Source organism: Pinus tabuliformis, chromosome 1_2, assembly GCF_031772625.1.
Source record: "Pinus tabuliformis cultivar Carrire ecotype Pingquan chromosome 1_2, CPIR1, whole genome shotgun sequence".
In the NCBI taxonomy this organism is placed as follows: Eukaryota; Viridiplantae; Streptophyta; class Pinopsida; order Pinales; family Pinaceae; genus Pinus; species Pinus tabuliformis.
The window spans coordinates 734227010-734371188 of record NC_142298.1 but is presented as its reverse complement, the minus strand read 5'-3'; the positions used below and the strand labels follow the sequence as shown (position 1 = coordinate 734371188).

The window sequence follows — 144179 nt, the reverse complement described above, 5'->3', positions numbered from 1 at the left end:
CACACTGAGCTAGATTATTTATGTAGCTCATGTTGATGATCCCTTGTCTAGTAGTGGTGATGAGTTTGATCATGATGAGGAGTGATCATGTTGATCACTGATATGTAGACTTGTAGTAGGCCAGTGACCCCATAGCTTATAACATTGTTTTTGGACTCTAGAGGCCATTTAGAGCCTCATTGATTATGTATTTTGTTGTTAATATGTATTGCACTCGGTGCCAATTTGATATATTCACCTTTACATGGTATATAGATGAGCAAACTTTGCATATTTTCTCTATTGGTTTGGAATCATGGTTTTAAATCTTAAAAATAGTTTTTTTTCTTTAAAAACCAATTATTTCATATATTTTTTTAAAGACCGGTTCATTGAGATCTGACCAGTCTCGGTTTGACAGGTTTTGGTTTGATAGGTGGACTGGTTTGCTCAGTGATTTTGGTTTTGAATATTATGCTTGGAGGTCACCCATTGTTCAATCTCAAGACTTTGATCTTCTCCCTTGTCTGGTTTTCACCTAGAGCTTTGAGCTCTTAAAACTTGTTCGAGACCTCATCCTTGGTCTTTAAGAAGTAGATCCAAGTCTTGCGAAAAAAATCATCAATAAAGGAAACATAATACATGCTTCCTATTATTGACACTATTGACATTAGTCCACAAACATTTGAATGTATTAGGTCTAGAATTCCCTTAGACCTATCTTTGCTACTTGGGAAAGCAACCTTGGCATGCTTGGCAAGCGTGCACCCTCTGCATATACCATGTTGCCGAATACTGAACTCTGGAAGGCCTGTGACTATCTCCTTGAGAATATGCAATGCCTTTTGATGCAGGTAACCCATCCTCTTCTGCCACAACTAGCACATGCTGTCACTGTTATGCACCAAAGCTCAACTAGGTTCACCTTGTGACTTGTACAAATTACCTTCTTTAACCCCTATCACCTCAGTTGTATCTAGGCTAGAATCCTTTTGGCTTGATGAAGACTGTTGGATCTTGAACTCCATTGCAAAGCTCTTATCCTCCATGTCTAAAATTGAAAGCGAATTCTTCTTGAGACCTAGAACAAACATGACATCATCAAATTCTAAGGAATTACTCGAATCGAGCTGGGGGTGTGTTAAAATATGTAACTAGGTTCGGTCTTCATAATAATGTATGTAATCATGATTTTATGTATTTTATATTAAAGAGAAAATAAATTTATTATTGTCATTCTTGATGCATGGGTTTCATGCTGAAGGTTATTTTATTTATAGGTCAAGCACCCATTGAGTGCTTTTAGGGCTTATCATCGAGTCAACAAGTCAATTAAGTCATTGTCATGTATGGAAGACCCTTTTGCGCTTATTGTATCAATTCAAAGAAAATTATTGTAAAGTCAAAAGTGTCATATAGATCCTCCAAGACCTCGTCTTCATCCAAACTACAAGTTGGCCTACATGAAAGGGCAAGTCGGCCTCGCTAAGGCTATTCGACCTAGAAGAGAAGCCTATATATAAGAAACATCGACCTCACTTAAAGGATCATCCATTTAGCGCTCGAGAAGTTCGATCAAGGAGGATAAGAAGATAAGAAATAAGCCTAAATACCTAACGAAGAAGAAGGACAAGAGAAGAAAGCGAAGGTGTGAAAGGACTGTTTTTGAGTTGCATCATCTCACACGTGCGAAAATTAGGGCAACATTATTGCCGTTGAGTCAAAATTGCAAACTCCTCTAGAGAAGACAAAGTTTGGAAGCCGAGAGTTTAGGGAAAGAGGCCGAGTACCTTAGAAGAAAAGAGCAAGCATAATAAAGAAGAAAAAGACCTAACTTTTACCCTAAAGGACAACCACACATGCAAAGTTGCAGTGCTTACTGGGTGTCGAAAATTGTAGGTCAAAGAGGTAGAAAATTGCAATCAAAGTTGCAGGTCTGAAATCTTGGTCAAAGGAGAAGTTGCAATTGTTATAAGGCAAGTTTGACTTAGGTTGGCTTCGTAAGTTGGAAGCTCTTCAAGGAAAAGTTTTGACTTGGCCTTGGAGGGGCCTTTGTCAAGGGTCATAGGTCTTGGAATTCGTCATCTGAACATTCTATAAGACGACAAGAATTCTAGCGGGTTTTCCTCTCAAGAGGAGAGGTTTTGGCATTGACTGATAGCCTATATCTTGTGTCCTCTTGTTTCGTTGTTCTTTCCTTGTTTGGTAGTTGTTTGATTATAAGAACAAAAATTATAATCGTGTAAAAGAAGAAGCTAATCAAGTTAAGTAAAAATACATCACAAGTAGTTATCAAAGTAAGAGAAATCACGTAATCTAGCTGCCCCTAGATTCCTCAACATGATTTTAGAGCTAAGGTGACTACATCAAGGAACGTCAGCTTGAAAATCATCTAATTGAAGAAGGACTAATTCACATCATCTTGAAGGAAGGAATTAAGAAGCATCAACTACCCATCTCATCACAAGGATCACATCATCACAACTCTTGAAAAAGAAGACCTCAAAAGACCGTACCTCCATTCAAGAAGGACCCTACACTTGAAGCATTCTTTGGAATCTCACACATTCTAGAAATCATCTTCCAAAGGAAGCAAGAAGAGCACCTCATCATTAAAGGAATCAAGGCCATCTCCCTCACATTGAAGAAAGAATCATCTCTAGCATCTTCGAAGAAGGGCATCTCCCTTGAAGAAGAAGTATTGTCATCTTTGAAGAAGGAAGACGTCATCATTAACAAGGCATCTTCAATAATCAACATCATCAAGAAGGCATCAAGTTGAAGATATAATCATCAAGGAGCATCTTCACTTGACAAGTAAATATTTTCTATTTATGTCTGAATCTACTATCAATATGACTTCATTCTGCAAGGAGAGCAACAAACTAGTTGGGTCATCAAATTTCCTTGCATGGAAGAAGAGGATAGATTTGATCCTCATAGAGAATGAAGTTATTGAATATGTTAAGGGTTCAATCTCGAAACCATCATAAGAGCAATCTCAAGCACTATCGAAGTACATAAAAGGGGAAGTAAGGGCTCAAAGAATCTTCATAGAATCAATCAAGGATTCTCTCATTCCTTATGTAGCAAAGTTGGAGAAATAAAAAGAAATCTATGATAAGTTGGTAGAATTGTTTTCTGTAAGCACTACAGGAGAAGTTATATCATTGAGAACCGAGCTATACAAGATGAAGGTATCAAAGGAAGAAGTGATAGCCTCATACCTTATGAAGGTGTCACAAATAAGAGATCAACTTCAAGGACTAGGAGGAATAATGTCTGATAAAGAAATGACCACCGTTGTGCTCAATGCACTACTTGATGAATGGGGCAACTTTGTATCAAGTATCTATGGAAAGAAGGAAGCCACTCCATTTAGTGAACTTTGGTCATTATGTAAGATTGAAGAAACTAAGTTAAAAGCAAAAAGCGATGTTGGATCAAATGAACAAGTTCAAGCATTTGTTGCCATGGCTAGGAAGAAAGGAAAGTTTGATCCTCGAAAACGGAAGAAAATCGACATGTCAAAGATAATGTTATGAATGTATTGAATATGGGCATTTCAAAAGTATTTGTCCTAAACTCAATAAGGACAAGAAGAAAAGAAAGGAAAGAAATGAAGCTCATGTCACCGAAGAAGTGGAAGAATCGGAAAAGAATAAAGGAGGAGGAAGTGAAAGATCTCTATTATGACTGAGATAACCTCCTCCTCTTGGTCCTTTTTCAGCTATAGAAGATGGTAGTCATGATAGAAAGCATCACAAGTATGATAGGATGCATGATAGCTGAAATAAAGATGACTTCATCATAAAATTATGGAAGGTCAATCAAAGTAGAAGCCTACATGGTTGAAACAATCATCATGATAGAAAGAGAGTAGCTCATGACATAGAAAGACAACCGAAGTAGGAGGACATATGGTTGGACAAAGTCATCTGGCAAGATAGAAGATAAAAAGATCATCATAAAAGAGCATTTGTAGAATGAGGATCATCAAGATCGTCCACTAGAATCTTTATAAGAAGGTTCACCTCTACTTGGAAGAAGCAAGTATCTTGCTGATAGCCTACAATCCACCTTGTGTGGGATCCATTGTTTAGAAGGAGGAAGGTATGGTGACAAAGTTGTGCGACATGTCAAGTTGGTTGAAGTACTCTCATCTTCAAGCAAGGAAAGAAAGCTGCTAAAGGAAAGTCTAGATGACCACATAGAAAAGGTATGTATATATGGTAATAGATACATAAAGTCATGTCATCATATGGTTATACATAATATGGGTTAAAATGCTCTATTACCATAGGAATGAGTTAATCCTCCCTGTTACCACCATTTTGTGGGTGATATTTCTAGGAGAATTTTTTTCTCCAAGATGGTCCTCAGCTGGCAGCCAACAACCCTTTGCAGCCATCAACTAGCTTGTTGTGCCACTTCTCCGCCACCTGAGCCAACCATGTGGTCCCTCACCCATTTGTCATGATCGTATGTTTGAAGGTGGGCCTCCCAAACCTAAAGGTATGCCTTGTCATTTGGTAATTGAGTATTGTAGTTTACTTATCATGGAGACTTTTGGGCATGAATTAATGGGGGGATTCGGCGGAAAGAGTGGGCTAGGTCTGTGCTCTTGTCCCCTAGACCTCTTTTGGATGTTACCCTTGGACCCTAGTCTCATGGGATCTCTTTTACTGACCTTTGGGCTCTCGGGATGGTACTTCATGGGAAACCCGATTTTGGTTGCATGGTCCCGCTCCCTCATCCACATACATCACTCCCCCTCTGCTCATTATAACCCCATTCATCATTTCTCCCACCTAGGTCCACATTCCTCCATTGGGTCCACATAGGGTTAACCTCCCCTTCCCCTTGTCCACACCTTGGGTCGGGCTTGGAATGATGCCCCGAAGGTTTATGTAGCTGAAAAGAAAAGTAAAAGCATAATTAGCCACATTCAACAGGAAAATGTACCGCAAAATGCAAAAGATGGCCCAGATAAACACATTTAGCACGTGTAAAAAAGCCAATGCATGAGTTCTACCCATTCTCATGGCCATCACCTTGGTTCCTATAGGCCCTAGATGAGCCGCTTTTGTCGTTCAGGAACCCATGATTGTCCCAACCCTTGGTGGGCAATGAACTATCCCACCTCAAAGGGGTTATCCACTGCATACTTTACATATCATGCTCCTACTCTTTGAGCCCCGAGTAGTTAACCAAATAAAAATCATAAAAGGCAAAAGGCATATGAAGAAGGGTGGAAAAATCAAGGCTGAGATAAATCATGTACCATGATTGCTCCTTCCTATACATTATATACCCAAGTGTGGGCTTCCCCTTTATTAACTATCCTTGTACCTGGGCATGTGACTCAAGATTTCCCCCTCCATCCCCTACTCTGTTCCATCACTTTATCACATGCCACCACCATTTGAAGGATGTACCTTAGACATATCATCCCCTTTAAAAATAGAAACCACCTAATATGGCACCTGGTTAACCCCCTTTGGAGCTTGGAGACATTAGCACATGCCAAAGCCCACTATGGAAGGGCATGCCATTATGAAGTGCCCACTGTTATCCATGGTTTGTAAGCTCTTTAACTCAATTTCTTTAAATGACTTGTTGTACTAGAGTTTGGAAGGCAAGGGGACGCATTGGATCTTATGCAGGATTGTAGATTGTCTCCATTTTGGGTTTGGTCTCCCTATACGAGGTCCCAAATCTTTAGAGGGTTACATTGGCACATGTAGGGTGTGTCTAGAGAGCCATGGGCCTCCACAACAGTAGACAACATTCCATGGATCCCCAGATATGTTCAAAGATTGCTCGAGTTTCATCTATTGGACGAGGAAGATGCACCTGGTTCACCATGCCTAGCCGGCCCCACAGTTGTATCATGCACTTGGCAGATGACACAGGACTTGCATGATGATGTGGTACCACTTACACCACCATCTGAGCCCTTGTAGATGGTCTACATGCATCTTCGATCTATTTGGAGACCCATGAGGACACTTGTGTGCCCCCACACCCATTGGGAGCACCACAAGTTTATTATTTGGAGAACAAGGGGCCAACCCCTTGTCCACTACTTTTGGGAGTCCTATTTCTCATTATGGCACCTATGGACTTCATCAGGCCTCTTAGAAGGCCCAACGACATGTATTATTGATCATTCGACCTCTTGAGAGGCTTATTCTTTTGTTTCTTCACCAGGCCTCTTAGAAGGCCCAACGACATGTATTATTGATCATTCGACCTCTTGAGAGGCTTATTCTTTTGTTTATGAGCTAGTTTGGTGGGTTTGTCACCAAAAGTTAGTTATTTTGCACATTATTTTATTCTAGGGGCTAATGTAGGCCTAATTAGCTAAATCGAACTCATTAGAAGTGTATAAATACAAGTGATGTGAATTCATTTTAGCATCATCACTTGGATTTGGGACTTGTATCTCTTTAGAGATTTTCGCTATCCTTCTTGGAGGACGAATTTTTGGAGCATGGAATGAATTTTGATGTTTGGATTATTTTCTCATGTCTTGGAGCTTCTTGAATGGCAAATTTTGGATGGTTGGATATATTCTTATACATGTAAGTACAATTTAATGCTATTCTTTCTTTCTATTTTTGTCACATACATTGTTGTTGGGATTTCGCTATACTAGGGCTGATTTGCTGCATTTATTTATGTGAAGTTGTGGAAATTTTGTTTCTAGATAGTTAATGATTCATGTATGGGCCATGTATAATGAATGGATGTTCCTAGGGATGTTTCATTACTGAAATTCATCTTGCTAAGCCATCTATTTTGCAAAACAAAGTATAAAGTCTTTGAAGCTGCTTTTGTTGCTGCCCTAATGCTAAGCGAAGTTGTCTTTGAGGCCTCCTTGTTCGAGAAAATCCAAAAGTCCATAGTCATAATTCTACCTGACTCCAATCTCCCCAAAGGATTCGACACTGGTCCACCATAAGGTGATCACCTTAAACCTTATTCCTTCTCCTCCCTCTTCTTTTCTAGGCCTAGCCCATTAGGTCTCCTAGGACATCATTTATCTCGTAAACCACCCACTCAAAAAATTTGATCTCTTGGCATCCTCTATGTTGGTGTGTCTCCTAGGTGACCTCCAATTTTGAAGAAATTCCAACGGTGAGATTTTGAGATATCTCAAGCCCTAGCCTAGAGATTGAATCCTGCCCTTAGTTTCTTTAGGCTAGAAACCTCATTGGGACCCTCAAATTGCCTTGCACAAAAATTCTTTCTTTGGTCCCTTTCTCCCTTCGGAATAGGTCAAGCATATCATTGGTTGCTAAACCCTACCCCCTTGACCTAACCCCGGGTCCACTTGGTCCCGTGTGGTCCCATACACCATTAAGGACAATCCTTCAAAGATCACTTGGAATCCAAGTCTTCATAGGAATTTTAGGGCTTAGGAACCTCCATTATAAGATACATACCTTGAACCTAAACCTTGAAATTCTCCTTAAGCCCTTCCTTGAGAGCCTTTCAAACTTGCACTCCAAAGCAAGCAAGCCATATATTTGAGCCTCTCTTGTGAATAGGCTTCTGGGATCACCCCTCACCCTATCATTGATCCATCCATATCGTGATCCTTATCATAATGGGTTTCCTCCGTCGGTGAAAGTCCGTAAAGAGTAGGGAGCCTGAGTTGAGGTGACATTGGGCTATTGCTCCATTGTTGCCTTTAACCTTGTAGTTGCCCTTCAAGGATCCCCTTTTAGGACCCTTGCTAGTTTGAGCGGTAACACTCCCTAGTTGAGAGGGAGAGATAGACACATCATTCTTGTCTTCATGTTGTGAAGAAAGAATGGAGGATTAGGTAAGCATCTGGTTTCCGATACTCTTTGAGGATGTGGTAGGGCATCCAATAGGTAAGAGTAGTAGAAGAGGAAATTCCTTGAGGATGTGTTAATCCAAGACAGGAATTGTCCTCAAAGGACATACCTTATGAACATTCGGGTGGGGTATGTGTCTCAAGAGACAATGATGATGGTGTCTACCAATGATTGTCTCGCAAGCATTGTGCTTTGATCTTGGGGAGAGCGAGTTGTTAGTCAAGACCTTGCTATGTGACAATGTTGGTTGATATAATGAGATGCACTGGTATAAGTTGATAAGGTAGCTTATAAGAGTCAGATGGCTTACCAATCCAACTCTTTTTATGAGAATTCTTCAATATGAGAATGTCCAAGTACCTTGTATAGATTATGAATACCTCCCTTGTTAAGAGGGAGTGTTGAAATATGTAACTAGGTTCGGTCTTCATAATGACATAAGTAATCATGATTTTATGTATTTGATATTAAAGAGAAAATAAATTTATTATTGTCATTCTTGATGCATGGGTTTCTTGTTGAATGTTATTTTATTTATAGGTCAAGCACCCATTGAGTGCTTCTAGGGCTTGTCATTGAGTCAACAAGTCAATTGAGTCATTGTCATGTATGGAAGACCCTTTTGGGCTTATTGTATCAAGTCAAAGAAAATTATTGTAAAGTCAAAAGTGTCATATAGACCCTCCAAGATCTCGTCTTCATCCAAACTACAAGTCGGCCTACATGAAAGGACAAGTTGACTTCACTAAGGCTATTTGACCTAGAAGAGAAGCCTATATATAAGAGACATCAACCTCACTTAAAGGATCATCCATTCAACTCTCAAGAAGTTTGATCAAGGAGGATAAGAAGACAAGAAAGAAGCCTAAATACCTAACGAAGAAGAAAGACAAGAGGAAGAAGAAAGCGAAGGTGTGAAAGCACTATTTTTGGATTGCATCATCTCACACATGCGAAAATTAGGGCAACATTATTACAACTGAGCCGAAATTGCAAACTCCTAAATAAGACAAAGTTTGGAAGTCGAGAGATCAAGGAAAGAGGCCGAGTACCTTAGAAGACAAGAGCAAGCATAACAAAGAAGAAAAAGGCTTATCTTCTGCCCTAAAGGACAACCACACGTGCGAAATTGTAGTGGCAACTGGGTATCGAAAATTGCAGGTCAAAGAGGCCAAAAATTGCAATCAAAGTAGCAAGTCCGAAATCTTTGTCAAAGGAGAAGTTGCAGTTTTTATAAGGCAAGTTTGACTTAGGTTGACTTTGTAAGTTGGAAGTTCTTCAAGGAAAAGTTTTGACTCGGTCTTAGAGGGGTCTTTGTCAAGGGTCATAGGTCTTGGAATTCGTCATTTGAACATTCTATGAGAAGAGAAGAATTTTGGTGGGTTTTCCTCTCAAGAGGAGAGGTTTTGGCCCTGACTGATAGCCTATATCTTGTGTCCTCTCGTCTCATTGTTCTTTCATTGTTTGGTAGCTGTTTGATGATAAGAACACTAATTATAATCAAGTAAAAGAAGAAGCTAATCAAGTTAAGTAAAAATACATCAAACGCAGTTATCAAAGTAAGAGAAATCAACTAATCTAGTTGCCCCTAGATTTCTCAATAGGGTGAATAATACTGACTATTTTTATTGGGTACTTGTCGTCATCACCAAAGTCAACTTGTACTCTTGAGTCTTGCACCTTTAGAGTAGAAAACAATTGCTTGGTTGATGTTGTATGTCGAGATGCCCCATTATTCACATGCCACACATCTCTCGAAGTCGCGCTGGTAGAAAGGCAAGATATCATTGAGAATTCCTTCTCGAACTTTGCAACAAACTCTTTCATTTGAGTTTTTGCAAACATTGCTACCTGCCTCTGTTGCTTCCATTTACCCTTCTTCTTTGGACATTGTGATACATAATGACTATGCCTATGACAAAGGAAGCACTTGATTTTACTCAAATCCTCCTTATCTAACTGTGAGGTTGACTCCTCACTCTTACACTTACCCTTGTTGGGTCCTTTACCTCTAATCTTATTTGATTGACCAAATAGAGCTAGGTTCTCATCACCACCCTTCTTGCTAGCTTTTGAGTCCATTCGAGTCTCCTTCTGGATGTAGTCATCCCAAAGCCTCTTAATGTGAGGAAGGTTCTCATGAGTGCAGATACTTTTGACAAATGGTTCCCATGAAGGTGGGAAACCATACAATGCTATGTTCACCAGCTTTGCAAAATGCATATGTAACCTTCTACCCAATTGCTGCAAGTTGATCACGGATTTGTGTGATCTTCATATGGTAATTGGTGATTGTGCATGCTCTGGTCATCTTTATGAATTCGAGTTTGTTTCGCAATTTCATCTTCTTGTTTATGTTTTGACTTTGGAAAAAACTAACTAGAGCATTGAACATCTCCTTCACCATTGTCTTCTCGGATACATCAGAGATTATATGGTCCTTTATGGCATCCAAGGTCATCCATTTGGCCTTTAGTTCCTTTTGGTTGTGAGTTGCAAGTCCGACAAATCTGTAGGTGGAGTCACAACTTCCTTGACAATATCTTAGAGATAATTCTCTTTTCGTGAGAGTGTAACTTTCACTTTCCATGCTACGAAGTTGAGGCACCATCCAATCTGTCCTCAAACTAGAGACCCACCACTACCATCTCTTAGATCTACTGCACAAACTTCCATATATATATTTTTTGAAATTCTCTTATTGTTGGTCCTTCTTCCAAGCAATAAATTTAATGTTGCAAATCCCTGAGAATATCAATCAAAGATCGAGCTATGATACCGTGTTAGAATTTCAAGCCTTAGGTGACTAATGTCCTTATGATCTTAATCAAACAAGTAGATTGTCAAACTTGAGGAACTTTGAGTGACAAATAGTGATAATTTTATTAAGGATTTTTGAGAAATGCTTTGAAAGTCTAATCCCTGTTGTATTACAAAATTATAACACTATGATATCCCAAGTAAATAATATAGAGGAGGAACAAGTTGAAAAGGGGAACACCCTCACATGGAATCCAGGAGGAAGTCAATATTGATCCACCAATTGTCTTATACACTAGATGGTTCACTGGAGGACATCCTCCATTCTTCGTAACTCTTGGGATAAATGGTTTCCTCCTTCATGATTGCACGCTGGATTCCAGCTCAACAACCAACATAATGCCCTTAAAAGTCACGAAACAATTAGGCTTGGACATCTCAAGGGAGTACAAGAGTGTTTATGGGATAGACCCTAAGGGAGTTGAAATATATGGGATCATATAAAACCTTTCAGTTATCTTGCAGGGATACCCAGAAAAGAAACTCACCATGGACATTGTCGTCATTGATATTCCTGACTCCTGGGGGATGTTGTTATCTAGAAAATGGGCTTCTTCTCTTGGAGGGACTATCGAGATGGATATGTCCCATAGTAGGATTTCTATTGTTGAAGAATGTAACTAGTGTCGGTCTTCATAATTGTATGAGTCATTATGTAATTTATTTGTCAAAAGAAAAGAAAAATAAATTTTGATCGATTTATTAAAGCATGGGTTTCATGTTTGGGTCAATGGTCCATTGGTCATAGCACCCATTGTGTGCTTTAGGATTCGAGTCAAAGTCAAAGAAAGAAATTGTTTTAGATTCCTCCACCAAGTGAACTCCCTCTCCTACAAGACATCCACCTCTCCTACATGTTGGCCTACTACAACTCAAGTCTAATAGTTGACAAGTTGGCTTCTACTATTGTTCATGTCGGCCCAAAATACAGTGACAACCCACTATAAATAGCAAGGAAGCTCAACCCAGTTTGGCCTGTAGAAAAAGAGCTCGGATCTGCAATTAAATAGAGAAGGAACAAAACCAAAGTCTGTAATAGGAGCAGAAAAGAAAGAGACGAAGTCTAGTATAGTAGCAGTAGAATTGCAGGGGTCGAAAGTAGCAGTTGCAGGGGTCAAATATACTAAGTTACAGAGGCCAAGAATACCAGTTGCAAGATGAAAGAATGAGACTACAGAAGTTGCAAGAAAAGAAGATGACAAGATGATTGGTTGGGGCTGATTTGGTGGATGGAATGAGTTTGTGGTCAAATGGTCAAGTTTGTCTCAATCCGATTGAATATATAGTGGAAGAGTTTGACTAGGTTTTCCCCTCCTTAGGGGTTTTGTCCTGGCTGAGTGCCTGCTTCTTGTGTTCTCTTGTTGTCTTTGAAGTTTTGGCAATTGTCTTGATGATAAACATGTAATAACAATGAAGAAGAAATAAGAACTAATCACAAGAAATTGTCAAGTACTAGAGAAATCAATTTAATAAGTGTTGAAAAATGTAACTAGGTTCGGTCTTCATAATGACATGTAATTGTGATTTTTGTAATTGATAAAAAGAAGAAAATAAAATAATTATTGTAATGTTTGCTTCATGGGTTTCATGAGCAAGAGATTTTATTTTTAGATGACTCCCATTGAGAGCCTTTAGGATTTATTATGAAAGTCAAATAGTCAATGTCATTTATGAAGAGCCCTTCTTGGGCATGTTAGAAATATATTTAAGTCTATGGGATTGTCTAATTGCTCTCCAAGACAAGCACATGTTCCTCATCTTCAAGTTGGCCTCAAAATGAAATGAAAGAACTCATGTCAGCTCACCTTATGAAGACACATCTATTCAGATTTATAGGTCGGCTTATTTATGGGACATACTACTATATATACGAGTGTAGGGTCTTCACATTTCCACAGAAAAATTCGGACATCTCTCTGAGATTTCCGGTGAACAGTCGCAGCGAAGAAGTTCAGAAGTCTCTCTGTGATTTTTGCGTGGACAAAGGCGGTAACCAAGTTCGTATATCTCTAAATTCGGGTGATCTAGTGCAGAGATAAGTTCGGACATCTCTGTGGTTCGTATAGGAGATTACAGTGACAAGAAAAGAAGTTAAATTCGGATGTCAAGTTGCAGAAAAATCATATAGGAGATTACAGTGACAAGAAAAGAAGTCAAATTCGGATGTCAAGTTGCAGAAGAATCTCAAGGGACAGCGAGGATCTTTTTGGGCTAAACAGAAGTTCGGATTCATGAGAAAAGGTCTCGGTGCTACAACAGTTCGAACAAGGATATATATAACACAATTCGGTGCTAGAGAAGACTACAGTTCGGTGATCCAAGAAGGCTACAGTTCGGTGTATTTTGCAGAGGTCACAAGTGTGTAACAAGGTTTCGGTACTATTACATGAAGAAGGTCTCGAAGCGAAGAAGGTTGAAGTGGAAGAGGAGTCAAGAAGAAGGTTGACTGTCAAGAGAACTTGTGTCTTGGTCTTGGAGTGACAAATAGGTGAAGGGTCTTGGTCTTGGTCTTGGTATTCGTCAATTGGAATATCTATAAGAAGAATTTGTGCGAGTTTTCCTCTCAAAGAGTGAGACGTTTTGGCCCTGGCTCATAGCCTACATTCCGTGTCTCTTGTCTATCTTGTTTATGCATTGGTAGCTGTTTGATGAAGAAGAACATTAATAACTGAAGTAAAGAAGATCCTAATCTAAAGAAGTAAAAAACACTCACAAGCAGTTACTAATTGAAGAGAAATCACCTAATCATGATGCCCTAGATTTTTCAACAATAAGAAGCCCTAAGTATGTTGTCCTAGATTTCTCAACATGGTATCAGAGCTGGTTCACTTGTTTGAGGGCAGAAAGAAGGCCACTTGGGCTTCAAATCTAGCAAGCATAAACAGTCATCTAGACTAAACTCCTAAAGGGAAAAGATTCCAAGTTCTAAGCACATTAATTAGCCCTAATCACAGTGGCTAGGCTACAGTCCTATGCATGGAAGAGCGAGGGTTTTTGGAGAAACATTAAAGCTCTATTCACAAGGACTGAGAGGCTAGAACTATAGCCTATAGAAGGCCGCGCAGTCTGAAAAGAAAAATGCAGTTCTGGGCAGACATATCATGATTTGAAATCTCCATTATAATAGAGTCGAACTCTCTATGCCACCACAGAAATCTGATTTCTCTGCTTTTTTTATAGATGACTGTTTTTACAATCTAGGTATAGGCCTATCCTGAAGCCATAAACAAAGGGGGAGCCAAGAACTTGTGCATTTGCAGCTCTATTTATCCTATAATGTGGTATAAAAGTCAAAACATCAGAAACAAATGATGTCAGTCCTATATCACATATATATACAGGTGACCAATTTAATATTTAAAGTTTCTTTTAGCAAATAAGAAACAGTCCTTACAGCAAGCAAGTTCAAGGTTTTATAGGTCTGGTTGGGAGACTCAACATGAAGATAGAGTCACCTTGAAAAAGGAGCCGTGACTCCTACTGCAGTCCTGGGCACAAGTATAATTAAAAAAAGTCTCCATCACTTTAAATCAAAGTCCTGTATAATCAAGGCCGAAGTTGATTTGCTTGATCTATCTCCCTTACACAGTCACCACATTTAAAATAAAAATTGCAATTCCCTACAGTGGTATAGAGGCCAAGAAAACAGTGGTAAAAGAGCACAGTTTTGAGGCCTATAAATATACTCGATGTAAACTTGAGCAGTAAGTTAAGGAGCCAACCTAGGAAGAACTCAAGCATAATATCTCTATCTCAAAGGTGAATGCAGTCTACCACAGGAAGGAGAATTTGTCTTGCACCAGCATATGAAAAGCCTTGAAGCTCTCATCAATATCTTGACATGCATAAACAACAATGTATGGCTAGTTAAGACCGTGACTCATCCAGATAACAAGCCAACATCACAATGATATCCACCCATGTTATGCAAAGAAATCCATTGCATGTCATGTCCCTTCTCAAATACATTTGTAACAGGGTGCTGCTACACAATTTTGCACAATTTTGGTTAAGGAAGAGAACCCATCATTTTCGACTTAGGAACTTAGGAGGCAATTCGACTTTATTTGGTTGCTAGTGGAATGTGGGGGCCACCCACATGGGAGTTTTAATTGGCCCATTCCAATAGCTTGGAGGGAAAGTCGAATAGGTGGATGGAGGGGCCCACATGAGGCTAGAGAGGCCCAAGGAGTTATAAGGAGGGAGCAGCTCTCATTTTGGATTCATTTTTACACCTTGCAATCAAAATTATTTGACTGTTCGCTCTGCTATTTAGTCGAGTCAACCGGATATTTAGCCACAAATCTCTCAAGCGGGATATTCAACCTCTACTTCTGGGGACCATCTGTGCCCGCCCTAGAGAGGCAGTTCCATAAATATTTTAGGACTTCCGAGAGTGTGTTACAACACTACCATTCGGCCACAACATGGAGTGCGTATTTCTGGTTAGCTGGAGAATACGCAGGGGGAGTTTGGAGTTATCAGTGATCAAGCATTTGCCGAGAGAGTTAGAGGATTGGGAGAGCAGCAAAGGGCCAACCTTTCTTGTGAGTTCCAGAGCCAACAGAGCCAGCGTCCCAGCAGTTCGAATTACTGGGCTTGGGGACAACACAGAGGGCCAGTTCAGCAATTTCGTGGAGCTAAGGAACAGGGACCATAGGCCAGAAGCCCATCCGGGAAGTCAAGGGATTGATAGCAGAGGTCAACCCAACACTTTGGGTCCATTTTCGAGAGGATTTACAGGCAGATTCTAGTAGGCCGAGTTTTGCAGTTGCAACGGAAGTTGGGCTCCAAGGGGGTCTAATTTCAGAAGTCTAAACCAAACAAATTCCTTTCTAGGTTTTTCTAGGTTTTGGGCAAGGATAACACTTCTCATTTTATAGAATTTTTTGGGCAGATCTAAGGGGTCAAACAGGGGTCCCAATTGAGCCAACAACTAGAGGAGCTAAGGGGAATTTGGGCCAAAATTCCAAGGTCAACATTTGGCCAATTCCTTCATGGGTTTTTCTGGGTTTAGGCCAAGGAGCAAGGACCTGAAATCTCATAGTTTTCTTAGAATGGGAAGTAGTGATTCCAACCCTTCGAAGTCAATAGACAAAACAGTTTTTTGGGGCAGGGCAGTTCAGTTTGGTGTAGCAGTTGTAGCAGCCTTCAGTTCAACATTTTCTCTCCTGGGTTTTGTCATGCTTGTCCATTAAGACAAGCCCAGGTGCACCATTCTATTTTACTATTGTATTTGCTCCTGAAGAAGTAATTAAATGGCTCAAGAGTTCTCTATTTCCAGTGTTTCCATGGGTGCCTAATGTCTATTTCGTTTTTCTGATTGCTAGATTGTTTGCATGCTTTGTATCACTTATATTCTTGTTTAGGAACATTACATTGCAACTGACAACGAAGGAGCAAGGCAAGGAGTCCTTGAGGTAAGTATAATTGCTTTTATTTATGATTATCTAATTCTTGATAAGATTTTGAAAATCCTTTAGTTCTAAGGTTTGTAATGTTAATTATTGCTCACATCCAAGTTTTTGTAAACTCTAGCCATAATTTGCACTTCTAGGGTTTGTAGGTAATCTAGGGTATATAGTAAAAATTGGAGTAGAAGATAACTTGATTTTTGCTAGATCTAGAGTTTGCACTTGGAAACCCTAAATTTCCATCCTCCATTGTTGCTTAGAAACCCTAGATTGACAAATTGACATCACGTTTTTGGGATCGCATATTTTGTTTGGTTGTACTTGTCAATAATTATTGCAGGCATAAAGATATGACTAAGGAAGCACTAAAATAAAGGGAATCCTACAAGGTCCGTAGGAGCAACTCCAGGTATGTCTAAAACTATAAGATTTGTAGCAAAACTCTTTGATTAAAATTATTTTTAAGATTTGTTGTGTTTTACTAACTATCTTATGTTTAGGGTTTTGAACCATAAAAATTCTTGTTAGGAAGATCAATCACTAGATTGAGTCTACCTTTGTCATATCTCTTGTCATTTGTTGAAACCCTAACCTTTAGGGCTCACTATAAAACCCTAACCTTTTTGATGCTTAGGGTATGTTGACAATGAAATCCTAACCTACTTAGGGTTTGATGTTAAGGAATTAAACTCATTATGAAATCCTACTATCTTCATGTTTAAGGTTTTGATTGTATAAAACCCTAGTCTTTTAGGGTTTGTTATTGATATTTAGAACTTATAATGAAACCCTAGATGTTTAGGGTTTGATGATTTAGGGTTTATGACCAAAACCCTTGTAAAAGTTAAAGTCCTAGGAAAGAAACCCTAGTATAAGCTTCCACATAATTGAACCCTAGTCTGGTCATATTGTTGAAGTTTGATGTGTGGGATTACGATAAAACCCTAGTATGAGATTGGTATAAGAATGAATACCTAAATATGAAATGCTAGTATGTTAAATAAAATATAGGGTTTGTGACAAAACCCTCGTAGAATTTGACATGAATTTCTAGGGCATATGATTAGATTACTAACTTGATTTAATTGCTGATATCTAAGGCTTTAAGTCTCAATGATAAAGTCTAGGGCTTGCGACAAAATTCCTAGCAAGTTGTTGAAAAGATATAACCTTGTCTAGGTTTAGGTATTTGATATCTAAAGCTTGTTTTGATGCTTCCATTGTAATGACATGAATTTGATATAGTTGAGTTGTACTCGTTGCTGAAGATTTGCAGGTACATAATCTTCAAGATATTGAAGATGTTCATAAGTGAAGGTGACTTGATAATAATGATGAGTATGATGAATATATGAAGCTATACGACTGATGATGACCAAGATGACCTTGATGCATGAGAACGAATGATATTCCCAAAGAAAGGAAGCCTTGAAAGGTTGAAGTTTCTTCGATGTTATAGAAGAAGGAAGCTCTTGATTTCCCCAAGTTGAGAGGGAGCTTGGATAAAAGAAAAGGTATATCTCCCTAGTTAAGAGGAAGGGCATATTATGACAGTCATAGTTAAATACCTTGAAAAAAGAATGAAACCAAGAATGAATGAAAGTACTTAAGACAGATGTTCGTGATTCATGAAGTTGCAAACAAGACTTGAGAAGTACTGAGGTTGTATTTAGTGCTACTGAAGAAGTGAAGGAAGAAAGCTTCCAACAAGATGTATTTGGATAATTTGATAATGATCTAAGTAGCATAAGAATGATTAAGGACCCCAAAGGTTTGTGCTTACTTATATATATTTGAAAGCTTATTACTAATTGGGGTTGTGTTTGTACTGGTAAATCTCTCCATAGGAAGGTTGAACATTTTGGAAGCATGCTTGGAATGATGGATATATCCGATTTAGTTTATAGGGAGAGATGAAGCACCTTGGGGTGACAAGATGCTTGGGAGGACATGTGGCTGCCCTATGTGTTGATGTCTAGATCTCGAAGTAGGGAGGGTGGCATTGGTCATGGAGCTCCGAACTTGGATATGCACCTAGATCCCTGGGTTGGTGTTAGAGTAGAAGCCTGATGGTACCTATAGAGGTTGAAGCTTGGAACACACCTTAGATCCACCTGGTTAGATACCTTGGTCAAGTATTTAATCTGTAGCACTGCATGTGCTGTAACTCTTCGTAGAACATATCATTTTGAGATCATCCTTGTACCTATGTAATTATGAATATCTCCCTAGTTAAGAGGGAGTGTTGAAGAATGTAACTAGTGTCAGTCTTCATAATTGTATTTGAGTGATGATGTAATATATTTGTCAAAAATACGTAAAAATAATTTTTGATTGACTTATTAAAGCATGGGTTTCATGCTTGGGTCAATGGTCCATAGGTCATAACACCCATTTTGTGCTTTAGGATTCTTTATTTATTTATTTATTGAGTCAAAGTCAAAGAAAGAAAAATTGTTTTAGATTTCTCCACCAAGTTAGCTCCCTCTCCTACAAGACAACCACCTCTCCTACATGTCGGCCTACTACAACTCAAGTCTAACAGTTGACAAGTCAGCTTCTACTATTGTTCATGTCAGCCCAAAATACAATGACAAACCACTATAAATAACAAGGAAGCTCGACCCAATTTGGCGTGTACAAAAAGAGCTTGGACCTGTAATTAAGCAGAGAAGGAACAAAACTGAAGTATGTAATAGGAGCAGAAAAGAAAGAGACAAAGTCTAGTATGGTAGTAGTAGAATTGTAGGGGTCGAAAGTAGCAGTTGCAGGGGTCGAATATACTAAGTTATAGAGGCCAAGAATAACAGTTGCAAGATGAAAGAATGAGACTACAAAAGTTGCAAGAAAAGAAGATGACAAGATGATTGGTTGGGGTTGATTTGGTGGATGGATTCTGGAATGAGTCTACGGTCAAATGGTCAAGTTTGTCTGAATCTGATTTGAATCTATAGTGGAAGAGTTTGACTGGGTTTTCCCTTCCTTAGGGGTTTTGCCTTGGCTGAGTGCCTACATCTTGTGTTCTCTTGTTGTCTTTGAAATTTTGGCAATTGTCTTGATGATAAACATGTAATAACAAAGAAGAATAAATAAGAACTAATCACAAGAAATTGTCAAGTATTAAAGAAGTCAATTTAATAAGAAGCCCTAGCTATGCTGCCCCAGATTTCTCAACATCTATAGGGGTAAACTCTTATGCCATTATATATAGCAAACCATCAACTTGACCTATTGTAGAGCATTGTTTTGCAGCTAAAGATGAAAGGCTAGTAGACGACTGTGGATGTGGGGATTGGAGGATATCCCAAAAGGCTAGTGCCCCTGAGCTAGATTCCGATGCGGTATGGACCATGTATTTTGATAGTGCATGCTCCAAGTTAGGTTCAAGTGCTGACATAGTTTTGATATCAACCTCCAAGACACACATTTTGTTTTCTTATAGGTTAGAGTTCGATTGCACAAACAATGTGGCCGAATATGAAGCCATAGCTTTGGGTCTAGATAGTAGACATGGCCTTAAGCAAAGAAATCAAGCATCTAAAGGTTATAGGAGATTCTGACTTGGTAGCGTCTCAAGTCAAGGGGTCTTTCAATGTGAAAAACGAGAAACTTAAGGGGTATAAGACTCACATATTGCATATCCTAGAAGGATTTGAAACATTTAGCATCAAAGCTATCCCAAGAGAGGAAAACACCATTGCTGATTCCTTGGCAGTGGCCACTTCCACATTGGAATCTCTTAATGATGAGGTCACCAAGTTAGGAGACTTTATGATGGAGGTCATCTTTAGGCCTGCAATACCTAATAATGAAGAACATGGTCTGTTTTTCAAGACGACAAGGAAATAGTGGGTTTCCTTCAAACTGATACGTCCCATCAAGATGACCCTAAAAATGTTGTGAATCAAATATCTAGGGAAAAGGAATTTGATCAAAATGATAGGAGGAAAGTTAAGGAGAAAATATAAAAATCACATGATATCATAGAAATTAACTTAGGCTCCGAATCCTCCCCCCAGATGATTAAAATAGGAAAAGGACTGTCAAAGGTGTTAAAATCTGATGTTCTATGTTGTAACAATCACTTATTACAAAACTTCGTTATGACTTGTTACAAAACTTCTTTACGCTGCAATATTAGTTAAGCAATTGTAGATAGAACATAAACCAAATGCACAGTGGAAGACAACTAAGAACAAAATGAGACACAAAGAATTTAGGTCCAATGACCAAGGCAAAACCATCAAGGGGGAAAACCCACAATGGGGAAAACCCAACCAAAATTTTCTTCTATTAGATATCAATTGTTCAACAGAGATACAGAGTACAATGAGCGATCAAGAGAATGAGTAAGTTCACCCAAATTTGAACAAACTGTAGCGTGAAGATCACTAATAGCAGCGACTGATGCAAGCACTGAATCAACCTTCAAGTTCTGCTTTTCCCTCGAAGTCTCTCTTCGTCACAATCTTCTTCAAGTCTCTCCAACTCTCTCTCTCAATTTCAAATCCTTCTTTCACAATGCACAAGTAGTGAGGGGAGAAGATATGAGGCACATATATATAGGAGGAGCAACAAATTCATGCCATAAAGGAGGAGCATGCCTTAGAGTAACTCGTATGCCAAATAGGGAAGAGTAACTTAAGCCATTATGGAGAGAGGCAACACATGCCTTCAATGGAGGAATCTCGCATGCCTTGAGGAGTGTAACTCATGCCCTTTTAGGAAGTGTAACTCATGCCATTAAGGAGAGAGGGTAACAAATGCCATTTAAGGAGAGGTACGCATGCCTTTGTAACTTATGCATTTAAGAGAGAGTGTAACATATGCTTTAAAGAGTGCGTAAGAGGAATCTTTTATGACATGCCTTCAATGAGTGTGTAAGAGTCTTGTGAGACATTGAGGAGAGGGGTGCGAAGTATGAAGGTAAGGTGACTTGAATTTCTTTTTGATAATAATATCATAGTATCATAAGGATAATGATAATAGTAATGATAATATTGATAATTAAGTCAAAATTGAACTATTAGGATTGATTAATTGATACAAGGTGATTTACTATTTTTGGAAAGTCATACTTGAGATGCTAGACATGAATTTCTATTTTTAGAAAGTCACTCCAGAATTGTCAGAAATTAAATTTTATTTAAGGAAATTCATCTCGGAGCTGCCAATTTTCAACAATGAGAGGATTGAGCTTGAAAAACTCTTGAGAGAGTTCAAGGATGTTTTTGCTTGGTCATGTCAAGACTTGAAAGCATATAGCCCTAAAGTTATCTAACACACTATCCCTCTTGAAAAATGGGCTAAACTTGTGAGACAAAAATTGAGAAACATAAAAACCCTAAATTGGCCCCTTTGGTCAAGGAGGAGCTCCAAAAGATGTTGGATACTGGAATTATCTCTCCGGTAAGACACTCTTCATGGGTATGTAACCTTGTGGTCACCTGGAAAAAGACCGGAAACATTAGGATGTGTGTGGATTTTAGGGATCTCAACTAGGTGTGCCTCAAAGAGAATTATCCTTTATCAAACATGGAAACCCTCTTGCACCGAATCATTGGGTCTAAGATTATGTTTATGCTTGATGGAATTTTCGAATATAATCAGGTGGTAATAACGAAGGAGGATCAAATGAAGACCACCTTCATAACCCCTTGGGGAACCTACAAGTACCTTAGAATGCCATTTGAATTATTATATGCTGGTTCCACTTTCCAAAGAGCAATGGATTTTACCTTCCATGACCTTATCGGTAAGATTATGGAGATATATCAAGATGACTTGATTGTGGCATCTAAGGAAGTGTTCGAGAGGTGTAGGGAGTATAACATATCATTGAACCCCAAAAATCCATTCTTTGGAGTTGAACAAGGTAAATTGTTAGGACACATTGATTCTAAGGAGGGAATTAGTATTGATCTTGAAAGAATTGAGTCTATCAAGAAAATTGCTCCTCCTAAGGACAAAAAGACCTTGAGATCATTCTTTGGCAAAATTAACTTTATAAGAAGGTTCATCTTGAATTTTGCCGAAATAATTAAGCCTATGAATGACTTGCTAAAGAAAGATGTTCCATACGTTTGTGATGAGAAGAAGGCTAAATATTTTGAGGAGATCAAGTAGAGAATAATGTCAGGTCTTGTATTGATAAGCCCTGATCATTCCAAAGATTTTATTTTCCTACTCATTTGCTTCCGAAGATACAATTACCAGAATATTAATGCAAAAAGATGATGAAGGGAATGAGAAACCAATAGCCTTCATGAGAAAATGCTTGCGGGATGTTGAGGTTAGATACACTCTTACCAAAAATTAGGCCTATGCTCTAATCAAGTCCCTAAAATATTTCTTAACATATGTGGGATATAATAAGATCGATGCCTTTGTTCCTTACCTAGTTGTAAAAGATGTGCTAATGCTGACCCAAAATGTTTGCTTCTGATTAAAGGGAAAATGGGTCTCTAAATAGTAAAATCTAAGAATATGACTTGGAAATCTGGTCTAAGAAGATCATCAAAGGCCAAGGCCTTGCTGAAATGCAAACCGAAGCAAATGATCAAGCTTTCCAAATGGGTTAAGGGGAACAAATTTGTGCCACAACCATAGAATTAGAGGAAGATGAATGGTATTCCTATGTGATATATTATCTTAAGAATTTGTCTGCACCTTCTGGATTGATAGATGACAAAAGGAGAGCTCTTAGATTAAAGGCCGCCAAATATTGTTCGACTTAAGATGGTCTTGGTTGGATGAGCCCTGATGGATTTATTCTCTGGTGTTTGAGTAAAGATGAAGCTCAAAACCTTATTAAAGAGTTTCATGTAGGGTTTTATGGTGGGCATTATGCCGCTACAACTACTGTACATAAAATACAGAGGGCAGGTTATTATTGGCCCACTATTTTTGATGATACCCTGAAGTTTATTAGGACCTGCCAAGCATGCTAGTTGTTCACAGGTAAGCAACAACTCTCTTCTCTACCACTAAAAAGTGTTGTCATTTGAACCTTCATTCCAACAATTGGGCCTTGATTTTATAGGAGAATTCAAAGTCAATTCTAGTAATGGTCACAAATTGATCCTCACAACCATTGATTATCTGACTAAATGGGTTGAGGCCATTCCCTAAGAAAGCAAATGATCAAGTGGTGATCGATTTCCGTGAAGATTGCATTATTGCAAGATTCTATGTCCATTCTAAAATTGTGACTGATAATGCAAAGCATTCAACTCCATGGCTTTTGCATCCATGTGCTACAAATATGGAATTCTGTCGGCCTATTCTTCCAATTACTATCCTCAAGGAAATGGCCAAGCTGAGTCAAGTAACAAGAACGTCATGACAATTATTAAGAAGATAGTCGACAAAAATAAGAGAAGTTCGGATAGTAAGATTAAATATGCTCTATGGGTTGATTGTACAATTTTGAAAGCCTCCACAGGCTATAGTCCTGTCCAACTTGTATATGAGGAAAAGGAAAAATTACCCATCCAATTGAAGCTACAGGTAGTAGAGTGCCTCGAAGTGGTCCCTGACCAGTAAGATGCCATACAATCGAAATTAACCAAATCATTGAGACAGATGAGTACTGACGCAAGGGCCTTGACCAAATTGGTAAGAACCAAGAGAAGGTTAATAACACTTTTGATAGAGAGGCCAAACCTTAAGCTTTTGAACCAGGAACCATGGCCCTTTTGTGGGATAAATGGAGGGAGAAGCTCAGCATGCATAAGAAGCTAGATAATCTATGGATTGGCCCATACAAAATTCTTGACATAGCTGACATCAATACATATCTTCTGGAAACTCTGGAAGGTGAACCCCTTTGTTTGCCGGTGAATGGTCAACTCTTGGAGTATATTCATAGTATAACCTAGATATATAATAATAATAATAATAAAATACCATGCATTGTAGTTAGTTGCATTGCATGTTGTGTGAGCATTCTAAAATCGTGCATTCTCATATAATTTTTCATTGTAGAGTAAATTGCATTTAGATTTTATTTTATGTACAGATTTATATCATCATATAAAACATGGGTGATATACCCTACACCCAATGCACATGCTCCCAAACAAGTTGATCTGAATGTACATGTTACAAGTCTATGAACCCAGAGATGGTTGAAGTTCTGATGAACTCCTCGTTTGAACTATTGGATCATGCACTCAATGGTGAGCTCATGTCCCTGAGTTGGTGCCAGATATTACCCACTAAAATGGGCAACCTTGTAGAAGAAAAAATTTCTCCTACATTTGACAACTAGTTGATTACCTAGACAACCAACCCCTGGCAGCCACCATTAGATGGTGACATGCCATGTGCCTTCGCCATGTGCATCAACCATGTGCCTCTCACCCATCTAGCATTAGCACTTAGATGAATGTGGGCTACCACTCAAAATGTACTTTGATCATTTTGCAATTGGTTGCTTATACTTGTTTGTTTTTGGCCGTTAAGTATGGATAATGGGGTGATTTGGAAGATTGTTCGACCTTGACTGTATTTTTGTTCTCTCACCTTACCGGGGGGCTAATCTTTGACCCTAGTTTAGTGGGACCTCCCTTAAGGCCCTTTGAGTTATAGGAGGGGCACTAGTTGGGAAGCCATGATTGAGATTGCGTGTTCTATCTTCCCTATATCATACTTAGAACCTTCCATCCCACATTACAAGCCGTACATCTCATCTCCATCCTTTGGGTACAACTTGTCATTGGTTCTTGGGGATTTGCTACTCACATGTTCACATACTTTGAATAGGGCCCAAAACTTTGCCTTGGGAGGTTGATGCAACTAAAACAAAAGGAAAAAGCATATCGTGGCCACAAGAAGACAAAGAAAGAAAAGTCAAAATGGAAAAGACGGTTAGGATGTAACAATTAGCATGTGGACAAAAGCCTAGCATGAGCTCTACCCACCTCATATGGCCATCACCCAATTCGAGCACATGATGCTCCATTACATCAAAAGAAGAATCCTTGCATGTCCCAACCCCAATGAGTGATAAACTGACTCATCTTAAAGGGGTAACAAAATTGCTACATCATACAAAGGAAGCTCTAACCCTTGAGCTATAAGTGACAATACAAGGAATAATCAAGAAGAGTAAAAGGCGCACAAGAGGGGTGAAATAACCAAGGCCAAGTCGGTAGCTCATGCATCCACGAATTCTCCCTCCTCACATCTATACACTCAGGATGTGGACACCCCCATCTGCTGGTCCCTTTGACCATGGCACTTGGCCATGAAGCATTCTCCCATCCATTACCACATTATTATTCACTAACGCCTAGTAATTAAAGGGTGGAACATAGAACTTTTACTTCCCCTTAGGGGCTAGAAGCACCTAATAGGGTTGACCTTTGGCCATCCCTATCTAGGGATAAAACACCTTTGCAAGGTATTAGTCTTGATTTTGGAAGGGGATCCTTGTTTGAAGTGTTAAATTGCCCTTTACATTCAAGTTTGGTTCACTTAGATGCATTGTTGATCATAGTCTCTGATGGATGGTTGCTTTCACTAGAATCCTTGGTTTTTGTTAGGTGGTTCAGTAGCCTAGGTTTTGGGCACCCACTCCACAAGTACCCAAACCCTTTAGAGAAGTACATTTTCCAAAGTGGGTGTAGCGTTGAGAGACTGGTGCCTCCTAGAAACACTATCAAAGGACACATGTCCTAGAGCATCTCTAGGACCTAGGACGTTGGTTGAATTTGACCCAGATTTGAGGATTCTTTAGGATGACACCACTGGACCCAACATGCCCCCAGGCAAGTCTTGACATAACTTGATGGGCAAGAGCTGATTCAAAGCCCATATGAGGATGGTCTCGTACTGAGAGTGTTGAAAATTGGTAGCTCATGGATGAATTTCCTTCAATAAAATTTCATTTTTGACAACCCTAGAGTGACTTTCTCAAAATAGAAAGTAATGTTTAGCATCTCAAGCATGACTTTCCAAAAATAGTAAATCACTTTGCATCAATTGATAATCAAGTATAGAAGTTGGAAAATCACTTAACATTAATCAATCTTAATAGTCAATTTTGACTTAATCATCAATATTATCATCACCTTTAATATTATCCTTATGATACTATGATATTATTATTAAAAGGAGTTTCAATGAACCTTACCTTCTCAATCATTTCGTTCTCCTCTCTCCTTGATGAATCACAAGGTACTTTGTTACTCTTCCATCTCCCTTAATGGATTCGTTGCACTCCTCTTACACTTTCTTACACTCATTAAAGATGTCATAAAAGATTCCTCTTACGCACTCTTTAGTGCATATATTACACTCTCTCCTTAATGGCATGAGTTACAAAGGTATGCATACCTCCTTAATGGCATGAGTTACGAAGGCATGCATACCTCCTTAATGGCATGAGTTATGAAGGTATGTGTACCTCCCTAAATGGCATATGTAAGTCCTCAGGACATGCGTATTGCTCCTTCTTTATGACCAAAATTTGTTGCTCCTCCTATATATGTGTCTCATATCATCTCATTCTCACTACTTATGCATTGTGAAAGAAGGATTCGAACTTGAGAAAGAGAGAGTTGTAGAGATTTAAAGAAGATTGTGAGAGAGAGAGACTTGGAGAGTAAGAACAAAACTTGAAGGTTGATTCAATGTTTGCATCAGCTGTTGCTACCTGTGATCTTCATGCTACAACATGTTCAGATTTGGGTGAACTTATTCATTCTCTTGATCTTTCATTGCACTTTGTATCTCTGCTGAACAATTGATATCTAATAGAAGAAGAATCTGGTTGGGTTTTCCCTTGGTCATTGGACCTAAATTCTCTGTCTTATCTTGTTCTTGGTTGTCTTCAATTGTGCATTTGGTTTATGTTCTATCTGCAATTGCTTAACTAATATTGCAACAAAAAGAATTTTTGGAATAAGTAATTGTTACAACATAAAACATCTGATTTTCAACAGAGAGACTAGGGAGGGCTTGTTGCACCCGAGTAACCCTTAACAGTAGAGAGAAGGAGGCCGTGTTTGACAGATGGAGACCCATGGTGACCATTTTATGGCACCCCAACTCGATCTTGGGACCCCACAAGAGATATTGAGGTGAATTTGAGGGCCGACCCTCAAATTTTGGATCATATGGGCATCTGCACATGTTTGGACACCTCATTGCACTTTGGCATGGCATTTAAAGCCTAAATTAGGCATGGTGTCAACAATAAAGGAAGCTACGACTCACACGTGTGGGCAAATTAGGCTCATTTTGTTGTTAGCTAATGGGTTGGCTTGTAACCCAAGTACATATAAGGATCAAACTTGTTTTAGGGGTCTTGTTAAGCATAATTAATTGTCATATGTTGATTTCATTGTTCATCATCACTTGTGACTTTTTTCGGCCCTCTTAGAGAATTCGACCTAGCTGAATTGTGATTTGTATCTTGTGGAAATGTGATCTATGGTGAATTTTTGCTATTGGAGTTATTTCTTTGGCTTTGGATATGTCATTTTGGAGCAATAAAGGCTTTGTTCATGCATTCTATCTTGTAAGTGTACCTTGGATTTGATAAATCTTTGCCTTTTGTGTCTAATGTATGGAATGGTTGATTATCTAAGGTTTCGATTGTGCTACTTATTGTTGAAAATCATTCTATGGATTCTAGATGATAGTATTGCATGCATTACTCACTTATAGAATGTGAATGACAATCCCATGGGTGAATCTTTCAACTAGCTCTCCCCATTGACTTTGCTCCCTCACAAAAGTGATAGCTAGGGTTTTGAAATCTAGGGTTTCATTATTCCCTTACTCCTTGCCAAGATCTAGCAAATTTTACATTCCCATAGACTCCATCACCCAAGGATAAGGCACTGGCCTTGGTCACTTTGTTGGTCATCCATAAGACTTACATTAAAATCTCATCTTCTCCTCCAAAATCTGATTTCGACCTCTCAAGGATAAGTCGCTAGCTAGGGCTAGGGCACGGATCTCAACTAGGGTTGAAGTCGTTGGCATTTGGGAGGATTCAACACTTGTCCAAAAGGTGGTTTCCTCAAAATTAAGTCCTTTTAGTGGCTAATCCATCCATGTTAGGGCTAAAGTCTTATGCCTTAGGTAGATTTTGCCTAGAAAAGCCCTATTTTGCCCTAGGCTTCAACTTGGGGCTTATTGAAGGCTTCTTGTTCCATATATTGAAGATATTAATCTATTAGAAGCGGTTTCTTGGCCTTGTGACCCTAGGTTGATCCTTTTGCCTTACTATTTCTCGATTCCTAGGTCACATTGTGCCCTAATCGGGAATATTGGAGACTCGCCAAGCGTATTCTAAAGTAGAGTTGTCTTCCTTAAGCTTGTTTTATCACCTTACCCCTTGTATTTGACATATCCTTCTAGGTGACCTACTGTATGGAAGCTCCCTAGTGGTGAAAGTCTGCAAAAGAGTAGGAGGTAGTGGCTGTAGTGACAGTGGTCCACACCTCATATTGTTGCCCCTTGGTCTAGTTCTTGCCTTGTGAGGCCCGCTCACAAGGCCTGCTAGATTTTGAGGCAACAATATCCATAAACCCACTTTCAGTGATATTCAAGTCGGGTATTCAAGAACTCATTCTTGGTTGTATTGAGCTGGGTATTTCATCATTCTTCTCTGTGACCCCTTGCTGAGCTTAAGAGGGGGTGTTAAGAATGGTGTAATCTTCACATTTGGCCATGGTTGAGCTCACTTTGTAAGGATTATTATTTTAATTCCAGATTATGGGTAGGGCTGACGTACTCATTAGGTAGGCCTATAACCTCTCTTGGGGAGGGCACCCTAATTCTTAGTGTATAAATAGACACTCACGAATCATTTGTAATTCATCATCTTATTATTGCTCTCTTTAAAAAGTGATTTAGCCTATGGGCACCTATCAAATATTGCACTCTTTCTTTTGTGTAATTCTCTTTTTCTTTGAATGGGTACATCAGCTAAGTTAGGAACTGATTATGTGATATATTTATGATGGCTATCCATGTGAAATCCCAACAGTTATATTGCTGTATGGACTGTATGGCTTCTCCATGTATCTATGGAATGATTGTAAGATAAATCCTCAGGCAGGGTGTTATTGCTCATACAAAAGATAGATTTGATGGGGTTGAACCTTCTCAGAAAAAATAGATGTTTTAATATTTGTTTGTGTTACTATTTCGTTTCACATATTATGGCATGTAGGGCCCACCCACAATTTATAAGAAAAAAATTAAATAGAAATTTCCGGTACAGAATGCCAGGAAACATCCAGGAAATTTAATTTAGATAAAAATTGAAAATAAATGTAGAAATATGATTTCCTGTACAAAATGGCAGGAAATATCTAGGAAAAATTTCCCAGGAATTTCTACTGCTTTGTCTATACCATTTCCTTAGTGAAAGTAATTCCTGCACGAGAACAGCAGCAGATCTAGGTATTTTGGTTATGTTGCTTTCTAAATGTAGTTACAGAATTGGTTCATGAGTTTAATACAACGGGAAAATAAAAGAAAGAGAACTGCATCTAAATGAAGTGTTTGACAATTCATGTGACATGCTTGAAAGTTCTTAGACAAGCAAAATTGGCGATATTCAAATTCAATTTCATATAGCAAAAATGGTGATATGCAAATGCAATGTCATAGAAGTGGGAAACATGTAGACACGTACATTATACTGTTCTGTTGTCTTGTGAAATATTTTTATGTTCTTGATATCACTATTGATCTTGACTGGGCAGATTGTTTTTCGGACTCTCAATTCTTCTCGGTCGGCATTTCTTGCAATAACATTCAAAGCACAATTTTTTGATGCATACAGACTTTCTGCAGTCCAAGCTCAATTCAGTGTGCTTCTGAAGGTATGAAGGATCTTTTTTGGTGCTTGTGTAATAATACATATTCAGTTGTGGCAAATATAAAACCTAGCTTATCATAACTAATAGGAAAATGTAGGCTGTTTTGACTATTTTTAGGACACCTCCAACTAGTCTGGAGCGTTTATCAATACTATTGCCAGATGCAGAGGCTACAAAGGTGCAGTGGACATTGGACTGCATAAATGGTCTGTTGAAAAATTTCATGGTGTGCTGCATATTTTCTATGTATATAAACAAATGATTTTTGCAGCAGTCTTACTGTTGTTCTCAGTCGTTGACCACTTCATGCAGGCATCAGGAAGACTTACTGGATTACTTGCAATTATCAACCTGATATTCAACATTTGGCCCTCGACAGGACCAGTTTTCCCAGCCATCTGGTCGTAAAGCCTCGCGATCTGAACAGGTTGCTAGGCAATTTCCAATCTTCACTTCAAGAAATAACTGTTATTGCAACTGAGCCAACTTCAACAGAGTCAGAAACTGACATTACTACAGAAGGGAAAGCCGTTGAACTGAGAAGCTACATAGACCCTGTTAAAGGTTTGAAGTTGAGCACTTACTCTTAGTATCTTTCCATGTCAACTTTTTATAGCACTGTTAGACTGGAGATGTTTTATGCACTCTGCCTTGATGCTATATGTTCTCAAGCCCAGTCTTCGTCCTTGAGCATCAGTATAATATTGTTGACCTTTCGGGATTCAGAAAACAGTGATAATGCGTTGCATACACAGCTTTGGATTGATCCTGCAGAGGAGTTACTGGAGTATCACCACAGGGGTGGTCCAGTTGATGTAACATTTAGTGTGAAAGAACTCAAGGTACCACTTATTTTATTTCTCACGAGGCTTATGTTTCACTTTGTCAATGCATTTTGGCTTTTGTCTATTTGGTTAGTGTTTAAGCAGCATTCTGAATCAAGAAAACGTGATGTTGATGCTGATAAGGTTCAGTATATTGAAATCCATGTATTTTAGATAATGCCATTTACAAAATTGTGTTATTGCTAAGAGCAGAATTTTGACTTCAAAGTTCAAACACATAAATCCATAGTTATAAGTTCCTATACAGCTAGTAAAGTTGTTGACTGTTATATATGTCGGGAACTTACCTGCTTATTAAATTATTCCAATTTAGTGGGTCCTGATTCAGTGGCCTAATCCTTTGTCTCAAAATGGCAGGCATTCCTTACATTTTGTGAAGGGTGTGAAGCTGATATGCATATGTTTTTTGAAAAAGCGGGCGAGTAAGCTATATTAGTGCTTTGTTTTACTTTTCTAGCATGGCAATTTCTGTTTAAAGTTAGATCTTTTTTCCTGAACTCATCTGTTTTATAATTTGACATTTTATTCATAAGAATATTTCAGGCCTATCCTATTAGTGCCCAAATTTGGCTTGGATGATGCAGCAAGTGCAGACTTTGATGCTACACTTGTGTTAGCAACCATGCTTATTTCACAGCTCAGAGAAATAAATAACGTAGAGCAAATTCCACTGGGACCTGGTGTCTCACGACAAGATGCTCATGGAGCAGGGTCTGAAGGCTTTCGTACACCTCATAATCCTGCACAAAATAGATGTGGGCTAGCTGTTCCTTCATCTGGCTCAGAACCACCTTCTGATCATACCAAAATCTGGTCTAATGTTACTGGTGTGTACTAGCTGCTAGAGAAAAGGTTTTTGAGTTATGTTATTATGTACAACCGTGGACATACGTGAAAGTGCTAGAGCATCTCATTGGTTCTAGTTTATGGATTGCCAACTGTATATGATATTCAGACTCCCTTCTTGGGCAGGTAGTGGTACCAAAAGTGTTAGCAGGGAGGCACGTAGTCGGCAGCTGATGCAGGACAGTGCTGATGCAAGTGAAGAAATTCCCAGAGGTATACAAAGGCAACAAACACTTAAACAGCATGCTGGGGGACAAGCTGTGCCAGAGAGAACACCACAACAGTATCCTAAGTTTATACCAGTACAAAGTCTATTATGCTGCAATTTCAATGTTTTCAATCTCACCTTATTGTATGAGATGATGGAGATATTTACTGTACATAGAATGCTTGACAACCGAAATAGATGATTCTATAATTTAGATGTTGATCAGTAAAACAACTGCGAGTTGTAAAAATGCATTAATTAGTTGTAAGATTTTGTTATACTAGATACCAATCTGCATATGTGAATTATTTAACAGTACTAATAGGTGATTTCATCTGCTATCTCTGTTTGCAAAATTCCATCCACCTGTCATTCAGATCATTCCTGCATTGTGAGAGTATTTTCGGGCTCACCTCCTTTCTACACAGGCTCCAGTCCTTCGCTGACGAAGATGCCGGTTGTAGGAGGTATCCTTTTCTAGCTTTTGCTCCTCCATTGAGTTTTCTTCTGTAGGGCTCTCAAGTTGGAAACAATGTTGGTATTCCAAGGCTTTACCATTTTTACTGTTAGTGGGTATCTCCATTGATCATCCCTTGCATTAGAAGTTCTCCTTGGATGCTTCCCCCAGCCTCTTTCATTGAAAGGAGAAATTATTTATGGTGATAAGGGGTACATTGATCAACAATACGTTTGGGCCACATGCATCTCTCCTCCCCAACCCCTTATGCCAAAGTTGGGCTTCTATGTGGAGCACTTACAGATTCTGTATGGTCTTATTATTTGCCTCAGCTACTTACAATAACATTGGTCTCATGGTCTTCAGTTCTCACTAGGCCAGTTGAAAGCATGCTCTCACCAGTTTCTTATAGAGTCAAACCAGCATATCCCTCAAGAGGATAAGATCTGTTGGCTTTATTCTCTTTAGGAGGTTGAGATTGAGGATCACTTCATCTTCAGGTGTCTCTTCTTCTATGTGATCCGAGAAGCTTTTGCCATCTCTACATAGACTAGTGGGATCATCCACTTTATTTTGTTACCTCGACAATGGATGGTTAGCTTTTTTTCCTAAAAGATGTGTTTACCTTTCAACGGCAGACCTTATGAGGGTCCTCCAGATCTTTATTATGAAGAAGCTGGATTGCTAAATCCCAAAAACCTAGATAGGGTTGAGATAGAGATATACACAGTAACACAACATTATATGAAGAAAATACTTCATATTACAATGAGATTCATTTCTATTATATAGAGTTCCAGAGGTCATGGTAGTCCACAACCTTAAACACTAGTAATAACTGAAAATCCTAACTTTAGGAAAGTGAATTTATTACGCAGGTAAGCCTTATATTCTAACACCTTCTCTTAAGGCTTACAGTATTGAAAACAGAATTCACTGAAAGCAAAACACACAGACTGCAAACACATTTATTGAAAACTAAAACAGTGGAATCAAACATTCTTCGGATGCTTCTGCTTTGAAAACAATGCTTGAACCAGTAAGACTCCTTTCAAGTTGTTCCGTGTTCCTCTGTAAGGTATAGTCTCCTAGTTGTAATCCAAGTTCTTAGCATTGTTGGACATCATTTGCGTATAAAATATCTTATAATCCTTGTTAAGGTATGGTATCAAATTCAGATCCCGAATCTCCCCTGCACTATTAAACAACAATCCCTCTTGCATGTCTGATAACCCCAATTAGATATAGTTTCTTTGATCCACAAGCATCCTGGACTATTGAACAACTATCCCTCATTGATGTCTTATAACCCCAATGATATATAGTTACTTTGATCCTCAAGCATCCTGGACTATTGAACATCTATTTATTCTCCACTGCATCACTCAGTGTCTTCAACTTATGGGATTCTTAAAATGTGAGCAACGCTAGTTCTTCAACAGGGTCATCACCACTGTAAGTATTTGGTGGATCTCCAACGATGGCTACATTTGCTATTTCTTTAAGCTTTTCTTTGAGAAGATCATTGGCAATATTTTGCAACTAATCACAGTATGACTTGTTTTTCCATAGTATTGGCACTTAATTTGACTCTTACCTGTCATTAACTTTTCCATCCTTTTCTTTTGAGTATAGTGCTATCTCTAGTTGAGAATCTCCTTTTGAACCTCCTGCAGTTGCTCTCTTTTCCTTGGCCAAGAGAGATGAAATCGTGTCTTCTAGAGTGTGTGCAGAGTCCAGACATCTCACTGAGAGTATAGATGACATTGTTGTATTGAAAAGGCAGATTAACAACATGGCTTTGGCATCCTCTTCCTCTACTGTAACTTTGACTTCAGCTAATTGTTTGATGATAGATCTTAGATGGTTTATGCGACTGGACATAGTGACGATGGAAGACATCTTGAATTTGAATAATTGTAGCTTCAAAGAAAGCTTTGCATTCACTGCCTTTGCTCCAAATAGATTTTTCAGATTGTCTTAGATTTTATCTACGTGATGCAACTTGGAGTATGAGAGAGAAAGGTCAATAATAGCTCTGGCTTTATCATCTTTGCTCTGCCATTCTTGTAGTTTATTTGCATCTATTCCCCACAAGTTTTTGTTGATCAACTAAATCTGGATTTTCACTAACCATGTATGGAAATTTTGGTGATTGAAATTTTCTAGAGGTATTTCTATCTTCAGAAATTCTGATTGTATATTATGAAAAATACTGGTAAATAACTCTGCAAATTAACACTTGATGGCTGATGTACAGAGATTGCATCGAGGCAAACTGGTGGCTGTACAGCAGATGTATGGAAATTATATGACGACTGGCCTTTTTTCTTTAAAGTCAAACCTTTAATTTAAAATTTGTGGATCCCCAAAATTCAGGCCAAACTAATCTGAGCCTAACCTCGAGGGCGTTGAGGAGAATTGAACCTGTGTCCTCCCAATGGCAAGGTGCTTTAGCAACGGGACCTTGACCAATTGAGCTAACCCTTAGGGCTCCCAAAATTCAAAATATATGAAATGGTGGCTGCATGATTTTTTTCTTGGTTGTTGACCTTTTAATTTATGGCTACTTATCCAACCTGCAACGATTCTTTAATAAGGTGGCTCTTCCAAACTGATATGGTGGCTGTTCTTCTGTACAACGAAATGATAGCTTTTTGAATGGTGACTAGAGGATCCTCTTCACCTTGCAATCGATTACTTAGATCTGCTCTGACACCATATTACGAAGAAGCTAAATTGCTAAATCTTGAAACCTTAGATAGGGTTGAGATGGAGATACACCCAATAACAAAGTATTATATTAAGGAAATACTTAACACAATTACAATGAGATTCACCTCCCTTGTATAGAGTTTGAGAGAACATAATTGTCCAAAACCCCCAACACTAATAATAATTGAAAACCCTAATCTTTAGCTCAGGTAACTATTGTTGCAAAATCTAGCAGGCATGTTACAAAGCCTCACTGGGCGAGGGGCCAGACCTTATGGCAACAAAGAGGAAGAGTTGCTACTGTCACCTCAACAAACTTCCTCCTGCCCTTTAGTGGGATTTAAACCACAAGGGAGGCTTCCCTAAATCACCTATAAAGATACTCTAATACTAGGGCTCAAGGTGATGAGTTTTAAAGGTCTATTGGGTAGAGCTCCGGCAAAGCCAAAGCTGGCCTATATTTTCTATGCTATGACACAAGTGCTCTAAGCTTATACCACTAAGTTGGCTGGTATAAGTTAGGGTTTGGATGACGTTCAATAATATGGCATCCAATGGCTTATAGCAGCCTTAGAAAAGGCCTAAAAATGTTATTTAACAAGAAAGAAACAAGACCTAATAGAGGTTAGGTTTAGGCTAGGGCATATAGTTATATAGCTGTTAAGTTTGCATAAACAACAACGAAAAGTAGTGATGTCAGCAGTTTTGAGGTATATTAGACCATGCCCAATGCTAGATTTTGCTTGTAGACAATTTATAGAGGGAATTCCTAAATTATGAGTCACCCACATGCAATCAAATAACACTTTATGCACAAATCTGCCTAGAAACCCTAGAAGCTGCCCTAGCCGTCTAGGAGAGAGAAAAGGAAATAGGCTTTATTGAGTTTTATGGTGATCAACACACTGTTAGACTAGCTCCTTATCCTAATAGGGTTCAATGGAGTCTTTATGGCACAAATTCAAAGGAATGATATTGATGATGTAAGGGGGATGCCTAGGGCATCCACTTCAAAAACCATAACTATTGCTCTTGTGAGGGGAGAAATTAAATATAGGGTTTACACATTAAGAGTTTCCCTGTAGGCCTTGTTACCTCAAAATCTAGTAGGTCTTGTCAGGGGAGCTCACAAGGCAAAAACTAGACCAAGGGACAACAATATGAGGTGTGGTCGACTGTCACAATAGCCACTATCTCCTGCTCTTTTGTGGACTTTCACCAGTAGGGAGTCTTCCCTTTGGTAGGTTACCTAGATGGGTATGCTAAGTTCAAGGGATAAGCTGACAAGGTAGGCTATGGGGGACAACTCTCCCTAAGAACAAGCTAAACTAGCATGATAGGGCAATTCACATCCTTGAATGTGCCTAGTTAGGGCACAACGTGATCTAGGGCATGGGTAAAAGCAAGACGAAAAGGATGCCTAGAATCACAAGGCCACAAAAAGGCTTCCAAGCAATGAATACCCTCAATCTATGGAACAAGAAGCCTTCAACAAGCCCCGAGTTGAAGCCTAGGGCAAACTAGGGCTTTTCTAGGGCAAGACCTACCTAGGGAAAAATAATTTAGCTTTGAAATGGATAGATTAGCCATTGAAAGGGGCTGATTTTGAGGCAACCAACACTCCTTCCAATGCTGAATCCTTCCATAAGCCAATGACTTCAACCCTAGTCAAATTTTGTGCCCTAGCCCTAGCTAGCAACTTATCCTTAAGGGGACGAAAATTAGGTTAAGAGCAATGTTTTAAAACTCCGACTTCGACTCCGACTTGGCCGAGGGTCAACTCTGACTCCGACTCCGACTCGGTATCGACTCGGGCGGCTCGATTTCAATGACTCGGTTGTTGAAAAATTACATTAAATATTTTTTTATTTTATAAAAAAACATAATTTTAAAGATTTTCATTCATGTTTCCAAACACAACATTAAAATATAAATAGAAGACAACATATGATCAAAGTAGGCTCATGAATATATCCATTATATCAAAATGGCACCCAGTGCACTGTCCATTACATACTTGATGATGATATAGAAATAAAAACAAAAACACATAACCAAGGAGGCTAGAAATGGCCTCTACAACAAAAGTAAATTGTGACCAGTACTACTGACTACTGCTAGAGGAGCCAAGATCACCTGGATCAACCTCTGGATCAGAGTTAGATAGGGGGCCCCATGGCTCCTCCTCCTCATCATCTCCAATTGCAACTATAGAAGTGGTAGCACTAGCCGACTGTGCAGTAGCTGCAAGATGAGATAGACGAGATATACGCTTCTGTCGTGGTTGAGCAGAGGAAGCACTTGCAATTGGAGGACTTGCTGGCTCTGAGGCTGAGGCTGGTACAAGTGGATCAGGATTTGCATTCAACTGAATATTATGTTCGAGTGATGCTATCGTCCGTAAATCATAATCAGTATCCCCATTAGAAGCAAACTCTGCTGGATGACTCTCCACTACCCAATTTGATGTTGGATCAATGTCTTCCAACACAATGGGATTTGAATCAGGTCTTTTGTTCAACAATTGGTTGCGTCTGAGTCGAAGGTTGTATTGGACATAGACTAGATCATTTAACCGTTTTTGATCCAAACGGTTTCTCTTCTTTGTGTTAATCCTCTCAAAGACAGACCAATTACACTCACACCCAGTAGCACTGCAAGTTTGACTCAAAATACGAATTGCAAACTTCTGCAATTCGGGACAATGGCTACCAAAAGCCTCCCACCATTGTGCTGCAAAAAACATAGGAGTGTAATGAGTTAGCTCAACAAACTTACAAATTATATCCAACTTTCAAATTATAAACGATTTAACAAAATAAGTATTAAGAATTTGAAAATTGAAATTTTTGTTTACCTGGCTCATCTGCTTCCCTTGCAATTTTGCTAGGTTCCTTCGAAAGGTACCTGAGGCATTGCTGAAGGTTGTGACCTGTCGGTGTATCTCCAGTTGATCACACTCCAATGGGATCATGCGATCAATGCAATCAATCAATCCATCTCTAACCTCCCCCTTCAAAGTTCCTGTCTCCTTAGCTTTATAATGATATCGTGGGTTCAAAAAATACCCAGCTGCATGTATAGGGCGATGGAGTTGATTGTTCCATCTTTCATCAATGATTGCCCAAATGGGCCCATACTTAGCCACTTTATCCTTGTATGCCCTCTTTATTTGCTCCTTTGCTTAATCTATAGCCTCATAAATGAAGCCCATAGCCAATCTTTCCCCATCCACCAACTGCAACACCTTAACCAGTGGCTCAACAAGCTTCACAATCTCTGTTGCCTTTCGCTAAAATATTTCTTCATTAACTTTCTTTTTCAATTCTTTGCCTTCCTGTTTGTGAGACCATTGGCTTTGATTCCATTTTTCACTGGAAAAAATCTTTTGCAAGTTTCTATGTTGTGAAAGCATAGATTGCAATGTCAAAAAATGAGTAGCAAATCTAGTAATGGAAGGCCTAATAATATCCTTGCCCCCTGTGTGTTTCCTCATTAGGCTCAAAATCCATGAATGGTTGTAGATAAATTTTGTTATGCTTTTGGCATGATCTACAGTGTTTTTGACCTAATCTAATTTGTCAATATCCTCAAGCATGAGGTCTATGCAATTTGCAACACATGGGGTCGAAAAGATGGTTCTGTGTTTTTCCTCTAACAGTTTACCAGCAAGAACATAGTCAGAGGCATTATCTGTGATGACTTGAACAACATTAGCCACCCCCACCTTCTCAACAACCTCATCCAATAATTGAAACAACAATTGTCCATCTTTTACCTTATCAGATGCATCAACTAATTTTAGAAACATGGTTACTTGTGGGCAGAAGATAAGAAAGTTTATGATGGTACGGTTTCTTTGATCAGTCCATCCATCTGACATGATGGTACATCCTGTTCTTGCCCATGAGTTTTTGAAATCTTTCAAATACTCATTAATGGAGGCAATTTCCTTCTGCAAACGATACCCCCTTATCTCATGCATAGTAGGGCCTTTGAAGCCTTTTCCAGCAGCATATATGGCATCAAACATAGGCTTGTAATATGGTGAACGGGAAGCATTGAAGGCGATATCAACATCATACTACCATCTACATATGTAATCACACACAGTCTCCCTCAATTCTTTCTTCCAATGGTCATCTAAAGTGGGCTGTCTCCATGGGTCTCCAACTGCTAAATGAGGCCTCCTCTTCTCCAATGTTAGGGCTTCCTCTGGTGCAACAAACCCTCCCTAGTCTGTCAGTGTGAGACCATCCTCATTTGGGCTCTGAATTATTTGTTTCCCATCAAGTTGTGTCAAGGCCAACGTGGGGGCATGCTGGGTCCAGTTGTGTCATCTTGAAGTCCTCAAAACTGGGTCAAAGTTTACCAATGTCCTGGGTGCTGGAGGTGCTTTGGGATATGTGTCATCCAATGATGTTGCTAGGAGGCTCTTGACTCTCAATGCTTCACTTGTTTGTGCCAATGTACTCCTTTGAAGGGCTTGGGCACCTATAGAGTAGTTGCCCAGGCTTGAGCTTCTGAACCACTTGACAAGAACAACATGGATTCTAGTGAAAGCAACTAGTTAATAGGGACGAAGATCAATAATGAATCTAAGTGAACCAAACTTGAATGTTAAGGGAAAATTAATACTTCAAACAAGGATCCCTTTCTAATGTCAGGACCCTGTTCTCACATAGGTGTTTTCTCCCTAGATAAAGGTGGCTAAAGGTCAATCCTATTAGGTGCTTCCAGCCCCCAAGGGGAAGTAATAGTTCCTTGGTTGTAGGGTCCTCATTTACATAATATATATATGTCTATCCTAACAATAATATCAACATCCTTGATTTACCTTGAGTTTATCATGAACCAGACATAGAATTTGAAAAATTAAGTGTAGAGGAATACCTGGAAAGGGCTAAATGGTTGTCCTATGTCACCCTTTCAATGGCTAAATGGTTGACATGGCATCATCGCTTTCCATTGTTGGGGCTCGAAGTGCAAGTACATGCCCTCCCTTCTCATCTTGGGGATGGCCATCATTACCTGGACTTTTGATCAAGCAACTCCCATCAAACAGTGTAAAGGCCAACCTAGGGGTGTTCTGGGTCCGTTGGGTATGACATCAAGTAAATCCAACACCAAGCAAGAGGAGCTCAGTGTTTTGACATCTGGGGATGCTTTGAGCTGTCAATCATCAATTGGAATCATGAAAGTGCCCAACGCTCTTCTCTGGAGGGGCAGCACTGCATCGGCAAGGTCATGACTACTCTCTTGAAGGTGAAAAATGGTCTGGTCAAGCTGTGTGATGGAGAGGGGTAATGTGCCGGGCTCGGAAAGGCCTAAGCTGTTGTGTGAAGACTCACTTGGCAAAGCTATCTCAAGATCAAGTGAAAACCACCAATCATTAGGGACAATGACCATAGATGCATCATAATGGACCATACTTAATTTTTAAGGGCACAATAACACTTCAAATCACCTTCAAATATCTAACTAGACCAATCCAATAAAAGTGTACCCTACATGTGTTAGGGATGGCTAGATGGTTAATCCTATTAGGTCTTTTCAACCCTTAAGGGAGGTGGCATGTCGTAGGTCAACCCTGTAATCCATTGGTGCTTGTGATAATGGTGGTGTTGCTACCTTTCTTACACACCTAAGGTATTGTGGGAAAAATCCTCAACCCCACTAGGTGTGGCCTTGGTGGCAGAGCTCAAAATTGGGGCTGTCACGTAATCCCAATTCTCTCCTTCTAGGCTCTCTCCTAGCTAAAGCTGAGGGGGGTGAACCGTTCTAGGAGATTGTTAGTTAACCAATTAAAGCATCAACCATTCAAAGACTTGAAATGTAGCTTGAAGTAAGGAATTAAACTAGCAAATATAAATAAATCATGAGCATATAATTAAGGAGTTGTCTTTTGCGACTTTTTGGATTTTCTGGTGTCAGAATCCGGTGGAAAAATTTGAGGTGAAATCTTGATTTGTGTTATTTAAACTGGTTTTTTGATTGTATATATGGATTAAGCACCCTAAAAAACCCCTCGGGCACTTCGATTGTGCAGGGGTTACCCATCAAGCTTGTGATTTCAACAAATTCCTGCCAGATTTTAGAGAAATTAGACCAGGAAAACCCACCGGAAAAGCTTCCAAAAAGTCTCACTAAAGACAACTCATATAATTAACATCAACATGTAAATAGATCAAAATGATTCAACAATATATCATGCAAGGAAATTTGATGTAAGTAGACCAGTGCCAATAAATATAATCTTGCAAGAAATGATATGAAATATTCTCAAAGGTAAATGATAATACTTGCGATAATGGAAATGCTTTCAAGACACACAAGTACCATGAAATGAGAAGCTACAAGACAAGTGTTAGTAAATCAAATCAAGACTACAATTACAAGATATTAGAAACAACTTTGAAAAAGATGAGAAACTTAAATGAAAATGGAACTTGCAAGTAAAATAAGGCTTGTACATGGGAGTGAATATGCTCACATATAATGTAAATGATATAGCATCCAATGGAATTTTAGGATAAGAACATAAGCATGAACTATCAAGATAGAAGATTGTGAATGAAGTACTTGCAAGTGAAATAAATGCAAGTGCTCACAATCCAATGTATTTGAGAAAGAGCTTAAAAGAAATGATCACAATTGCATGCAAGGTAACCCAAAGTTGTAAAGGCGAGTTGTGAAGTAAGTGTTCTTGGTTGATTTTATTAAAGGCCTATCTAAAGTGTTACTCCTTAACAAATCCTTCACCCTTGTATGAATAGAGGTTGTTTCAAGGGGCCACAAGTGGAGAATCTTAGCTTCAATAACGAGTATCCACCTAGTCCCTCAAGTCAATCCGCATGCCATCGTTCCAATGTGGGACTATACCAACACCTAAATTGTGTGGTCATGCGTTTTAACCTTTTCTCCAAACTTAGATTTGGGAAAATTGAAGAAGATTTCCTAAAGTCTATTCAACCAAGACTTTATGCCTTGGAGGTAAATTTTAGAAGGATTGCAAGTGTAAGTGAAATGTAAATGATCAAAGTTGATTGCAAGTAAAAGTAGTATTTCAAGATGGCTCAAAATAACTTCATAAAGTTACCAATCAACAAATGATTACACTATACTTGTATGAAGATGAAATGAACTTATGATGAAAAATACTAGTTGAAACTACATGACAAAATCAGAAAATTATATCAAAATGGAAACCACATTAGCATGTAAAGTGACTTTGCATGTCAATAGTAAGAACTACTAATGAGAGCCATGAAATGAGAAAATGAAATAACACTATTATCAACATTTAAATGGACTAGATCAGCTGCAAATAAATTAGATTTGCAATGAGTAGATGAGCAATGTAAAGTGCAAATTGCAAGTGCCAAATTAGACCAATAAAAGTGTGAATTAGTGAGGGACTTGAGAAAGTAAATGAGTGAAATGAAATGGATCTAGGCTACTTGCGAGAGTGAAAGGAAAACTTGAAAATGCAAAACAAGAAACCAATCACCAATGCTACCTCCTACTTAATTAGGAGATTGGGATGCCAAGGGGAAATCCCCAAGCTCCCTCAAGACACAATATATACTTTTATTATTTAGACAAGAATCCCTCTTATAGAGAAATGAGGGACTTTGAGGCTTGAGGAGAGTTTACAACAAGCTCAAGAGAGCAAACTACTCTTCCTCAAGATCGAATACAAAATACAGAGAATGAGAAACTACAATTTTATTGCAATGTTACAATTCAAGAGTGTCTCAACGAGGCAACTCGCATTCCTCAAAGGGATCAAACACGATGGCTCAACTTTCTCAAACTTCTAGAGGAATCCTTCAAAAATGGAAGAGGGTAAGAGTGTGGTTTTAAGCACGAGCTTTGGTAGGTGAAAAGGCTCAAATGATTAGCTCTTTAGTCCTTTAATCCCCCCCCCAACAAGTCCCTTCAAATGGCGCCTCAAACCACATCTTTAGGCCTCCTTGAGGATTACGCAAGCATAAAACATAAGAGAATTAGATCAAGAGATGAATATAAGTCACAATAAGAGAATATACAACTAGAGTACAACTTGCAAGAGACAAGAAGGGAACTCACATTCCTCCCTTGCGCAAGCAAGAAGGACTAAATCCTTCAACAAGCCCCCAAAGCTAGATACGATCAATGATAGTGCATGAGTTGTAACAAATGGAATTTGATTTGAGAATGAAATATGTTAGAGAGCTAGGGTAGGAGGCTCCCTTTCAATTCGTTGGATCAACCTTTGAGAGAAACTTGATTTGATGTGGGTTCTTACATCTTTTGCCTTGAGAGTGAGTTCATCCAACCGAAGACTTATCCCACGTTCAAGCTTTGCCCAAAAACATAAAATTTTCTACACACTTGAAAGAAATTGTTAGCTTCACAAGGGACTAGACTACACAATGAGGGAAGAGGCTAAAGGTTCAACCAAAAACCTTTAGTGCTCTTCAGTCAAGAGTGGTCCTCTAGGCCAAAAACTAATGCAAGATAACTTACAAAAATTGATCCAAGACTTTGGTAAATGAAATAACAAGTTCAAATTCAACAAGTATAGAACATGAAACACATGATTAAGATAATATTACCTCAAAAGAGAAGAATAACATCACATCAAAGTAACCCCCAAAGTCTTGCTTTATTGAACAATGAAAATACTTTACAAATTTTGCCAGAGCTTCGCTAGCCCAATAGCTCGTCTAATAATGATGAAATGAGGAGCCCAAGGCTCATTTAAATAGAAAGATGGGAGAAAATCCCAACGTGAGAGCCAATTGACAAGTGGAGAAGGGTAAAATTTCAATGCCAAGTCAAATTTGATGATAAGAGAGCCAATGCCAAGTGTAGAGGTCGAAATCTGAGATGTGGCAGTGTTTTTTCCTCATTCCCATGTGCCAAAATTGAGATTCTTGCTAGCTGTGCCTTGTGTGGAGTGTATTGGGTGGAAAGGGAGCCAACTCCCATGAAAATATCAATCCAAAATTGCCACAATCTTGTGTGATGCCACCATTACAAAACCAAACCCCAATCCGCTGTGCATAGAGCTCCAAACCGACTACACATAGGTGCCAAATTTGTTCTACGTGTAGCTAGAAGAAGAGGCTACGTACACGTGTCATGTTTGGTGGAAACATATCTCCCCAAATTTCTCAACTAAAATCCCACCAAATGTTTCAAACATGCGTTAATCTCCTTAAGGGAATTCGAGCTGCCAAATGGATAATTCGACCCCAAATTGCTCCACTAACCCAATTTTCCCATGTGCAATAATTCTTTGGTGATGTGGGTGCCTAATCACCCATACACTTGCCTTTTGACTTGAGATTATTTTCCACATCATTTCCACCTCAATTGGCATGTGGCACTATTATTTATTTTTTCACATATTTATTTTTTGGGCTATTTTATTGCCACATTTTCTCCTAGACTTAGGAAAAGTGGGTTTTGAGGGCTAGAAACACATAATATGACCCCCAAAGTGTCTTAGTAGAAAGTTGAGGTGTGGAGGTTTAATTTTTATTACTCATACCCCCTACAACTTCTCTAGACATCACTTATTACAATTTACCTCAAAATTTTATTAAAAATCCGGTCTTGCGAGAATTTTTTAATAATTAAAAAATAATCCTTGGACCTAATCAAATTTTGGGAAACTTTACAAATGATCTAGCATGGTAATATACATTGACTCTAGACACTAGGACTCACCCAAGGCTCTACCATCAAGCCACACTTCAGCTTTGGGGGTATATCTAGGAGGAAAAACTCAATTAATTATTCATTGTTGAAAAACTCGAATAATTAGTTGAGTGAAAAGAACTCCCTAGAGGGGGCTCACTTGATAGTAAAGTCCTAAGCTACCTAGGGTTGTTACATGGTTTTATTCATCATGCTAGCATCATGTTTACAATATCCCCGCAGGGCTGTAGAATCTGAGTACAAAATGGAGAGAGAGAGAAGGGGGCTAAAAACCCTGATGAAATCTAGAACTCTGATTGATCTGAAAGTGTGTTGGAATGCTCTAAAATGTACTTTGGGCATGCAGTCTTCAAAAAAATCTTCAAATGCAACTTTAGTGGTCAATAGGTGTTAATGGAGGGGAAATACTCTAAGGCAAGGTGCCATGGCTAGGGGAATAGTCTTAGTGGTCAATAGTTGTTAATGGAGGGGAAATACTCTAAGGCAAGGTGCCATGGCCATGGGAATAGTTTTAGTGGTCAATAGGTGTTAATGGAGGGGAAATACTCTAAGGCAAGGTGCCATGGCCATGGGAATAATTTTAGTGGTCAATAGGTGTTAATGGAGGGGAAATACTCTAAGGCAAGGTGCCATGGCCATGGGAATAGTTGATGGAGGTCCATTATCTTGAGTGTATAGATGAAAGGAGGGAGAAATTGTTGAGGCATGAGTTTCCTCTTTCTTAGGTTTGCTTTTCCCACCCCTTTAGTGTGCCTTTTCCTTCTTTTTGATAATGCTTCGATTGAGAGCATAACTTGGGAGCTAAAGCTTGCTTTTAATGATTTAGCATTTATTAAGCCCTTAATGATAAGTCAATTTATTGCTCATCATGGTTGGGACGTGCAAGAGTTCTTTATTATGTGATGGAGCATCAAGTGGTCAAGGAATTGGGTGATGGCTATTGGGGGGGGTAGAGCTCATACTAGGCTTTTACCCACATGCTGATTAATGTCTTGGCCATCTTTTGCATTTTAACTTTTTTTTTTTCATTGTGGCCATTTTATGCTTTTATCATTCTTTTAGCTGCAACAACCTCCTCGTCAAAATTTATAGTCCAAACTCAAAGATGGGATAAGAGAGTGACAATCCTAATGAACCAATGACCACAAATCTAAAGAATGGAGATGAAATTTGGGAAATGATAGAAAATGGTAAGTATGGAAAAGTCATGGACACACTACTTCAATCTAAGTCTCTCAAGTAATTGTGGGTTTTAACCCCGTACAGAAATTACCTGCATACGAATTCTAAAACACATAAAATAAACAATGCGAGAGCATAACACATAAAACACATATACACAAAGATTTTCCCTGGATCCCAAAACCGGGACTACCAGCGTGATTTTTCATTATATTCATTTCAATGTTATAATACATATTTATACATGCCGAAGCATCCAATACCATGGACCAAAAACCATTGCGTCCAAAACCATGGACCGAAAACCATCGCGTCCAAAAACATGTGCGAAAATCATGCACAAAACCATAGGTGGGTATGCCCAACCTAACATAGGTTCCAAAACCAAAATTTTCTGGGGTGCTGCCTCGGACCCCATAGAGTGGGGTTACCTGCACCCCTCAAACCCCTTGTGACCCCCTGCTACGCAATTGGCGCAACGAAGGGGGGGCGAACTCTAACCCCCTGGTTAATTATGTGGGCTAGTTGTGGAAAGAATATAACACAACCCAACAGTAGTGCCCCCCTTATAACCCTATGGTCTCAAAGGAGGTCCCACTGGACTAGGGTCAAGAACTAGCATCCCAGGTAAAGTGAGAGAATGGGTTTACAGTCAAGATTGGTCAACCATTCAAATCACCTCTTAATTCATGTTAGAATGCCCAAAACATCAAGTAAAAGCACATGACTGCAAGATGGTTAAAGTACTTACTGAATCGTGACTCGCTTTACTTCAAGAGGGATGTTAGATGGTGAGAGGTGTCTGACTAATGCAAATGACAAACGAATATGGCATATCATCATGTATTGAGTAATGTAGGTGTTGAAGAATGTAACTAGGTTTGGTCTTCATAAATTATATTTAATGAAATGTATTTATTAAAAGAAAGAAAAATAAATTTGTTATTATTATTATTATGACTTATTAAAGCATGGGTTTCATGCTTGGGTCATCATGCTTTAGGTCAAAGTCCCCATTGAGGACTTCTAGGTTTTATATTAAGTCATTAGAGTCATTGTCCATTTAATGAGACCCTTCTTGGGCTTTTGAATCATGTCAAAAGAGTTATTATTGAGTAAAATAAGTCTTTTGCTACCTCCACACCAATTCGGCCCTTACCTGATCAAGTCGACCTCCATGAGGGTAATTCGAACTCTAGAAGAGGCTATAAATACAATGTAGTTCGATTCATTTGGAGGAGGAACACACAAAAGTGCGATATACAAGCAGTAGAAGCAGAAAAGTGCGAAATATCAAGAGAAGAAGGAGAATTGTAGAAGAAGGATAAAAGTCGAAGTTTTGGGCTATCTCTCTCTCTCACTCATACGAAGTTCCTGTGTTACTATTGGGGTCGAAAATCTGCTGCTAGAGAAGTCGAAGTTCTGTGCTAGGTCAAAGTTCTGTTGCGGGGGAGATCGAAATTCTGCTGCTGCAAATTGCTAGGTCAAAATTGTTGCTGGAAAGTTATCATCTGCAGAAGAAAGGAAGGTCTGACTTGGTGATTGGAGGAAGTCCGTGTCTAGGTCAAGGAGTCTTGGATCATCTCGTGAAACTATTAAAGGAAGAGTTGTTGACTGGGTTTTCCCCTGGATAGGGGTTTTGCCCTAACTGTCTGCCTACATCTGGTGTCTTTGATCTTCGTGTTATGGTTATTGGTAATTGCTTGATGAACTAAGACAAAAGAAGAACACAAGAAAGTTAATAAGAACATAAGAATTTCACAAGTAATTATCAACATAAAGGAAATCTTTCTGCCTTTCTGATTTTCTAACAGGAGGGCTGCTAGTTGGCTGGTTGTCCAAATGAGAAATTTTTTTCCTTTAGGATTACCCACTTTTGGGTGGGTGACATTGACTTTACAAGAGACGAAAAATATATCCAACAACGTTCCTCATTAGTCTTTCTTTGAGGACAAAACAATTATGAAAGAGAAGGCAATGTTATATAGATAAAATGTAAAGAGAGGAATAGATAATTATAAGTGTAAATATCAATAACTAAAAAAATTAAAAAGATGACTCTTCATTAAAATGTAAGGAGGCATTCCTTAGGCTATATTTATATGTGGGGTCCCATTCAATGTAAATCATCTAATCATTCATTCACTTTTATATCTAAAAATTAGTAACTCTTTATCCACATTTGGAGAAAACAATTATAGACTTGTGCACACATGCACCAAAGGCTATTGAACCCTCATAAAGAGCGATTTTGGATTTTACTTACTCATTTATCTTTGCAGCAGTTGGAGATTGAGAGGGAAGAAGTCTACCATTCCCAACAATCAATCCTAGAAGGGCCAAATAATCATTCTCATCCCATCAATTTTTTTTCCTAGGAGAAAGGATCAATTTCTATCTATCGATAGTTTTGATATTTTCAAAACCCTTGTATTTTTTAAAATTTCACCTTATTAACTAGTTTTTTGTTTCATGTAGGGTTTTCAAAGTGCATGTTGCTTGCCTCTTATTTTCATTTTTCATTGGTCTTAAAACAATTTATAGTTGTGTTTTGTGTTTACCACTAGATTTTTTTTTACTTTAGTAGTCTTTGATGTTTATTTTTTCTGGTTTTGTTTGCCCTAGGTTATAGGTTTTATGTTGAATATTGACATGTCGATATGTTGAAGTTTTTGGAACGATTTTGGTAGTATAGTGAACTTGAAAATGGGACTATCTGGTGGGTAACCCAACTTAGAAATTTTGTATCCTCATCCAACAGTGAGCCTGCAGACAACCCTATGATAGTCAACACAACATTATGTTGATTTTTGGTAGCATCGAAGCTCTAGCCATTATGTTGACCTAGAAATCGTTTGGAGAAATTCCACCCGGATGAAGAGATATTAAAATAATTAATATTTTTAATGGAGTTCCTAAGTCTAAACTTAGGAAAATTAAAATATTAATGTGTATCAATATAATATGGGTGAGAAAGTTCTAAATAACGAGGATGAAGCCAGATCTAATCTTAGCCGTTGATTAGGGACTTAATCTCGACTGTTGAATCGTCAAGAGGAAAAGTATAAGAGGAGGCTTGAGGGTTAGTTGGAGACACACCAAGAGAGATCAGTTAGTTTGATTTTCTGGGGCGAGGTTCGCTGAGAAAATCAAACAAGTGATCAGTTGCAGTGAGGGGCAGTTCAGCAAGGGATTTCGATCCAAGGCTGAGGAATACGTATCAGAGAGGCATCAAAGTGCCAGAAGAGGCAGCGCATAGCCTAGGAGGGCTGACGCAGAGGCTAAGAAGGCCAACGCAGAGGCTAAGGAGGCCAACGCAGAGGACGCAGAAGTCGCAGAGGCAGACGCAGACAATGCAGAGGGCTATAGAGGCTGACGCTGCGCTGAGGAGGTTCTATGGGGAAGACTAAGAGTAGATTAACAAGGAGAGGGTGACACAGTTCCAGAGGAGTGCTTGGAGCAGCTTTCGCTGTCCAGCACAAGGAACAATCAGAGTCACTGTGTGGTTCATCATCCGGTTGCTGATTTGCCAGAATACCTCTCTGGATAGAGGTACTACTACTGAGGATATTCTCTGAAGGGTGAGCCATTTCTGGCACTCGAGTTGTATTCATAAATTTGCTTAATAATAAAACCCTCATACATGCTGCACTAGTTTTCCCGCATTGGGTTTTTTCGGGGACGATTGTCCAAAAATAACGGTGTCCCTTGTGTTTTCTTAGTTTATTTCAGTTGTTGATCTGTATATCTGTGAAGGCTGCATTTGTGTTTACTTTGATGTTTATGTTGTTAACTAACTTGCTAATGAAAAGAATAAGTAGGAGATAGTAAACCAGATATTGCAGTAAGGGTTTCTGATGTGGTAGATTCAGAAATTTTCACACATTATGTCAGAGTTCTCCATCTGTTGCTTCATTAAGATCTCTCTGCCATCTGACATTCTTCTTGTAGGAAGGTAGGTCATGTCTCGATGGGTGCTCGAATCATTCTAACAATTATGTGCTTTCATTTAATGTTATGGGCATAGTAATATGGATCACAAGGAAAACTTGACGATTTCATATTCACTGATCTCAATTGTATCCTTGTTCCGAACTTCATTTGGGAGGGTAGTCTTTGACTCTAGTCCAGTGGAACCTCCTCTGAGTCCTTATGGTATAGGAATGGCACTACTGGGGAGGCATTGATTGGTATAGCGTGTCCAAGGTAGTCCATACTTAACCACTTTCCATCTCTCCCCATTCTTATTTCCATTCTTTAGGTTGGTAGTCATCAGTCATTAGGATTGGCACCCTATATCGACATCCTCAAGGCAGTGTATGAAAGCTTGGCCCCGAAGTTTGATGCAGCTGAAAGAATGATAAAAGCATATAAAGCCACAATGAAAGAAAATGTGAAATGCAAAAGATTGGTGGGACAAATTTAACATTGGGAAAAAACCTAGCATGAGCTCTACACCCCTCGTTAGCCATCACCCAGTTCCTCGAGCATTCAATGCTTCATCTCAAATAAAGAAACCCTTGGATGTTCCAACCCTAATGAGCAAGAAACTATTCCATCTTAAGGGGGTAATGAAAAATCACAAAGAAAGCTTGGTTTCGTAAGTTATGCACCAAATAAGGACAAATCATTAAAGTAAAAGACACACCAAAGGAGTGGGAAAATCAAGCCGAGGAAAGGGGTAACTTATCCCACCACGATTTCTCCCTCTTTACATCATCACACTCAGAAGTTGGACCCTCATTAGCTGATCTCATGGCTTTGGCACCTTCCTTGAACTCTCTCCCACTCCATGACCATCATTATCACACACATCTATAGATTTGGATGCACTGAACTGGGACATGTCACTCCCATTTGGGGATGGAAGCACCTAATAGGGTTGTTGACCTAATTATCCCCAACACAAATGAGGTAGCTTGTTTACAGATCTTGATCTAGTTAGACATTTGAAGGTGAGTTTTGTGTGAAGTATTCTTGTGCCCCTTGTTGCCACAAAATCTAGCAGGCCTTGTAGAGGGGCACCCTACAAGGCTAACACTAGAAGAGACAACAATGGGGTAGTGGTCCACTGTCACCACAAGAAAAACCTTTTGCTCTTTACGGATTTTCACTGATGGAAAAGTAGTTGTATGTGAGAAAGTCACTTAATGGATATTCTATGGTTAGGGTACAAGGTGGCACAATAAGGCTTTCTACAAGAAAGGCACAATTTAGGTTCAAGGCTCTAATTGGAGGCAATTCACTTTCTTGATAGAAGACTATTTGATGAAGCATATGGCCTAAGGTTTGATTGATCAATTCAACGTTGGTCTAACCAAAGGTCAAGGCTAGGCGAAAAGGTTTCCAACGATGTATATTAGCAAGTCCAAGGCTCATGAAACCTTTAAAGGAGCCCTTAAGTTGAAGTAAAACTAGGCTAGGGTTCCTCTTTAGGGCAAACAACTAGGGCAAGAAAATTTATGGACAAGACTGAATTGGATGCCCACCAAAAGGATAGATTTTGTGGAAAATGTAATTCCCTTAATGTTTAGGCTCTCCAATCCCAGAAACTCCCCTTGCCTAGGGATTCACACCAAGTCTAGTTAGCTCACATGGAATTGAAGGGGCCAAATTTAGAGAAAGAAAAAATATGGATTAAAAAAGAGTTTGATCACCAACCAAATGGACTAGTCCCTTATTCCTTGGGAGTATGGAGTCTATGATGTGTTACATTTGCCAAATAGTCACTAAGGAGGCCGAAATTTTGATGCCCTAACACCAACACTTAAAGTAATTATCTATGCAATGGAAAAATGGAATTTTCATGGGAGAGCTAATGAAAGATCACCACTAGGACATTCGTTTACATGTTATATATGAGTAATGCATGCAATAGATCATCTAGAATAACATTCAATATGGCTTCAACAAATTAGGGCTCAATTGCAATGCCTTGAATCAACAATATTCCATGCATTAGACATGTGAAGGAAAGATATTCAATAATTAAGTGCACTTACCAGATAACGTGCAAAAGATCCATCCATTCATCCAAAGAATAGCTCCAAAGCACAATGATTTAGCTCCAAATATCAAAATGCATCAATAGATCCAAGTTCTCCACAAGTACAAGAGGCTGAAAGTGCACAAGAAGGTAGAAAATCCAAGAGTGATGTGATCATCCAATACCAAATGAACTCTCCTCTATTTATATGAGGAGGTTGAATGTCTACTTTAGCCTACTAGCCCCTTAAAATAATAAAATAATGTGCAAGTAACAATGAAGGTCACAAGCCGACATAATAGCCAATGCAATAAATCAATTCTAACCCACAAGTGTGAGACGAAATAAAAGATACGTTGACGTCATGCATGCATGAGCCCTCCTAGGGCTAGCGTTGAGGGCTAAGCATGCCATATTATGTATAGAGGCCCTCTAAAATCATCTCTTAAGGGTTGGCCCTTATGTCTCTGTCAGGCTCCCTCTGTGGACCCCAATTCTGGTTTTGGGCATTGCTGTCGCACAAAATGTCTAGGCATCGCGACAACAACTCAGATCGGGGGCTGTCACACTGATCCCCAATTACTTCGTTTGAGTTGACTCCCAATAGCAGACTAAGGAGGGTAGACCCTATGGAAATGGAATGAGGAAAGATCGGTTGAGAACCAACCAATCTGGGAGACACAAGTAAGCAACCAATACTTGTTTAGATTATGCAAGATTTTAAAGGATTCAATTTAATTTGAGGAAAATGATACCAGTGCCTTGTGGAGTCAACTATCTTGCGAAAGAAATAAAGTCCAAGTAAAGGATGGGAAACTGCTGCTGAATGATTCGATTGTCTTTTATGCAGAAGCAAAACTTAAAGCTATGTGAAATGCAGGGACTTGGTTAATTTTAGTTAAATGAGGACCTAAAATATAAATTATTTTGAGTTATGCTGTGTTTAACTTAAGGCTCAGAAAAAATATGATCCTAATGTGAAAACAAGTACTTATACCAGCAGCGTAAAATGTAAAATTTGCACTAGTAATTACTAAAATGTACAACATGACTGGAATGTAAAATGCTAGAAATAAAACACTTTAAATTTAGAAATCCATTTGCATGAAGTACTCAATCAAAGATCATTGGATGCATAAGTAAAATTAGATTAGTTCTACTTGCATGAGCATGTAAAAACAAATGTATTTCAGAAATTATTAGTTCTACTTGCATGAGCATGTAAAAACAAATGTATTTCAGAAATTAAACTAAGTGTTTAAACTCAGATCACATCAATGAAATATGAGTCTAGTAATCTGCTCTTAAATCAAATGTTAATGCCAACAATATATTCGAAATCAACAGTCCTATACCCATGCAAAATTCATATTTCTTCTATATATAACAACATAAACTTCACTTGACAAACTAATAACTAACAATTCAGAAAATTTCTAAGTTTAATTATTCCTGATCTGCTGATCCATTTGATCAAAAAACTCAAAAATAAATTACTGAACAACAATGAAACAATGTTAAGAAATTAGCACGCAAAACGTTACTGAAGATAACTTCTATTTCTGCAATGTACAACGATAAAAGATGTAAATTAAATTTGCTTCTAAACAACAACTAATTTCAAATCTATGCCAATATTAACCTTGCTTTCAATCAAATAACTGAAATGAAGAAAGGTTAGAGGGTGTGCATTAGTCAACCCTTAGGGCTTGAAGCCACTTGGAGATATGTTGCCCGAATCACTGAAAGTCCTCCAATGGCAAATTCATAATTTTTTTTTTTGATTTTTTTTTGGGAAAAATTTCCTGGGAAGAATTTAGGAGAAATTAGAGAGAAAATTTGGGTGAAGAAAGGGAAGCTTGAGGGTAGGTTGAGAATAAAGAGAGAGAGGCCGAGAGGAGGGAAGAGGGGAGGCCGTATGTCTGAAAGGGAAGGCCAAGAAGGAGGGGCCGTGAATAGGAGGCGAGGGAGAAGGCCGAGAGGAAGGAGGGGAGGGAATGGAGGCCAGGAGGTGAGGGCCGAGAGCAAAAGGGAGGAGGGCAGAGGGTGAGGAAGAGTGGAGGTCGTGAAGGGATGGAGGAGGCTGTAAAGCAGGCCAAGGAGGTACGCTGTAAGGAGGTGGGGGAGGCCGAAAAGAAATGGAGGCTGTCGAAAGATAAGGGAGAAAGGGCGGCAGAGGAGAATGGGTGAAGAAGGGTTGCCGTGAGGGAGAGGTGGAGAAGAGAGGAGGCCAAAAATGGAGGGAGGTAGAGGTGGAGAAGAGAGAAGAGAGGAGGTCGAAAATGGAGGGAGTTCGAGAATGGAGAGAGGAGGATGAAAATGAAGGGAGGCCGAGAAAGATGAAGGAGATGGCTAGCATAGGGCCTCCAGGCCCTAAAAAATTTGCTCACAATCCTCTTGAAATTTCTCTTTAACTTGCAAAGAAAATGGGGATGCCCTCTGGGGCCTAGATATGTCTCAAGAATCCACAAAAATTGCCTGCAATCTTCAAGTCTGTTCCTGTACAAACAAAGGATAACAAACCCCAAAAGATGTATATACACAAATATGAAATACCCAAAACCCCAATGAATTAGAAATTTGATATTTACAAATCTACAATAATATTCTACAGATCTAGCGGATCTGCAGATCAAAGCCCAATATTAGCCAGATCTAAACAATTTTGCACAAGTTTGTGAATAAACTAGAAATTTTTAAAGAGGCACAAGCCCAAGAATAACCCTGCAAATAAAATATTTTGTAAGATAACTTCAGAAATTAAAAACACTGTGCTCTTTAGATTCTGTAAACTGAGAGTCAGTTGGTCCAGCTGAGGACTTTCCCAAATGCCCAAATCCTGAGTGATACCTGTACACAGATCAATCTCAAAGGCTATTATTTAACAAATACAAATATAAAACGACAGATTATTAAAAACAATATTACCACATAAATCTGAAAGAGGAACACCACGGTCTGAAACCCCAAAGTCTTTGAGTTTTATTAACTAGAAAAAGTTACAAGAGATTTCTTAAAGCAAGTACACAATTCAAAAATCGGATCCAAATAATAGAGAGAGGCCTCTCATTTATAGAAAAATTTTCCAACTAGTTGGCTTGATCTCCGTCAAAACAATCTCAACTGTTGATAAAGATCAAATGATCTTTTAATCATCACCATTGAAATAAAGTTATTTTTTGAGGAAATTCGAATTTCACTTTTAATTTCTTTTTATTAACTCAAAAATGATTATTTTGAGTTAATTGCCTCAAAAAGTTGATTTTGACTTAAATACTATGGCCCAAGGGGCCAAAATATCTTGAAATTTTCAATATTTTTTTTGGTTGGGGACCTCCAAAAATTAAAAACTTTAAAACCCACGAATTTTAAATGTTGGAGAATTTAATTTTTCCTAAGACCGAAATTAATTAAATTTATGGCTTTAGTATTTTAATTTATTTTAGCCAGAAAATTTAATTAATTGACCCATGAGGGGATTATTAATTTTTCCAACCCTCTAATACTTTAGCATTAAAACTAAAATATTATTTACATGAAATATTACATTTCTAACCCATGAAGGGGGAACGCCCGTTTGTTATAGACCCTCAAGAATTACTCATTTCTGCGACACAAAATATGATATAGTAGACTAAGTGAATGTAATAAAATAATCTAACCAAATAGTTAGAATTATTCCCAAATCGCTTTTATAGAGACTCGATAAATAACACTAGGACTCATTTAAAATCTTGACGACAAAATCCACTGTAGCTTTGGGGTGAGGCTGGAGGGAAAAACTGTGCTAATCATCCATGTTTAGAAACACACATGAATCGGTGAGACTAAAAACCTCCTAGGATAGAAATCATCATGAGAAAAATAAATTTACGTAGGTTACGTACATTTGTCTTACTAGGATTATTTACATTACAAAATGTAGAATGGGTTTACAAAACTCTAGTGTACATATAGTTGATAATGATGAATCTGTGGATCATCTAAATGCTCGGATATGATGGAAATCCATGCGCAAAAAAATGTACAGCTATGGGGTAGTTGACATAGAGTGGTCAACATCTGGCTCTACTTGGGGACATGTTGCTTCATCGAAGGAATGTGAGAATCCAGAATCTGCACCCAAAGAACACACAAGATTATATAAGTAGCGACCATCCAAAATTCATCATATAACATTTAGCACATGAAAATAAAAGCTCTTCATTTATTAACTATTCTACTAACATGAAAGTATAAATTTAATCCAACTACAAAGTGAAAATGCTGAAATAACAGGGTGTAAAGTTAGAGATACAATACAAAGGATGCCTTGTGGCTTCAAATGTGTTCAATATAATGCATACTGAGCATTTGCCTACTTTCTGACAAATCTGTGGGTTGTTTTTTCGTTGTGCCATGCCTGATCCTACATATCTTAGGACTTTGTCTTATACAAAAATCGAGCTGCTTTCAGCCATCAGATGCATCAAATTGCTTCCTTCTGTTTTTTTGCTTTTTCTCTTCTTTTAGGTGGGCTGTGATGTTAAGAATGAGACCACTATAGATTTCCTGTCCTGATCTTGAAGATGTTTGGACAAAATATTTGAAGAATCTGAAGTATGCCCAATCTTATTCAGAATATACTCTGTTAATGGTGATACATAAGCTCAGTCTTCCTTAAACAAAGTGAACTTGTCCTTAATGGCAAAAATAACCTCCTTGCGATGAGATGGGAAATGCTTGGTGGACCGAGAGATCTGTGAGTCGTGACAAACCCTTTGTGCTTTGATCTAACCTGAAGTCTCGGAACTTGTGTGTTTTTCATCATTTGCAGCTTATCCTGAAGAGTGGTCTTTTCGATTCTGATGGCATCAATTTGGTTAGAGTGTTCAACCTTCATAGCATTGATTTCCTTGGCATGGCTTTCCTCCATGGTCAATAATTTATTCTGAAGACATATCTGACTAGCTTCCATATCTTTTATTAATTGCACTTGCTTTTCCTCCATGGCTAACAATCTGTTCTGAAGAGAAATCTGACCAACTTCCATGTCCTTCATCATTGTGTTATGATTTACTTGAACAATACCCATTTCTTTTTGATGATGATTTTGCATGTCGGTCCTCATAGCCTCCATCTCCTGAGCACACTTTTCTACTATGGTGGCTATGTGATCGGAGTGATTAATTTTCATGATTCCTATCTCCTTATCACACTTTTCTAGTTGGGTGTACAAAGTTCTCATATCCTTGGCGTAATCAGCTATCAATTTTTCTTGATTAAGTTCCATGTTTTTTACCAGCTGCTTTAGCTCTTTAATAAGATGCTTATCATTTTCCCTTTCATTGTCGATATTGATTTGACAACTTGTTCTGGCTTTTCCACTATCATGGATTTGTCTTGCAACAATACAGTTGGATTCATGCTGAGAACATTCACAATCCCTGCATTATGGCATATTTTGATATGGAGAATTGTCTTGAAATCTTTCTTTGACAGTTGGATTCTTTACAAGGTCCTTTTGCATAGTATTAGGGGCACAAGGCGAGCTACCTTGTTTCATATATCTATCCTTAAAAGCATTGATGATGTATTGTAAAGAAGCGAAAAAATCAATCCTCAAGATAATTGCTAAATTAATCCATAGCATCACCTTCTAAGGAAAAGACAAAGAGACGCGTCTTGACATCTTCATGATTATATTGTGAAGGAAGACAATATTTGGTTATTATATGAGCAACCTTGGAGAGATGCTTTCTAGTAGTGGCTGAATTACCACCCGAGAACAAAGGCAATTTATGAATGGCCTCTTCCGGCATATCATGAAGAAAATTAGTAAAATGACACGGGGCAAACAAGTCAGCCATGATGACTTGCTTAAAGGGAAAAGGAGGGACCAAATGGATGCTAGAGAGAGAGCTGACTTGCTTAAAGGGAAAAGGAGGGACCAAATGGATGCTAGAGAGAGACCCTTGCTCAAAAAAATCAAGAGATCCCCAAGAAGCGAGCTTCTAGCAGAAATTCTTGTAAGAAATGAAAGAAGTGAAGTCGCCACTTGAACATGAATCTAGCTCTAAGATCCAAAAGGAAAAAACCGAAAGGTTAGTCAGGGAGAAAGCAAATGGATACCAAGGAGGGTTTCTTGTCTGAGGAATAATGGATGAATAAGTGGAGTTGCCACTCAAACAGGAAACCAACCGAAATGTCCAGGTGCTAAATGGAAAATGAAAGGATTAGTGAGATGATGAAAGATAAGGTGATGAAAGGAAGAAGAAATACAATGGCACCAGAAAATGTGGTGTTGATGGGATAAGAAATGATAAAAGACTGAAAAGATGAAGATGAATGAGATAAATGAAGATAAAATGTTGTTGAAGCACCGAGAATAAAATATCCCCGGCGACGGTGCCAAAAAATGTTGTTGCACAGATTGTCTAAGCACCGCGACAACGACTTAGATCGGGGGCTATTACACTGATCCCCAATCACTCTGTTTCAGTTGTCCCCCAGTAGTAGACTAAGGGGGGTAGACCCTAAGGAAATGGAACGAGGAAAGATTGGTTGAGAAACAATCAATCTGGGACACAACTAAGCAACCAATACTTGTTTAGATTACACAAGGTTTTAAAGGATTCAATTTAATTTGAGGAAAATGATTCCAGTGCGTTGTGGAGTCAACTATCTTGTGAAGGAAATAAAGTCCAAGTAAAGGATGGGAAACTGCTTCTGGATGATTCGATTGTCTTCTATGCAGATGCAAAACTTAATGCTATGTGAAATGTAGGGACTTGGTTAATTTTAGTTAAATGAGGGTCTAAAATATGAATTATTCCGAGTTATGCTGTGAGTGTTGTTTAACTTAAGGCTCAGAAAAAAGATGATCGTAATGTGAAAACAAATACTTATACCAGCAGTGTAAAATGTAAAATCTACACAAGTAATTACTGAAATGTACAACAGGACTGAAATGTAAAATGTTGGAAATAAAACACTTTAAATTGAGAAGACCATTTACATGAAGTCCTCAATCAAAGATCATTGGATGCATAAATAAAACTAGATTAGTTCTACTTGCATGAGCATGTAAAAACAAATGTATTTTAGAAATTAAACTAAGTGTTTAAACTCAGATTACATCAATGAAATATTAGTCTAGTAATATGCTCTTAAATCAAATGTTAATGCCAACAATATATTCTAAATAAGAAGTCCTATAACCATGCAAAATTCAAATTTCTTCTATATATAACAACAGAAACTTCACTTGACAAACTAATAACTAACAATTCAGACAATTTCTAAGTTTAACTATTCCTGATCTATTGATGCATTTGATCTAAAAACTCAGAAATAAATTACTGAACAACATTGAAACAATGTTCAGAAATTAGCATGCAAAAAGTTACTGAAGATAACTTCTATTTCTGTAATGTACAACAATAAAATATGTAAATTATGTTTGCTGCTAAACAACAACTAATTTCAAATCTATGCCAGTGTTAACCTTGCTTTCAATTAGATAACTAAAATGAGGAAATATTAGAGGGTGTGCACCAATCAACGCTTAGGGGTTTGAAGCTACTTGGAGATACGCTGCTCGAATCACTAAAAGTACAATGCCAAATTCATAATTTTTTTTGAGAATCTTTTTTGGGAAAAATTTCTTAGGAAGAATTTAGGAGAAATTAGAGAGAAAATTTGGGTGAAGAAAGGGAAGCTTGAGGGGAGGTCGAGAATGAAGAGAGAGATCGAGAGGAGGGGAGATGGGAGGTTGTAAGGCTGAAAGGGAAGGTCGAGAAGGAGGGGTTGCGAAGAGGAGGTGAGGGAGAAGGCCGGGAGGAAGGAGGGGAGGGAATGGAGGCCGAGAGGTGAGGGAGAGGTGAGGGTCGAGAGTGAAAGGGAGGAGGGCCGAGGGTGAGGAAGAGCGGAGGCGATGAAGAGATGGAGGAGGTTGTAAAGCAGACCAAGGAGGTAGGCTGTAAGGATGTGAGGGAGGCCAAAAAGAAATGGAGGCTGTGGAGAGATAAGGGAGAAAGGGCAGCGGAGGAGAATGGGTGAGGAAGGGCTACCATGAGGGAGAGGTGGAGAAGAGGGGAGGCCGAAAATGGACGGACGCTGAGAATGGAGAGGGGAGGTCGAAAATGAAGAGGGGAAGTCGAAGATGAAGGGAGGCCGAGAAAGATGAAGGATATGGGCAGCACACGGTCTCTAGGCCCTAAAAAAATTTGCCCACAATCATCTTGAAATTTCTCTTTAACATGCAAAGAAAATGGGGATGCCCTTCGGGGCCTAGATATGTCTCCAGAATCAACAAAAATTGCCTGCAATCTTCAATTCTGTTCTTGCACAAACAAAAGATAACAAACCCCAAAACATGTATATACAAAAATATGAAATACCCAAAACCCCAATGAATTAGAAATTTGATATTTACAAATCTACAATAATATTCTACAGAGCTAGCAGATCTGCAGATCAAATCCCTCTATTAGCCAGATCTAAACAATTTTGCATGAGTTTGTAAATAAACTAGAAATTTTTAAAGAGGCACAAGCCCAAGAATAACCTTGTAAATAAAATATTTTGTAAGATAACTTTAGAAATTAAAAACAGTGGGCTCTTTAGATTCTGTAAATTGAGAGTTAGTTGGTCCAGCGAAGGACTTCCCCAAACATCCAAATCCTGAATGATAACTTTTGCACACTTAGATCTGATTGTTAGATTAATAGAGATTCAAAAATGATCATAAAATCATCAAGAAATCAAATCAAAATGATATTTTGAAAACCTAGAAATCTATGCAAGATACTTGTAGACAGATCAATCTTCAAAGGCTATTATCCAACAAATACAAATATAAAATGATAGAGTATTAAAAACAATATTAGCACATAAATCTGAAAGAGGAACACCACGGTTTGAAACCCCAAAGTCTTTGAGATTTATTAACCAGAAAAATTTAGAAGAGCTTTCTTAGAGCAAGTACACAATTCAGAAATTGGATCCAAATAATGGAGAGAGGCCTCTCATTTATAAAAAATTCTCCAATGGCTAGTTGGCTTGATCCCTGTCAAAGCAATCTGAACCATTGATGAAGATCAAATGATCTTTTAATCATCACCGTTGAAATAAAGTTACTTTTTGAGGAAATTTGAATTTCACTTTTAATTAACTCAAAAATGATTATTTTGAGTTAATTGCCTCAAAAAGTTGACTTTGACTTAACTACTATGGCCCAAGGGTACAAAATATCTTAAAATTTTCAATATTTCCTTGGCCGGGGACCTCCAAAAATTAAAAACTTTAAAACCCATGAGTTTTAAATGTTGGAGAATTTAATTTTTCCTAGGACTTAAATTAATTAAATTTCTGACTTTAGCATTTTAGTTTATTTTAGCTAGAAAATTTTAATTAATTAATTCATGAGGGGATTATTAATTTTTCCAACCCTCTAATACTTTAGCATTAAGGCTAAAATATTATTTACATGAAATATTGCATTTCTAACCCATGTAGGGGGAACACTCGTTCGTTATAGACTCTCAATAGTTACCCATTTCTGCGACACAAAATATGATATAGTAGACTAAGTGATTTGTAATAAAATAATCTAACCAAATACTTAGAATTATTCCCAAATCACTTTTATAGAGATTTGATAAATAGCACTAGGACTCATTTAAAATCCTGACGACAAAATCCACCGTAGCTTTGGGTGAGGTTGGAGGGAAAAACTCTGCCGATCATCCATGTTTAGAAACACACATGAATTGGTGAGACTAAAACCTCCTAGGATAGAAATCATCATCAGAAAATAAATTTACCTAGGTTGTTACAGACATTTGTCTTACTAGGATCATTTACATTACAAAATGTAGAATGGGTTTACAAAACTCCAGTGTACATATAGCTGATAATGATGAATCTATGGATCATCTGCGTGCTCAGACATGATGGAAATCCATCTGCGAAAAAATGTACAACTATGGGATAGTTGACATGGAGTGGTCAACATCTAGCTCTACTTGGGGACATGTTGCTTCATCGAAGGAATGTGAGAATCCAGAATCTGTACCCAAAGGACACACAAGATTATATAAGTATTGTCCATCCAAAATTCATCATATAACATTAAGCACATGAAAATTGAAGCTCTTCATTTATAAACTATTCTACTAACATGAAAGTATAAATTTAATCTAACTACAAAGTGAAAATGCTGAAATAACAGGGTTTAAAGTTAGAGATACAATACAAAGGATGACTTGTGGCATCAGATGTGTTCAGTATAATTCATACCGAGCATTTTATTGCTTTCTTGCAAATCTGTGGGTTGTTTTTTGGATGTGCCATGCTCGATCCTACATATTGTAGGAGTTTGTATTATCCGAAAATCGAGCTGCTCTCGGCCATTAGATGCATCAAATTGCTTCCTTCTGTTTTTATGTTTTTTTTTTCTCTTCTTCTGGGTGGGCTGTGATGTTAACGATGAGACCACTATAGATTTCCTGTCCTGATCTTGAAGATGTTTGGATGAAGGATTTGAAGAATCTGAAGTATACCCAATCTTATTTTGAGTATACTCTGTTAATGATGATACATAAGCTCGGTCTTCCTTAACCAAAGTCAACTTGTCCTTAATGGGAAAAATAAGCTCCTCGCGATGAGATGGGAATGCTTCGGTGGACCGGGAGATCTGTGAGTTGTGACAAACCTTTTGTGCTTTGATCTAACCTGAAGTTTCAGAACTTGTGTGTTTTTCATATTTGCAGCTTATCTTAAAGAGTGGTATTTTCGATTCTGAAGGCATCAATTTGGTTAGAGTGTTCAACCTTCATAGCATTGATTTCCTTGGCATGGCTTTCCTCCATGGTCAATAATTTATCCTGAAGACATATCTTACTAGCTTCCATATCTTTTATTAATTTCACTTGCTTTTCCTCCATGGCTAACAATCTGTTATGAAGAAAAAATCTGACCAACTTCCATGTCCTTCATCATGTGCTACTAGCTAGCATCTACATCATCAGGTACATTTAATCATTTTTTCATCTATGTGAACCAAGCTTGCAAGTATTGAGCAATTTGACACTTCAAACAAGGCTTCCCCTCCAAAATTAAGGCTTTGAACTCGAAACAGTGTTGCCTTCCTATGTAGGAGTGGCTAAGAGATGACCCTATTAGGTGTTTTCAGCCCCTAAGGGGAAATGACGTGTTGTTGGTTCACCCTTCAATTGTTAGGTGTCATGTGACTAATGATGGAAACATAGGGGAGAAGACGTCGTGGCCAAGTGCCATGGTCAAAGGGATTGACTATGATGGGGTCCTCACGCTGAGTGTATAGATGCGGGGAGGAAGAAATCATGGATGCATGAGTTACTAACTCGGCCTTTGTTTTTCCACCCCTCTTGTGTGCCTTTTACTTTTTCTTGGTTTTTCTTTGTATTACTGCTGGTAGCTCAAGGGTTAGAGCTTGCTTTGTATGATGTATAATAGTGATTACTCCCTTAAGGGTGAGGCATCTCATTTCCCACCACGGGTTGGGACATGCAAGGGTTCCTTATAATAGAAGAGCAACATGTGCTCAGGAATCGGGTGATGTCCATAGTGTGTGAGGTAGAGCTCATTCCAAGCTTTTGCCCATGTGCTAACGTGTATGTCTTGGCCATATTTTGCATTTTTATCTTCGTTTGTTTTTACGTGTGGCCATTATTTGCTTTTTCCTTTTCTTTTAGTTGCATCAACCTCCTAGGGCAAATGCTAAAGAAGCAATGGTCACTTGAACCCAAAGAAGGGAGGTGGAATATGGGGCTCTTATTGCAAGATAGAAAGTGGAAAGTATGGATAGGGAGAGATGGGACTATGCTATCTCAATCGAGGTTTCCCAAGTAGTCTCCTTCTTATATCATTGGGCCATTAAGGGAGGTCCCACCGGACTAGGGTGAAAGATTAGCTCCCCATTTAAAGTGAGGGAACAAAATGACAGTGAAAACCCCTCTTCTTTCCAGGTTACTCTATAATCCATGCCAAATGTCCAAAATACAAACAAGCATAAACACTCGATTGCAAAATGAATAACACACTCGATTGTAATGGTCAGTTGATCTCGAAGAAGGGAGGTGGAATATGGGGCTCTTAATGCAAGATGGAAAGTGGAAAGTATGAATAGGGAGAGATGGAACTACGCTATCTCAATCGAGGTTTCTCAAGTAGTCCCCTTCCTATAGCCATTGGGCCATTAAGAGAGGTCCCACTGGACTAGGGTGAAAGATTAACCCCCCATTTTAGGCGAGGGAACAAAATGGTGGTCAAAACCCCTTTTCCTTCCAGGTCACCCCATAATCCATGCTAAATGCCTAAAATACAAACAAGCATAAGTACTTGATTGCAAAATGAATAAAGTACCTTTTGATCGGAATCCAACCTCCCAACATGCACTCCTACCAAATGGGTGAGGAAACATATGACTGATGTAGGTGGCAGAGATATGAATGACACATCATCATCGACTACTAACGGTTGTCAGGGGTTGCTAGTTGTTGGGTGGAAGAGATGGTAGGAGACAAATTTCTCCTATGGGGTCACCCACTTTTGGTAGGTAAGAGCCCTAACACTAGATATGGTTCACTATGATGCTTTAATGGTTTTATTTCCCTAATGAAGTTGATGTCACTTGATCTTGAGAGGTTTTGTTCACGTGGTATTGCATGTGTAGCAAAGATCCCTTGAGGGATAGCTCCATTCATCTTCAATACCTTCTAGTGGGTTCTTTGCCCCCCTTAAGAGAGAAAGCATGACTTTGTGGCTCCAATATTTGCCCTGCAATGAAGATTAGTGGGACTTAAGCTGATTCCACTTGATGGTACACCCCTTGATGAGCCTCTAGATGCTGAAACACTGAGCCTAATAGCTTGGGCATTGGACTATTTGATGATTTGCCTAAATTTTCCTAGGATGCCTCCAAGTTGGGCTTGGCCATGTTTGATGGATGATATGTTGTTTTGGAGCCCAGATGGGGATGACTTTCATCAAGATGACTTGAAAGGACTAACACATCCTACTTTGTTGCCATGCATGGCCTTAGATGTGCCATATCGCTCCCACATGCTTGGGAAGAGTTACGCAAGGACTATCTTCGATGATGTCATTGGTGGAGGTGGCATCATTTTGAGATGTACAAATTCATCTAGGGACTTTATTGGAATAAGGAGCACTCCTAGATCCTTGTCTCATGTTCTTTGATGCCTAATTGTCTATTTTTGAGGATGAAGTCATGGTGGAGTTTATTTTTTCCCACACACGGGCTATTTTTGGCATTTTGTTATATTTTAGAGCTATTTTATGGTCGGCTTGTGACCTTTGACCTAGTTAAATGCTCAAGTAACTTTTTTAGGGGTTTTGCTTTTAAAATTACTGAAATAAGGCTTGGTTTCCCTAATGTAAAGAGAGGGAAGCTGTATTCTTTTTGGATCATCATTCATTTATCACACTTCCCTCTCTTTGGAAGTGCACACTAGCTCTTTGTCTCTTTCTAATTGGCTGCAATGCGATTTCTATGGTGCAATGGGTTTTGGAGGTGGATCTTTTTCTTGAATTAGTTTTTTGGGATTCAATGAAGAGATTCTTATGGAAATTTTGTAAGTTTATTGCATATCGTCTATATTTTGCATGTTATATTGTGTAAATTAGGCTATCTACATGTGTCATGGTTAGAATTGTGAAATTTATCTAGAAATTTTGATGTTTTATGCCATGCAAAATTGTTTTCCTTGAATCCTTTAAGAGAAATCCAAGTTGTACATCTCTTAGATTTAAAATCTCTCTATTAAGGAAGCTGTTAGGGTTTGTAAGAAGAGGCTTTAGCCCTCTCACCCTTTTCAACAAGGATGTACTGAATTTTCCCTAGGTAACTCCATTGTCCATTTGCATCAAGGCATTAGTCTAGGTGGTCGTTATGAAATGTTCTTTTTTTTACTAATTTCTTTCTCTTCCCTCCCAAATTCTAAATATCCAGGGTTAGGTTAAGGGTTTTTTTGAAATATTGCTGAAAATTAATTTTATTTGATGTGTTATTGCCCTCTAAGTAGGATTTGCATTAACTAATTTTTAAGAAAGACAAATCTAGCATTTATTGCATGTTAAAACCCTATTTCTATGGCTAATGTCATCATTATATTATTGTTTTATGCATGTTTCAAACATAAAAACTCAATTACAAACCCTAAACCTTGCATATCTAATTAATAGTCTTGATCCTTTGTTGATTTATTGTTGTAAAACTTTCTTTTGGTTGTTATATGACTTCTTACACTTTATCATTGAAAATCTATCAAACCCTAACTTATAACAACCCTCAAATTAGCTTAAGTGGTCTAAGGATAGAGTGCTTGTACTTTGGTAAAGATTATCTTAGCCCTCTAGGCTTCGCAAGTACCCCATCCCGGTCATTAAACCTCATCTATTACCTTGAATCCTTCTTATTGAATATCCTTAGGTGATCTATATAGGGAAGCCTCCTTTATGGTTCAAACACCAATATATAGCTAGAGAAAGGTTGCTGAGGTGATAGTGGTAGTGGATCTCTTGTTGCCTTGAGGTATGGATTTGCCTAGTGGCTTTGCACTAGGCTTGCTAGATTTTGCGGTAATAGGGACAAGGAAACAAAGACTGACTTGTAAATTGTGTGGGTAGTTGATGACAAGAGGGATTAGCTAGTTGAAATACCCCCTTGTTAGAATCATAGGAAGGACATTATGATTTGTAGTAAGTCATCCCTAGAGGATATGCAAGTTGCCCATGAAGATATTTATCAAAAGGATAAAAAGAAAGAAGAGGCAACTGGGCTTGTTACCACTCAAACCAGCAGGGGACCTAAAGGGGTTCCTTAGAGCTCAATTGCCAAGTTAACGACGACAGTGGAGACTTAGCCCACTGTCACCACAACTAAGTCTCCCTGCTCTTTACGAACTTTCATCGATGGGAGGAGTCTCAATAGTGTAGGGATTCACTTGTAAAGTGTATGTCAATGGATAGGTGAGAAGTGACCCTAAAAACCCTTTCCTAAGGATGGAGTGAAGAATGGAGCTTGCTTGCTTTTTAAGCAAGGGACTTTGTCCACACGGGATAAGGGGTGAGGATTGGAGGCTTGAGGGAGAAAGGATAGGCTTATGAACATGTTTCTTAGTCCCTATAATCCTTGGGAAACTTGGATTCCCAAATGGTCCTTGACAAATAGTCTTTATTGAGAAGTGGGATGACATGGGGCCAAGTGGACGTAGCCCAGGTTCGGGGATGGAATGTAGCAACCAATGATGTTCCTATCCTAGACAAGGTGAGGGGAAAGGACCAAACAAGAATACTTTCTTCAAAAGGTTGAATTGATCCTATTGAGGTCTAGCCTTGGGGATGCCTAGGCACAATTCGATCCTAGAGCTAGGGCTTGAGATTCCCGGAGATTCCATCGTTAAATTGCCTCAAATTTGGAGGAGAGGGAGGGGACCCACTAGCACAGTAGCCTATAGGAGATCGAATTTTTTCCTTGGGTGAATTCCCGGGAAATTGATGCCCTAGGTGACCTAATGGGGCTAGAGCTGGGAAAAAGGGGAAATGGTTAAAAGAGGGTTGAAATGATCACCCTTTTTGAGGGATCAATGCCTAGTTCACTTTGGGATATGGAGTCAAGGATAATGATGAGTAAGAACTTGGTTTCTTGATCAAGGAGACCCAGAAAGTCAACTTCGTCCAATGTTGAGAGAATGAAAAGAAAAGTGACCTTCAAGCATTTATACTTCAAAGAAAATGATGCAAGATTCTCGAGATAAATAAATCTCTAGGGCGTTTCATTCATATAACATACATTAAATTAGCTAAAACATGCTCAATTCCACATTTCGATAATGCAACAACTAGCCCTAATTTTAGTAGTATGCAACAACACGAATAATGGCATCAAAATTTACTTACAACATTATAGAGTATATCCAACCAACATTTCGTTTGCTCAATAAAGCTCAAAGACAAGAGAAATAGCCCAAATCCATACATCAAAATTCATCCATCTCCAAAAATATCCACCAAGGAAAAAGTGCGAAAATTCTCTATGATTAGAGAGATCCCAAGTCAAGTGATGATACAAATGAATGTATCTAACATCAATGTATAGCCTCCTAAGGAATTCAAATTAGACTATGGGCCTACATTAGTCCCTAATGATAAAATAATGTGCAAATAAAAACCCCTATTGGTGACAAGCCCACCAAACTAGCTCACAAATGTAAAAATAAGCCTCACAAGGGGCCAAATAGTAGTGTGTGCATGTCGTAGGGCCCTCCAACGGCTCAATAGTATCCTGAAGTGCCATATTGAGGAATAAATTCCTCGGAATTGATGGACAAGGGGGTGGCCCCTTGTTCTCCAAGTAATAGACCTGTGGTGCTTCCAGTGGGTCTGAGGGCACATCAATGACCCCATGGGTCTTCATATGAATCAGAGATGCCTGTAGGTCCTCCGTAATGGTCCAAGTGGTGGAATGAATGCTTCCATGACATCGTACAAGTGCTGGGAGACTTGCCAAGAGTGTGGGGCTCCTGTGGGGGCCTGCTGGGCATAGTGTACTAGGCATATCACCATTATCCCAAAAGTGGATCGCCAATAGTTTCTGAACAACCATGAAGATCTGTGGAACGCTGTCTGCTGCTATGGAGGCCCATGGCTCTCTATGCACACCCTACATGTGCTAATGTAGACCTCTGGGGGTCAGGATCCCATATAGGGAAACCACACCCAAATGGAAAGCACCCGCAATCTTGCATAAGATCCAATGCGTCCCCTAGGCTTCCAGTACAACTAGTCATTAAAATAATCGGGTAAAAGAGCTTACAAATAATGGATAGCAAAGTGGGCACTTCATAATGGCCTGCCCTTTCGTAGTGGGCTTTGGCATGTGCTAGTGTCTCCAAGCTCCAAAGGGGATTAGCCAAGTAACTTATTAGGTGGTTTCAACCCTTAAAGGGGATAGTATGTCCAAGGTACATCCCTCTAATGGGGGTGGCAAGTGACAAATAAGTGGAATGGAATAGGGAATGAGAGGGGAAATCCTGGGCCACATAGTGGGGCATAGGGGTGTTGATTTTTGGTAGCATCGGATGTGCTTTAGCCATGAAAATTGGTGGAGAGGCTAAGGCATATGAGATTTCCAAGACCCAGAAATTGTTTGGAGAAATTCCACCCGGATAAAGAGATATTAAAATAATTAATATTTTTAATGGGGTTCCTAAGTCTAAAGTTAGGAAAATTAAAATATTAATGTGTATTAATATAAAACGGGTGAGAAAGTTCTAAGAGACGATGTTCAAGCCAGATCTAATCTTAGCTGTTGATTAGGGACTTAATCTCGGTCATTAAATCGTCAACAAGAAAAGTATAAGAGAAGGCTTAGGGGTCAGTTGGAGACACACCAAGAGAGATCAAGAATTCGATTTTATGGGGTTGGGTTTGCTGAGGAAATCAAGTAGAGATCAGTTGCAGTGAGGGGCAGTTCAACAAGGGATTTCGATCCAAGGCTGAAGAATACATATCAGAGAGGCAACAAAGTGCCGGAACAGGCAACAAAGCATCGGAGGGCTGATGCAGAGGCTAAGGAGGCCAACGCAGAGGACGCAGAGGGTCGTAGAGGCTGACTTAGAAGCCACAGAGGCTGACGCAGAAGTCGAAGAGGGATTCATAGGCAATGCTGGGAGAGTCTGTGGGGCAGAATGGGAGCTGATCAGCTGACGCAGAGCCGAGGAAGGGTGACACAGTTCTAGAGGAGTGCTTGGAGCAGCTTTCGCTGTCCAGCACAAGGAATAGTCGAAGTCACTGTGGGATTGTTCATTTGGTTGCTGATTTGCTAGAATATCTGTCTCTGGATAGAGGTATTACTGCCGAGGATATTCTCTGAAAGGTGAGCCATTTCTGGCACCCTAGTTGTATTCAGAAATCTGCTTAATAATAAAACCCTCATATATGTTGCATTGGTTTTCCCGCATTGGGTTTTTCCGGGGACGATTGTCCAAAAATAACGGTGTCCCTTGTGTTGTCTCAATTTATTTTAGTTGTTGATCTGTATATTTGTGAAGGCTGCAATTGTGTTTACTTCGATGTTTATGTTATTAAATAACTTGTTAATGTAAAGAACAAGTAGGAGATAGTAAACTAGATATTGCAATAGGGGTTTCTGATGTGTTAGATTCAGAAATTTTCACATGGTATTAGAGCCAGGTTGCAAATCAAAGAGGACTGAAGACACCAGCTGAAGAAATCTGAGAATTTGCAGAAGAGAAGCCGCTGTCCCGGGAGACAACGCTGTTCTAGCGCTGAAGAGGCAAGAGGAGGAGTGACGCAGAGCAAAGAGGGTGACGCAAAGCCTACGTCAGCATTTTGAGCCAGGAGAAGGGCCAATGCAGAAGCATAGAGTGGCAGAATAGGCTCACGCAGAGCCACGCCATCCTTTTCATTCAGGAATGATTGACGTAGTTGGTCGAGAGGAGCAGATTCAGCCTACACCGTGATTGCACAGAGCCTGAAGGGCTCAGGTTCTTCAGTTGCCAGGGCTAAGGGAGTTGTGCAGATTTTGATTTGAGGGGCTGGTGGGACGCTGTTTCTGTCAGTGCGGAACAGTGTCTAAGGAGGCGGAACCAAGGTAGAGGGAAGCACTACCTCGACAGATTTCTAGCTAAGAAATCTAGATCCGAGTTGCAGCGGCAAAGGAGGATTAGAGAGGAGTGATTTGACAGTTGGCAGGAGGATTTCCAAGAGAGAAGTCGAGACTCAGAGGGAGTCTAGAAGAGGAGCAGAGATTGTAGTAATAGATTGAGGGATCAGGACAGATTGGACGAGGCTTCCAATTTTGTCATCTGGAAGGCCAGGATCCTGGCAATCTTGGATAAACATCGCATCAAGGACTATGCCTTGAAAACTGTAGTTGTCCTAGTTGACCCTGATGCTAATGAGAAGTATGAGGAGGCCCAAGCGAAGGCGAAATACATCATCTTAGACGGGGTCAAGGATCATGTAATACCACATATTGCTGAGAAGTCAACAACAAGGGAGATGTGGGAGACCTTGAACACCTTATACGAGGGCTCTTCCGTGTAGTGGAAGATGTTATTGGAGAATCAATTGAGGTCATATCAGATGTAGAAAGGAGAGGAGATAGATTACTTTCTTCTCAGGTTACAAGGGATTCGAGATCAACTTACTTCCGTGGGGTCTACACCGGATCCAGAGTTCATGGTCAGTATTGTGCTGAATGTAGTTTGCGAGGAGTGGGAGACATTTGTCCAAAGCATTTTGGGCAGAGCGACTCTCCTCAGTTAGGAGGAGATGTGGGCAGCTCTTCGACAGGAAGAGCTCATGAGATTGACCAAGGCGGGGAGTAGCAGCAAGGGGGCTCGAATCAAGAGAGAGGAGGAGGAGGATGCGGCTCTAGCATTTGAGGGACAGCGGGGGGTTCAAAAGAGGAAGAAGAAGGACATCTCCAAGGTCAGTTGCTTCAATTGTGGGGAGCTAGGACATTATGCATGTTAGTGCCCCAGGAAGAAAGGTAAGGGAGAAGCTTCCGACTCAAAGGCAGCTCCAACAAAGGCGGAGAAGGATGTCGAGACTGCTGACGATTGTGCCATGAGTGCTCATGCGCCTCTAGAGAAGAGGTGGGGAGACATAGAGCTGTAGTCGAGAGGACTAAGAAGAGGGGCAGGATCCTTGAGGTGCCCAAACTCTTGGATCACATACATCTACAGGAGCCCTCAACGACAGTAGCATGATGACAAGTGTTGGGTGGAGCAAGGTAGTGCTAGAGTGCAGAAATCTGAGGCAGTGCAGTGGAGGTTGCAGCAGTGCGATAGGCACAAAGGTGTTTGCAGCAGCGCAGTGGCAACAAAGGGAGCAGAGGATAGCAGTAGAGGTAGCTTCAACATCACGAGGCTTCTAGACTGACCGGGATGTCAGTATTTGGGTGAAGTTAGTTACTTACTTCTTGATAACTGAGTTGCAATGCAACAGTGAGCAGTGGTAGTGCTATGGGCAACATGATGCAGCGTGTTGAGAGGGAGTTGCAGTACAGATGTGGCAGTGGCAGTGTCATGGGCAGCAGTACAGGAAGCAGTAGTGCAGGGGATGTGAGGCAACAGGCCAAGCATCAACACAGGTACCGATGCGGAAGATCAGTGTGATGTTCATATGGTGAAGCATTACTACAACACATTCCTCGCTAAGAGGGAGTGTTGATTTTTGGTAGCATCAGATGTGCTCTAGCCATGAAAATTGGTGGAGAGGCTAAAGCGCATGAGATCTCCAAGACCCAGAAATTGTTTGGAGAAATTCCACTCGGATGAAGAGATATTAAAATAATTAATATTTTTATGGGGTTCCTAAGTCTAAATTTAGGAAAATTAAAATATTAATGTGTATTAATATAAAACGGGTGAGAAAGTTCTAAGAGACGAGGATCAAGCCAAATCTAATCTTAGTCGTTGATTAGGGACTTAATCTCGGTTGTTGAATTGTCAACAGGAAAAGTATAAGAGGAGGCTTAAGGGTCAGTTGGAGACACACCAAGAGAGATCAAGAATTCGATTTTCTGGGGCTAGCTTTGCTGAGGAAATCGAGTTACAGATTAGTTGCAGTGGGGCATTTCAGCAAGGGATTTTGATCCAGGGCTGAAGAATACATATCAGAGAGGTAGCAAAGTGTCGGAAGAGGCAACACAAAGCCTAGGAGGGTTAGCGCGGAGGCTAAGGAGGCTAGCGCAGAAGGTGCAAAGGGCCGTAGAGGTTGATGCAGAAGCCGCAGAGGCTGATGCAAAAGTTGAAGAGGGCTTCAGAGGTAGTGCTGGGAGAGTCTGTGGGGCAGCCTGCGAGCTGATCAGTTGATGCAGAGCCGAGGAAGGGTGATGCAGTTCTAGAGGAGTGCTTGGAGCAGCTTTCGCTGTCCAACACAAGGAACAACTAGAGTCATTGTGGGATTGTTCATTTGGTTGCTGATTTGGCGGAATATCTATCACGTTATACTGCCGAGGATATTCTCTGAAGGGTGAGCCATTTCTAGCACCCTAGTTGTATTCATAAATTTGCTTAATAATAAAACCCTCATATATGTTGCACCGATTTTCCCGCATTGGGTTTTTTCGGGGATAATTGTCCAAAAATAATGATGTCCCTTGTGTTGTCTCAGTTTATTTCAATTGTTGATTTGTATATTTGTGAAGGTTGCAATTGTGTTTACTTAGATGTTTATGTTATTAAATAACTTGTTAATGTAAAGAACAAGTAGGAGTTAGTAAACCAGATATTGCAGTAGGGGTTTCTGATGTGTTAGATTCATAAATTTTCACAAGTGGTAGCTAGATAAGGGCAAGCCTGCACTTGGGTATGTAATGTGTAGGAGGGAGCAATCGTGGTACATGTGGTGCCTCGACCTTGTTTTTTCCACCCTTCTTTATATGCCTTTTATGAATTTCTTTAATTAACTGCTAGGGGCTCAAAGGACAAGAGCATGATATGTAAGATATAACAGTGATTACCCCCTTTTAGGTAGGGCGGTTCATTGCCCTCTAGGGGTTGGGACAATCATGGGTTCCTAAATGATAAAGGAGGTTCATCTAGGGCCTATGGAACCAGGGTGATGGCCATGGATTGGGGTAAAGATCATGCATTGCCTTTTGCCCACATGATGATTATTTTGTCTTGACCATCTTTTGTGTTTTGTGGTACAATTTCTTGTTAAATGTGGCCAATTATGCTTTTCACCTTTTCTTTTAATTGGTTCAACCTTCGGGGCATTCTAGGCCTGACTTGAGGTAGGGCCAAGGGGATAGGAAGGCTAGCCCTATGTGGAACCAGAATGGGAATGTAGACCCATGTGAGAGAAAAGATGAGTGGGGGTATCATGAGTGGAAAGGAATTATTATGTGCAGGTAAAGGAGCGGGACCATGCACCCAAAGTCAGGATTTCCCAAGTAGTACCACCCTAGAACCAAATGGTCAATAAAGGAGATCCCTCGGGACTAAGATCCAAGGGTAACAACCAAAAGAGATCAAGGGGACAAGAGCACAAACTAAGCCCACTTTTTTCGCCAAATCTCCCCATCAATCCATACCTAGAAGTATCCATGATAAGTAAACCCAATACTCAATTACTAAATGACAAGACATACGTTTAGATTCGAGGGGCCCACCTTCAAATATACGATCAATACAGGTGGGTGAGGGACCACATGACTGGCTCAGGTGGCAGAGAAATGGCACAACGAGCTAGTGGGAGGCATAAAGGGTCTGCTGGCTGTCGGCTAAGGCTCACCATGGAGAAAAATTTCTCTTGGGGATGTCACCCACAAAGTGGTGGGTAACAGGGCTCAACATTTAAATTACTATTAGTAGAGTGGCTAGATCCTCGAGAATCACAGACACATATAGGATTGAGCATAGTGAGAGGTGCTCCACAGGTTCACCTTCCGTGAGGACCTCCCATTTTTTTGTTCCAAGATTTGGAGATGGGGCACAACTTTCCATTCAATCAATGATCAAAATAAAGCAGAAGCAAGTATACAATGTTGTGGGGAGGTGTCTTTTCTGGAGTGACATACCTTTGACCATTAAAAATTCCAGTCCATTCTTCTAGTCAATGTTTGATGTTGTCACTATTGTTGGTCTAGGGTGTAAGTGCCCTACTTCGAGGAGTTGTGGGGGCCAATTCTTCAAACAAAAATTAATGATATCAATACTAGATTGAAGTACCTAAATATGTCACTGGAGGCTATTTGATGCATGACGATATCCAATGGTTGGATAGATGGGAAGGGTAGGAACCTCAATTCTTGGTGCATTGTCTCGAGGGTGCAATGTTTGTTAAATCTGTTGATGCATCAACACATGTGAAAGATGCAAAACTGTTATGGGCATAGTTGGATGGGTTTATGCAAGAGATTGATATGTAATGTGTTGTGCAAATAATAATTAATGCAACTTATTACATGGTTGCCAACAAGTTACTTGTGAAACTTCAATTGCAGTGACCAGTTATTAATCTTCTATCTTTGCAGATTATTTGTCTTCTGTAAATTACTTACGACAAATATTGAAAATAACATAACTGCAATTTCGCAAATAAATAATCAGAATAACTGAGAAAATAACACACACATAAAAATTTGGACACAGATATTTTTGGATAAATTGTCCCTGGAAAAACTCCGACGGGAAAACTAGTTCTACAGATGAGGGATTTTATGATTTCAACAATTTTGTAATTGAATTTTACATCAATTGTTTGTCGTGTAACAACGAACTTCCGATAAATCGATTTCTTCACTTCTGTAAGCTGACTCGAACCCCTGGAAGCAACTTGACCCCTCTAAATCAATTCGGCCCCTATGTGACATTGAATCTATCCAATTGATGTTTTCTTGAAAAATTACTTGGCCTTTTTGGAAACTCACACTAATTGGTAAAATAACTTAGCCTCCATTGGAATATCATCCTTCAAGAGCAAACTCAACTTCTCTTGTGTGAATCGATCCCACTGGAAAATTCACAGTTGCCCCAACAACTCAGCCTCCTTGAAATAATTCATAATGGTTGGAGAAATTTGGCCTCTGTATATAAATCAATCTCCTTTTGTCACTGAGAATCTGGAAATCACTGGGAAGAATTCCTCTTCGGCAAAACAATCTCAATCATTGTTGATCCCTACTGCTGGTGTCTCCCACGCTGTCATTGTGCACTTGCTATCACTGCAAATTAGTCTCATGAATGTGTTCTCCAAAAGCCCCATCGATCTCCTCTATAATCTCTTGTTGACAAATCAAAAACCACGATCTAACTCCAATCGACAACTAAGGATCATGTCGATTTCTAAAAATAAATTTCTAGAAGTCTCTAGAGAAAAATCGATTTGTCTCAATTAATCCTGATTAATTAACCCATTTCCCTAAGTTAGACTTAGGAAAATTTATTAAAACTGACTAATTAATTTAATTAAGACAATTTCACTTGGAAACTTTCTCTAGGTATTGGAGATAATTAATCCACTATGTTCCTTAGTCTCATAGACACGATTCAAGACTCGGACAGGTATTGGAGATAATTAATCCACTATGTTCCTTAGTCTCATAGACACGATTCGAGACTAGAACACCTGTCCGAGTTACAAAAACTAACATTACTAATGAAGAGGAACCACACATTGTTCTGGACTCCATCTGATGTCCATTGCATTGGTTTGATGCTTGAGGATGTGGGGAAAATCTCCTTTGTCAAGGAGATCATAAATAAGGCTAGGAGCATCCCAAAATTCATATATTACGATGAATATGTTCTTTGGCCTTATGATCACTTGGAAACTTTCTGTAGGTATTGGAGATAATTAATCCACTATGTTCCTTAGTCTCATAGACACGATTCGAGACTAGAACACCTGTCCGAGTTACAAAAACTAACATTACTAATGAAGAGGAACCACACATTGTTCTGGACTCCATTTGATGTCCATTGCATTGGTTTGATGCTTGAGGATGTGGGGAAAATCTCCTTTGTCAAGGAGATCATATATAAGGCTAGGAGCATCCTAAAATTCATATATTACGATGAATATGTTCTTTGGCCTTATGATACAGTTCACAAGAAATAGGGATTTGTTGCATCCTACAATCACATGTTTTGTCAACAAATTCTTTTCTCTTCGATTTGTGCTCCATTGCCATTTTGAGGTGAAGTAGATGTTCATTTCTAATGAGTGGTGCAATTGTGCATTTAGCACAAGACAAGATTGGAGAGTCATCACTAAACTATAGCACTATACTTTTGAGGAGTGAAGTGTCCATAGTTAGCATTTTTTGGTGAAGGTTCTTCAATTGGTTGATGGGGATAAGCTCACAGTGGGATACATGTATGAGGCCATGGATAGGGCCAAATAAGCCATTCGATTTTATCATGTGAAAATGGTATTGTTGGATGTGAAAAATATATGAAGATCTAGGATTTGATTGATGATTGATGGACTAAGATGCATTGTCCCATTCATGTAGCAACGCTTGTCTACAACCTTGTCTTTGGTTACTCGTGTAATTTTGATTTTGATGGTGAAGTTATGGAAGGTTTCCTTACATTTCTTTAGAGGATGGTACTTGAGCAAGAAGCTCTGAAAACGATTAATCACGAGATGATGTATAGGGACAATAATAGGCTATTTGTCATTAAGTCTTATTTTTCTTATTTGTTGTATATGTTTGGTGGAGAAATTGTGGTGTAGAAGAACCACTACTTTACAAAATTTTGGTGTTTAGATGCTAAAGCCAAACTTGTAGCACTATAGGTTTTGAGTGCAATTGGAGTGTATTTAAAAATAATACACTCAAAGTTCAACAGTTTAAAGCTTCAACTAAGCAATTATAAATTTTGTAATTTATGCCCAACATATTTATGGCTTGTTGACTACTCAAGTGTCACTACCCTATGAACAGAGTATAGTTCAGAGTAGTCAATTTTTTCAAAATTCATCATCATCATTGCAACATCTGCCCTTCAATTGTAATCCAAATTCTACAGCCATATGGGCCATGATGTAAAAATGATTTTAGTATGTTTATAAAACCATGTAAAACATCTAGGTAAGCCTATGATTTTTACCAAAGAGTTTCAGTCTAGGGAGTTTTTTTCCTCAACTAATTATTTGTGTTTTTCAGCTGCAAATAATTAGTTGCGTTTTTCACCCACACATACCCCAAAGCTAGAGTGAGGCTTGATGGTGAAGTCTTAGGTGAGTCCTAGTGTATAAATCCTATGTAAATTATCATACTAGATCATTTGTAAAGTGTTGCAGAATTTGGTTGAGTCTAGAGTTCATTTTTTAAAAATGTCGAAAATCCCTTTCTAAAATAGGATTTTTATGTAATATTTGATGTAAAGATATAAAAAGTGTTGCCTATAGAAGTTCTAGGGGGTATGAGTACTTAAATTTACACCTGAACTCTTAAACTTTCTATCTAGACAAACTTTGAGGGTGGAAAATATATTTAAACCTCTCTAGAGTCATTATTTCTATTTTTTGGCAAAACATGGCAAAATAATTAGTTGGAAATTGGTTAAAAAATTGAAGTGAGAGAAAATAAAATTCTCTCCAAGTGAAAAAATAATTAAAAATGGAATGTGCACTTTCCAAAAAAGGCATCAAATTGAAAGTTGAGAAAAATCCCATTGCCAAGCAGAAAAGGTCCCACAAAAAATTTGTTGGGCCATGTTACTGCTCAAACTAGTAGGGGTCCTAAAAGGGGATCCTAGAGGGACAACTGCTAGGTCAAGGGAAATAATGGAGCAATAGCCCACTGTCACCTTAGCTAAAGCTCCCTACTCTTTGCGGACTTTCACCGATGGGAGGAGAGCCGGTATGAAGGGAATCACCTAGATAAATGGGTCAATAAAGGGAAAAGAATGATTCCTAAAGGGGCCTATTCATAAGAGAGGCTCAATATATTGCTTGCTTGCTCAAGAGGCAAGATGAAAAGCTTTCTAAGAAGGGCCAAGAGGGTCTAAGGGGTTAGGTTTTGGGAATAATGCTCCTTAAGGAGGGACCTAGCCCTTAGAACCCTTATGAAGACTTGGTTTCCAAACGGCCTTTGAAGAATTACCTTCCAAAAGTTATGGGACCACATGGGACCAAGTGGACTCTAGGTTAGGTCAAGGGGATAACCAATGATGTGCTTGTCCTAATTAGGGAGGAGACGGGAATTAAAGAAAGAATTTTCAATGAAGGGTAATGCAATGATCCCAATGAGGTTACTAGTCTAACGAAACCAAGGGCGAAATTTTGTCTCAGAGTTAGGGCTTGGGATATCTTGGGATCCAATCGCTAAAATAGCTTCACATTTCGAGGACACCTAGGAAACTCACCAACGCAGATGTTAAGAGATCAAAATTTTTGAGTGGATGGTTTGCAAGAAATTTGATGCCCTAGGAGACCTAATGGGGCTAGGCCTAGAAGAGGAGGGAGGTGGAAAAGAGAAATGAAAATTTAAAGTGATCACCAGAGGATGACCAGTTCTTTGTCCTTTGGGAGACATGGAGTCATGGAAGATTTAGAGTGGATTGATTTCCACTTGTCAAGGAGGCCTAAAAAGCAACTTCGCTAGGCTTTAAGGCTTAATGGAAGCAACTTCAAGGTCATTTACACTTTGTTTAGCAATATTTGGTGACTTATCAAGACAAATACAACAAGATTGTCTCTAGGAACATTCATTCATTCAAACATGACCCATACATGATACAACCAGTGTTTTCAGAAACAGCCAAGCCGACCTCGACTCGGCCGAGCTAGACTGAGCCAAGGCCTGGCCGGGTTGGCTTGGTGGATGAAACGGAATGGCTCGCTGGTTTGTTACGAAGCCAGCCGAGCCGGTCACCGACTCGGTAACAAACCCGCCGGCTTGGTCACCCACGCGCACACACGGCCAACGAGGTCTTTTGGCGGGGAAATTGGACCCTACAACCAATTCTAATTTGCGTTAGGGTGATTTTGAGGTCCATTTACCTCTCCCAACCCTATAAAAGCTACCGAACCCCTCTCATTTCCTCAAAACTATATCATTGCATTTGTGTGAGAATTTGTGAGGAGTTTGTGAAGAGTTGTGGAATTTGTTTTTGGAGCAGCAGTGAGGAGATTCTTGGGCAGCGATTCGAGCAGCATTGAGGAGTTGGTTTGTTGGAGCAACATTGAGGAGGCAGTTTGTGCCTAGAGGTAATTTTTTTTTTAACTTTTAAACTCTGTTTTTGCTTTTTTTTTTTTTTGTGCAAATCTGGAAATTGAAAAGAGTCTTTTTTTGTAAAAGAAATGAACATTGAAGCAATGTTATTTTTTTGTTTTCATTTTTAGATTTTTTCCTTTTCATTTCCAATTCAAAAGATGGCTCCTAGAGCGAAAGACGCTGCTTGGGGATATGCTGAAATGGTTGATAATCAAATGCATTGCAAATTTTGTCATAGAAAAATTAAGGAGGGTCCTGAGGGTATTCATAGGTTGAAACAACACTTGGCTGGTATTAGAAGCCAAATTACTCCATGTGAAGCACCATCAGTACAAATTGGGGAGATTAGGAAGGAGTTGTTAAATAGTTTTGAGAAGTTTCAGGAACAAAAAGCTTGGCAAAAAGAAATAGAGGTTGAAATTGGAGGAAGAAGAGTATACAACAATGATGGCTACCAACCCCCATTCTGGTGACTAATGATGTTTTGCAGTTTACTTTTGTTGTAGAGGCCATTTCTAGCCTCCTTGGTTATGTGTTTTTGTTTTGATCTTTATATCATCATCCATGTATGTATTGGATAGTGCATCGGGTGCCATTTTGATATAAAAGATATATTCATGAGCCTTTTTTGATCATATGTTGTCTTCTCTCTATATTCTAAAGCTTTGTGTTTGGAAACATGAATGAAAATCTTTAAAATTACATTTTTTTTTTAGTAAAAAAATATATTTAATGTATTTTTTACAACAAACGAGTCATTGAAATCAAACCAGCCGAGTCGATATCAAGTCAGAGTTGGAGTCGGAGCCGACCCTCCGCTGTTTCCGAACTGGAGTCAGAGTTTTAAAACATTGGATACAACACTATTTAGAGATTCAATTTCCACAATTTTGTTACAAGAAAAACAACAAATTAACCATAGAATAACGAAAATCCTAGCATCATGAATGCAACAACAGAAATAACAAGAATAGCAATCATAGAAGCTCCAAGACAAAGAAGATTATCCAAACATCAAAATTCATCCATTCTTCCCAAAAATCTCATCCTCAAAATATAGCAAAAATCTCACAAGAAGATGATCCAATCTAAGTGATGATGATCAAATGATTCCATCACACTTCTATTTATGCACTTCCTAATGAATTCAATTTAGCTAATTAGGCCTAATTTAGCCCCTAGAATAAAATAATATGCATAATAACACTAACTTTTGGTGACAAGCCCACCGAATAGCTCAATAATACATGAATAAGCCTTTCAAGAGGGTCGAATGATCGAATGAGTGAGTCGTTGGGCCTTTGAGGAGGCCTAGTGAAGTCTAAACGTTGCCATGATGTAAAAATGGACTCCCAACATAGTGGACAAGAGGTTGGCCCCTTGTTTTCGAAGCAAAAACTTGTGGTGCTCCCAAGTGGGTGTGAGGGCACAAGGTTATCCTCATGGGTCCTTAAATGGATTGGAAGTGTTTGTAGACCATCTGTAAGGACTGGAATGATGACAAAACCTTGACCTCTGCAACGGGGAACAATCCACTGGACCCTGGAACATCTCCCAAGCGTATGGTGCATCTGTGGAGCCGACTAGGCATGGTGAACCAAGTGCATCATCTTCGTCCAAAAGGTGGAATAGGAGCAATTAACAAATGCTATTGGGGATTCTTGAAGTAATTTCAGATTTGGTGGGGGCCCATGGCTCTCAACGCTCACCCTACAAGTGCCAATGTGGCCCTCTAGAGGGCTAGGACCCTGTATAGGGAGACCAAGCCCAAATGGAATCCACCTACAATCCTGCATAAGATCCAATGCATCCCCTTGCCCTCCAATACAACAAATCATTATAATAATCAAGTAATAATGCTTAAAAGTCATGGGATCAATGGGGCACTTCATGGTGGCACGCCCTTGCATAGTGGGCTTTGTTAAGTACAAGTGTCTCCCAGCTCAAAAAGGGGTTAACCAAGGACCCTATTAGGTGGTTTCAACCTTTAAAGGGGGTGACATGTCCATAGCTCATCCTTTAAGAGGCAGGTGGCAAATAATATAATGATGGAACAAAGTGGGGATCAAGAGAATCATTCAGATCACATGTCAAGGTACATTGGGTAGCTATAACAAGGGAAGCCCACACCTCGGTATATGAGTGTAGGAGGGAGAAAATCGTGGTACATGAGTTACCCTGACCTTTGTTTTTCCACCCTTCTTCATATGCCTTTTGCCTTTGATTGATTTTTCTTTATAACTGCTTGGGGCTCCAGGGGAGTGAGAGCATGATGTGTAATAGGTAGCAGTGGATACCCTTTGAGGTGGGGCAGTTCATTTCCCACCAGGGGTTGGGACAATCATGGGTTCCTTAATGATAGAGGAGGGTCATCTAGGGCCCATAGGAACTAGAGTGATGGCCATGGGTAAGGGGTAGAGCTCATGTTTGGCTTTTGCCTACGTGCTAAATTTGTATGCCCCGACCATTTTTTGCATTTTGTGGTACATTTCGTGTTGAGAGTGGCCAAATTATGCTTTTACTTTTCTTTTTAGCTGCATCAACCTTCGGGGCATTGTTCTAGGCCTGACCCAAGGTGTGGACAAGGGAAGTGGGAAGGCTAATCCTATGTGGACCCAGTGGACACATGTGGACCCGGATGGGAAAATAGATGAAGGGTTTTAAAATGAGTGGAAGGGGAATGATGTAGGTGGTATGGGAAGCGGGACCACATAACCAAAATCGAGATTTCCCATGTAGTGCCAACACAAAAGCCCAAAGGTCAATAAATGGATCCCACGAGACTAGGGTACAAGGTTAACCATGAAATTAGGCAATGGAGACAAGAATACAAGCCTAACCCACTCTTTTTGCTGAATCTCCCCACCAATCCATGCCCAAAAGTGCCCATGACAAGTAAGGAAAATTACTTAACTATACCAATGAAAAGCCATACCTTTGGGGTTGGGAGGCCCACCTTCAAACATACATTCATGACAAGTGGTTGAGGGACCACATGGCTGGCTTAGGTGGCAGAGAAAATGGCACATCGAGCTATCTGGTGGCTACAAGGCGTTGTTGGCTGCCGATTGAGGACCATCTAATAGAAATTTTTTCTCCTATATACACTATCCACAGGTGGTGGTTAACAGGCTAGAAAAATAATTTCTCAAGGGAAATCTGAAATTTTGGGTCTATGGAAGTTATTTTGAAAGAGAAAATTTCAAGAAAAATATTTTTGAAGATATCCCAGTGGTCCAAAACCATCCTAGACTCAATAGATGGTCCACCTAGCTCATCAATCAAGGAAATCAAATTTTTCTATGGATCTGTGCAACAACATCAAGGGTCAATTTTTTTTTAGAGGGATCAAGCTGTTGAGAAATCTAGGGGGCAACAAGCGTAGGAGATTTATCTTCTTTGATAACTGCTTGTGATGCATTTTAACTTTACTTTATTAACTTCTTATTTTCCTTTATTATTATTAGGGTTCTCTATCATTAAACAACTACCAAATCATAAAGAACAATGAGACAATAGGACACAAGATATAGGTGATCATCCGGGGCCAAAACCTCTCCAACTGAGAGGAAAACCCACCATAATTCTTCTCTTCTTATAGAACTTCAATTGATGAATTCCTAGACCTATGACCCTTGACCAAGACCCTCCAAGACCACGTCAACTTTATTTCTTGAACAACTTCCAGCAACAAACTTTGACCTTCCAGCAACTTAGACCCCAACAACAATTTCTGCGACTTCGACCTTGATGCAACTTTAGGAGCTTCGACCTAACAGCGTCATAACTTCGATCTAGAAGCAACTTCACAACTTCGACCTTGCATCTTCACAACTTCGACCTTGCAACTTCACAACTTCGATGCAACTTCACAACTTTGATGCAGCTTGATAGCTTTGATGTAGCTTCACAACTTTGATGCAACTTCAAAATTTCGTCTTGCCCAGTAACAATAGAGACCCTAACGAAAAAAGAGAGAGAGGCCCAAAAATTTTGATCTCTATCTTCTTCTTCTTTTTCGTCCTTTTCCAGCTTCTATCTTGAGGAGATCAAACTTGCTTTTGTGTGTCCAAATGAGGTCGAATTCCTTCTTATTTATAGCAGTGTTGCACACATCGCGATAAAATCGCGATAAAATCGGAAAATCGCGATTTTTTAAATTTGCCGATTCAAAGCGCGATTTTTATCGAAAAAATCGCCCATTTTTTTTATAGCGATTTTTATCGAAAAAATCGCGATTTTTTCAAAAAATCGCGATTTTTTCGATAAAATCGCGATTTTTTCGGTTAAAATCGCGGGGGGCGCGGGCAGCGGGGTTTTATATGGAAAAAACGATTTTTTTTTTATTCATTCAGCAGTCCGCCGCGGAGGAGAAGGAGAAGAAGGGAGGGAGAGGGTTGCCGTCGGTTGTGGGAGCGAATCGAAGCGATTTTAGGAGGAATCCAAGCCAAGATCGCCAATTTGTCCATAAACCAGGTATGTAGATTAATTTTTTTTTGTTTTGGTTCAATAAAAACTTTGTTTTTCATTGTTTTTAAAGAATTTTTGGAAATTTTTCATTGATTTGGGATGGGTTATTTGTTATGACTATGAGAACCAATTTTTGATTTTTATTTTCTCATTTTCTTTAAACATTGTTTATTTTTTTTGATTTTTCATTGTTTTTTGGCATTTGGTTGGGTGACTTGGGTTTAGAAATTGGGATTTTGGAAATAATTAGCTTGTAATTTTGCAAATGCTAAATTGTAATTTGTATTTACTATTATCATTTATGTAATCCTAAATTCCTATTTCCTAATCCTTATTTTTCCATAGGTTTGCAAATTCAAAATTCAAAAACAAACATGCCAAGGAAATTGGATCCTTTCTGGGAATATGGTGACCCTAAAACTCCGAATGATAGACAAAACTTGTATTGCAAGTTGTGTGGAAAGGAAATATTCGGGGGGGTGTACAGGTTGAAGTTCCACCTTGCACAAATCCCTGGACGTGATGTGGGGCCCTGTCTAAAGACAAATGCTGAAATTATCCAAAAAGCCATGAGAGCATTGGGAGAATTAGAGCACACTAGAGACGCCAAAGAAGAACTCAAAAGGCAACTAAAAAGGTCAGTTGAAGGAAGTGGGCCAAGTGGCACAGGTTCTACTGCAGCGTCAGTCAATCCGTTTGCTGCATCATCATATTTTGTTCCTCGAACCACACCTGGTTCACAACCAACTATCGGTTCAATGATGAAAAGAACTGAAAAAGAAAAAGCTGACAAGTTGATGACAAAATTTCTCCTCTGGAGTGATATTCCTTTCAGCATTATAAGGAATAATCCATTTTTCCAACCTACTCTTGATGCTGTTGCCAGTGTTGGCCCGGGGTACAAACTCCCTTCTCTTCATGATTTCAGAGGCCGGCTTCTTCAAGATGAAAAGCGTGACTGCACCCAAAGATTGGAGGATTTTAGGGCATCATGGGCACAAACAGGATGCACTGTTATGTCAGATGGTTGGACTGACCAAAAGGGGAGAACCCTTATAAACTTCTTGGTTAGTTGTCCCTTGGGGACTATGTTTATCAAATCTGTTGATGCAACTCATCAAATCAAAGATGCAAAAAATTTATGTGATTTGCTGGATGTGTTTATTTTGGAGGTGGGTGCAGAAAATGTTGTCCAAGTCATAACGGACAACGCTGCAAATTATGTTGCTGCTGGTAGAATGCTTATGGACAGGCATCCTACTTTATTTTGGACACCTTGTGCTGCCCATTGTATTGATTTGATGTTAGAGGACATAGGGAAAATTCCCTTTGTCAAAGAGGTTGTTGACTCATCAAAAACCATCACAAAATTTATTTACAATCACACATCTGTGCTTAGCTTGATGAGAAAATGCACCAACAACAAAGAGTTGGTGCGCCCCGCCATTACACGGTTTGCGACGAGTTTCATATCTCTTCAATCCCTCTTGAATTCTATGTGGGATTTGAAGAGAATGTTTGTTTCAGAGGAGTGGCGTTCTTCGCCAATGAGCCGCAAACCAGAAGGAGAGGCCGTCTGCAGACTTGTTTCATACCAAGAAGACTTCTGGGCGGGAGTGCAGGAGGTGTGCGCTGTCACTGAACCTTTGGTAAAGGTTCTTCGGTTGGTAGATGGTGAGAAGCCCGCAATGGGCTATTTGTATGAAGCCATGGACAGGGCCAAAGAAGCCATTCGGTCGTACTATGATGACAAGGGAGATGATGGGTTCCAGAGACAACTCCTTCTATGGAAGGTCATTGATGAGCGATGGAACAACACACTCCATCGTCCCATTCATGCTGCTGGGCTTTTCCTGAACCCTGCATTTTCTTATGCATGTGGGTTTAATTTTGATGTTGAGGTCGTGGAAGGATTATTAACCTGTGTCCAGAAGATGGTGAGATCTTCAGAAGAACGTATGGAGATCTCTAGACAAATTGAGCAATATAAGTTGTCAGGTGGCTTATTTGGCTTTGATATGGCTGTCATTGATAGGACGGTTAAAATGCCAGGTATTTTTTAGTTTGTAGTATGTACTTTGTAACTTTGTTTCAAATTTCATTGTTTCTTCAAATTCCATTTTTTTCTTATGTTTATTTAAAATTTTATTTGTAATTTTGTTGTAGACGCATGGTGGAAGATGTATGGTGGCAGAGTACCCCTTTTGCAAAATCTTGCCATACGCATCCTCAGCCAAACATGCAGCTCCTCGGGATGTGAGCGCAATTGGAGTGTATTTGAAAAAATACACAACAAGAAGCGCAATAGGTTAACACTTAAACATTTAAAATATTGCAAATTTCCAAATAAATTTTTGAATTCATTAAAGTTTTAAACAATATTTTTTTTATAATATTAATTATTAATTATTAATTTATTATTTCATGAACTTTGTACAGGTTGGAGTCCCATAGACTTAATGACATGGTCTATGTCTACTACAATCTTCGATTGTGGGTGAAACAACTAGAGAAGACACCTGATACGGAAGCCATCTCATTGGATGGGATTGACACCACTGCTGAATGGAGGGTTGAGACCGAGAGGCCTCTCATGGATCCCACTGAGGATTGGTTAGTGCAGGATGAGGGGGAGGAGGAGGGGGAGGAGGAGGAGGAGGAGGAGCAGGAGCAGGAGCAGGAGGAGGAGGAGTTGGAGGAGCAGGAGGAGGAGGTGACACCGCCTACCCGGGCTACCCGGGCTACCACTACCACCAGTAGAGGACGTGGTCTCCGTCCACCTCAGCCTCCTATAGCTGCTACTACTAGTTCTTCAGCTTCTAGAGCACGTCAGACTCCACTGCCATTTCCACCACCACAGGCACCAGCTTCTACATCTAGAGGGAAAGAGAAAGTTGTGCCATTTTCTCGCAAGAGGGGCAGAGGAAATCAATAGGATTAGACTTTCATTTTATTGTATATGACATTATGACATGATGAGATACATTATCATATTTTTTGTTGATATTTTGAGGCTGAGTTGGACTTGGGACTCAGGACTTACTATTCAGGACATGATTCAATGTTATGTGTGATTTTAGCGCTAGAAATGATATTAAACATCTTATATATTAGTTTTTTTATCATATTTATGTGTCAATGTATTTATTTTATGTTGTAGATGGTTTAGATATTAAAAAAATTGAAAAAAATTGAAAAAAAATGAATATTTTTGTGCCAAACGATTTTTTCCCGCTTTTTTCCGATTTTTTCCCGATTTTAACGATTTTTTCCGCTTTTTTCCCGGCGCCGATTAAATCCCGATCGCGATGTGTGCAACACTGATTTATAGGCTTGAGAGGGGTACAAATTGCTATCTTTAGGCCCTTGTCCTTCATGTCGGCCGGCTTGATCTTTGTGCCATGATGAGGTTTTGGAGGGTCTTTTGATTTTATTTTGATTCAATAAATTTTCCTTTACAATATGTAACATGCCCAAATGGGTCTTCAATACATAACAATGACTCAATTGACTTTATAACAAACCTAGAAGCACTCAATGGGTGCTTGACCTATTAAATAAATTTCCTTGAGCATGAAACCCATTCCTCAAGAATAATAATAAATTTATTTTTCTCTTTACATAAAATCATGATTACATATGTCATTATGAAGACTGAACCTAGTTACATATTTCAACACTCCCTCTCAACTAGGGAGGTATTCATAATCCATATAAGGTACTTGGACGTTCTCAATCTGTAGAATTCTCATAAGAAGAGTCAGATTGGTAACCCATCTGTTTAACATCATATCATCCAACATTGTCACATTGTTAGGCCCCTATACTACTAGCGTAACCCCTTACTGTTATTAGTACAACCCCCTTATTATATTGTTGTACCCATGTAGCCCACTATTGTTATTATTGTGCCCTTACATTATTATTATTATGTTGGCTCTGATTATATTATGACTCCTTAGACTCCTATATATAAAAGGAGGTCTTGTCATTTGTATCATCCAAGAATTGTTCATTTGTGTAATGTAAAGGAGGTTGCCCCCTCGAAGAGGTTGAACTCTAAGGCGTTCAACTATCTTTTCTATCTTTTTGTTCGCTGGTTTCATAACATTTGGTATCAGATCTTTGGATTCTAGGGTTTCGCTGCTCCAAATAGGTCATCGTGGCATTTTCGCTATAACTTTTTTTTTTTTGCGATGTTTCAGATGCTAAAAAAAAAACCCATTTGAGATGAGATCGCACTGAAGCTCGGGTCCGAAATTCAGAGCTTTTCGCGCTATAGTTGCGGAGATATGATCTGAGGAAGTTGGTCTTTTTGCAGACTCCTGAATTACATTCCAAATAGGTGACCTAGGGAAAATCGTCATAATTTTCTCTCTGAGCATCGGATTGAAATTTCGTAAGAAGGTACAGAAAGAGAACGAACTGTAGTTTCTTGTATATATTTTTCAGAGCTAAAGGTCAAAACAGGGACACGTGGCACGTCGTACAAGTTCGCTCTACTGAACTAGACTATAATCAGGTCACTGTGGGAGATTTGGCATAACTCTTCTTTTGAGAATCCAATTGGGATCAGATTGGTGGCATTGGAAAGAGGACACAGAGGGCTACTACAGGGCGCAATTTCAGAACTGGATGATTCAAAATTACAGAGATACATCAGAGGCAATATCGAGCTCCTACAAAGTGAAAAAAGGTGTGTAGAATTTTTTAAAATTTTTGCTTAAGCTTGGTTTGAAAAATCATTTTGAAGGAATTCAAAGGGCATAGTAGAGAATTATTATCGGTAACTAATGCCCCGAGGAAAGAAAATGCAAACACTTAGTAAGCAACCTGAAAGCTCTAGCATGACTCATGAAGAAGAGGAAGAAATGCTACATGATATATCAAAATTATAAGACCAAGTGCAACAAATTTCACTGTCACAAAAGCTAACAGAAGCTAAGATAGATGGCGTGGAATCTAAGATAAAGGGCATGGAAGCTAAGATGAATGGCGTGGAAGCTAAGATTGACGATTTGAAGATAGATTTGAAGAAAGATTTAACAAATTTTCTACAAGAAATACTTACTAATGCTGAAAGGGTAGTAAAGGAAACTCATGATGCGAACAAAAGAAATGTTAATTATGATTTCATAGATTCTAATGTTGGATCGAAAACCCACCATATTCCAAAAATCGATATGAGGAAGTTTGACGGCAAGGATCCCGCAACATGGATATTACAGATGGAGCAATTTTTCGATCTCAATAATGTGCAAAACATACAAAAGGTACGTATTGCAACTTTATATTTGGAACCAAATCAGTTTGTATGGTATCAATGGCTTTGCTCTCGTAAACAAATTATCACTTGGGCAATTTTTACGGAAGAATTGACAGCACATTATGAGGATACAAAAAGCAACACTTTTTTAAACCAATTGATAAGTCTCAAAGAAAAGGGTTCAATAATGGAGCACATTGAGGAGTTCCAAAAATTGAACATAAGGGTAAAAAATATTCCAGAGGAGCATAGGATTGATGTGTTCATAGGTACTTTAAAGGATAATATCCAACATGATGTTCGCCTTTGGGAACCTGATTCATTAGAGAAGGCATTCAGGTTAGCAAGAAAAATGGAAAGCAAAATTATGGCAACCAGGAAGCATACCACTCACAACTATAAAGATGGAAGTATTATTGCTCCTAGTCTTCCACAACCTATAAGGTTGACACCACAACAATTGGAAGAAAAAAGAGCAAAAGGGCTTTGTTACAGTTGTGATAGCAAATACACTAAAGGTCATAAGTGTGCTGAGAAGAAATTATTCTACATAGATTGTGAAGAGGAAGAAGAAAAGGAGCAAGAAAGGTCAAAAGAAGAGGATATACTCTAGGAACAAAACCTAGATAAAGAAGAAATGAATCCGACCATATCTTGTAATGCATTGGCGGGAATTACCACTCCTCAAACCATCAAAGATAGAAGGACAAATCAATAAGAAAAAGGTAATAGTGTTGATTGATTCAGGAAGTACCCACAATTTTATTCATTGTAAGGTAGCAAAAGAATTGAATTGCTTCCTATATCTAGCACCAGAGTGTCAAGTGATGGTTGCAAATGGAGGAACAATAAATTGCTCTGGAAAGTGCCATAATATCAAGCTATCCATGGGAGAATACGTATTGACTAGCCCAATGCTTTCCATTCCAATGGGAGGCGCTGATGTTGTACTAGGAGTCCAATGGCTACAATCCTTGGGTATAATAGCTTTTAATTTTCAAGAACTTTTCATGAAATTTTATGTGAAAGGAAAGGAAGTTGAATTAAGGAGTATTGCAGGGAAACCAGGAAAGATAATCAGCTCTAACGGTATGACAAAGCTTCTAAAAAAGGAACAAAGAGGTGTAATTGCACAATTATGTTCGCTAGATATTTCTACATCGAAATCATCTATTTCTCCAGATCTCCAAAAAGTCTTGGACAATCATTCTAAGGTATTTGAGACTCCCAAAGGTCTCCCACCTATTCGTGATCATGATCATGCTATTCATCTGATTCCAGGAAGTGTTCCTCCAAACATCAGGCCATACAAATATCCCTATGCCCAAAAGAGTGAAATTGAACGTATGGTTGCAGAAATGCTAGACGCTGGTATAATTCAACCTAGTCAAAGTTCTTTCTCTGCTCCAATAGTATTGGTGCACAAGAAGGATGGATCATGGCGCATGTGTCCAGATTATAGGGAGCTCAACAAGCTCACTGTTAAAGATAAGTTTCCCATTCTTGTCATTGATGAATTACTAGATGAATTGCATGGATCAATTTACTTCACCAAGTTGGATCTTCGTTCAGGATATCATCAAATCAGAATGAAGACTAAAGACATTCCAAAAACAACATTTAGAACTCATGAGGGTCATTATGAATTTTTGGTCATGCCTTTTGGCCTTACCAATGCACCCTCTACATTTCAAGGTTTGATGAATTCTATTTTCAAACCCTCCCTTAGAAAATTTGTGTTAGTATTTTTTGATGATATACTAATCTACAGCAAGTCTTGGAAGGATCATGTTGAACATGTTGATAGGGTGCTACAACTATTGAAGGAGAAACAATTATATGCAAAAAGATCCAAATGTTTCTTTGGAGTACAAGAGGTGGAATATCTGGGTCATATTGTATCTCATGAAGGAGTTAAGGTAGACCCTAGCAAAATTAAAGCCATTAAGGGATGGAAAATCCCCACATCCATAAAGCATCTGCGAGGATTTCTCGGGTTGACAGGGTATTATCGCAAGTTTGTTAAGAATTATGGGAGAATAGCAGCACCTCTAACAACATTATTGAAGAAAGATGCATTTTCAGGGACTCCAGAAGCAACAAAGGCCTTTGAACATCTTAAAGAGGCGATGTGCCAAGCACGGGTCTTAGCTACACCGGACTTCACAAAAACCTTTATTGTGGAATGTGATGCTTCAAGAAATGGAATTGGTGCTATTTTAATGCAAGATGAAAGACCCATTGCTTTTGAAAGTCGTCCAATCAAGGGAAAGTTTTTACACAAAGCTATTTATGAGAAGGAAATGTTGGCAATACTACATGCACTTAAGAAATGGTGACCCTACCTAATGGGAAGACACTTCAAAGAAAAAACGAATCATGACAGCGTTAAATACTTTTTGGAACAAAGATTATCCTTTGAAGAGCAACAAAAGTGGGTCACAAAGATGTTGGGTTATGACTTTGAAATCATCTAAAAAAAAGGGAAGCAAAATGTGGTGGCAGATGCACTCTCAAGAAAGGATGAGGATGTGGAAGCATTGTTGTGCACCATTTCTATTATCCAACCAGATTGGATAAACGAAGCAAGGGAGGAATAGAAGAATGATGAAAGTGTGGGCACTTATTCGAAAGTTACAACAAGATTCTAGTACATCTAATACATTTAGTTGGCAAAATGATTCGTTATGGTACAAAGATCGCTTATACCTCTGTAAGAATTCCCAACTCAAGCAGAAGATTCTTATGGAATTGCACACTTCTCCCTTAGGAGGGCACTCAGGATTTTTAAAAACTTACCACAGGGTTAAGAAGGAATTTTTTTGGGATGGCCTTAAATCGGATATTCAAAAGTTTGTGGCGGAATGTTTGGTTTGCCAACAAAATAAAGTTGAAACAATTAATACCCCGGGTCTAGTACAACCTTTATCCATTCCAAACCAACGTTGGGAGGAGGTTTCAATGGATTTTATCACAGGTTTACCCAAGTTTGAGGGAAAGAGTGTTATCATGGTGGTAGTTGACAGACTTACCAAGTATGCACACTTTTGTGCATTATCACATCCATTTAAAGCCAGTACAATTTCTACTGCATTTATGGAAGCAATTCAAAAGCTACATGGAAACCCAAAGATTATTGTAAGTGACAGGGATCCCATTTTCACTGGAAATTTTTGGACAGAATTATTTTCTTGTCTCAGTACTCAGTTAGCTCATAGCTTATCTTATCATCCTCAATCTGATGGGCAAACTGAGATAGTAAACAAATGTTTGGAAGAATATCTTCGTTGCTTTGTATCTGATAAACAAACAAAATGGGTCAAATGGTTGTCTCTGGTTGAATGGTGGTATAACACTTCCTTCCATACAGCAACAAAAATGACCCCATTTATGGCACTTTATGGATATTAGCCACCATCCATCACATTATATTTAAGAGAAAATTCTAAGGTTCAAGCAGTGGAACATCACATCGAGCATCAACAACAAGTCCTCCAACTCTTAAAGGATAACCTCGTGTTGGCGCAGAATAGAATGAAACAACAGGGAGATCAACATCACAACAAAAGAAGTTTTGATGTAGGTGATTGGGTATTCCTACGGCTACAACCATATAAACAAATGTCCCTCAAGCAAGCTAAGAAGGATAATAAATTATCACCAAAGTATTATGGTCCGTACAAGGTGTTGCAAAAGATTGGTACTATGGCATACAAATTGGAGCTTCCTGCAGCTTCTCGAGTGCACCCAGTTTTCCATGTTTCATGTTTAAAGAAGGTTATAGGCGACAAGCTCTCAGTTAAAACAATATTGCCAGAACTTGATGAGGAAGGAAAAATTATATTGGAACTGGAAGCAGTCACAGAAACAAGAACCCGACAGCTACGAAATCGATCAATTTCAGAGTATCTCATCAAGAGGAAGAACTTACCCGCTGAAGATTCCACATGGGAGGACAAGAATATTCTACAGAAGCATCAAGAACTACTCAAGCGTTGAGGACAACACTTTTTGAAGGAGAGGGGCATGTTAGGCCCATATACTACTAGTGTAACCCCTTATTGTTATTAGTACAGCCCCCTTATTATATTGTTGTACCCATGTAGCCCACTATTGTTATTATTTTGCCCTTACATTATTATTGTTATGTCAGCTCTGATTATATTATGACTCCTTAGACTCCTATATATAAAATGTAACGACCCAGCTAAATTGATCCATTATATAAAGTTTTAAACCTTATAATAAGACCAAATGTGATGAAATTCAAACAATAAATGTGTTAAGTTTTTATAAATAAAATTTAAATTTATAAACATATATAAGTTAAACTTTATAAAAAGTATAATTAAACCTTTATAATATATATATATTAAATTTACAAAATACATAATTGAACTTATGATATAAATCTTATATACTATATAATGGACCTTATAACATAAATCTTATATACTATATAATGGACCTTATAATATAAATCTTATATACAATGGACCTTATAAATCTTATATATTATATAATGGAACTTATGATATAAATTGATAACTTAAATGTTATAAAGATCTGGCTGAACTTATAAATACGTAGGCAGCGTACAAACACAACCTCATTAAAGGGCCCATTAATCAGAAGCACGTTCCACCAACTGAGAAGTTATAACAGAGCGTAGAAGTCAGTAGAAAATATCGGAGAGCCTTCAATGCGAGAAAGGCGGTGGCTGCAGGGAGGAGGGCGGCCACCGCCAGAACCGTAAATAAAAGGAGAGGCCTGATCCGAGAGAAGGGGGCAAAAACCAGGAGCAGAAATTCACCAGGAGAAACCAGGAGGAAGATAACTATCCATTGGAAGAGCTTTAAGGGACTGAGGTTCTGGGCACGGAGGGACAAAGAGCTTCTGTTGTGAAGTTCTCTGGATTGAGCAGCTAGGTTTGCTCAATCTGGCTGCGTGGTATTGGTCTCCCGGAATCTGGATCCAATAATCACGACACCACCAGCAGGATCAGCAGCACCAGTAGAATTAGCCGCATCAGCAGCAGTTGAGGTAAGTACAAATTAATTCTTCAGACTTCTGTATTTCAGATTTTAAATTCTGTGTGCGAATAGTTATTTCAGATTTTAGTTACTGTTGGGGTATTGGTCACTACAGATGGTACATCCCTGATGATAAAGATCTTCGAGATACCATCCTTAAGGAAGCTCACAAAGCAGTATATTGTGCTCATCCTGGAGTAGGGAAAATGTATGCGGATACCAAGAAACTCTTCTTTTGGGCCGGCATGAAGCGTGATATCACTCAATTTGTTGCAAAATGTTTGGAATGTCAGCAAGTAAAGGCAGATCATTGTCACCCAGCGGGTCTCTTACAACCCCACGACATTCCTATGTCTAAATGGGAGACCATTTCTATGGATTTTATCACTGGACTACCTCTTACTTCTCAAAGACACAATGCCATTCTGGTAGTGGTGGATAAATTAACAAAAAGCGCCCATTTTATTCCAGTAAGAGATACTTATGATGTTGCTGACGTGGCTCGAGTATTCATAAACGAAATTATCAGATTTCATGGAGTACCTAAGAAGATTATATCCGATAGAGATTCGCGATTCACTTCCAGATTCTGGACGTGCATGCAGACAGCCTTAGGTACTCAGCTAAATTTAAGCACGGCTTACCATCCTGAGACTGATGGGCAAACTGAAAGAGTAAATCAGGTACTTGAAGACATGTTGCGAATGTATGTAATGGATCAGCAATCACACTGGGAAAAGTATTTACCCTTGGTTGAATTCGCATACAACAACAGTTACCACAGTTCGATTGGGATGCCTCCATTTGAAGCTTTATATGGCAGACCTTGCAGAACACCGTTAAGTTGGGACAGGTTAGAAGATCGAGTGATAATAGGACCCGAATTAATCCATGAAATGGAAGCACAGGTCAGACAGATTAGACAGCGATTAAAGGAAGCACAAGATAGACAAAAGAGTCATGCTGATGCTCACCGAACTGATAGGAGGTATGAAGTAGGGGACCAGGTCTTCGTCCGCATCAAACCAAATAAAAGTACTATTCGATTCGGAAAAGGGACAAAGCTGTCACCCCGATTTATAGGACCGTTTAAAGTCGTGGAAAGAGTTGGACCTGTTGCCTATCGTCTTGCCCTGCCACCCCACCTGCATAGAATTCATAATGTATTTCATGTTTCTGTATTAAGACATTATGTAGCTGATCTATCTCATAACATCCAGTGGAAAGAATTGCAGGTATCGGACGAGGGAGTCATAACGGTCGAACCTTTACGTATACTGGAATGTAGAGTTCGACAGTTGAGGAACCGTTTGGTGGACCAAGTTAAGGTCCAATGGGACAAGTATAGTCCTGGATCAGCAACTTGGGAAGATACAGAGGACATATGTCGGAGATACCCTAATTTATGTCCATTTTGAAGAACTTTACAATATGTTTTGTATATATTTACTTCACTACAGTCAGAGACTCAGAAACATTTTTGAATGATTATGGATAAACATGAAACTTTGTGGCATAATATATGTTTAAATTTCTGTTGGTACATGGATACCAAAACGATATATGTGGTTCATTTTACTAAATTATAGTTGTTAAAGTAAAGACATTTATCTATAGACCGAATTTATTTATTTTTGTCAAATATGATCAATAGAATAGAGATCAGAAAGTGAATACATTCTAGATGAACGTCAAAAGACATGCATGGAATATTACAAAATATGTTGTATTAAAGTATCATAGATGAATTCATGAGGGAATAATATGTGAGTTATTTGAATATGCTGATACACATTTTACGAATGCATGGATAAGCGTCTGATTGCAGGTAATACACAGTTACCGGGATGACCACGTGACGACAGAACCTCAGATCAATTAAAGCTCAAAGTGATCCTATGATAGGGTAGTAGCCCTAATTTTATTGGGAGGGGTGGAGGTGTTGCCCACCGTTTATCCTCCGAACCTGGGGTCATGGGAGGACTGTGCGAGTCACGCTCCCCTAGACGTGTGATGATGACTGCCGGATGCCTACTGGGGATCAGGTCGGTATAACCGACGCTGTCACCTTAGAGTTATGAATGGAGAGGTCAGTAAAACTGACCCCATGGCATACTCTGGTAGAGGACGGATATAAAAGAATGTTGAATGAATTAATTTCAAATGAGCCAACCAGTGTTGCACACATCGCGATAAAATCGCGATAAAATCGGAAAATCGCGATTTTTTAAATTTGCCGATTCAAAGCGCGATTTTTATCGAAAAAATCGCCCATTTTTTTTATAGCGATTTTTATCGAAAAAATCGCGATTTTTTCAAAAAATCGCGATTTTTTCGGTTAAAATCGCGGGGGGCGCGGGCAGCGGGGTTTTATATGGAAAAAACGATTTTTTTTTTATTCATTCAGCAGTCCGCCGCGGAGGAGAAGGAGAAGAAGGGAGGGAGAGGGTTGCCGTCGGTTGTGGGAGCGAATCGAAGCGATTTTAGGAGGAATCCAAGCCAAGATCGCCAATTTGTCCATAAACCAGGTATGTAGATTAATTTTTTTTTGTTTTGGTTCAATAAAAACTTTGTTTTTCATTGTTTTTAAAGAATTTTTGGAAATTTTTCATTGATTTGGGATGGGTTATTTGTTATGACTATGAGAACCAATTTTTGATTTTTATTTTCTCATTTTCTTTAAACATTGTTTATTTTTTTTGATTTTTCATTGTTTTTTGGCATTTGGTTGGGTGACTTGGGTTTAGAAATTGGGATTTTGGAAATAATTAGCTTGTAATTTTGCAAATGCTAAATTGTAATTTGTATTTACTATTATCATTTATGTAATCCTAAATTCCTATTTCCTAATCCTTATTTTTCCATAGGTTTGCAAATTCAAAATTCAAAAACAAACATGCCAAGGAAATTGGATCCTTTCTGGGAATATGGTGACCCTAAAACTCCGAATGATAGACAAAACTTGTATTGCAAGTTGTGTGGAAAGGAAATATTCGGGGGGGTGTACAGGTTGAAGTTCCACCTTGCACAAATCCCTGGACGTGATGTGGGGCCCTGTCTAAAGACAAATGCTGAAATTATCCAAAAAGCCATGAGAGCATTGGGAGAATTAGAGCACACTAGAGACGCCAAAGAAGAACTCAAAAGGCAACTAAAAAGGTCAGTTGAAGGAAGTGGGCCAAGTGGCACAGGTTCTACTGCAGCGTCAGTCAATCCGTTTGCTGCATCATCATATTTTGTTCCTCGAACCACACCTGGTTCACAACCAACTATCGGTTCAATGATGAAAAGAACTGAAAAAGAAAAAGCTGACAAGTTGATGACAAAATTTCTCCTCTGGAGTGATATTCCTTTCAGCATTATAAGGAATAATCCATTTTTCCAACCTACTCTTGATGCTGTTGCCAGTGTTGGCCCGGGGTACAAACTCCCTTCTCTTCATGATTTCAGAGGCCGGCTTCTTCAAGATGAAAAGCGTGACTGCACCCAAAGATTGGAGGATTTTAGGGCATCATGGGCACAAACAGGATGCACTGTTATGTCAGATGGTTGGACTGACCAAAAGGGGAGAACCCTTATAAACTTCTTGGTTAGTTGTCCCTTGGGGACTATGTTTATCAAATCTGTTGATGCAACTCATCAAATCAAAGATGCAAAAAATTTATGTGATTTGCTGGATGTGTTTATTTTGGAGGTGGGTGCAGAAAATGTTGTCCAAGTCATAACGGACAACGCTGCAAATTATGTTGCTGCTGGTAGAATGCTTATGGACAGGCATCCTACTTTATTTTGGACACCTTGTGCTGCCCATTGTATTGATTTGATGTTAGAGGACATAGGGAAAATTCCCTTTGTCAAAGAGGTTGTTGACTCATCAAAAACCATCACAAAATTTATTTACAATCACACATCTGTGCTTAGCTTGATGAGAAAATGCACCAACAACAAAGAGTTGGTGCGCCCCGCCATTACACGGTTTGCGACGAGTTTCATATCTCTTCAATCCCTCTTGAATTCTATGTGGGATTTGAAGAGAATGTTTGTTTCAGAGGAGTGGCGTTCTTCGCCAATGAGCCGCAAACCAGAAGGAGAGGCCGTCTGCAGACTTGTTTCATACCAAGAAGACTTCTGGGCGGGAGTGCAGGAGGTGTGCGCTGTCACTGAACCTTTGGTAAAGGTTCTTCGGTTGGTAGATGGTGAGAAGCCCGCAATGGGCTATTTGTATGAAGCCATGGACAGGGCCAAAGAAGCCATTCGGTCGTACTATGATGACAAGGGAGATGATGGGTTCCAGAGACAACTCCTTCTATGGAAGGTCATTGATGAGCGATGGAACAACACACTCCATCGTCCCATTCATGCTGCTGGGCTTTTCCTGAACCCTGCATTTTCTTATGCATGTGGGTTTAATTTTGATGTTGAGGTCGTGGAAGGATTATTAACCTGTGTCCAGAAGATGGTGAGATCTTCAGAAGAACGTATGGAGATCTCTAGACAAATTGAGCAATATAAGTTGTCAGGTGGCTTATTTGGCTTTGATATGGCTGTCATTGATAGGACGGTTAAAATGCCAGGTATTTTTTAGTTTGTAGTATGTACTTTGTAACTTTGTTTCAAATTTCATTGTTTCTTCAAATTCCATTTTTTTCTTATGTTTATTTAAAATTTTATTTGTAATTTTGTTGTAGACGCATGGTGGAAGATGTATGGTGGCAGAGTACCCCTTTTGCAAAATCTTGCCATACGCATCCTCAGCCAAACATGCAGCTCCTCGGGATGTGAGCGCAATTGGAGTGTATTTGAAAAAATACACAACAAGAAGCGCAATAGGTTAACACTTAAACATTTAAAATATTGCAAATTTCCAAATAAATTTTTGAATTCATTAAAGTTTTAAACAATATTTTTTTTATAATATTAATTATTAATTATTAATTTATTATTTCATGAACTTTGTACAGGTTGGAGTCCCATAGACTTAATGACATGGTCTATGTCTACTACAATCTTCGATTGTGGGTGAAACAACTAGAGAAGACACCTGATACGGAAGCCATCTCATTGGATGGGATTGACACCACTGCTGAATGGAGGGTTGAGACCGAGAGGCCTCTCATGGATCCCACTGAGGATTGGTTAGTGCAGGATGAGGGGGAGGAGGAGGGGGAGGAGGAGCAGGAGCAGGAGCAGGAGCAGGAGGAGGAGGAGTTGGAGGAGCAGGAGGAGGAGGTGACACCGCCTACCCGGGCTACCCGGGCTACCACTACCACCAGTAGAGGACGTGGTCTCCGTCCACCTCAGCCTCCTATAGCTGCTACTACTAGTTCTTCAGCTTCTAGAGCACGTCAGACTCCACTGCCATTTCCACCACCACAGGCACCAGCTTCTACATCTAGAGGGAAAGAGAAAGTTGTGCCATTTTCTCGCAAGAGGGGCAGAGGAAATCAATAGGATTAGACTTTCATTTTATTGTATATGACATTATGACATGATGAGATACATTATCATATTTTTTGTTGATATTTTGAGGCTGAGTTGGACTTGGGACTCAGGACTTACTATTCAGGACATGATTCAATGTTATGTGTGATTTTAGCGCTAGAAATGATATTAAACATCTTATATATTAGTTTTTTTATCATATTTATGTGTCAATGTATTTATTTTATGTTGTAGATGGTTTAGATATTAAAAAAATTGAAAAAAATTGAAAAAAAATGAATATTTTTGTGCCAAACGATTTTTTCCCGCTTTTTTCCGATTTTTTCCCGATTTTAACGATTTTTTCCGCTTTTTTCCCGGCGCCGATTAAATCCCGATCGCGATGTGTGCAACACTGGAGCCAACAGCTCAATCATAATACAGAAATATTTACAATAATAGAAACATCAGGTTTCTATGTAGAAAATAGAAACACTCAGTTTCATCAAAGAAACTGCTAAAAGAATATAAATAGCAACAGCTAAAAGGAATGAGCATTAAATGCTAAATAGGAATATTCTAATATATTCTAATACCCTCCCTTAATGCTCAATCTATTTACAACACCAATAGACTTTCTGAATTTTACAAATTTATCAGGACCAAGAGGCTTGGTGAAGATGTCGGCGGGCTGCTCTGTTGTGGGAACATATTGCAACTGAACTGAGCCGTCTTCAACAAGCTGGCGAATGTAGTGGCAATGAGTTTCCACATGCTTTGTTCGTTCATGAAAGACAGGATTCTTGGCAAGTTTGAGCACTCCCTGATTATCAAAAAACAAAGAAGTAGGCCCTGTCTGAGAAACATGCATATCTGCCAGCATACGTCGAAGCCAAACTGCCTCACAGGATGCCTTAACTGCTCCCCGATACTCGGCTTCTGTTGAGGAGAGAGCCACTGCCTGTTGCTTCTTACTAGTCCAAGTAACAGCACCGGATCCTAGATTAAACACATACCCAGCTGTAGATTTACGGTCATCAACCGAACCGGCCCAGTCAGAATCAGTGTAACCACTGAGAATAGGATTGGAACTTCTAGTGTATAGGAGGCCATAATCAGAAGTGCCACGCACATATCGTAGCACACGCTTTGCTGCTTGCCAATGATGAGCTTTAGGAGCAGACATGAAGCGAGAAATGTAGCTTACTGCAAAACTGATGTCAGGTCTGGTAGCAGTAAGATAGATGAGACTGCCCACTAATTGCCTGAATAAAGTTTCATCCACAAGGGGAGAGGATGACTGAGCTGAAAGTTTGAGCCCTGGTTCCATAGGAGTCGTGGCCGGTTTGCAATCCTGCATTCTGAATCTGTCCACAAGATTTTTGGCATACTTGGACTGAGAGAGAAAGATCTGATTTTCAGTCTGCCAAACTTCAACCCCCAGACAATAATGAAGAAGCCCCAAGTCTGTCATCTCAAAAGTTCTGCATAAATCTTGTTTGATCCCATGGATCAAATGTGCAGAGCTGCCAGTAATGATAAGATCATCCACATAGACAACCACAAACAAGATATCATCACCAGTATGCTTGATGTACAGGTTTGCATCAGAAGGGCTCCGCTGAAAACCCTGATCTGTCAGGTACTGATCAATTTTCATGTACCAAGCCCGAGGAGCTTGTTTCAATCCATAGATTGCTTTAGCTAACCGACACACTTTCTGTTCTTGACCAGCAACCTTGAATCCTGGAGGCTGCGTCATGTAGACTTCTTCTTGGAGATCACCATTTAGGAAAGCACTTTTTACATCCATCTGATGAACTTTCCAATTGAACTGAGCTGCTAGGGCAAGAACAAGCCGTATGGTACTCATCTTGGCTGTAGGAGCAAAAGTCTCCTCATAGTCGATGCCTTCCTTCTGTGAAAATCCTCGAGCCACAAGCCGAGCTTTATACTTGTCTATGGTTCCATCAGCTTTGTATTTCACTTTATACACCCATTTGCAGCCTATGGGCTTTTTGTCTGCAGGAAGATCAGAAAGTGTCCATGTGTGATTCTTCTGAAGACTCTGGAATTCGGCTTCCATAGCCTGTTCCCACTCAGATGTACCCTTAGCCTCTGAATAGGTTTGAGGCTCAAAAGTACTGTGTAGGTTAGCCATAAGAGCAAAATTGACTGTAGACTGTTGTCTATTCTTATGTCTAGAAGTTCTGCCTTCAAGGAGCTCATCATCCTGGAGATCACCAATGGTTTTAGCCCACCATTTTGGCCGAAGAGTAGAAGAAGCAATAGCAGAAGTAGAGGAACCAATATCAGGAGTAGGTGGAGGAGACTCAAGAGCAATAGGGGCGGCAAGAGGAGGGTTATTTTCTGGAGGAAGCTCAGATAGAGTATGATCAAATACTGATGCTACATCATCCCTCCCATCAGGTGGACCAACCGGAAGAAGTACACTGTGAGGCTGATCCTCAGAACACTGCTTAGAAGAAGAAGACTGAAAAAATCCTCTGTCTTCATCAAATACTACATCCCGACTGAAGCTAAGACGACCAGTGGCTATATCTATTAGCCTATAGGCCTTGTGATGATCACTGTACCCTGTCATCATGAGTTTCTGGCTTTTGGAATCCAACTTAGATCACTTAGCAGCTGGAATCCAAACATATGCAACTGAGCCAAATACTTTGAGATGACTGATCTTAGGCTTTCGGCCAGACCAAACCTCTTCAGGAGTCTTCCTTGTAACAACCTGAGTGGGTGATCTGTTAAGAAGATAAACAGCAGTAAATACTGCTTCAGCCCAGAATTTGTTTGGAACAATCCTGTGTTGTAGCATGGAACGAGCCATTTCAACAACCGTGCGATTGCGACGCTCGACAACACTGTTTTGCTGAGGAGTGTAAGGAGTGGTTAATTGACGTTTGATGCCATGAAAATCACATAAGTTGGCAAACGCTGAAGAACAAAATTCCCCCCCATTGTCTGTCCTAAGGGTCATGATGTTACAACCAGATTCTTTCTCCACTAATGTTTTAAACTTCTGAAAGGTACTAAGAACATCAGATTTATTTTTTAAAAAATATACCCACATCTTTCTACTGAAATCATCTACAATAAGTAAAAAATATTTGCAAGCAGTGATAGAGGCTGTATTCATAGGTCCGCAAATATCAGCATGAAGTAACTGAAGTACCTTAGATGCGTGCCAAGATTCTCCATTTTTGAATGAAGACCGATGTTGCTTTCCCGCTTGACAGGCGCTGCATACCCCCAACTGCTGAGTCTGAATATCAGGTAATCCAGACACAAGTCCCTCCCTAGAGAGCTGAGAGAGATACTGCATATTGAGATGCCCATATCGCTGATGCCATAGAGTGCTGATAGGAGAAATACGTGCTGCTAGAGCCACTTCTGGAGAGTCACCGGTGTCAAGTAGCCTGTATAAACCATGATCTTCTAGGCCAACAGCAACTGTTAAACTAGACTCCCTGTCAATAATGGAGCACTTGTGGGTACTGAACACTACATCAAGTTGAGGAGAATTCCTCATAATCTGGCTGACAGATAGCAGATTAATTTCCATACCAGGAACATAGTATACATTCAGAAATATAAGTGTGCGCCCACCAGACTGAATTTGAACTGTACCTCTGCCAGCTACTGTGTACTTTTCACCTTCGCCAAATACCATGGAATCACTGAAAGGTGAGAAGTCAATAAACCAGTCACGCCTGTGAGAAAAATGACGTGATGCGCCAGAATCAATGTACCATGCAGAGGAAGGAACATGGTCTGAAGACCTTTTAGCCATAAAGGCGTAAAAGGCAGACTCTGTCTGCTCGGAATGTTCTGCAACATTTGCTGTCTGATGTGGCCCTCCCTGTTTCCTCTGTTCAGAAGCAATCCTCTGTCGGCAATCTTTCTTCATGTGACCGAACCTGTGACAGTAATTACACAGCACACTTTTCTTCCGAGCAGGATCAAAAGGCTGAGAGGAGCCTTTCTGCTGAAAGGACTGAGAGGACTGATATTTTGCAGAAAATGCATTTTCCGAGGACACTGATGAAGCACTACTACCAAACTGCTGTTTCCACCGATCCTGCTGCAGAAGTTTGGTACATAAATCTGGAAACTTCAGATCAACATTTGTGGTGGTAATGTTGAGCGTTTCAATGAAGTGTTCATAAGATTTCGGTAGACTTTTCAAAGTAATGACTACCATATCTTCCTCCTCCATGGTCCGACCAATGGCTTCGAGCTGATCTCGAATGTCTTTAATTTTGTTGAGATGTTCCTGTAAAGACATATGTTCGTCCATCATGATGGAGAACAACTGATTTTTGAGAAAAAAAGCTCTGCTTTTATCAGATGTCTCATGCAATTCTTTCAACTGTTGCCAGATTTCAGCAGCTGTCTTGCCAGAAGGGATCTGTGGTAACTGATCATCAGCGACAGAGAGCTTGAGAAGCATAACAGCCTCTCGATTTCGATCATCAAATTTATCTTGATCGGTCCCGGTTGTACCGGGACGAAGCTCTTTGCCCAAAATGAGTTGATCAAGACGCCTGTACTCAAAAATGGTCAACATTCTTTGTTTCCAAATGTTATAGTTGCTGCCATTAAAGCGTTGATTTCCTTCTAACATCAGATTGGTAAGTGTGGCCATTTTCCCAAAGAAAATACAAAAGTATGACACACAAGAACAATGTAGCTGACTGTTTATCCTGGTGTAAATTAAAGAACAGACTTTGTCTTGCTAAAAAAAAATTTTACCCAGCAAAAATATTTCTCCAGTTTAAAACAATGGTAATACTGCTAGCACAAAATATATTTCTGAGAATACAGTTTCCCACAGGAGAATGCAAGTCTACCACAAGAGTATACTGATGCAAGAAACAGATGTCACAGGTCTGAGTTTGTAAAGGAGGCTGTCAGGATCACAAGAGAAAAAAATTCCGCTGATGGGTAACACACTGCCGGCAACCAGAACCACAAATACAGCAAATACGAAGATTGAAAAATGGACCCACGTGTGCTGTCTCAGCTTCACGTTTCTGCTGATTAGTAACACACTGCCGGCAAGCACCACGGATTGGGAACGCTGATAAATCGAAGATCTAAACAAATTGGCCCACGTGAGCTATCAAAGCTTCACGTCACGTCTCAGCTGTATACGTCTCAGGTATATACGTCTCAGAGGTATAGATCCACAGGTGTATACGCTTTATATATATATACACTGGATCACGATTGCTGAGGAATTCCACGTTGTGGTCGAGTAGCCGCCAGGCGAAGAAGAAGATAGCCGAATTCACGATTCCAAGCAAACTGGCCAGCCAAAAAAAATTCCGCTCCCACGAAAACAGTCACCGCCACAAAGTTATTTCCTTAATAAAATGATCATGCAAGGGACGAATCCATTTCTGTATCGAGATGGACGACTGTAAGCTTTTATCACAGCGAGCAAAGCCGAGGCTAAGACTCAGTGAAGGCTGCCTGGCTTACAGAGGGCTCGACCTTAGAAAGGACTCAAGAGATTACGATGCAGAGAGAATTACTGTTCAAGAAATCTCTTAACCTTGCTCTGATACCATAAAAGAATGTTGAATGAATTAATTTCAAATGAGCCAACAACTCAATCATAATACAGAAATATTTACAATAATAGAAACATTAGGTTTCTATGTAGAAAATAGAAACACTCAGTTTCATCAAAGAAACTGCTAAAAGAATATAAATAGCAACAGCTAAAAGGAATGAGCATTAAATGCTAAATAGGAATATTCTAATAGGATAGGATGGGAGCAGAAGAGATTAGGGAGGATAGGATGATTTTGAATAGCTTGGGGACCGGGATAGAAAAGGTCATGTCCATTAAAACCTTGAACCTAAAACTCTAAACTTCGGGACGAAGTTCTCAGAAGGGGGGGTGTATGTAACGACCCAGCTAAATTGATCCATTATATAAAGTTTTAAACCTTATAATAAGACCAAATGTGATGAAATTCAAACAATAAATGTGTTAAGTTTTTATAAATAAAATTTAAATTTATAAACATATATAAGTTAAACTTTATAAAAAGTATAATTAAACCTTTATAATATATATATATTAAATTTACAAAATACATAATTGAACTTATAATATAAATCTTATATACTATATAATGGACCTTATAACATAAATCTTATATACTATATAATGGACCTTATAATATAAATCTTATATACAATGGACCTTATAAATCTTATATATTATATAATGGAACTTATGATATAAATTGATAACTTAAATGTTATAAAGATCTGGCTGAACTTATAAATACGTAGGCAGCGTACAAACACAACCTCATTAAAGGGTCCATTAATCAGAAGCACGTTCCACCAACTGAGAAGTTATAACAGAGCGTAGAGGTCAGTAGAAAATATCGGAGAGCCTTCAATGCGTGAAAGGCGGTGGCTGCAGGGAGGAGGGCGGCCACCGCCAGAACCGTAAATAAAAGGAGAGGCCTGATCCGAGAGAAGGGGGCAAAAACCAGGAGCAGAAATTCACCAGGAGAAAACCAGGAGGAAGATAACTATCCATTGGAAGAGCTTTAAGGGTCTGAGGTTCTGGGCACGGAGGGACAGAGAGCTTCTGTTGTGAAGTTCTCTGGATTGAGCAGCTAGGTTTGCTCAATCTGGCTGGGTGGTATTGGTCTCCCGGAATCTGGATCCAATAATCACGACACCACCAGCAGGATCAGCAGCACCAGTAGAATCAGCCGCATCAGCAGCAGTTGAGGTAAGTACAAATTAATTCTTCAGGCTTCTGTATTTCAGATTTTAAATTCTGTGTGCGAATAGTTATTTCAGATTTTAGTTACTGTTGGGGTTTGGTCACTACATAAAAGGAGGTCTTGTCATTTGTATCATCCAAGAATTGTTCATTTGTGTAATGTAAAGGAGGTTGCCCCCTCGAAGAGGCTGAATTCTAAGGCATTCAACTATCTTTTCTATCTTTTTGTGGTTTCATAACACACATAGTAAGGCCTTGACTAACAACTCTATCTCTCCATAAGATCTGAGCACAATGTTGGCGAGACTAATGATTTATAGACACCTTCATCATTGTCTCTCAAGGAACATACCCCACCTGGGTTCTCTCAAGGTATGTCCTTCTAGGACTATCCTTATCTTGGATTCCCAGTCCTCAAAGAATATCGGTCCTCTATGACTATTATCTTGGATGCCCTACCACATCCTTAAAGAGTATCAGATGCCAAATGCTTACCCAATCCTCCATTCTTTCTTCCCAAAGTGAAGACAAGAATGATGTGTCTATCTCTCCCTCTCAGCCAGGAGGATATACCCATTCCAATAAAGGAATGTACCCATTCCTATAAAAGGAATGTACCTAAGCTCCCCCTTAACCATGGGCTTGACCAAGCTCGCTCTTAACCAGGGACTTGCTTCCAACAACTTTTTGTTTCTAGGTGGAGATCATGGGACCTTCAATTGCTTGTAGAGCTCCTTCCTTCAATGTCGTGAAATCCATAAAAGTTATGGAGCCTTCATCTTTGGGCACAAGCCATCCATCACTTTCCTCAAGTCAGTCATGTCATCCTTCTTATCGGAAAGTGATCTTCTAGTTCACATCTGGCTTTCCTTCCTACAACTACCTTTTCCACATCATGTTTCCTTCAGGGTCTTTGATCCCACCACATGAGTGCTAGTTGTAGGTGCCTTCTACAACTCTTTTTCGGTAGCCCTGCATTAACCCATCCAGATGTTGTTAAAAAAAAATGAACATCAAATCAAAATTACCTTTTGCGATGGCTTTTCATCATGACATCTTCTTGCTCACAATATCAACATCCTGCATATTCACAAACACATATCCAAATCTTCATATGTCAAGGGTCTTCTCTCTTTACAGACCTTATCACGATCTTCTTTTCCATGGAGATGTCTTGACCAGTTCTTCTAATCGTCAGAGTAGACTTCCTGTAGTTGCATTTTTCACGATCTCTTCTTTCTTTCTTCACATGTTGCTCTCAGGAATTTCCATTCATAGTTCCTTTATCTCTGTCAACCACCTCATATTCCATATGAGGACAAATTACGTTGATTTCATATTTGTCAATATGTGAACCATGTCTTTATGCATATTTCAAAGGAAGAGATCCTTTATCATGCTCACAAGGTAGAGTGTTCACTATTTGCAACTATATGATGACATGACTGAATTTATGAAATATATACATACCTCTTTTCTCATTTTGGTTATCTAGACTTCCTTCAACAACTTCCTTTCCTTTATTGAGAGTACTTTAATTAACTTGTTCTACTTCACTCCTTCGTCACCAAACCACCATTCTTCTAAACAATATATACCCCACACAAAGTAGGATGATTAGCGAGACATTTGCTTCTTCCAAGTAGAGGTGAACCTTCTAATGAAGATCTAGATTATCCTCATTTGGTAGAAGCTCCTTTCTCATGATGATGATTTATGATGAATTCCTTCTATCATGCTATGACTTTAATCATATGAGGTTTATCAAGAGCTACTTTCTTTATATGATAACTGTTATATCCATGTAGACTTCTACTTCAACTATTCTTTCAAGCTTCTCTAATGAAGTCATGAACTCTTGCTTCAATGTTATGCTTTTAGAATGATGCCATCTTCTTACTAAGATGCATGAATACAATACCAAAATATGATGTCAATTTATCTTTCTAGGGTTTTTATGCAATCATGAGGTCATCTTAGGGTTTCTTAAGTTCAAACCCTAGATCAGATTATTTTCTCTTTATGTCATACTAGGTTTTATCCCATGCCCTAGAATCCTAACAAACCCTAGAAATCAAATCGTAGGGAACAAGTACCTTACTAGGGTTTCTTATGAACGATTTAGAGTTTATAGTTCAAGATATTGAAATAACTACAAACCCTACAGTCATAACGTCAACCCTAAAAATGTCTTATGATGGACCCTTAAAAATATGCCATACATACCTCATGGTTACTTCCCTGTAGTGACTGTACTTTCGGATGCCATGGTTCCTAAAGACATGTTTTCTCCAGTGGTGCTTACGAAGAACAATTCCACTAAATTTACATAGATTTCTTTTGATGTCTCCAACTTTGCAACATAAAGTATGAGGGGATCCTTGATGGTTTCTATGAGAATCCTTTGAGCCCTTACTTCCCCTTTTATATTCTTGGCTAGAGCTTTAGCTTCTTTTGGAGGTTTAGTGACAGAACCCTTAGCATGCCCAACGAGTTCATTTTATATAAGGATCAAATCTATCCTTTTCTTCCATGCAAGAAAGCTTGACGACCCAACCAATTTGTTGCTCTTCTTGCAAAATGAAGTCATTTTGACAGATTCAAATATAGATATAAAGATACTTACTTGTCAAGCGAAGATACTCTTTGATGACAATATCTTCAACTTGATGCCTTCTTGATTTTGATGATGATGTTGACAGTGGAAGATGTCTTCTTGATGAAGATGTCTTCCTTCAATAGTGATCCTTCAAAGAGAGGGAGGTCATCTTGGTTCCTTGATGATGATGACAACGCCTTCTCCTTGATGAGCTTCCCTTTCTCTATAGTCAAATTTGCCTTCTAGTAGTTGCAACTTCTTATTCAACCTCTTTTTCGACCCCTGCAATTTGACTGCAATTTTCGATCACTACAAAAACCCTAGTTTCTGCACGCATGGGAGAAAGACAAAGATTTTATCCTTCTCTTTTCTTCGCTTGGATAGAGGCTTCTTCTTTTGCAACTTGGCTTGAAAGATGGCTTATCTTCTACATGGTTTCGACCTCCTTAGGTGATTGTAATATTTCAGCTTTTGTAGCAACAAATGAGCCCTAATCTCCACACACATGTGAACAAGAATAGCCCAAAACAAACCCAAAATTACTTCGATCCTTTAATCTTTGAGATGTGATGATCCTTAATATGAATGGTCCTTCTTGATGATTGATGCTCTAGATGTTTCCAAGATGATTTCTTTATGCTTTGGCCCTTGAGTATCCTTCTTTGTGCTGCCCTTCCTTGATGTAGTTACCTTAGCTCCGATATCATGTTGAGAAATCTAGGGGGCAACAAGTGTAGGTGATTTCTCTTCTTTGATAACTGCGTGTGATGCATTTTTACTTTACTTGATTAACTTCTTCTTTTCCTTTATTATTATTAGTGTTCTCTATCATCAAACAACTACCAAATCATAAAGAACAATGAGACAATAGGACACAAGATATAGGCGATCAGCCAAGGCCAAAACCTCTCCAACTGAGAGGAAAATCCACTAGAATTTTTCTTTTCTTATAGAACTTCAATTGACAAATTCCAAGACCTACGACCCTTGACCAAGACCCTCCAAGACCAAGTCAAATTTCCTTCTTGAACAACTTCCAACAACAAAGTTCGACCTTACAACAACTTCTCCAATAACTTTGACCCCAACAACAATTTCTGCAACTTCGACCTTGATGCAGCTTTAGGAGCTTTGACCTAGCAGCTTCACAGCTTCGACCTAGAAGCAACTTCACAGCTTCGACCTAGAAGCAGCTTCACAACTTCGACCTTGCAACTTCACGTCTTCGATGTAACTTCACAACTTTGATGCAACTTCATAGCTTCAATGCAGCTTCACAACTTCGACGCAACTTCAGAATTTTGTCTTGCCCAATAACAGTAGAGACCCTAACGAAGAAAGAGAGAGAGAGAGGCCCAAAATCTTTGATCTTGATCTTCCTCTTTTTCTTTGTCCTTTTCCAGCTTCTATCTAGAGGAGATCGAACTTGCTTTTGTGTGTGTCCAAATGAGGTCAAATTCCTTCTTATTTATAGGCTTGAGAGGGGTATGAATTGCTATTTTTAGGCTGACTTGTCCTTCATGCAGGCTGACTTGATCTTTGTGCCATGATGAGGTCTTGGCGGGTCTTGTGACTTTCTTTTGACTCAATAAATTTTTCTTTACAATATGTAACATGCCCAAATGGGTCTTCAATACATGACAATGACTCAATGGACTTTATAACAAACCTACAAGCACTGAATGGGTGCTTGGCCTATAAAATAAATTTCCTTGAGCATGAAACCCATGCCTCAAGAATCATAATAAATTTATTTTTCTCTTTACATAAAATCGAACCTAGTTACATATTTCAACACAAGCCATAGATCAAGGCAGCTAGCCATTTTTCCACTTGGAGGGGTCTCATCCTCATATTTTCTAGATAAGGAAGCTCTTGCTCCTCATTGAAAATATGGAAAAATCTTAAGCCCTTGGCGAAGGAAGCTCTGCTACATTTGTAATACTTTTCTGAGCAATAAAATAAAGTCTTTGGGGCAAAGCTATGGTGTTATTCTTTAGTTATATGGTAATATCTCTTTGATCTATTGTGCTTCATGTTCTACTAATGTTTTAATATTGTTATTTCCATTAGGTCTTGAAGATTCATCGGTGTATAGTTATCTAGAATCGTTGTTTACATTTGGAGAAACACTTCAGATAGAGTAGATCACTGTGCTATTCAAATATCTGTGGATCTAACAAAAATCTTTTTGAGTGTGTAGAAACTAACTGTGTTGATTAGATCTTGAATACTTGGGGACGTTCTCGGTTGAATTAATCAACTATTCAGGGCATAGAAGTTGAAGAACACAGTGGGATCATATGAAGACTTATCATTTGAAAATAATGAGGAGGTTTTCTTGCCATTTGCTCTAGATCTAAAAATTTATCTATCTTTAAATCTCTCTCAAAATTTTAAGATCTGTTATAGAATAATCTGCTATTTAAAGATCTAATTAACTAATCAAAGGGCGACGATGTCCTCATACCCTTTGGGTTAGTCTTGTTATTTATGTTGTAAATATTTTCTAACACTTGAATCTATACATTTTTTGGTATATATTTTGTTCATCTTGTATATTATTTTTTGGGGTTGTTTCGTTATTGTTTTCTCTTGCAGATCTGAAGAGGAGGATTTGAATTGGTTTGCGATTTCTCTAACAAATATTTTGCAAGTGGATTCTTTTCAAAATCAAAGGCAAAATTAAAATTTTTCTGAGCCCAAACCCTCCTCCAAGCTAGACGGCTAGGGTTTTGAAGCTCATCGAATTATTTGAGGCTGTCTATCATTTTTCTAGCCCTCCTCCTAGGGCCACAAGCATTTTAAGGCCACCCTTGCATCTAAATCAAATATTTTCAAAAGGTTGTTCATTATAAGATATTTACCAAATTTTTTGCATGGCTATTCTCACTTGCAGTTTCATTTTGCAGACTTGGAATAAAGGCTGCAGGCTCCTCCTAGGCTCCAAAAGTTGAGATTATTGGATATACATTATTCTCTTGGGGTTTTAAATTTTTTTTGTAGTTAAATCTAGCCAGCCGTAGGGATTTTTTTTTTGAGAAATTTTTGGCATAGCCGCAGGCCTAGAGGGTTTGACCTTTATAGAAAATTATTTCACTGACCCTTATCTTGTTTTGCAGTGAAAAGCATAATTTTTGAAGAGGTTTCATCGTTTTTCTTATGGAAGAATCACTGTTGAATAGCCTTGGTATATCTCAATTTTCTGAGTGGGCCGTAAGCCTATTTTTTGGAGTTGATTTTACCTTGGCTGACAGCCCTAAGATGCTATTAAATTTCCTGGTGCCAGAGCTACTTGTGGCTTGGAATTTCTTCAAGGGAGCCATAATATTTGAGCAATGAGGACTTGATTCTGAACCTTAAGAAATTTTCCTGTTAAAATTTAATAAAATTTAACATAAAATTTTGGCTCATTTCCTTGCTTGGCTGAGGGTTTGGTTGACTCTTTTCCTCCAAGTCCGTGAACTAATAGAGGGTTATATCAGTTGGTTTAGAGAATTTGCAATTAAAATCATAAGTGGATCTAATCAGCCTTGTATTTTGAGGAGAATTTGTTGTTGTAGTGTTCTTTTCATCATTGTAAATCTCCTTGAGTTGAGGAGTCCTTTCTCTCTGTCTAAAGGACTTCTTTCTTAAAATCTTGTTCCTTGAGGGAGCCTGGGATCTCAATCCTATGGTATCCCGCCTCCTTTTTTAAAGGGTAGGGCTTCGTGTTTTGTTTTCGTAGACTTTAGATCTAACTTGCTAATTACTCTCCCTCTTGCATTTCGTGCTTATTGCATCCCAAATCTGATCTCTTAAGTTGCATTCATTAATTGGCTACTTGATCTATTGCATTTGGAATAACTCTTGCCTTTGTTTCACTTGAAATTGTAGATTTAAAGTAGTCTCTCGAATCTCTTTTTTGCAATCTCATTTGCCACCATTCACTTGTGCTTTTATCATATAACTTTACTTGTTTCCATTGTCTAATATAAGTAAAGAACATCTTAAGAAGCACTTATTGTTAAAGGCATTTGAGATATTGCTCTAACATCCAAATCTAATTGCATTTCTCTTGTTTCATTGAGTAATCTTAAAATTTGCTTCATTGATCATTGTTGTAAGCTAATAATCTTGTGTTCTAAGTGATTATCATAAATCTTGATTATAAGTTTTCCTTTAATGAAGCATTATTGAATCTCATTGAAGCATCCACATTCGCATCTCAGATCTAGATTTGCATTCCTGAAATTCACTGCCAAGCATAAGCTTGGTTGATAAGAAGATAGGACAACCTTCTTCATTATCCAATTTGAGAAGCTTGACCCTTAAACAACGGTTAAAACGAGTGACTTTGCAGTTCTCTTGCGGCCGAGCCCTTGTAGGAACGGAGGCACTTGGGTTGCTAGAAGTCCTCGGTAGGTATCGTTAATGAAGCCTTTGCCTCCTTCCCCAACAACCTTGTCCTAAGGCTTGCTCCGCTAATAGAGGAGAAGGCCTTCACCCTTAGCTTAGGCATATAATTAAAATTAACCAAGACTTTGCATCTCACATAGATTAGTCTTGCATTCATCTTGCATTTCAATTGATTATCTGTAATTGGAATTGTGAGCTCATTCTATACTTGCAAGTTTTCTATTGTTACACTTGTCAATTTCAAGCTTATTGTCTCTTGAATATCATCTTTACTTGAAGTACAAGTTCTATTTCTCTTGCAGGCTTATCTCTTGTTGCTCATATTGCTGACAATCTCTTGATTTCTTGTACTAACATCTTTTTGCAGCATTGTGTATCTTACAACTTGATATTGTATTGTTATCTGCAAGTAATTTAATTTGTATTTGAGCATTGTTATTAAGGCACTAGTCTCTCACTTTTTCAATCTATCTTTTAACCTTCACCTTGCTCAATAATAATAATCTACTTGCTAATCCTTAATCAAGTTGTCCAAAGAAGTGATTGCCTTGCCCTTAGTCTAGTAGAAGTTTTTGTATCAACAAGTTTTCCTTTTCCCTTCATTTTTAGGGATTGCCCCCCATAGCTTGTCTAGGAGAGAGATTAAACAGAGTGAGTAGGGAATAGGTGACAACCCCTACTCTGAGCATTGCGCCTTAGGTGTACACATTGGATGACAACATGGACCTCAAGACGTATTAAATTTATTGTGACCCTAATTATAGGTTGGATTTTCAATGTCTGAATGATATGGTTTATGCCCACTACAATCTTCAGTTGTGGGTGAGATAGCTTGAGAAAATCCCTAATGTGGATGCTATTTCCTTGGACAAAATTAACATATTTTTTTAGGGAGCACTACCGCTTAACTTCTTGAAGTCAAGTTCCATTGGGGTAGTCACGGGCTTGCAGTCCACCATACCGAATCTCTCCAATATCTTCGCCACATATTTTCCTTGAGATAGGAAAATCTCCCTTGGCTTCTGCCAGATTTCCAGCCCTAGGAAATAGTGCATCTGTCCTAGGTCCTTTATCTCAAACTCGGAAGCCAACTCCCTCTTACATTTGTGAATGAGAGGGTCTGCACTTGTCAGAAAGAGGTCGTCAACATACAACACCAGTATGAGAGGCTTATCATCTTCAACATTAAAGTAAAGGTTCAGATCGACTTCACTCGTAGTGAATCCCAACTTCATCAAGTAGCTATCGATCCTCTCATACCAGGCTCTGGGTGCTTTCTTCAGCCCATAGAGGGCTTTCTTCAACCTGCACACGTGAGATTCTTGATTATGAATCTCAAATCCCTCGAGTTGTTCCACATAGACTTCCTCTTTGATCGAACCATGCAAGAACGCGGTCTTGACATCCATCTGATGTAGGTTCCATCCTTGCAAAGCAACAAAGGCTATGATCGAGCGGATGGTGGTGTATCGGGCAAAAGGTGCAAATATCTCGTCATAATCTATACCTTCCTTTTGAGAGAAGCCACGAGCGAAAAAACGAGCCTTATACTTTTCAACACTTCCATCAGCTCCATGCTTTATTTTGTAAAGCCATTTGGAGGTGACAACTGTTTTGTCCTTGGGACCACATCCCAGACATTGTTCTTCATGATGGACTCGTATTCCTCAGTCATAGAATCCTTCCATACTTGATGCTTCACAGCTTCGGCGAATGATGAAGGCTCATTTTGAATGATCGTGCTCATAATGGTCAAGTATCCTTGATACATGGTCGGTTTCTTACTTTCACGGAAAGTCCCTCTGGGTGCAATGTGTCCTTCGGCATCATAGTGTCCCCCTAAGCCATGAGGACCTCTTCTTAGAAGAGGAAGGCTCTTGCGGAGGGGGATCAATAGGATCCATAGGTTCTTCCACTTCAGGGATCGTCTCATCTTCCTTCTCATCCAGCTTCTTGGTGTCAGCTTCCTTAGTTTTCCTTAGAATAGGAAGATTGTCAACCTTGCTAAGAGCCATGTCTTCGTCAAAGGTGACATCATGACTAATATCAACTTCCCTTTGACCAACCACATAGATTCTATAGCCCTTAGAGTTTTCCCTACAGCCCACGAAGATTCCCTTCTTTTTAGATGCACCCAATTTATTCATTTTCTCTTTCAGCACATGAAAATATACAGGACTTCTAAAAATTCTAAAATGAGAGACATCAAGTTTCTTACCAGTGAACATCTCTTCGGGAGCCTTGGAATCCAATGCTTGATGAGGGCATCGGTTTTGAATATATACGGTGGTATTTGCAACGTCGACCCATAGAAACTTCGGAAGTCTTTGATCATGGAACAAACAATTTCCAAAATCGCATGGTTCTTCCTTTCCGCCACACCATTCTGCTTAAGAGTGTATGGTATAGTGGTCTCCCTCTTAATGCCATCCTCTTTGCAAAAGTCATGGAACTCATGGGATTCATACTCAGTCCCATTATCAGTCCTTAAGATCTTGGTCCTTTTCCCGGTTTAATTCTCGATTAAGGCTTTGAAGTGACGGAACCAGGAGAACACTTCATCCTTCTTTTTCGAGAAGTATATCCATGTCTTGCGAGAATAGTCATTTGTAAAAGTGAGATAATATAAATATCCTCCTAAAGAGTTCACAGTCATCATACCAGATATGTCAGAGTGAACCAATTGTAAAATGTCAGAGGTCTTGCTATGGCTTGAGGGGAATGGTCCCCTTTTGAGCTTTCCTTCGGCACACCCCGGACATACACCTTCTTGCTCCACTTTAAATTCGGGCATCCCGATCACCATTTGTCTCACATCGGGTAGAACCTTATAGTGAAGGTGGGCAAACCTCCAGTGCCATAATTCAGACTGAAGAGTTGTGTTGCAAGACATGACTCCCAACGGACTTCCTCCAACTTGATATAGAGAGTCAACTCGAAACCCAAGAGTGAAAGCATCTTTAAAATTCTTTTTCCATACGCGTACCTTGCCATCGATGAAGGCCACCTTGTAGCCTTTGTCTTCCATCGCCGAAATGGACAACAGGTTCTTCTTGAGATCAGGTACATATAAGATTTCTTGCAAATGAATTGTGTTACCCTGATTTAATTGAAGAGTAACATTTCCTACACCCTTCATGAGATAGGTGGAGTTGTCTCCAAGAATAATCTCCAGGTTGGTCTCCTTCTCTATCAGATTAGAGAGAGCTTCCTTGTAACTAGTGAAGTGCCTTGAGGCACCACTATCAATAAGCCAATTGCCTAACGAGTCCGGAGGAGAAGTAGTAGAGAGGGCCGATATTAGATAATATTCATCTTGCTTATTGTTAACAACATTAGATTCATACCTGGAGTTTCTTGCCTTCTTGGAGGGTTGACCACTTCCTTGATTTCTGACATTCCTCTTTCCTTTGCCATTGAACCTGCCATTCCTTTGATTGTGGTTGGAATTGCCCTGGGAGTGATTTTGATCATCGTCATGAGATGTGTCTTTTCTATTTGGACACTCCCTCGCATAGTGGCTGAATTTGTTGCAAACGAAACATCTTCCCTTCCTTCCACCTTTCGATCCGGCCTTTCCTTTGGATTTAGACCTGGAATTATTTCTCCTTTTAGCATGAGAGGAGAAAGCAGTGGGGTTGCCTTTAAATGCATGCATTTCCTGCTCTTCCATCCTAGTCTCTTCTTGAATGCATCTTGCCATCAATTCCTCAAATCCTGGAATTACATTATTGTTGAGAAGAGTGGTTCTAAATACATACCATTCAGATGGGAGCCCTCCAAGAGTTGTGATAGTCAATTCCCTGTCAGGAGTGACTTCCCCAATCGATAGAGATCATTCTTGATCTTGGTGATCCTTAAGAAGTAGGATTTCATATTCTCATCTTTGCCCTTCTTAATTTCCTTCAGCTTATTTTTGAGGAATAAAACTTGATTTGCATCACTAACTTTAAACAAGTTTACCAATCTATCGTAGATCTCCTTGGAGGTGTTCAGCTCGGAAAGATAGGCCACTAGAAGCTTGTCAATAGAATCCTGAACGATCTTCTTTGCTTTGACTTCACCCTTTGTCCACTTGTTCCTTGCAGCAACCAGTGCATTTGATGGAGGTTCAGTAATTGTGCCTTTCACATAGTCCAACACTTCCTTCTCTTCCTATGTTAGATCGAGAGACATCTTCCATCCGTGATAGTCAGACTTCTCATGGAGCTTGTCTTCGGCGGGGAAGTGTGATGAGGAATCCATGAAGTCTTAAGACTTTTTCCAACAGTCTTCAGTGGTTGCTATTGCTCTTGCTCTTGCTTGGGCTTTATCTTCACCTCAGCTCTGATACCATGTTAAGTTATGGTATGTTCTATGCTTAGTGCAATTTACTTCAATTTCTTCTTATTAGCCCAATGTCAATTTCATTGTTTAGCAATCACATTAACATAAAGTAAAATGCTGATAGAACATAAATAAATCGACAGAAGACAAGCGAACACAAGAGACACCAGATGTGGCGGCTAGCTAGGGACAAACCCCAATGTGGGGAAACCCTTTGATCAATTTTCTATAATCTTCAATAATTCAGCACAGAGAGAGAGATAGTACAATATCACAAGTCTGATATTTTATATCAGCAATAATAAATCAGCAACCAGCAAAGTCAAAGCTAGTCAAACAGCCCCGGATTGACCTCTAGTCAACTTTGAAGAACTCGGTCTTCAACAGCAAACTTCAACAGCCCAAAACAACCCTCAGTCAATGGTCAAAACAGCAGTCAAAACTCAGCAGCGTGCGGTCAGCCCTAACCAGTCAACGCTGGTCAACGCAACACCCAAACAGCATGTGCAGGTCAACGCTGGGTCAATGCACTCTTTAACAGCCCTGCACTTGGTCAATGCAGCCCTAGAAAGGTCAACGCTGCCCAGAAATTCAACGCTGCCCAGAAATTCAACGCTGCCCTAGAATCAGTCAACGCTGCCCTAAAACAGAAAATCTGCCCTTCCTCTTGCACGTGTGAGAGAATCTGCTCCTACGCTGGCCCAATGAGATGAAGAGAGAGGAAATGAGTGTTTAGATGATGTGAAATAATGCCTCAAGGTCTCTTCTATTTATATGCCATGTTGGGGTTTAGCTGGGGGCATGCAACACAATTTTACTTGCTGGCCGACCTTGACAAATTGTCAAGAAATACAAATAAATTCATATCTCCATAAATACATGTCGGAATCGGATGATCATTAGATCAATCCTACACCTCTCGACGAGAGGAATCCAAGAAAAATATCAGCTGCCATAAATAAGATGACCCATATGGAGTTTGGCCCTACTTGCCCATTTTAACAATTATCTAGATATTATTCAAGAAATCAAAACATCATATTAAATCAAATCATACCTTACGAGATGGCTCTTCATTATGACATCTTCTTGTAGGTATCAACATCCTGCACACATATTGACACCTCTCTCAAAGATATCCATTGTCAAGGGCCTTCATCTTTTCCAAACTTTCATTAGAGTCTTCATATCTTTCCTGGAGATTTCCTAGTCAAATCTTGGTCTTTATTTTTATTTTTTATGTTTTATTATTATTATTATTATTATATTTTGGATGTTGATTGCCTTTATCATGGTCGCATATCTTACAATCTCTTCTTTCCTTACACATTCCATTCCTAGTAGTTTTCAATTAGACTTTCTTCATTATAGTCAACCACCTCATACTTCATATGAGGACATATTATGTTCATTTCATCTAGTGTGACTTATGCCTTCCTGCATCCTTTCAGAGGAGGAGATCCTTTTTCTTCTTGATCATGCTTCTTAAGGTAGAAGCAATGATCCATGTTACCTACAACCATATGACATTATAATACTAAACACAAGCATACATACCTTATTTTTACCTTCAAGTCATCGAGGCTTCTTCCAACAGCTTCCTTGATTGAAGAGATCTTCAATCCCTTGATCTGCTTCATGTCATCGCATCATTGTCTCATGGATTCCATAAGTTGGAGTTCCAGTGGAAACACTTGCTTCCTCTCTAGATTAGTGAACCCTACGATGAGGATTCCATCAGAGAATTTTGAGGATCTTGTATATCCCTAACTGGTTAATGTTTCTTTTTTGACTTGATGTACGACGAGCCTTGTCCTAGATGACTTCTTCCTTTCCTTCAATGTCCACTAAGGTTTCTAAGAGCTATATCCTTCATGTTTTCTCTATCGTGGGCTTTGTCCTTCATGATTCCCATGGAGATGTCACGAGTTCTTGTTTCTGATGCTTTCATGATGCCACGATGCATCTTATCATCATTGTCATATCTTATAGTAGAAGCTTATGATCCTTTTGTGAAGGATACCATCTTACTCATGAGAGATTTGTTACTCCCTCTTTCCATGGCCCTTTTCTTCAGCTTCCTCCATATGTCCAATGATATGAGCTTCCATAATATTTGCTATACCTATTCTGCTTTGTTTGAGGACCAAAATTCCCTTTCCTTTCTGCATATGATTTAGTCCTTTACCCTTCAATACTTTTGCCATCAACTTGTCTTTTTTTATTTAGCATAGAGACCATAAGTTGTCGAATGAGGTAACCTTCTTATCCCATGGATTATGGATATTTGTTACCTCGATTATCTGTTAGTGCATTATGGTTATCTTCCTTTTTAAGTCTTGTAGATGGAAGATATCCTACATCCTTTGATACCCTTTACTTTCATGTGGCCTTCGTTGCATCTTTAGAGAATGAGTTTATCATCTACATCACTTTGATGTCTCCAATATTGCTATGTGAGGGGATCTTTCATAAGCATCCCTTTACATAAATTCAGAGGAGACCTATTGATATGTTTAATGACTTCTGCTTCTTAGAGGACTATGACTATTCTTCTTCTTCATGCAAGGAATCTTGATGACCCATCAACTTATATATGTCCTTGCAATTCATGAAATCATTTAACCAAATTTATAAATTGAAAAGATACTTGTCATGTGAAGATGAAATCTTCACCTTGATCATGTTGATGATGGTTGAAGAAGATATATGAGGGCTTCTTCTTGGATGATCTTCTTTCAGGTGAGAAAGCCTTTCCTTAATAGAAAAGGTTGCTCTCTTTTGATGATTTGCTGCTTCCTCGGATGGTCTTCTTTTAGGGCAGGGAGATGATCCTTGCTTGATTTCATAATCTTGGAGATGACAGTGCCTTCTTGCCTTCAATATGCCTTCTTTTGTAGTGTAGATCAAGACTGTTTGGTGTCAATCTGTTCCAAGATGAGGTCTTGCTTTGTAGACAACTTTTATGAGGGTCTTGGTGGCCTTTTGATGCTGACTTGTGAACACAAAAGCTCTTGCTGTTGTAGATTGTCTTCTAGATTGCATAGACAAAAACCTTTGCTATTGTAGACTGCTGTAGTAGATTGATCTCTCAATTCCTTCAACTTGATTTGATGCTCTTCTTGAAAACTGTTCCTTGTATGTCTCTTTTTGCTGCCCTTCCTTTAACTTCAGCACCTTAGCTCTGATTCCATGTTTAAGAATCTAGGGCAGAGGTAGTAATGTGATTCTTCTTTTCATGATAACTATTTGTGAGGTGTTTTTCAATTTTCCTTCTTATTCCAATATTGACCTATTGTTATTATAGTGTGTCTTCGTTAGTTCATCAAATAGCTACCAAAACAAAGAGACAGGAACACAAGATGTTGGCATTCTGCCAGGGCCAAAACCTCTCCCTCTTGGAGAGGAGAACCCGCACAAAATTCTTCTATTAGAGATTCCAATTGACAAATACCAAGACCATGACCCTTGACCTACTAGGCCACTCCAAGACCAAGACATTCCAATTGAGGAATACCAAGACCATGACCCTTGACCTACTAGGCCACTCCAAGACCAAGACACCAATCCTCTTCTTTAACACTGCTGAGATCATCATCATTGCTACACTATCAAGATCTTCATCGCTGCAACATTATTGCTGTGCTTTCACCGAGGTCTTCACCATACCACTAAGATCTCCATAAGGTCTGCTCCTAGACTCACAAAGATCATGACTGTCTCACCATAGCTTTTCCTTCACCGAAATCATAACTGCACTCTTACTGAGGTTATCATCATGTCAACGAGATCTCTACCTTGTCTTCGCCATGACTTTGATAAAATGTCTTCATCAATGCACCGAGATCTGCATCATGACCTTATTTTGACTAGGATTATAACCGAGATCTTCATCTTCATTAGGATCATGATTGATATCATGATTATAGTGATGACTGTGTCTATGATATATATGCTTCACCGAGATCCTTATGAATGCCGAGACTATTACTGTGACCCTATAACTAGGCCGAGACAACAAAGAGATATGCGAGGACTTCACTGTAACTATCACCGAGACTGCACCTTACTGTCCTGTTCCCATCCGATGTTTTGTCCTGCACCCATCCGAGATTTCAGAGTCTTATCCAAGATTTTTGTTCTTGCTCTTTTGCGCATACCCTAACGGGGTATATATATGTTAAGATTTGGGTATGTTCTATGCTAGAGCAATTTACTTAAATTTTCACAGTGAGCAATCACATCAGCATTAAAGTAAACTGCAAATAAAACATAAATATAAATCGCAGAAGACAAGCCAAGACAAGAGGACACAAGATGTGGCGCTAGCTAGGGACAAACCCCACAATGTGGGGAAACCCTTGATCAATTCTTCTTTTATGTTCTTCAAAGTTCAGTAGAGAAAGTGAGAGAGATAGTACATTTACGATATAAGTCAACACTTTGACTTAACTAGATCTGAGCATAGATCATTTTCTATAACGATGAGATCAGTTAAAGACATTCTGCTTCAACTGATTCTCCAAGGTGACAATTTCACCTATCGTAGTGCTGCCTCTCGTTCATCATCTTCATGCTGCTCATCATGCTGCATCTTCCATGGTCTTATTCATCATCAAGCTGCCCATGCTCATATCATTATGCTGTGCTGCACCCAAATATCACTGAGCTGTTCTCAACATCATGGATCTGCACCCATCTGATGTATACTCAATGACTGTTATGCTGCTCTCATCATACAACATCACATTGCTACCCCAAATCAACAAGTATGCTGAGAATGACAGATCCGGCCTTCTCATTGTAATATACTCGTATGCCGAGTTAGTACTACTATAGGGTTTCATAGATCTTCTTTGTCACAGGAATACGTTGATTACATGTGCCAAGAATTTCCTCGTCGAATCCTTATTTCATCATAGAGTCATAGCAAGACAGTAATACGTGATGCCCTTAGACAAGTTCTGTTGCTCCTTCCAGCAGCTTCAAGCTTTGACTACGGCTCCATGTCTGCGGTCTCATTACAGCGATTCCTCTTCTGTGAAATCTCAGAACCATTCGAATATTTTCATGCGTGAGATCTGTGCCTTTATGGCTGCGTGAACAGGTCTTCTGGACAACGTGTCACTGCATTCATAACTGTTCCATTGACTACGTGTTTTGAGCAGCGTATGACCCTTGACTATGTTCACAACTTGACTGCGTGTTCTGGGCAGCGTATGACCCTACAACATGACTGCGTGTTCTACTGTGGCGTCCCTCTCCATCACTACAGCTTTCTGTGGCTTGACTCTTCATCACTGTGGCCTCATGAACCTGCGTATAGAGTCTTCAAGTATAGACTGCTATGCGAGTGTGCCGAGGCCATTGCCTATACAGATCCGAATGTTGTTATACCATAACTGGACCGTAGCTTGACTACGTGCTTCACTGCGGCTTTCATATTATTACTGCAGCTACCATACTTCTATGCCTGCGGCTCTACTACGACCACTTCTTACTGCGGCTACCTGTTTCCTGTGGCTACCATTTATTTGACAGCAATTATGACTGCGGCTGTTCCATGTCATCTTGAATTGCGTGTAAGGAGATTCTCTACCCTGCATATAGATGTCATGAACAACGTATCCCATTACAGCATATTAGAGTCTGTGCGTATATTGTTGCGTATGATTACAGCATATCCCATTATATCCTATGAATGTTTGTGTGTATATTGCTAGGGAATCATCCATGTATAAGCTAGGGCATCATCCAATGTATCTTTTTGTGTGTCTCTCCTTCACCAAAAACCCAAGACGTGGTGAGGAGGAAATCACATGAAGAGTGTGTCTCTAATGACTCCAAATCCTCTCTTATTTATACTAAAAACGTAGAGGTTGAATAGACACGTCGGTTGGGGTTCTGAGCCTACATAAGATGCTGGCCAACTTAACAATTTGTCCATAACATAAATAAATTCATATCTCCATAAATACTTATTGAAATCGGATGATCTTTAGATCAATCCTACACCTCTCGATGAGAGGGATCCAATAAAAATATCAGCTGTCATAAATAAGATGACCCACATGGAGTTTGGCCCTAGTTGCCAATTTAACAATACAGTGATTATGCTTCCATAAATAAGCCGGCATAAGTGTGAACCGTTGTGTCTTTAATTGAGCTGACATGACTGTCCTTTTAATTCACTTGTAGGCTGACATGATTCAGATTTACATCGTTTTCCTGGCAGTCTTCTTCTTTGGAGGATGGTGCTTGTCTTGGAGGGCTACTTGACACTAGGTTGACCCATATTCATGCTCAAGAAGAGCTCTTTAACATGACTTTGATTCTTTGACTGTCCTAGAGCTATGGAATGAGCAAGAAACTCATTCGATTAATTTACAAAAATAATATTTCTTTTTCTTGACAAGTACAAAGATCAAAATTACATTTACGAATACCGAACCTAGTTACACTTTTCTTCAACAGGGTGGAGTATGAGATGCTTGTTATGGAGGAGGCACCTGGTTGGTTGAGTAGCAGTAGCTGCAGCATAGGATGCAAAGGTGGAGGAGGGCATAGGACCACTTTGACAACACAGAGGGTGATGTGGCAGCCTCATCATCACCTTCTGTATAGATTGATTCCCCCACACCCACTAGTTGTCGCCTACACCTACACCAGGGTGCAGGACCTTCTAGTGGCAAACGAGGCATGATCTCTTTTAATAAAAGGAGGGAATTGATAGCTAGTTGCTAGATTTGTCATTGTAGAAATTAGATGGCTCATGATGTTGAGAATCAAGATACATTATATATATTTGATGTCATTTTGTTTTGGTCGTCCTCTTTTGAGTCTTGATTGGATAACTATGAGGGTTCAGATTCAATATTGATTTTGATGTATCATTCTTTTTTGTTTTGGCATTGATTACATCATACATATTAGTGTTTTTTTTCCATCTTTATGTGCCAGTGTGTTTATTTGATGTCGTTGTTAGTTTATATGTTTAAAAAATCGAAAAAAAATGAATTTGTTTTAGTGCTTGCCACAATATACCCATTTCTGCCCCTTTCTTTGTTGATTATTGTGATGCTGATGTTTCTGGACCCTTGACGAATTATTTTCAATGCTGATGTTTTCATCAATGCACAAAACCCAACTGAGCATGGGTGCATCAAGGTAGTCATGTGTGGAAGTCCAACAGCAAGTATAGATTTTCTTCTCTTTGCCTCTTCATCTTCCTTTGTAGACGTGTATTTTAGGATATATGAACATCCAGGAAACAAATCATTTCCTACTCCCTTGATAGGTCATTATGCACCTACCTAAGATTTCAAACAGGTTTGTGGTTGGTGATAGTTGTTAGTGGATTGATAGTTGTGTTGTAAGCTTCATGCCGTTCATATTTCTCTGTAAAGTCCCATCTTATTAAATTTGAAGTGAAATTGTTGTCAAATCTATCACACCAATGGGTGTGATTGATCTATGAATTTATTTTTGTTTTTGTTTGATATGCATAAGTATCTATCACACCATAATATGTTGAGCTCATCGTAGCTGTTTCTGTGATTTCGTTAATTCTACTAGCACATGGTTAGATCAAGGAGTACACTGAACAGTTAGGGAAGTTAATTTATAGGGTAAATACGTCATGAAAGAGAAACACGTTTTTGCATTGACTTGTGGCTGGGTGGAGGTGGATTAGTCATTTCGTCTGAGGATATGAAAACTTGTGGGACTATGTAGTGCACCTTTGGAAGCTGAATCTAAAGAGTGAAGTCGTGTACTGATCAAATGTGGATGAACTTGTGGACCACAGGGTTTTTAGCCATTGTAGCAATGATATACTCCACTGGATATCTTTACCAGGTGTCTGAGATACAATATAAGTTTCATTGCTGCTAAATTAAAGGCCAAGTTTGTGACATTTTGTTACATTCATTTACTAGTACGAGTCGAGGTTTATTACAGGGCAGTTATTTGGCAAACCTTACCAAGAGTTGGTATATGATTATGTATGCTTTCTTTAGCATCTGACTGATAATAATCAAGGGCTATTTACTTAATGCTAGAAAGACATATATTAGAAAGGAATGTGTAGGTTTTTGGAAATGAAATCTTTTGGCAGTATTCGGGCACTAAATATTATATATGTCGTGTTTGTTAATGTCTTAATAAAACTGTAGATGCTGCCAGAGTGCTGAGGAACAGTGGAGATCAATAAAGTACCTTTTCAACCATGAGGTTTAAGTAATACCCGTTCTGTGGGGCTTATTGGGCAATAATACCTGCAGGCGAGGACCATTGATATTGTCAAATTATTATTAGACATTGGTTGATAGATTACTGCCCTTCTTTGTCAATTATGGCAGACAAAAAGATCTGGAGCCGGAGTTCCAAATGCTAAGGTGAAAATGTAACCCAGTGCTTTTTCTCGTGATTGATTGGCTGTCTAGTGCCAATCTCCACAAGAAGCAACAGTCACTGGTGGTTATACTGGATTTCATGGTGCACTGGAGGTAAGGATGTCATGATGGTTTATAACCATGCACTGCACCACTGTCCCAACAATGAAGATTGGCCCCTTACACATTGTTCCCTTAGATTGACAGTTTCACCTACTTTCTTGTAATGATTTATTATTATTATTTTGATGATTGAATACCAATATTTACCAACATTCTGAAGCTACAAGTGCTAGATGGTAGACCCGTAATAAAAGGTTCTTCCAAAATTGTAAACTTAGCTGTGTTTTAATTCAGTTTCGTAATTCCTTAGCGATTATTCAGGTGGAAATCCACTGGTCCCGTTTTGTATTCTGCCGGAAGGGGCAACTTAGCTGGAAGAAGTGATGCACCGCAGCAAACAGGTAAATTATGACTTACGACAAGCAATGTGTTTGTGGTCTCGACTTCTAATCTGTTGGATGGATGACCTTACTTTGCATAGCTTGTTTTTTTTAGCTGGTGAAAACTGGAAGGGACAAGTAATATGATACATAATAGCATATAATTTTATCATGGGTCTTTGCATTCTACATTGTAACATCCCTGCATGTAAAACAGTAAAAGTGTGAATGTTGTGTCGAGTAACCATGCGGGAGTGCAGTTCTTTGAGCAATATATTAGATCTATTTCTTTGTGGTTTCTTATCTGGTTTGCTGTCTGGCAGGTGGAATTACAAGTATTAATCCAGTCGATTGTCAAACAATGTCTACAAAGAACATGAGTAACTGGATAAGTGCAGATTCGGAAGAAGAAGGAAATGAAGGTGAACCCGATTTATTTGTTCAATCAACACCACCACGGAATATCCGTTGAAATGGATGAGATTACCTTTTGTTCTTTAAATTTACCAACCCAAAGCTGGAGTTTGCATGCTCTTATAATAATGAGTCAAGATTTCAAGTCTTCTCAAACCTTTGCTGTACTGAGTTTGATGGTGGAAATTCATAGCATGGAAGGCTGCTTTCGTTATGATGGGAGTTCAGTTGTGTAGAGATTCCAATAATGTTTGCTAAATAGCTTTTATATTTATAATGGTCAATATATAATTGTCTTGTCATTCAAGATTGTTGGTAACAAGGCTGTATAGCTAGCGTTCCTTGCCGCTTAGTTTAATTATTGAGTTTTGAAAGGCATGAACCAGCTCCCACATTTGAATAAAGGTTAGAGAGTAGCTACTTTCACTTAGTTTAAACATAGTTAAATTAGAGTAAAAAACAATAAAAACAAACGAATTTATATTAATAAAAATTACAATTAAAATAGAAAGATAATTCATGATTGCATTATCTTTGGCTAGGCAAAGATAATAAGAACTCTATTTGTAGATGGTTTTTTTATAAACTTTATTATCATATTTGTTCATTTTAATCTATTATTTGTATGGAAAATTTATTTTTTCGACAAAAGGTACAACTACCTTCTAGAAACGCTCTCATGGGAAAAAACAGATGTGTGGTGTTAGATTAAAATATAGTTAAATTAACTTAGTTTAAATATAGTTAAATTAAAATATATGTTAAGAGAGTGGTGGAAAATTGAGTCTACCTAGCCAAATGTGAGACAAATATCACCTAGTTCGTGACTAAGGGAGCTTGAATTACTCCAACAAATACATGGTTTTGAATTAACCTTTCCAACTTCAAGTGAATGTGTATATGTGGTTTTATTATATTAAATAATTAGATAAATATTGTTTAGATAATGGTTAAATAAAGTTTAAATGTTAAATAATTGAATGTGTTGGATTTAAAAACTATTCTATAATGCTATTCCACATTACACATTGATGAAGACTAGGTCATGATGTACGTACTAGATTATAATTCAAATCAATGGAATAAGGCTCTCCTTTCAAATTCTAGTTTATGGTTATGATATATTTAATTTTGTTGTTTATTTATTCTATAAAATGACTATTCTTTGATTGGATAAGTTATTTCACCTATTGGTTAGAATGATATTATTAGAGATAATGGTTATCAATTAACTCTTTATGTGGTGATTTTGGTATGGCGATCAATGGTCTATAATATTGATTGTTTGGTAAGGATGCGTTTTAGGATGGACATTGATCATGTTAGCTATATTAATTAAATCCATAGACAACCATTGATGGTTGGGTATAATGCGGGTGAAACATCTCCCATCAAGGGGATTGAAAATGTTAGCACCTAGATAACAATGAACCTCTTATTGAACATCGATATGTATCCAGGCCTCAAATTGATTAAAAAAACGGTTTCATCATGGGATATTATCATGAAGTTTGTATGCTTTTGGAAGTATTATTTTCTTGTTAACCTAGCAATATGTGGAGCATCATTAGTTTAGAAAAATAAACCTATTTTTGAGTCAATATGCCAAGGTTGTCAATGTGCATTATTTCATGATTACCATGACAACTATGATGTCATCTCAGTATAATCGCTAGTGGTGTTTTTTGACTAGATGAGTAGAGTAGGGAAGCATCCTTGACTAGCCTAGAAAGTGAGGAGAGGGATTTAGTGAAATGTTTAGAACCTAATTGTATTGTATATAGTCAATCTTGAAGTTGTAAGAGTTGTTGATTTTCATGTTAAAATCATAATAGAATGATACATCACTAAATTTGCAACTAAATTTAGCCATTATTTTTCACAAGTAGAGGAGTTCAAGAAGGGAGCTTTTGGAAGGATGGTAAAAGAAATTGTAACCTATACGAAGATGGTTTTGCTGAAACGAGACTATATTCTTTTTAACACACCAATCACAGTAGCATAAGACATATCCAATAATCTGCTTATTTTTAATTACACAATTACTTATTTTCCATTATACATATACTCACTAGTTTTCTTTTCTAGTAGGTGCAAGGCACACTTTTGGTTGCAAATGCATATTCCACACCATTTGAACCTGTGTGTGCACTTTGCAGTTTCCCAATCCCATCAACTATAATAATAGAAGACATGTCAATATTTTGCACTAAATGCAAACAAAATACTCCACTTATCTTTCTGCATTGTATCAACAACATTATAAGAACTGATAACAACACATTATGATGTTGCCTTAGAAACAAATTAGTTTTAAAGCATTGTTTCCAACAATAGCTCAAATGTCTTACCAAGAATATTTGCAAAAAAAAAAAAAAAAAAAAAAAAAAAAAAAACAATTTATATGCTGCGAAATTCAAAGTTCAAGGTACCTTCACTCTAAATGGCAATAATGAGATTTTAGATACCAACCACATCAACAAGCAAAAGAAAATCTCAACTAGTAAGTTTGTCTCATCTCCCTAGGTAACAACTTCATTCTTTGTCTTTAATTGTTTAGGAATATAACAAAATTCTTTAGTTTTTTATTTATACAAGCATAATAAAAATTTTGTATTATTTCTCTTATTTTAAGGTTGGCCATTGTTCAAAAAGAAGAGTCCGTGATATCACAAAATTTAAGAGCCCAATGCTGAAAGGAAAATGAACATGATAGTGAACAATTTCAACTTTTTCTGTTTCAAACTTGATAAAACAATAGAAATGCTTCTATTGATACTATGTCAATAAAAAAGATTTACTTTTTCTTTGTACATTGATATTACTACAACAACATTTATAACTTCTTCATTACATATATGTTTCGAAAATTTCCACTTTCAATTTGGTGTCTATAAATAGCATTTTCCTGTTTTCTGTTATGTTCTATAAACTAAAAAAAAAAAACATGCCGCCTATACTCTTATTTTGATTTTTAACGTTGATATTGAGCTACGACCTATTGCTTCTACGCTTCTAGCCCTTGCTCTGTTTCATTTCTTTCCACAAATGCTTGTTATATTTTTCATGTATTTTGTTAGATCATCTTACTTTATGCTTTTGGAGTAGCTTTGTGCACTCCCACAAGCTATTGTTACTGATTGTACCTTCTAGTCCCATCCCATTCATAAAATTATATGATCTGATCCTGTCTTACTTGTTGCATCTAAATAGAATGACATAATCCTCTGAACCATGAATTTGTATGTGTATTTGCGGTGTTTGTTTGATTCTTAACTCTTTATGCACTGGCTGTTTATTTACACAAAATCATCGAATTATTTGCTTTCATTCTCTGTTCAAGGTATATTATCATATTTGTTCATTTTAATATATTATTTGTATATATTTGTACGGAAATTTTATTTTTTCAACAAAGGGTACAACTACCTTCTAGAAACGTTCTCATGGGAAAAAACATGTGTGGTGTTAGATTAAAATATAGTTAAATTAACTTAGTATAAATATAGTTAAATTAAGATATATGTTAAGAGTGATGGAAAATTGGGTCTACCTAACCAAATGTGAGACAAATATCATCTTGTTCGCAACTAAGGGAGCTTGAATTACTCCAACAAATACATGGTTTTGAATTAACCTTTCCAACTTCAAGTGAATGTGTATATGTGGTTTTATTATACTAAATAATTAGATAAACATTGTTTAGATAATGGTTAAATAAAGTTTAAATGTTAAATAATTGAATGCGTTGGATTTAAAAACTATTTTATAATGCTATTCCACATTACACATTGTTCAACGCTAGGTCATGATGTACGTACTAGATTATAATTCAAATAAATGGAATAAGGCTCTCCTTTCAAATTCTAGTTTATGGTTATGATATATTTAATTTTGTTGTTTATCTATTCTATAAAATGACTATTCTTTGATTGGATAAGTTATTTCACCTATTGGTTAGAATGATATTATTAGAGATAATGGTTATCAATTAACTCTTTATGTGGTGATTTTGGTACAATGATCAATGGTATATAATATTGATTGTTTGATAAGGATGCGTTTTTAGGATGGACATTGAACATGTTAGCTATATTAATTAAATCCATAGACAACCATTGATGGTTGGGTATAATGCGGGTGAAACAACTCCCATCAAGGGGATTGAAAATGCTAGCACCTAGATAACAATGAACCTCTTATTGGACATCGATTTGTATCTAGGCCTCAAATTGATAAAAAAATTGGTTTCATCATGGGATATTATCATGAAGTTTGTATGGTTTTGGAAGTATTATTTTCGTGTTAACCTAGCGCTATGTGGAGCATCATTAGTTTAGAAAAATAAACCTATTTTTGAGTCAATATGCCAAGGTTGTCAATGTGCATTATTTCATGATTACCATGACAACTATGATGTCATCTCAGTATAATCACTAGTGGTGTTTTTTGACTAGATGAGTAGAGTAGGGAAGCATCCTTGACTAGCCTAGAAAGTGAGGAGAGGGATTTAGTGAAATGTTTAGAACCTAATTGTATTGTATATAGTCAATCTTGAAGTTGTAAGAGTTGTTGATTTTCATGTTAAAATCATAATAGAAGGATACATCACTGAATTTGAAACTAAATTTAGCCATTATTTTTCACAAGTAGAGGAGGAGTTCAAAAAGGGAGCTTTTGGTAGGATGGTAAAAGAAATTGTAACCTACGCGGAGATGGTTTTGGTGAAACGAGACTATATTCTTTTTAACGCACCAATCACGGTAGCATAAGAACTTGTGCTTGGTAGTAGTCTATGGTGAATCCAAAAGAATGAATAGTTAAACTCAAATGGTACTATGGAGGAGGCATAAGATCAAGGGAGAGAAGAGCAATATAAGAAGTGAGGTGTAATATTTGAAAAGTGGTGGAAGGGCAAGGTATGGGAGATTCTTTTAGAAAGATGAAGTGGTGAGTGGAGTTAATGAACAGAAAGGAAGGACTAAAGCATGAATGGACAAATTGAATATATGGAAAAGGGGATAGAAATCTAAACAATGGTTGAGAGAATTTTTCTTGGAAGCTGAAAGAAGGTTATGGAGGTGTTATCACTCAGGTTGTCCCTTGGCTCCTTAAGGGATACGGTCGAGGTAACCACAAACCAATATTTGGGCTGCAGGTCCTAGCCTACCTGCAGTCAGAGAGGGCTCTCTCTTTATGATTTAACTTTGTTTTGGGTTGATTTTAGGCTAGTTATGGTGTACATGGGTTTTGTTTGATTTTGGTGGGAAGGATGATATTTTCAAGTAGAGTTGGGATGCATAGAGTGAGAAGTTCAAACCATTGGGCATGGAGTCATGGATTAGGGCTTGCTGTTGCGTTTTTTTGGTCACAGGAGGAAAATAGAGCAGGATAGCTACACATAGAGCAATATCAGGCTGGAATAAAGATGGAATGAAGGTCAGAGATGAAAGGCAACTAAGAATCTTTCATTAGCTAACAGAGAGGGAAGGTGAATGATAGTTTCTCTAGGAGCAATCAAGAATTCCTAAATAACAGTCATATGTGAAAGAAACAGGGTAAACATGATCATTTAAGTATGCATATTCATAACCATTTCTGAGGAAAACATATAGAAATAACAAGAACTGAGCATAGGGTGCAGTCAAGCAAAACCTAAGCTATTCTTTTTTCTTGCTATTTAGATGGTAACACAATTGTGGCATAAACATATGAAAACTGTAAACAGAGGTAGGAAAACTTATTGAGCCATGTAGTAGCACAGGAATTCCACAGTCACTCTTTAGCCATTAATAACACAACAGTCAGTTCTTCATCCAAAGCATTCCATCAGTCTTTGATTACAGAGCTTCTAAAAAATACAACACAAGTCCAGAATGAGGATTATCAACCAACCAACCCTTTAAACAATGAATTAGGGTGGTTTATATAGGGAAAATATCTAAAAATATATATTACAGCAGACCTTAAACAGGTCTGAGGGAAATGAGTTCTTTAACCTAATCTTGTCTTGAAATTAATGCAAGAAAATATCTTTGAGCTGCGCTGGAGGCAGCTGTATCAAAATGAGTTAATGTGGTGTCCTTATGGCTCTGTGCTGTTCATTTAGCCATAACTGTGCTTTGGGCTTTGATCCCTTGCTCTTGAGTGGTTTTGACGTGCATTAACTGTGATCTGAAAGCCTTAAATGGCTTCACCGCTTTCTTTGACTTTGCTTGGGGGCCTTTAATGTTCACCTGCTTTGGTATTGTCGATCTGATACTCTTTGCCGCTTCACTGATACTCTTTAATTTAATCTGGGCTTCGTCTTTCCTCTGATACTCTTTCACAGTTGATTCAGGCCACTTTCTCTTCCTTGATATGCTTGAAACTGTCAAATCGCCCCCTTTCCTGAACCTATATGAAGAAATCCTGTCAAATTGCGAATTTTCGGGCCTGCTGGTAGCCAAGCAATAGGCAGCCTTCCATTTTGATCATTTTTTCTTAGCGAGCGCATCAAAAACTGCCTCATTTTTTCATTCCAGGCATCCTTCGCTGCGATTTTCGCGCTTCGCGCCTTTTTTGGTGATGACGTCAGCATGACGTCAGCGGTGGGTCCCGGTACGGCAGTGACGTGGCAGTATGACAGGGTGACGTGGCAGTAGGGGGGTCGACGCAGAGGTGACGTAGCGCTGACATGGCGCTGACGTCAGGGGCGGATAGACAGAAGGCGGTTTGTGGTTTCATCGGACCGCCTTTTGTACGAGGGTGGTAAATGTCAGAGGAGCTCCGATGCAATCAAGGGCGGACACCTGTCTTCTGTACGACGGCAAAACCGTCATGCTATCAGATGCTAACTGTCGAGTGACGGGGCGGCTCCGAAATCACCGATGGCTGTTGGATCTGGGAGGGCAGATCGGAGGGCTGTCGGAGTGCGGAGCTGGCGGCAGGTTTATGTGCGGGGGCCCGCCCGAATATTAAATTAATATTGCGCGACGGGGCTTTCGAACTTTGGGTTTGTGGGTAATGTGGGTTTTACATAGTTTGTGCGCCGGAGGTAAAAATGATGAAATGTTATGGGTAAAGGGGTGAGGAAAGAGGTTATTAACTTAACCAAATGTTAAGTTAATCCCAGGGTTAGGACGCGGATGGGTCAATAGTAGCCCCAGGTGGACTATCATTTCCCAAAACCATATATACATAGCTATAATGCTATAAGGTGGGATATGTATTATTTTTGGAATTTTATATAGTTTTTTGTATAATATGGGATAAGGAAATGATCTAGGGAGCTAGATAATAGAGTTAGGAGTTAATATGAATTTGTGAGGTGAAGTGTAGGGGAGAGGCTAAGTTTGTGAACTGAAACTTAGACATAGGAAATGAATGGACTGTGGAGAAATGATTTTTACACAAGAAATGTGGCTTCTTTTCACTGAGGAAAGTCAAAGCTTGACTTAGTATTTTACAAAATGAAGTGGTAACAGGACTGGTTGGGCAGATCCCAAGGTCCTCAAGGGGATGTTAGTGAGTGATTTGGGGAATAAGAAGAAGGGGGAGTTAGACATGCCTCGCTTGAGCTCTTCCAAATGAAACAGTGCCTCATAATTGTGATCTGAATAGATATAACACTTAAAAACATGAAATGGATCACATAGCTTGATTCTGCAACCACAAAACTACTTACCTAGCATTTTTTCTTCTTTTGCATGGGTGCACTTGGACTTGCAGACCCTGATTATCTTCTTTTCTTTTAACTGCCCTCCTATTTAAGTGTACCCTTATCTCTTCCAAGGGCCCAGATTAAGCAGTTGGGCTCCTTTATTTTTCTACCCAGCTACTGATCTGCCAAGCTTAAGCTATTTGGACAGATATTCACTCTATCTTCTAAAACAAGCAGTTTAAACCTAGGGAAGCCAAGATTAAGCTGTTTGGTTTTCCCTTATCTGTAAAACTCTTCAAAAATGGTATGATTCTTCAAAATGGAACTTCTTGGAAATATGGGACCTTGCAGCGTGAAAAGATGAGATATTTGGTATGTAAAATAGTCAATCATGAAATATGAAACCTATTGCAATAGGAGGCTAACAGGAGGAAGTGTTAGAGGAACCACAATAGGAGCACGAATGTGATATAGATAATTTATATTATATCTATTTCATCAATAAGATACCTCTAAAACATTTCTTCACTAGCCAATAGAAGAAGCCATGGGCATGGTTAGGTATATATTTTAATTTTCTTGGTTTTTTTTCTCTTATTTGGTAGAAGGGAACAAAAATGAGAAAGCTAAGAAAAATAGCATAATAGATGGAAGGTAAATAATTTTCAACATCAAATGTTGTCTAGTAAATACTGACCCCCTTGTCCATTCAACTATATGACAAGAACAAGCTACAATAATTTCGACTACTTTGCTTTATTGTAAGCAATAGTAAGCTCTCGAAAGCACATGCATATATTATTCCATAACCTAACTATAAGTTTCTAGGAAAGATGGATAATTGTTTTAAAGATACACTATTATTTTATTATGTAAAGCGATAATTGTTTTAAAGATACACTATTATTTTATTATGTAAAGCCGCACTTATTATATTTATGGCAATGATATTTATCACTGTCTCTTTTCATTTCACTTCCACTAGTATAAACTTAATTCTAACATTATGTCGCAACATCTTGTATTTTATTTCCAAAACCATTTGAATAATAAGAATTAAACACTAAATTGTATATCAATAATTACTTATAAAAAATAATAATAAATAATTTAGTATTATAAATGATCTATTCATTCATGAATTTACCATACCTATTTATGATTTTAACCAATTTAAACAAATAATTATTAAAAAGTAGTTAAAATACTTATTTATTGTTTTCTTAAAAAAATTTATTTAAAAATAAAATAAATATTTAATATTCAAAGTTAATTAAATAAATTTTTACTATTCAATTTTTACTTTGAAGTATTCATTTGACTTTTACAAAATGTCTTGTAGTAAGATTAGTGAGAGTGAATGAGAAATCAACTCAAAAAGAAATGACAAATTCACCAATCTAACTGCATGCATTATTGAGTTGAAAAGTTTCTTATTTACTATTGATGAAAAACTGTTGAAATATATATTTTCTTATTTACTATTGATGAAAAACTGTTTATATATATATATATATATATATATATATAACAAAATAAAAGCGCGGTTCCCTTTATACCAAATTTTTATAATATGACATTTATAGGGCTTGTTTCCCAATTAATGATCATGGTTAGTATATAATTACATGCCCATGGTGATGGAAGGAAATAAAGTTTATATCAATTTTGTCCCACATTCTTCCCATCTAAAACCCATGTATATTTATGTATGATATACACTTTCACAACTTTATTAAAGCCATCATTTTAACAAAAAATTGTAAATAACTATTACAATGATGTGTTCTTTTTTAAGTTTTCCATGGTGTTTTGAAATTTATACAAAGTAAAATTGTTAAACATAATTTCTACAAATGTTTGGACATCTTTAGTCTTCCACTAATATCGCATGTAAATATAATATTTTCTCCCAATATAACCCTGTGTACAAACATCTTTAGATATTATTATAATTGTGAGAAAATATGAGACTTTGAAAAATCGAGCCCTTTTAACCAGCATCATCAGATGGTTTACATAGCTCGACTGCGAGATTTTCCATCTCTTTGATGTCTTCAATGACATGCGATTGGCTAATACTAATGTTTTATACTTCAATCATAAATCCATGGCTCTCGCAAAGTCAGATCTGCCATATGTTGTCAAGCTCACTTTGTGTTGTACAATTATCATATATAGTTAAATGTAAGATATTGTAATTATTTAAAACATTAAAAATGTTATATGGTTTGGTTTATATTTTAAAAATGTTAATAGGATTTGACTTATATTTTAATATTAGAATCTTATTAAAAAAAAAATAATAAAAATAAAAATTATGAAATGCCGAATCATAAATTATAACGTTTTACTTTCACAGACAACCGACTTCAAATTCAGGATTATCACCATAAAAAAATTTAATGGTAAGGAATAAAGTCCGAATTTATGTACGATTTTACAACCATCTTTATGTATGACACTTTTTTAAAATTTTATTCACAAAATCTTTTGCACGTTCTTATTTGTTACACATATACCTATGAAAATTTTCTGCATCAAATGCCTACTGATTTTGCCATATAAATGATGGTAGAAATCGTTGTGTAAATTGCTATGAGCATATCTATAACATAGATTTAACACAAATATAGGTACACTGAAATTTAACACAAATCTAAGTATATTAGTTTGGCAATACATGTCATGTCAATTAATGGTTGTCAGTCAATAAATGGAAGGTTCCTGGACCTTTGATTGCGAGAGTGTTATAGTTACAACAGAACTGAGAAAAATCCATGGAAAAATGAAAAACAGAACAGAAAAAAATCCATGGATAAAAAAAACAGAACTGAGAAAGAAAGTTTCCACTGTCATGTGGGCATAATCCGAGATGTCTATATGAGATATGGCATAAAGAAATGTTAATATACGATATTATTTACCATTTTGGTGTTCCTAGATGATAGAGTATGAATTTTTGAATACGTTATACCCTGCGCGGCAGGGATAATAATGTAAAGTGTTTTATTTATTTATATATTTAAATCGACAATGAGGTATCCACCATGTGAATAGAGGGAGCTAGGACTAATTCTTCCTGGCATATGACATAATATATAAATTTTTGATGTAACATGTTCACACTAGGGGCTGTACCATTCAACGAGATCAGGAAACCTTTTGTGCCAGGGTCAGAGAGTGCATTGGGTATATGCATTTGGTTTTGAACCAGAGACCTTCCAGGTTCAGTGCATTGGGTATATGCATTTGGTTTTGAACCCGAGACCTTCCAAGGTCAACGCATTGGGTATATGTATTTGGTTTTGAAACTGAGACTCCCAGTGCTCTGAAGTGTTCAGAGGAGATGGTGAAGCCATCTCACCTACAAACCTAATTCTTAATGTGTTTATATGTTGTCATCCACATGTAGTTGAATCTTCTATCACCTATGTACTTTGAACCAATATCATGTCAAGGAATATTATTCAAATCCATGATATAGTTTATTGCTAATATCAAATAACTTTGACAATAACTGTGAAAATATTGACAAGGGAAACACCTAAAACATCAAATGAACACATTCTAACAAAAATATAATAATAATACAAAATTGATATATTAAATGTATAAGATTTAATGTGATATATTACACTAATATTATTTTCTTAACTTTCCTTACAGGTTGATATAAAATCACATCGGAGAGTAATAAACATAATGAAAAATATATATAAATTATATAATACATTACACATTGATATTAAATCTTGGTCACTATCCTAACCTAAGTCCTCATAGGGTGATAAATCTTGGTCACTATCCTACCCTAAGTCCTCATAGGGTGATATGTAATCACATAAGAAATAATAAATTTAATGAATATTAATGATAATCTTGTTAATTTAACTGAGATACAACCTACAAAAAGACACAATCTTTCATCTTTGTGATCATTCAATACATATTGTTACAAATCTTATTCTAAAAAATATTGATTCAATGCAACAATTATATATTTATTTTAAATGGATCTTAATTATCCTCCATTTTTATGTAAAATATTTTTTTGTTTATAAACTATTGTTTATTACATGGTTGTTAGAGTTCAATTCGGCCCAATATTGCTTGGTCATTCCAACTTACCAATTTTAGGAATTTATTTGATTTATAGTCTTTGAACACATACATTCTTTTTCCATACCAATTTTAGGAGTTTATTTGAGATACATCATGTTTAGTCAATTTAGTTTCCTAAATTGCTTTGCATAAATTATAAACCGAGGCTCGTAAGCTGATGAAGTGTAGTGCACTGTATGTTCTAGTTAACCCTTCTTACTTTGTTGTTTTGTATTTTTATATTGTTTTGTTTTGGGGGTTTCTTTGATTCCTAATGATGTACAGTCTAGATTATGAGAAACTGAGTCTAAATTTCCTAAAGGTGAACTAATCAAAATCTAAGTTAAAGGAAGGAAAAACAAAGCACCTATCCTATCTTGTCATTTAATCCTAAATAAAAAATTGAAACGTGAAATTTGTAAGGCAAATTGAAATAATTACAGAGAATGAAAGTGACTAAAGTACTTTTAGTTTGCCCAAACCTTCAATTTTGAAAGATAACTTTCTTGAGATGGCATACAAGCAACTTCCTGTACTGTGTGGTCCAAAGAACTAAGTAAAACATGCAGACAGTAACTGATTGGTTTCAATCCTTGTGTAAAATGAATGTTTAACCATTTAGTTTAGGATGGATATCAGCTTGAAATGGTGGTCAAAAACATTTATTCACACAGTGCATTGGCAATCTGAACTAGGAAATAAATAACAGAGGATACAAATAATAAGTAAACTAATCAACAATGCATCCTTATTACTTTTCAACCTTACCCTGTTTAAAAACAAAGTTGTTTCCTTTATGAAATAGATTGAAGAAACAAGATTGCACCATCGAATTCTAACATTATGCTATTGATCAGAACTAAAAGAAAACAAATTACAGGGAATCAACCTAGACTACAAATACTGCTAAAAGTAAATAATGAAACTAAACTGAACAATACACAAATAAAAAGAAAAACCTCCTTCAGTGCAGGGGCCCTCTGCAACTGACTGGGTTAAGCTGCTAATTAGTTGAAGATAATCTTTCAAATGATCACTTAGTCAAAACACGACTTCATATTATTAACAGGAAAACAAGTTCCAAAATTACAGAGCTGCAAGTCTGAGCTTAATACATCCAAAAATTCGAACTCTTTCTCAGTTATGTACAATTGATAATTAAAGAAACATTCATAACTGTCTTTTGAGAGAATTTAGCTACAGGTGGTCTACACATTTTACAACAGATTTGCGTAAATGGTTGATTAGCTACAAGTGACTTTAAGTCAAGCAAGATGGTTGCATGAAGCTGTTATCACCAGTGGTTGGTTCGAGTTATTGCTACAACAAAACTGTTGGGTTTTATTAATTAACGATGAAGAGTGGAAAATGAGTCCTATTGCTCTCGGGTTTCTTCGTTTGACTCCTCCTTTGACTGTTGTCTTGAGCTGTCTTTTTTGTCGATCTGGGCTGGGTGACTAGGATAGGATCCATGTCGAGACAATTCCAGAGATGCCCATGTGGCCGGTTTCTTCGTTTGACACTTGTAACATGTTCAACCATGGAAGTAGCTACAGAACACACGGTTAGCTGCAGAATAGGCTGAATTCCGTATCTAATTTGCAGAAATTTATTTCAAATAGCAAAAACATAAAAGTATAACATGTCAATCATTTAATGTCTTCCTTGAGACAAAATCTATCATTTATCCTTGATGAGGACATGTATTCTTATGGAATAGCAAGGGAAAGAAGTGAGGAAAGTTGTCAAGGAGAAGGAAATTCTGAGGTTCAACATACCCCCACTGCAAAATCATTGCATGTCCCCATGCAATTTTTCCAAAAATGTAAATTCTTCTTCTTATTGCATCTGCTCGGTCATCTAGTAAATCCAATTTTCTTCTCTTCTTCCTCTTTGAAGTCACTGCCATTCTGGGTTTCTTCATGAGAAGTTTGTATTTAAGGTTGATGATTGTTCTGTTCAAGTTTCTATTCTTCCTTTTCAACTTCCTATTCTTCTTGTACCACAGCCCTAGGTGCGGTATAGTATATTATGAATAGATTTATCCAATTTATTTGGTTCCCTCAGTGTTTCATTTTCTTTCTTGATATGCCTGTTCAATATCTCTAACTCATAGATTTCCTGTTTGAGAGAGTCAGCTAGAGGTTCTTGTGGATTGACAAGGAGTTCTGGATTGGGTGAGGATTCGGATCCAATGAGGCACTTTTCTTCTCCAATGATTCTATATAATCATGAATTTGTTGCTGCACTAGGTCTATGCCTGGGGATCCTTTGCTGGGGCTGCCTTCAAAATACTGTTTAGGAGAGTTTTGAGGACTGTATGTAAATGTAACATTTTTAGGAGATGGTACTGGGGTTTCTTCCTCCAAATTTATGAACTCTGTTCCTTTTTATGATATCTTCTTTACCTTACCTCGGATTCTAGAGCTCCTTCTAAGTTGGAGAGGGCTTATGTTTTCCTTTCTTGTACCCTCTTTCTCCTTCCTTGCTTTTTCTTTCTTCTTGATTTGTTTCTTAATCTCTGTCAACTTTTCAGAGATTAATTGTTCATCATCTTGTTGCAACAAAGATTCAGGTTTGTTCCTAGTAATTCCACCAATTTCCTTTTTCATCTTTCTCTTATGCTTGATTTGCTCCCTGATCTCTGTCAATTTTCCAGAGATTGGTTATTCATCATTTTTCTGTACTGAGGGCTCAGGGTTGCTTTGAATGGTTAGATTAGTCTTCTTTCTCCTACTCTTTCTGATATTATCTTCTTTAGGAGATTCTGGTGCCTCTTGGAAATGGTTTCTTATCAGAAAATTTTCCTAGGTATCTCCTATGTTTTTCAAATGAAACTCAATTAGTATTTTGACCAACCCATGATGGTACATGGTTGTCTCTAGGGATTCTATTTTCTTCTGTACATTTGAAACCATCCTTCTTAAACTGTTTAGTAGGAAGAAAGGAAGATTGATTTCTCCATTTTTTAGAAAATTCATCAACAATCGTATATGGTAGACATACATGCACCCGAATCTCCCCTCATAGGTGATAAATTTTTGTAATATCAACAACATATTTCCCCATTTAATTTTAAAAGCTGTAATAGGAATTCCTTTTCTAAACACAGAGACATCCATACCTGGGTTCCTGAGGATTACCTTCCATGATTCACTGTGAAATTATTTGTTTTTGAACCATCTCTCACCATGTCTTGGGAGTTATGTAGCCTCTGCTATGAAGGATTCTATGACTGCAAACTTAATATCCCCAATTTTCACTTCTGTACCATCAAATGATCTAGCAAAAGATTTTGTGATCTCTTTGTGGAAGCCATCAATTTTTTCAATGAAATTGAGCCATCCAGCCTTCCACAACATCTCCTTGAGTTGTGGGTATCCCTCCATATATTTTGTTCCTATTGGCTCTATCCTGACAATGAGTCCCATGGCTACTGTTTCACAAAATTCTTAACCTTCAGAATTGTTCTCCTTGTCTATGAAATGAACTGACTGCGAGTATGGTAAAAACTATGGCTCTGCGTGAATAAGTAGATGGTGAGGGTTTGGAGAGACGTGGATACATTGGTTACATCGTAGTTTTGACCGTTAACAGATGGAGTTATTGAGGACCATTTAGGTACAGATTATGGAGAGTATAGCGGAGATGTGGTGTGATGAAGTAATTATGGACCATTTGGCATCGAGTTTGGAAGTTGTGACAGAGATTTGATATGATGAAGTGACAGTCAAATCAAATGATGACTTGTTAAGGAGACATATGATCATTCATATTATACATGAATTATGTTTATGACTTGCTGTTTGAAATAAATTTGCATTTTACCTTTAGAACTTAACCTTTTGCTTGATAATTCTTTTGGTGTTCATCCGTAGGTACTTTGAGCATGGTTGATCTTCAAAACTTGATTCTTCAATTTCCCTGCATTCATGATTTATTTGTGAGCTGTACAATTGTGCCAGAGCTGATAAGTAAGTTGTAGCTGCAGAATCAAATTAGCTGCAGAATGGAATCAACTGTAGAATGTGAAAAGAAGGAAAAAGTGAAATATGGCTATGGAATATGAGTGTAAAAATGAAATGGACATGAGTTATGACAGTGAAATGGAATGAGGTGTAAGATAAAACGAGAAATAGGGTGAAATGGAGCAAAATTGTAAAAATAAAATGTAAATGAAATATGACAGTGAGATGAAGTAGAACTGTAAAACAAAATGAGATGGAATGAAACTATGAATTTGCAGACTCTATACTGCAAATAAATGTATCTTTATGTCACTAATTATTACAGAAAGGAAATGGAAAATATAGGATGTCAGAAATCTTTGATTTTCACCCTGCATTTCCTGTATGAGTATGCCAATCACTGATTGGTTTTCAACCTTAAACATTTTATTATCATTCATTTTTTTTTGTTTGAGGAAAAATAAAGACTAAGTTAGTGGAGAAGAAGGATTCTTCTTCACTAGCTTCATTTCTGAGTTATTTTGAAAATTTTTGATGAACTCCTCTTGAAATTGGTTTCTGATATATCTTCAACTGTTGACCATTCACAAGAAGAGGTACCTTTTCCTCATCTATTGTCCTTATTCTCACTGCTCCATTGTTAAAGACTTATTCAATCTCATATGGCCCAAGCCAATGAGTCTGAAACTTCCCTTGGAAATCTTTAAAATTTGAATCGAACAAAAGTGCCCAATCCCCTGCTTGAAATTTCTTTTCTTTGATATATTTATCATGCCATTTAGCCCTCTACTGTTGGACTATACTTGTTCTTTGAACTACATCTTGCCTAATTTCATCAAGCTCATTGAGTTGATCCAGCCTATGTTTCTGTGCCTCTGATAAATCTAGTCCCAACTGAACTGCCATCTTGAAGGTTTTAATCTGAAACTCTATAGGGAACATGACTTGTTTCCCATAAACAAGTTCATAGGGTGTATGTCCTGTTGTGTTCCTCCATGTAGTTCTATAAGTCCATAAGGCTTCAGGGAGCCTTTCTGCCCAATCTCTTCTATGTAGATGCACAGTCTTCGTAAGAATTCCTTCAATCACCTTATTTGTAGATTCAACCTGACCATTTGCTTGTGGATGATAGGGGGTTGATTTCCTATGTTTGATCTTGTAATATTCCACAAGACTCTTCACCATTTTAGATGTAAATTAAGATCCCTGATCTGTCACAATTTCTCTTGGAACAACAAAACGAGTGAAGATGTCCTCAAAAAGAAAATTAACTACAGATTTTTCATTAGCAAAAGGTAATGCTTTGGCCT

General features: G+C 38.5%; 3 protein-coding genes across 3 annotated transcripts; all 3 read left to right on the top strand.

Moving 5' to 3' along the window:
- Window positions 1–29757: 29757 nt before the first annotated feature.
- Window positions 29758–127762, top strand: RAD9 (cell cycle checkpoint control protein family). The gene is made up of 9 exons (XM_089398165.1): window positions 29758–29913; window positions 30008–30116; window positions 30223–30474; window positions 30637–30752; window positions 31113–31177; window positions 31299–31582; window positions 31728–31884; window positions 126683–126762; window positions 127065–127762. Exons 1-9 carry the CDS (start codon window positions 29758–29760, stop codon window positions 127211–127213), a joined length of 1368 nt encoding a protein of 455 aa, XP_089254291.1. The 3' UTR covers window positions 127214–127762.
- On the top strand, window positions 83893–87336 carry LOC149207870 (uncharacterized). The gene is made up of 2 exons (XM_089393958.1): window positions 83893–86392; window positions 86524–87336. The coding sequence occupies exon 1, from the start codon at window positions 84459–84461 to the stop codon at window positions 86145–86147; it is 1689 nt and encodes a 562-aa protein (XP_089250084.1). The 5' UTR covers window positions 83893–84458; the 3' UTR covers window positions 86148–86392; window positions 86524–87336.
- LOC149207869 (uncharacterized) lies at window positions 96743–100151 on the top strand. Its single transcript, XM_089393957.1, has 2 exons — window positions 96743–99213; window positions 99345–100151. The coding sequence occupies exon 1, from the start codon at window positions 97280–97282 to the stop codon at window positions 98966–98968; it is 1689 nt and encodes a 562-aa protein (XP_089250083.1). The 5' UTR covers window positions 96743–97279; the 3' UTR covers window positions 98969–99213; window positions 99345–100151.
- Window positions 127763–144179: the final 16417 nt, after the last annotated feature.

What these genes read in the sequence shown, in the direction of transcription:
- LOC149207870 (XM_089393958.1), top strand. Translation starts at nt 84,459, where the DNA reads ATGCCAAGGAAATTGGATCCTTTCTGGGAATATGGTGACCCTAAAACT.
- RAD9 (XM_089398165.1), top strand. Translation starts at nt 29,758, where the DNA reads ATGTTCTTGATATCACTATTGATCTTGACTGGGCAGATTGTTTTTCGG. An exon ending in AATTCAGTGTGCTTCTGAAG is followed by an intron (nt 29,914 to 30,007) that starts GTATGAAGGATC and finishes AGGAAAATGTAG; the next exon opens with GCTGTTTTGACTATTTTTAG. An exon ending in AATCTGGTCTAATGTTACTG is followed by an intron (nt 31,583 to 31,727) that starts GTGTGTACTAGC and finishes CTTCTTGGGCAG; the next exon opens with GTAGTGGTACCAAAAGTGTT.
- LOC149207869 (XM_089393957.1), top strand. Translation starts at nt 97,280, where the DNA reads ATGCCAAGGAAATTGGATCCTTTCTGGGAATATGGTGACCCTAAAACT.